The sequence below is a fragment of the Amia ocellicauda genome, chromosome 5 (genome assembly GCF_036373705.1).
Source record: "Amia ocellicauda isolate fAmiCal2 chromosome 5, fAmiCal2.hap1, whole genome shotgun sequence".
NCBI classification, from domain to species: Eukaryota; Metazoa; Chordata; class Actinopteri; order Amiiformes; family Amiidae; genus Amia; species Amia ocellicauda.
The window spans coordinates 50704749-50848927 of record NC_089854.1 but is presented as its reverse complement, the minus strand read 5'-3'; the positions used below and the strand labels follow the sequence as shown (position 1 = coordinate 50848927).

General features: G+C 41.1%; 2 protein-coding genes across 5 annotated transcripts; both read right to left on the bottom strand.

The window, feature by feature from the left end:
• Window positions 1-53315: 53315 nt before the first annotated feature.
• slco1e1 (solute carrier organic anion transporter family, member 1E1) lies at window positions 53316-112076 on the bottom strand. The gene is made up of 16 exons (XM_066705610.1): window positions 111655-112076; window positions 111135-111182; window positions 100426-100589; window positions 99796-99937; window positions 93227-93359; window positions 81659-81780; window positions 81217-81363; window positions 79795-79893; window positions 77576-77848; window positions 76762-76926; window positions 76224-76419; window positions 66212-66377; window positions 65742-65926; window positions 62064-62128; window positions 53887-54004; window positions 53316-53756 (listed from the first exon to the last, which is right to left on the bottom strand). The coding sequence occupies exons 3-16, from the start codon at window positions 100555-100557 to the stop codon at window positions 53540-53542; spliced, it is 2160 nt and encodes a 719-aa protein (XP_066561707.1). The 5' UTR covers window positions 100558-100589; window positions 111135-111182; window positions 111655-112076; the 3' UTR covers window positions 53316-53539.
• A 1015-nt stretch (window positions 112077-113091) lies between these two features.
• On the bottom strand, window positions 113092-142343 carry slco1d1 (solute carrier organic anion transporter family, member 1D1). 4 transcript variants are annotated; one of them, XM_066705606.1, is made up of 15 exons: window positions 142255-142343; window positions 141774-141864; window positions 140393-140534; window positions 137730-137862; window positions 127688-127806; window positions 127065-127211; window positions 124996-125094; window positions 123418-123666; window positions 122974-123138; window positions 122504-122699; window positions 121910-122075; window positions 120875-121044; window positions 119571-119635; window positions 117675-117792; window positions 113092-114162 (listed from the first exon to the last, which is right to left on the bottom strand). In XM_066705606.1, exons 2-15 carry the CDS (start codon window positions 141840-141842, stop codon window positions 113940-113942), a joined length of 2061 nt encoding a protein of 686 aa, XP_066561703.1. In that variant the 5' UTR covers window positions 141843-141864; window positions 142255-142343; the 3' UTR covers window positions 113092-113939. The 4 variants fall into 4 exon arrangements, with proteins under 4 accessions (XP_066561703.1, XP_066561704.1, XP_066561705.1 ...); XM_066705607.1 differs by having other exon boundaries at window positions 113092-114081; XM_066705608.1 differs by lacking the exon at window positions 123418-123666.
• Window positions 142344-144179: the final 1836 nt, after the last annotated feature.

Genomic DNA, 144179 nt, shown 5'->3' with positions numbered 1-144179 from the left:
CAATGCACTGTGGGGTAGAGGGCACTCATTTGATTTGTCCACCCACTGCAGCTAAATAAGTCTCCAGTCATAACGTTCCTTGAGTGCCACTGCACTTCTGTGGGTGAGAGGGTGTGGTTACTCCAGTTCAACAGCACCTAAATCCAAATCATGCACAGGTTTTCTTTTTGTGCAGAGGTTACTGTTGGAAGTAGTTGCTCCACCAGGCAGCATGAGGATCAGTGGTCATCCTTCTTTGAAACCAGGGCAGCAAAGAAGCCTGGCAGCATCCCAGCATTGGATGTGTATAGAAAAGGTGATCCCAAACACTGCCTGACCAACTATTAACTGGCCAGCATACTGTGGCTGGCGGTTAACCTGTTTTAGCAGTCAAAATCAGAAGAAAACTAAATACATTTTAGCCACTCCACTTCCAAGAAAGATCACTTTAAACTTAGTGTTCCCAATTTTGGGGACCCTGTTATCAATTTTTAATTTCCCCTGATATTTTAATGGCAGCCCCTATCTGTGAATGCAGGGTGTCTGCTGAAAGCTGAGGATCTAGGTGTGGCCTACTGCCATATAAGGGCATAGATATTATAAGAGGAAGTCACACTGATGATGCTATTTCAAGGCAAATGTTACCTACAGTCCAGTTAGAGTGGAGTAGCAAAAACTATGAATCATGAAAAACCTTGATATGTGCTGAAAGCTGAGAGTCCACATATCATAAGCATTTCTTATTTGTCTGCCAATGACCTTCAATCATCCAGCAAGAGCCCAGTGAGTTTTTCACCAACCAACCAACATTTTAGTAGGTAAGCTTTGATTTGGTCTTTGTTTGATCTACAGCTACATGGGGAGTTAAAATTAATCGTTAGGTTGTTACGAACAAAAGTAGCCTATTGCTAATGTTTTCTGATGATGTATGACCGAACTAGACCATCAAGTGTTCACTGAGAGATTACATTTTGATGCACAGAAATGACGTTGTTTTATTAAGTGCTGTGGGCATCCTGATTGGCTAATATGAAACCTAGATAGTCATGTAGCCGAGAGCCAAGGTGATAAGCTCTCCAGGGATACACAGATGACCTGGGTGGGACTAAACAAGGATATGAATCTTATTGCTTATGCATACAAAATGGCTTCTCTTGAAGGTAGACAAAAGGCAAAAAACAAGAATATCCAGCATGGAGCTAAAAAGAAGGCAAATAAGCCTACCAATAGTTCAGCCTTTTTCTGTTTTTGCACCTTTTATAGTGAAGCACTCATGTAACTCATGTAACCAAGTGTGTGTTTGATGAGAAATGTTTTTGAATATATAGCTGTTGCCTTTATTTATTTTTTTAAACAATTAATTTGTATGTGGGAGTGTAAGAGAATTCAATATGCTTGGTTTTTCAGTCAATCTAAATAAATAGTTGAACTGAAAACTCATAGGTCAATCTTTTAAGATTCTTTTTAGAGGGAAGATGCAGTCAAGTCACAGATGTGCAATAATCATTTATTTGTGATAAAAATAGAAAACCAATATCATTTAATTATATTACAGAACATAAGTAATATAAAGCTTCTGCTGGATTACAGAAAGGATAGGATATTACCCCTATTTTCCTCACAGGGCAGCTTAGGTCAGTCTGGTCAGGTCGGCAGTGGGTGTGTCTCTCTCTCTTCCTCCTGCTCTTCCTCTTCTTCTTGTCTCCATCTTCTTTCTTCTTCTTTTCTCTTTGTCTATTCCTTCTGTTATAAGGTTTCTCTTTAACCAATCACATTTTGCCAACATCACACCATATTTTGATATGGCAGTAAGAAACCTAACTGTTTAGCCTCTTTGAGGTGTTTGGCCTTGTACTCTAGTTTAACTGCTAGCAGGGCCCCTTGGAATCTCAGGAACTCTGCAAAAAGAGGGAGATGTCGGTTTTCTTGTATCAAAACAGACAGCAAGATATTTCCCATAGAAAAATACAGTCTAACAAATAATATCTTACAGGAACAATACATTGGATATGCTTAAAAGTGAAACAGCAATAGTATTATCTCATTACAAAACTTTTGTATGTCCCCTTACACCAGCACAATGTGTTAGAATAACTTTTAGGCACATCCAAATGTACAAGAACAGTGCAATTACCACATTCAGACACTTTGGGGAAGTTGAAAGAACACTTGGATGTCCTCTGGATATCCCATGACACCAGCGTAACGTTTGAGAGAGGCAGAAATGATAGATATTGTGAAAATATGACATTCAGGTATAACAAATGTATAATAGCAGTGGAATTATTTCTTTGGAAAGGTTGAGGGACACTTGTCCCTTGACCACACCTTACATCACTTCATCTGCCCAGTTCTAGCTGTTATATCTATCAAACAAATATTGTTCACATGTTGTGGAAGCCATCTGATGTGTTTCCAGCTCTATTCATCAGTAAATGACATACAATAGTGTGTCCATGAAAGATGACTTTCAAAATTAAAAAATATATATTATTTTTTGTTCTGAATTTTGAAATTCCCATCTATCTTCTGATTTAATCATAAACTACCAGGTGTCTTCTTTCCAATGATACCAAGTTAATTAATGTCCTTATCATATAACTGCTCATTAAATGCAATTACTTTTGGGTATTTAGGGAGAAATCTAAATTTTTGCCCTTAAGTTTAAGAGGAGCTGCTTCAGTGTAAGGTGCAAAAAGAACTACATAGAACTCAGGATGACTGGTGGGACCGTAAGGCTGATGATGTGCAACACTTCCCAGACACAAACAACTCCAAACATTCTTCAGTGCTCTTAAAGCTGTGTAGGGACCACTTAAGCCAAGCACTACTCCTCTACTCTCATCTGATGGTACTACATTGCTTAAGTCAGTATTAGTGGAGGGAGCATTTCCCCTGTCTTCTAAACAGGACTTCTGTTGTAGATCAAGCAGCTCTAGACAAGATCCTCCAGAGACAAATTGTGGACCAACCTACCTCCCACAATGGATGAGGCGATGAAAGTAATTAGACAAACCAGTAATGGCAAAGCACCAAGTATGGATGGTATTCCACCTGAGCTTTACAAAGTGGCAGGTTCCGGGGCCATCAATGTATTCCACAACATCTGTCTAAGTATCTGGGAGGAGGAAATAATACCTCAAGTGCTCAGAGATGTTGCCATTGTCTCCAACTTTAAAAATAAAGGGGATCGGCAACAACCATCATGGCATTTCCCTCCTAGCGATTGCAAGGAAGATCTTTGAGCGTGTGGTACTAAATCGTCTGATCAGCTGTGTCTCAGAAGAAGGACTGCCAGAAGCCCAGTGTGGCTTTAGACCAGGCCACAGTACACTTTATATGATCTGAGTCAGGTCCAGGAAAAGTGCATTGAATACTGCATACAGACCCATCTGTTGTTCATCGACCTCACAAAGGCATGTTATATGGTCATTAGGGAAGCTCTTTGGGGTGTCCATGGAAAAGTGGTCTAACCCAAGGAAGAAAATCAACATCATTAGACTCTTCTATGATGGTATGACTGGTGTTGTCCTTTCAAGTAGTGGTACCTCAGCTCTGTTTAAAATAAAAAGTGGTGTAAAGCAAGGCTGCATTCTCATCTCCATCCTCTTTAACCTGTTCTTCGAACCTTGCATTCAACAACCTCAAGGAAGACATCTACCTGAAGTACAGGCTGAATGGATCGCTAATTTGACCTATGTCACCTGAGTGTGAAAACCAAGACTGTGAATAGGCTCATTAGGAAGGCACAATTCACTGATGACTGTGCCCTAATGGCTCATTCTGAGGCTGACCTACAAATGATTACTGGCAAATTTGCTGAGGCTGCACACCTCCTTGGTCTTACTATTGCCATCACTAAAACTCAGGTGCTATACCAGCCAGCACCATGATATTGAAGAAAATTGATATAAAAGATTAATCTGATCACTTCAAATACCTAGGAAGTACTGATTTATTTAATGGCTCCCTTGACCAAGAAAATCTGCGAGATTCAGCAAGGATAGTCAATCAATGGGCCATTTACGCTCTCGTGTTCTGAACCACAAGAATGTGAAGTTAATTACCAAGCTCAAAGTATACCACATTCTACCAAGTCTCATGTACAGCTGTGAAACTAGGACACCCCAGTGTCATTCCCCAGTGAATCAGGCACCCCAGTGAGCGCTTCCAGTAACAGATGAGACTTTTCAACAGGAGACAGGCCCGGGAAGTAAATTCACTGACACAATGTCTGTTAGTTTATCTTCAGTTTATTGAAAGTTTCACACAGCCTTTTATACATCTACAAACAATATTTCAAAGGAGGTTCGGGGCCGTCCTGAACCTGGATGATATTTTCTTGGCATATGTCCTGGGGCAGTTCCGAGACATGGGAAGCAATAATTGATAAGGTATTCTTTCTAATTAGTTCAAGCATGGAGACGTTGATATCAAGGACACAGTACACAACACGAGAAACAATATTTCATAAGGTTTTCTTTGTAATTAGTCCAGACATGGAAGCGCTGGTACCAAGGATACAGCACACACTATACTGATAAGAATGTGTTATATAGTTTTGGTTTGTTAACTAAAGAATGTCCACGGCAGTAGAAATGATTATGAGAAATCCTAATAATAACAAAGAAACCCTTATAAGAGCAAGTTTTAACCAGTAACTTACTGGAAGGTTTCTTATATTTTCTACAGTTGCCCTCTTTAATGGGATGTTTTACACATCACATTAACCCAATATGTCAGTTTTGGGTATGTTGTTGCAATAATTGAGCACGAAATGCACCCAATCGTTTTGGGTTAAGGGCATCCAGGGAAGAGGATATCAGACGAGCCATACACTTCTGAAAGCACATGCAAATACAGGGTCCAAAGCACATAATTAAAAGCAAAGTAACGATACACAGGATGGCCACAGTAATATAGGGGGCCATCCAACCAAAAAGAAACCACCACCAACCCCAGGTCTTTTCACCCACTTCTTCCTCGCGCAATTTCTGCGAGACTGCTCTCATATCATTAAGCGCAGCAGTTATATCACCATCCTCGGCGTCATTAGGGGGAATATATGTACAGCAATGGTCTCCTATCAAATGACAGACACCCCCTTCTTTAGCTAATAACATATCGAGAATTAGTCTATTTTGTGTGGTCATAAGACGAGTAGCCGTTAATTCAGCCTTAATAGCCTCTATAGCAAGAATAGTGTCATTAGTAATAGTAGAATAGTGTCTTGACGTCGTTTTCTCTGGCGATGTCATGGGCATATTTCCAGAACAGGTTACTCTTGTGGAAGGAGAAGGCATCTGGTTTCTCAGATACTGGTGCAGCAACGCCATGTACAGCAGCCAGGGTCAGGAGGAAGAGGATCCACATTGCAACCTGTATTCAAAGACAACTTTATACACGCACTTTACTCTGGATGCATGGATCCACTGTGGGAATAAATTGGTTAATACAGCAGTTCTGGTTACAGCAATCACTGTGCAGGATGCACTATAAGCAGCATAACCAAGTTTCCTAGGATTCAAAGTTTTGATTAGTACAATATCATCAGACATACACTCACCTAAAGGATTATTAGGAACACCATACTAATACTGTGTTTGACCCCCTTTCGCCTTCAGAACTGCCTTAATTCTACGTGGCATTGATTCAACAAGGTGCTGAAAGCATTCTTTAGAAATGTTGGCCCATATTGATAGGATAGCATCTTGCAGTTGATGGAGATTTGTGGGATGCACATCCAGGGCACGAAGCTCCCGTTCCACCACATCCCAAAGATGCTCTATTGGGTTGAGATCTGGTGACTGTGGGGGCCAGTTTAGTACAGTGAACTCATTGTCATGTTCAAGAAACCAATTTGAAATGATTCGACCTTTGTGACATGGTGCATTATCCTGCTGGAAGTAGCCATCGGAGGATGGGTACATGGTGGTCATAAAGGGATGGACGTGGTCAGAAACAATGCTCAGGTAGGCCGTGGCATTTAAACGATGCCCAATTGGCACTAAGGGGCCTAAAGTGTGCCAAGAAAACATCCCCCACACCATTACACCACCACCACCAGCCTGCACAGTGGTAACAAGGCATGATGGATCCATGTTCTCATTCTGTTTACGCCAAATTCTGACTCTACCATCTGAATGTCTCAACAGAAATCGAGACTCATCAGACCAGGCAACATTTTTCCAGTCTTCAACTGTCCAATTTTGGTGAGCTTGTGCAAATTGTAGCCTCTTTTTCCTATTTGTAGTGGAGATGAGTGGTACCCGGTGGGGTCTTCTGCTGTTGTAGCCCATCCGCCTCAAGGTTGTACGTGTTGTGGCTTCACAAATGCTTTGCTGCATACCTTGGTTGTAACGAGTGCTTATTTCAGTCAAAGTTGCTCTTCTATCAGCTTGAATCAGTCGGCCCATTCTCCTCTGACCTCTAGCATCAACAAGGCATTTTCGCCCACAGGACTGCCGCATACTGGATGTTTTTCCCTTTTCACACCATTCTTTATAAACCCTAGAAATGGTTGTGCGTGAAAATCCCAGTAACTGAGCAGATTGTGAAATACTCAGACCAGCCCGTCTGGCACCAACAACCATGCCACGCTCAAAATTGCTTAAATCACCTTTCTTTCCCATTCAGACATTCAGTTTGGAGTTAAGGAGATTGTCTTGACCAGGACCACACCCCTAAATGCATTGAAGCAACTGCCATGTGATTGGTTGGTTAGATAATTGCATTAATGAGAAATTGAACAGGTGTTCCTAATAATCCTTTAGGTGAGTGTATATGGGTGTGTTGGTAACCCATCATTCCTAGGGAGAGTGTAATTTATATTCTGGTGGATCTGGGCCAATTTGTCAGCCAACAAAAGCGCATATTCAGCACAGATAAATCAGAGGAAAGTGTAGGTGGTCTCCCCCACTTCCAAATCCACGGTGTGGGAAAGGGAATCCCAAAGACAGCCTCGTAAGGAGATATCCCAGTAGTTTAACTGGGAGTCAGGCGTATTTCAGCCAAAACCATAGGCAACAGTGTGACCCAGTCCCTTGTTTGCTTTTCTGTAATTGCTTTTGTCAATTTCCTTTTAATAGTCTGGTTCATCCTCTCAACCAGCCCAGAGGACTGTGGGTGATAGGGGATGTGGAATTTACAGTCAATGTTGAGATATTTCACCAGAGCCTCAGTTATTTTAGAAGTGAAGGGAGTCCCTTGATCACTATCAATGGCCACAGGGATACCATATCTGGGGATAATTTCTTTAGCCAAAATGTTCTCCACAGTTTTTGCATTTTCTTTAGAGCATGCAAAAGCCTCTGGCCATTTGCTAAAAGGGTTCACCTTCACCAGTAAATATTTGAGGGGACCTCAGTGTTCCATGTGGGTGAAGTCAACTTGCCATTGCATGAAGGGAGTGTCAGGATATTCCAAAGTCTGGTGTGTGTTCTTTGCCCCCTGTGTATTGTGACGGGCGCAGGTTAGACAGCTTTGTAGCAGCTGTCGAATAACCTCTCTGCTATGCTGAATACAATACTGTTGTTGTATCCGTCTCTCTACTGTGCATCTATCTCTGTGTGTTAATCCATGTAAATCATGTACTAAAAAAGGAAGCACGGAAGTTGGGAGGGCCAGCCGGCCCTCTTTATCGTACAGCAGACCTCTGTCATCAGGCACACACCCTGCGGCCTTACAAAAGGCCTTTTCATGTTCCCCAACACACTCTTGCATGTGTTTAAAATCTATGTCTCGCGGCAGCATGGTAGAGAAGAAACAGGAGGAGAGAAAACCCTTGTTGTCGAAAAATGGCGGTATCTGCTGTGCTTGCGCAGCTGCCTTAGCAGCCTCATTAGCCTTCTTGTTTCCCCTAGCCTCCTCTGTGTCTAACAGACTATGCCCCTTTGTTTTGACTATAGCTAGTTTCTTTGGCTTCTCGCAAGCTAAAATCAAATTCTCCACCAGATATGTGACCAAAATCATGTGCTACCCCAAACGCATAGCGGCTGTCTGTATAAATAGTGACAGCTTTTCCTTCAGACAAAAAGCAAGCTCTAGTTAATGCAAAAAGCTCTGCTGCTTGTGCAGAGCTGAAAGGCAGAGCTTAAGCTTCTACCACATCCTGTAGAGTACAGACCGCATAACCACACAGCGTCACACTGTCACTAGGCTTGGAGCAGGAGCCATCAACATATAACACCTCCCCTCCGCTCAGGGGGGTCTCCTGCTAATCGGCTCTAATGCCTGTGGTGTGAGCAATCTCCCACGTACAGTCATGTCCTTCGAAAACATCCCGTGGATTTGGCATGTTGCCATGTAATAATTGATGCAGGTACTGTGCTGGAGTATTTAGGGAATTGGAAGGTTTAATTTGCAAATTCTCGGTAGAGCACAAAATAGTCTCATACCCTGAGCGCTGCTGTGCCGTCATGTGTTGTGTCTGTATATTTGTCAATATATGTGTGACTTGATGAGGTGTGTGTAGTATAAGTGGATGTGATAAGACCAACCTTTCAGCATCCCGCACCATTATTGCGCTAGCAGCCACTGCACGCAAACACCGGGGCAGTCCGCAGGCAACAGCATCCAGGGTTTTGGAGAGGAAAGCACAGGGGCGCATCAGCCCCCCATATTCTTGTGCCAGGACCGCAGCCGCCGTACCTTTACCCTCGGTCACGTAGAGGTGAAAATGGAGTTGATAGTTCGGGAGCCCCAAAGCTGGGGCTGAGATGACAGCATGCTTTAGGTGCTGGAAAGCCTGCTCTCCCTCCTCCGAGGGGACCACAGTAGTTCCGTCAATGCAGTCACGCAGAGCCTTGTTGTATGTGGAACAGTCTGGAATCCAGCGTCTGCAATAGTTTATTAGTCCCAGAAAAGACAACATTTGAGTCACAGTTTTGGGAAAAGCCAGGGTCTCGACAGCTTGAACCCTCGAAGGGGCCAGTGTGCGCTGTCCCTTGGATAACACAAATCGCAAGTAGTTCACAGTCTCTTGTGCAAATTGTATTTTTGCTTTAGCAACCTTGAATCCCTTTTTTCCCAAATGTTTGAGGAGTGCTATAGAAGCTTGTTGACAAAGGGATTCACTTTCAGCAGAGACAAGCAAGTTATCTGCATATTGCAAAACTGTGGATCCGTCTGGGAGGACGAGATCAGAAAGCGTCCGACACACTGTGACAGCAAACACAGCGGGAGAGTCCACAAATCCCTGCGGCAAACGTGTCCATGTGTATTGTTTTCCCCTGTGCGTGAATGCGGACAGCGGCTGTGTTTCATGATGAATGGGAACCAAAAAGAAGGCTGAGCATAAGTCAATAACGGAAAAATGTGTGTGATTATGTGGAATGGAAGTAATTAAAGACGGCACATCGGGACTACAGGGGCGACGGGGAGAACGATATGGTTTATTCGCCTCAAATCTTGTGTAAAACGCCACCCCCCTGTCGCCTTTTTTACAGGATTAACTGGAGTATTATACCGAGAAACAGTAGGAATAATAACACCCTGCTGAAATAAAGAGGACAGAAGTGCATCGATCGCTTCAGCTTTTTCTTGTGACATGGGGTACTGCTTCACATACACAGGTTCCTGGGTTTTCAGAACAGCTTTATATGGTTCTACATTGACTAATCCTACTTCATCTTTATGCTGAGCCCAAACAGTCTCGGGCATCTGCTCCATCCATGATCGAGAGGATGCTAACTGTGGGCAGGCGGAGAGCATGGTCTCTGGTTTGTAAGACAATATGCGGCCCGTCAAAACTAATCACTAGACCCATTTTAATTAACAAATCTCTCCCCAGCAGATTATAGGGGCATTGGGGCAGCACAATAAATGTATGCTGAAAATGTATGTGTGGATCTAATTCACTATTATTAATTCAATAAGCGATGTCTCATAACAAGACATAGAAACCCCTGTTATTCCCACAGAGCGCTGTTGGCTTTCTTTTAACTGCCCTCTATAATCCTGTGAAAGCGAGGAGAGGGTAGCCCCAGTGTCAACTAAAAATGCAGTGGTCACACCATTCAGCTCTAAATTTAATAAGGGCATATCATATTCAGAGGAAGCCTGTACCGACAACTGGAGAAAGATAGAAGGGGCGATATCACCCCGCGGGCATCCCTATTGCGGAGGAATGGTGCTTTGAGCAAAAGGAGGGTTGTAGCCTGACTGCAGGCCCCTTTCCTCTTTGCGCGGTTGTTGGACAGGCAGATACTGTCCGTTCCATCGGTCTCTCTGTTTCTTAAGACATTCTCACATCCAATGTCCTCGTATTCCATAATAATGTCAGTTTCCCGATTTTCTGCCTTCCCCTTGGCCCTGTGCACCTGTCTGCTGGTACATTTGTACAACCACTTTCTTTCCCATACCACTGGGGAAGGCATAATCTGATGACAGAGGCCACCTGAGGACGGCAATTAGTAAGAAACGTGTTCACAAACATAGCCTGCATTTGCGAGGAGTTGAGGGGCAACAGACACTCCTCAGTCCATGTCTTATGAAATCGAGTGAAAAACAGAGAGGTACGCTCATCAGGCCCCTGTTTACATGCCACAGCACCCGTTATATCCTGTTTCTTACCAGCTACTTTCAACAAATACTTTCTTAAATCCTTTTCCATCTCTTTGTCCACACCTGGCTCATTCCATATAAATTTCACTTTCGGTTTAACCCTTCTTTTTCGAACAACTGTTTTCTTTCCCTTTCCTGTACTAGCTCCCAATTCTTTTTCCTTTTCTTCCTCTTCACCCTATTTTCTTGGTATAACAAACTTTCCCTTTCCTGGCTCCTCAGTTACTTCAAATTCCTCTTCATCTCCTATCATACGCGGATTATCATTATTCTGATGCAATAACGGCACGTTCTGTATGAGCTCATCCTCATCATTATGATCCCCTAAGGTCTGGGCCAGAATTAATCAATAATGTCCGCATTTCTGAAACAGGGTAGGAAGTCTCCTGCTCCTGAAATTGGCTCGGCATACTTTAACTGCCACCTCTGTGTGAGGGTCTGCAAATCCAAGATAGACTTTTTAGCCACCTGAGATGGCACCAAAAACTGTCTAGTGCACAATAAGCTCTAATGACATGAGAACATAACATTTACAAACGAAAGAAAGTTTACAAACGAGAGGAGGCCATTCGACCCATCATGTTCATTTGGTGTATATTAATAACTAAGTGATCCAAGGGTCCTATCCAGTCTATTTTTAAATGTTCCCAAATTTTCAGCTTGAACCACAGCGCTGGGGAGTTTCTTCCAGATTGTGACTACTCTCTGTGTGAAGAAGTGTCTCCTGTTTTCTGTCTTGAATGCCTTTAAGCCCAATTTCCATTTGTGTCCCCAGGTCCGTTTGTCCCTGCTGATCTGGAAAAGCTCCTCTGGTTTGATGTGGTCGATGTCTTTCATGATTTTGAAGACTTGAATCAAGTCCTCACGTAGTCTCCTCTGTTCCAAGGTGAAAAGGTTCAGTTCCCTCAGTCTCTCCAAGTAGGACATTCCTTTCAAACCTAGAATAAGTCTGGTTGCTCTCCTCTGAACTGCCTCTAGAGCAGTGTGAAGCCCAAAACTGTACACAGTATTCCAGGTCTATTCAAGGTCTAACTAGTGCATTGTACAGTCTTAACATTACTTCCCTTGTTCTAAATTATACACTTTTGCATTTGCCTGTTTTAATGCTTCCCCACATTGTTTGGATGTGGAGAGTGAGGAGTCCAAATAGACTCCTAGGTCTTTCTCATGTGTTACTTCATCTAGTTATATTCCTCCCATAGTGTAATTATAGTGGAAATTTTTGTTACCTGCATGTAATACCTTGCACTTGTCCACATTGAATTTCATCTGCCAGGTGTCAGCCCACAACAGAGTATTATCTAAGTCCCTTTGAATAATCTGTGCTGCCGAGATTGTATCTGCTGAGCCACCTATTTTAGTATCATCTGCAAATTTGACAAGTTTGTTAACTATCCCAGAATCCAGATCATTAATATATTATAGAGCAAAGCAAAGCAAAGCAAAGGCCCTAGTACTGATCCCTGTGGAACTCCACTAACAACCTCACTCCAGTTAGAAGCAACTCCTCTAATCGAAACCCTCTGTTTCCTATACATCAACCAGTTCATAATCCATCTACTTACATTACCCTGAATGCCTACAGCTTCCAATTTGAGGATCAGTCTTTGGTGTGGAACCTTATCAAAAGCTTTTTGAAAATCTAAGTATATCATATCATATGCTTTTACATGATCTACAGCTGCAGTTGCATGTTCACAAAATTCTAATAAATTAGTAAGACATGATCTGCCTTGTCTAAACCCATGTTGACTATCTCCAAGAATATGTTTTTTATTAAGATGCTCCTCTATTTTCTGTCTAATATTTTTTCCCAACATTTTACAAGTAATGCAGGTGAGATTGATTGGTCTGTAATTTCCTGGATCAGTTTTGTCCCATCTTGTGGATTGGTATGACATTTGCTATCTTTCAGTCAGTTGGCACATCTCCTGTTCTAAGTGTCTTTTGGAATATTTGAGTTAGCAGTCTAAAAACAATTTCCCTAATTTCTTTAAGTACTGTTGGAAATATACCATCTGGCCCAGGTGATTTGTTTGTTTTTAATTCTGCTAGTCCCTTTAGTACCTCCTCCTCATTTATCCTGATCTCTCTCAGGGGTTGACTGGACATTGTTAACCTGTGGCATGTTATCCATTTTTATTTTTGTAAAAACCTCTGCTGGTGTCGTATTGAAAAAAGCTCTTCGCATTAGTTTTAGCTCCAAGAGCTTTGTTTCTATTTCCCTCTTTGCTTTCATGATCCCTTTCTTAACATCTCTTTGCAGTTCAACATATTCTTTGTATTTTGTTTAATCTCTATCCCTTTTTTATGTGCTTTACAATATTTTCTTTCTCTTTATATTTTTTGCATACCTCTATTAAACCATTTTGGCCAGTGTTTTTTGTTACAAATTACAAGTTTTGGTACAAATTTCTCCTCAGCTTCAAGTAGTATATTTTTCAAATGTAACCATCCATTCTCAACTGAATCTGTATCCAGTGTGCCCCAGTCTAACTTGCCTAACAGTCTAAAGTGTTTAAATTGTAGATCATTGTTTTAGACTTTGTCCTTGTTTTTTGAAAGTATGCCTCAAAGCTAACCATATTGTGATCACAGTTTGCCATTGGTTCTCTAACTAGTGTCCCTCGCTCTCTCTGGCTGGTTCATTTACAGATTGAGTTAGAAAGCAGTCATTTACCATCTCAACCATTTCTGTTTCTGCTTCTGTAGTCCCAACTGGGCTTTCCCAGTCTTTTTTTTTTAAATTGAAATCCCTCATTATAACAGCCACATCCTTGCTATATGCAGTCCTGATTACACTGTACAATGCAACATCTTTCTGAATATCTGAATTGGGTGGTCTGTAACACACTCCTACTGCTAATCCTCCAGATCTTCTATTCAAAAGTTTAACCCATTCTCACCTCTTTCAGATGCTGAAGTTTCTGCTCTCCTACTACATCACAAACCCACAACATGCGACCTGGACCCTCTCCCTTCTCGTCTCTTCCAAGCAACCGCTCCTGATCTTCTCCCCTTCATCTCCTCCCTCCTCAACTCCTCACTCCTCTCTGGCTGTTTCCCCTCTGCATTTAAACAAGCTACTGTCATCCCACTGCTCAAGAAACCAACCCTTGATGCCACCTCTCCTCAGAACTACCGCCCTGTCTCCCTACTTCCCTTCCTCTCCAAGACTCTCGAGCGGGCAGTCCACCATCAGCTCTCTGACTTTCTGTCCCAACACTCAATCCTTGATGCTCTGCCATCCAGCTTCCGCACAGCTCACTCCACAGAGACGGCTCTCCTGGCTGTCACTGACTCCATTAGCCATGCTCGGGCGGCCTCCCTCTCCTCAGTCCTCATCCTCCTTGACCTCTCTGCAGCATTTGACACCGCTGATCACTCCATCCTCCTCTCCTCCCTCGCTGACCTTGGGATCTCTGGGACTGCTCTCACCTGGTTCTCCTCCTACCTCAGTGACCGGTCCTACCAAGTGACATGGCGAGACTCCTCATCCACCCCCAACCTCTCCTCACAGGCGTTCCCCAAGGCTCCGTCCTGGGCCCACTCCTGTTCTCTCTCTACACTCGCTCCCTGGGCCCCCTCATCACTTCCCATGGTTTCTCCTACCACTTCTACGCTGATGATGCCCAGATCTTCCTGTCTTTTCCCTCTTCTGATCCTCTCATCTCCTCACGCATCTCTTCCTGCTTGTCTGCCATTTCCGCCTGGATGCACTCACACCACCTCAAGCTCAACCTCTCCAAATCAGATCTCCTCTTTTTCCCCCACTCTTCCTCACCTTCTGCTGACCTCCCCATCTTGATCCCCTTGGAATCCACCACACTCTCTCCTTCTTCTTCCGATAAAAGTCTAGGAGTCACCCTTGATCCTGCACTCTCCTTCTCCCAGCACATCACCACGATGATGCGCACCTGCAGATTCTTCCTGAGCAACATACGCCGGATCCGTCCCTTTCTCACCGACTACTCAACTCAGCTACTCGTCCAGTCACTGGTCCTCTCCCGCCTGGACTACTGCAACTCCCTCCTGGCCGGCCTGCCTGCATCCACTACCCGCCCACTCCAGCTCATCCAGAACTCTGCGGCTCGTCTGGTATTCTCTTTGCCTCGATTCGCACACGCTACTCCACTGCTCCGCTACCTCCACTGGCTCCCAATACTGGCACGCATTCAGTTCAAGACATTGACCCTCACCTACCGCTGTCTCGACCACACTGCACCAAGCTACAGTCACTCGTCTCTCCATACATCACCTCCAGACCACTGTGCTCCTCCAGTGCCAGAAGACTAACTCTACCTCCTCTTCACTCTCCTTCCTCCAGAGCTGCTCCTTCTCATTCCTGGCCCCTAAGTGGTGGAACGACCTGCCCACCGAAGTCAAAACAGCAGAGTCCTTGACCTCATTCGGGCGCTTACTCAAGACGCATCTCTTCCGACAGCACTTGTAATATTAGTCCTCTATCCCTGCTAGATAGCACTTCAGCTTATTATGCTCCTCGCATTCTTGATTGTTTTCCTCCTTGCTCCCTTTCCCATAGCCCTCATCTGTAACCTTACATCTTGACAGCACTTAGCTTTCACTGTCCAGGATGTAGGAAGTCTCTTACTGTACTTGTGTAAACTGTAAATTGGAATTTGTAAAATTTCTTATTTTGAATTGCTATGTTTTAGCTAAGTTGAATTTGTAATGATTGATGCCTTGTACTTCTCTGTATTTTTGCACTTTGTTTGCACTTATGTTGTAAGTCGCCCTGGATAAGGGCGTCTGCCAAGAAATAATAATAATAATAATAATAATAATAATAATAATAATAATAATAATAATAAACCACAAAGATTCTGTTTCATTACTAGGATCTAATTTGATTTCTTCTGCCTCAATGTCATTTCTGACATATAATGCTACCCCACCACCTCTTTGATTTTGCCTGTCTCTCCTAAACTGTGTGTATCCTTTCAACTTGTATTCATCCCCATCACCATGTTTCCGTCACTCCTACAACATCATAGTCACACGCCAGCACTGTGGCTTCTAGGTCTAATATCTTGTTCCTTATACTCCTGGCATTGAGGTACAAACATTTCAGGACTTTCCTACTTGCATTTTCACTTTGTTTTCTTTTCTGGAAAATGTGGAAAATGTCCCATTGCCAGAGCTCCCTGCCCCCCTGGTCCCTAGTTTAAAAGATTCTCAATTACTCTGCACATACGCTTTCCCAATGCATTAGCCCCCCTTCTGTTTAGATGTAGACCGTTCAGTTTGTGCAGACCCCATCTATCCCAGAAGAAAGACCAATGCTCCATAAATCTAAAACCCTCTACCCTACACCAAGATTTCAATCACGTGTTAAACTTTCTAATCTCTGCCCGTCTCCCTGGCCTGGCACGTGGTACTGGAAATATTTCAGAGAAAACTACCGTGGCAGATCTGCTCTTTAGTTTCTTTCCTAACTCTTTAAATTTGTCTTGAAGAACCTCTGTCCTACCTTTTCCTATGTCATTGGTTGCAATGTGGCGTGCACACCATCCCTGTCATAGGCTGATTCTTCCATATCACTAATACAGTGCGGATCAACAAGCTGAGCCTCAAGATCACTTACCTTACTTACTTCAACATGTCGACAACTTTCACAAATGAAATCTTCTTGGATGAGTTCATCCAGGAAAGCAATCATTCTGCAAACCTGACACTGTAGTGGCCACATGCTTCTAAATGTAGTAAGTTGTTGGTGCCCTAAACACTATCTCTTGGTTTTTGTCCCCTAATTCAACTGCTTGACCTTTTTTTTCTGCAGCAGCTTAAATACCTTTGTGTTCAACTTCTGGCCACCAATTGACACCTCACAGACTCCACCTCCAGATTCCTAACACCTTTCCTTCAATCTAGTCTAACCATACAACAGCTGGACTGAATTAACTACAATTAAAGTAAACTAGGAATAAGATTTACTTAAATTAAGGCAACTCTAAAAACAAGATTAGGAATGCTAAGACTTTCTGAAAGTAGAAACGCAACAAAATAGTTCTCTCTCTCTCACCTGTCCTGAGTCTGACTTGGGTAACTCCTAAACACTTAATGGAATTGATGGTCTACTGACTACCTGAAGTAGCATGGAAATCAAAGCAATAAGCCAAGTTCAGAAATTGGCGATTCCCAATTGGGGTGAAAAGGGGTGGAGGTGTGTAATTCTTAATAAAAAAATAAAGAAAGTATTGACACTTACTGTCCCATAAAGAAGTGAGGCAAGGCAATGATCCATGTTCCCAAAGACATCAGCAGGCAGCCACCTCCCATCACTTTTGGCCTGTGAAACTTGGATCCAAAGTGACTGACTACAGAGATGAACAACACATTCAGGGAAATGCTCAATGTTTCAAGTGTATGTACAGACACACATGAACATGTATGACTAAGCTGTAACCATCTGTTGTTTTAAATAGTACTTAAATTGATTATTACATACTTATTACACATCTCTATCCCCTATAAAACCACCCTTGAAAATACATTTTAGTTATCTGCTTCATGTGGAAAACATTTTTTACAAAAATATGAGCACAGTTTCTCAAGTCAGATCAAAGAACCAAAACTCAAGTTCTGCACTTAGTGATCCTCAGTATAGATTATTCTAGTTTTCCAGTCATAAGGCTCTTAATTATTTAATTGAACTGCTTCTTGAAATAACTATCCCCAATTATCCAGTTGTATCCAATTGGAAACTATGATTTATGGAGAATGAAAGCAAGTTTATCAGAGTAGTGGCATGGAGCTGTGATTAATGCTCTGGAATTGCTATAGGAGGGATGTGGGTTCAAAATTGTATTCAGTGACAGTCCTGCTGTACCCTTACACGAGATCAGGCAAATAAATTGCTATTAGTAGTTTAAAATATATCTTATTATTAATATTATTATTGTTATTTAGATTCAAACCCATACCCAACTGGTAACCAGTGCATAGCCCTGCCCTGTGTCTCCACACTGCCACCCCTCAGTGATTTAGTGTTTAACCCATTTCAAAGCTGCCGTCCACCACACCAATGAGGGAGCTGGGGATGTCAAAGCACCTCTCCATCTGAGTGATGCAGCTCTTCATGTAGATTGACATGAAGCCTTTAGAAAAGAAGCAAAAGCCAGGGCGACTAGAAATGTCTGGGAAACATTCAGGACGGAAAGTGAAACAGAAACGCATTCTACTTGGATAAATTATTGAGAAGTTCTATGGTTTGGACAACCCCAACAGACATAGACAGTAGAAGGTATATGGAGTTTCTTTTGGTCTAGACACACTTGCGTGAGGAAACAATGCCCAGATCACAAGGATGAGGTAATTGGAAATACCCTACTGTGTGGAATGAGCCGAGAGATGCTTCAGTGTCATTGTGTGAGTTGGAGGAGGGTTGTAAAGAAAGGGATCCTGGGAAATTTAAGTCCAAAACTTTACATTAAAACTCCATCAAATTCATAAATAAAGATGATCTGTTTGATTTTATTGAATGCATTATGTAATAAATGTATATTACATTTATGTTAAGATTTGTGTAGGAATTACACCCATTTTTATATGTGGTCCCCCCAATTTTAGGTGCTCAAAAGTAATTGGACAAACTAACATAATCATTATTTAAATTGTGTTTCAATACTTGGTTGCAAATCCTTTGCAGTCAATGACTGCCTGAAGTCTGGAACTCATAGACATCACCAGATGCTGGGTTTCTTCCCTGGTGATGCTCTGCCAGGCCTGTACTGCAGCTGTCTTTAGTTCCTGCTTGTTCTTGGTGTCACCGTTCAAAACACGTCCCCAGTTCTCCACTATATGTCACCATCACCCCTCTTTTCCAGTCACCTCTCCCAGCTCCCTTCATTCAATTATTCAATCAACATTCCTGAAACCCAGGTGCACTTCTGCAATCACCCTCCTCTCCCATTCCCCCTGCACCCCTCAATCTGGTTTTCTGTTCCACATGATAACCCCTCACTGTATCTCACACATCGTGAAGTTTTGTCAGTTTACATTACATTTCCAAGCATTCTCTTTGAGCGTTGTTTAGCCTTTGAATCATCGACCCCTTGCTTTACCTCCCGACCACAACTTTGGACTTTCCTCTATACTCTGTTTGCCTGATCGCCTGACCCTTGGTTGTGACCACGACCATGTCTCTGCCTTGCCTTGATTGCCCTGTCCTGCCGGTATCTGACCCACGCCTGTTTGACCATCCCTCTCAGCACTACTACTGTGTTCCCCTGTTCCTGTGCCCCGTGGTATGTAACACTTGCGACATTTTGCCTTCAGTTTTGCCTTAGAAATCAAAACAAACCAATCAGAGAGATAGCAAAAACATTAGGTGTGGACAAATCAACTATTTGGTACATTGTTAAAAAGAAAGAATGCACGGGTGAGTTCAGGAACACCAAAAAGCCTGGAAGACCACGGTGGTGGATGACAGAAGAATTATTGCCCTGGTGAAGAAAAACCCCTTCAAAAGAGTTGGCCAGATCAAGAACACCCTCCAGGAGGTAGGCATATCTGTGTCAAAGTCAACAATCAAGAGAAGACTTCACCAGAGTAAATACAGAGGGTTTACAACAAGATGTAAACAGGAAACAGGAAGACCAGATTAGAATTTGCCCAAAAAATCTAAAGAACCCTGTACAGTTCTGGAACAACATCCTATGGATCTGTGAAGCATGTTATGAGATGGGCATGTATGGCTGCCAATGGAACTGGTTCCCTTGTATATATTGATGATGTGACTGCTGACAAAAGCAGCAGGATGAATTCTGTGATGAGAATACCCTATACAAATGTATAAATAAGTTATATTTTTGTATCCATTGCTCTGCAAAAGTTTGCAGTGTTTCCTGTATATTATAAAGTTGTCCATATCTCATAGATCATTTACTTTACTGTCCAGATAAACCGCTTCAGTTGTCTCATAGAGCAGTCATCAGAAAGCATGCTTGTACAGAGCTGCTTGAGTCATTTATAGCAAAATCTTCTTATTCATTTGCAACTTCATTCCTTCTGTGTTATTACTGTTGGGACATTTCATATTTAACTTTTAAATGTTTCTTGTACGTCAGGGTTGATGATTCTGGTTGTGCACAGCCAAAAAAAATAAAAATAAAAGCATGTAGCAAGATTGCATTAGGTAAATTTTACTGCTTGTGGTAAATTACCTTACGAAGTCAAGACTGCAATGGTTTTATTTATTTTATCCAGCCGTTTTGATTTCTTACTATTTAAACAACATATCATTTTCTAAAAATAAAAAAATAAAAAACATGCAGTATATTTCTAAAAAGAAAATGCTAAAAAAAAGGGAAAACATTGCATTTTGTTACATTATGCCACTTTAGAAAAGTTAAATTATATTCAATGATTAAGAAGAATTTGTTGCCATTTGCCATCACTGTATGGAAGCTCGGAAGGGGATTCTTGGGCTGCTGTGATGCTCCCTCTTCACATTACTTTCATCTCCCCATCTTTGTGTAGGCAGTCAGACAGTTTATTCTCATGGCTCAACATCTCCTTATTCATACTGACAAACTCCATCTCTGTCTGTCCGATTTGGTTTTTTCCCCTTCCTTTCGGAACTGCTTTCTCAACAGCACTATCACACCAATTGTAAAGCAAAGGGACAAGCTGGGTTAGACAAGAAATATACCTGTGGTAAAAAAGAAAATAAGAACATTATTTTTATATGGACAGCAAAATTGTTCCGTCAAGGGGATGAACAACAATGCTTGTGTTGAGTGAAGCAGGTCTGCTACACTGCAAAGGCTTAGACCCATTACCTGTAGACATCAGAGTCATATAGCCTGCAGGCTCCTCTGTCTCCACACCTCTTTGTGCCCCATTTCAGACAGGTGGAATCTATCAGAGCTCCGAAATACACAGCGGCTGGGATACCACCTGCAGGGAGACAGGGGAAAGAGAGGGCAGTATTTTAGGACAAGAAGTATTTCTTAGTATTTTAACATTTGCTTTTTTATAATTTCAATACAAAAACCTGATTTTTAAAAATAATTTAAGTTTGTTCTGAAGTTCTGAAGCCAGGTTGTTGTTTTGTTTTTGTACCAGGTTTAAATACCTTAGAACCAGATAGCAAACAATTAGCAAACCTTTAGATAGTTGGACCTACCGATTTCACAGATGCACAACAACACAAGACAAACGGTGCTTTTATACAAGAAGATAATGTATTGAAAAATGAAAGAAGAGAACTAATGGACTTTTAATAAAATATATTAATCTGTAGCATTGATTGTGTTGATGTGTAAGAACTTGTGTTTCATATATACATGTTTTTTGTTTTTAACAAAAATGATGTAACACTAAATGTACTGTGGCACATGTAAAGTGGAATATAAAGGAAAAGGGACACCCCATACACAAAATTCAGATTAGATTACTGAAATGGTAAGTGAAATGATACCAACAGATGTAGTTCCTGCCTCCAGACACTAGGGTGCAATAGCGCTATCTCTGAGTGAGTACACTCACCTTGGTCTAATCATTAAAAGATGAAACATTGGGGTGACTGCATTGCCAGTATTGTATGTGTCGCTCTAAAGCAGGGGTGTCAAACTCAAGGCCCGCTGGCCCCCCAATGGTTTTATTCTGGCTGCTGTTTTCCGGTGATGTATCATTAAGTAATTAGGCCTGCGACAGCTTGTGAATGAGGAAATTGCGTGTGAAAACTACAATTCCCTTCAGTCATTTCAAATGTCATTTGCGCAAGGTAGGGTTTTAAGTTACTTAAGTTACTTTCCAAGTTCCTGTTCTTTCAGTAATCTGCAATTAACTCAACTCAAAATGTCCAAGAAAAGAAAAATCAACAAGGAAAGTAGAGTGTTTCAGGAAAGGTGGGAGTGGGAATATCTGTTTGTGGATTTGTGTTTAAAACCTGTATGCCTCATTTGTAAGGAGAGTTTAGCCGTGATGAAAGAGACTAAACTACGGCACTCCAAGACTAAACATGACAAAGAGAAGTATGTTTGGAGAGAGAGCAAAGGCAGCACAAAGTGGCTGAATTAAAAAAAAAAATGGAACTACAGCAAACCATGTTCAAAAGGGCAAAAACAGAGAGCGATGCTGCCATTAAAGTGAGTTACATCGTATCAAATTGCCAAAACGTCAAGGTTTTTCTCTGAGGGTGCTTTTTTAAAGAACTGTATGCTTAAAGTCAGAGATGTAGTGGATCCAGTCAAAAAGCATTTGTTTGCAAATGTCAGTCTCTCATGAAATACCATTCCCGAGAGAGTAGAAGATTTAGATGCTAATCTCAAAGACCAGCTAGCCGAAAAAGCAAGTCATTTAATTGCATATGCGCTTTCTGTTGACAAGAGCACTGACATAACGGACACAGCCCAGTTATCTATTTTTATCCGGGGGATAAATTCAAATCTAAATGGTACTAAAGAGCTTTTGGATGCTGCAGCAATGCACGGCACCACCACAGCAAGTGACACATTTCAGAAAGTTGAGAGATGCATGAACCGAATTAAGTTGCTGTGGGAGAAATTAGTGGGTCTGACCACAGACGCAGTTGCCTGCGCTGTGTGGTGAAAAACAGGTCTGCTTGCTAGGATGCAAAAAAAAGCTACAGGAGGAAAATGGTCACTGTCCCATTGCATTGTACATCAGGAAGTGTTGTATGGGAAGGTGCAGAATATGGATCATGTAATGCACATGGTAACAAAAACTGTACATTTGATCAGGGATAGAGGTTTAAATCACCGCCAATTCCAAGCATTCCTTGAGGAGCTTAATGTTGAATGTTATGATTTTCCTTATCACACAGAAGTGCGCTGGCTGAGTTGGTGCTTAGTACCATGGAGAGAAATCTATGGAGAGAAATCAGACTTTTTCTGTAAAACAAAGGGAGACAAATATCAGAGCTCTCAGATGAAAGCTGGCTGTGTGATCTTGCATTTCTATGTGATGTTACTGAGCATCTTAACACCTTAAACGTGAAGCTACAGGGCAGTAAACAGGTCATAACAGAGATGTATGACAGTCTGAAAGCATTTCAGCTTAAATTATTTATGGGAGAAGCAAATGCAACAAGGAAACCTTTTCCATTTCCCGACTTGCCAAGCCATCTCTAACTCTCTCACAAACGTCACTATTCCAAGCACTGGATTCACTGCAAAACTGAACTTGTTGTGTAAAGAATTTGAGCGCCACTTCTCGGATTCAGTTTCCAGCTTTTCTGCAACCCGTTTGGTGTTGATGTGAACAATGCTCCAGAGGACATTCAGATGGAATTGATCGAATTGCAATGCAATGACACACTTAAGGCGAAGTTCAATTCCGTTGGCGCTGCAGAGTTTTACCGGTTTTACCTTATTACCGGTCACATTACCACAGACCCACCTGCATGCTGCACAAATCCCCTCAATGTTTGGATGCACATACCTGTGCGAACAGCTATTCACTGATGAAGCTCAACAAATCCCCCCAAAGATCACGACTTAATGACAGCCATCTACACTCCATACTGAAGATCGCTTCAGCACAAGACATTACACCGGACATTGACAAGCTAGTCTCATGAAAAAGGTGTCAGGTCTCCTCAACAAATGAACCCCCTCAGAGCAGCAATTAGGTCAGATGTGTGTTTTGAATTACCATAAGTGTTTAAGATTAAGCATAATTCTAACTAATTTAAAATTAGAGTGTTGCGAATTTTGTTGAAATTACGGAATTATAAATAGGGACGAGCAAATATTTATGCGGCCCTCGAATGAAACTTGAAATGATCATATGGCCCATGGTAAAATTGAGTTTGACACCCCTGCTCTAAAGTTTTATAAACTTTTCTACTATTATTTACAGAATAAACGAGGCTACATTGGAACAAGAGTGCCCCGATTCATTCTTTTAAGTATGTAGCAGAAACTGACAAACCAGAGAGTCAGAAGTGTTACAGTACCCTAATACATTCAATTAAATAAATATTAATATAATATAAATTAAATAATTCAGCAATCATAAATTACATTTTAGAAGTCATTAGGCATTGTTGCTGCAATAGGCTGAATCATAGATATCCTAATAACAATGTTTTTGGTATAGATAGATATTACTTTGTAATAAGATTGTATTGAACTTTAAATATCAAGTAGTTTAATGCTAATAGATTTTCAATTGAATATCTATTTAATATTAAATTGGGCCACGCAATCTAAAGTGCTACCCATAATTGTTATAATATTTATGAGGCACAATTAAAAATAATGTGAAGCAGCTGCTGATACTACCAAGAATCATCCAATTTATAGTCAGGTGAACACTGCAGTTGAGCCAAGAAACTCAGCATACATAATCAGGCAGGAGGACATATGGATCCGCTATGGCTTTATGCAAGGAAGTCTGGCACTAAACAAAGGAAGGCTATACAGCAAAAATATGCTTTTTTCAGGCTGACAGAGACACACTGTCACAGGTTTTCAATAAATTAGTGATGGTTATTTATTATTTTCATTTCATGATATAAGAACACTTAACTTATTTTTATGTATCAATATACAAGTAACATACTGTGACAACCACAGTCTAATGCACCTCCACATGTCTCCACCAGAGGTTGCCATCACCCTCTCCATACCAGTCACCTTTCCCAGCTTCAATCAGACACTCATTCAAACTGCACTCTGATTACTCACCACACACCTGCTCTCCATCATCTGCTTCTCCCACTGTTTAAACCCCTCCTTGATGAGTTTTGTCAGACACAACAACATGAACCACAAACTGAAAAGCATTCAACAGCTCTCAGGTGTGAAAGTCAGTAACAAAGTCCTTAAAGTTTCCTGGCCGAGACCAGACACGAGTGGGTCATGGAGGATGGTCAACTGGGTATCTTGAACACAGGGACATTTTGCCTAATTAAGACCCATAATTGGTTCAATTAAGCAGTTAATAATCTGGATAAAACAAAAACCTGCAGACCCTGCGGCTCTCCAGGACCAGGGTTAGTCACCCCTGTTCTAGACTGTGAACTTGTATGACAAAGTAGTGTAAGATATTATTTGTTAGAATGTATTTTTCTATCTTGCTGTCTGGTTTGATACAGGAAACTGACATCTCCCTCTTTTTGCCTAGTTCCTTAGATTCCGAGGGGCCCTGCATCTTCCCTCTTAAAAGAATCTTAAAAAAGAGAAACCAATTGACCTATGAGTTTTCAGTTCAACTATTTATTTAGATTGACTGAAAAACCAAGCATATAAAATTCTCTTACAGTAGACTAGAATGAAAATCCCTTAAGTCCTCCCTCCATGTTCCATTACCTCCAACCATTTTAAACATCTGGTCTAAATCTGCACAGTGCACACCCCAATGTGTCACCTAATTACTATTCCATAAACCCTCAGTTCTTCATCAGAACAGCTAAACAATTGGGACAAAGCTCAAATATGATGGAACTGAAGGCAAAGATAGTAGAAAACATGACCTCTACTGCTCACAGGTCACTTAACACTCAGTTGAGTATAACCTCCTCCTCTTATCCTCTTATAAGTAGAGTGCCCTTTCAGCAGAAAGTCAACCATAAGTTCAAATGAGTAATGTATAAAATGATACAAAGTCTCAAAGTGTATAAAACATTGAAAAGTAGACCACATTATCCCTTATAAAGATTTACTGCAAGTGGCAGTCAAATATACACATTACATTCATGTTTGTATTTTGGTATATTAAAGTGCAAAAATATATAACAATAGAAACACAATGCATCCCTTAAATTAAAATATTACCCCCAATACTGTTGCCAAGGAAATAAATGCCAATCCCAAATTTCCAAACTCACAACTCACACATATATGTAGAATAATTCAATGACAACACTTGCTCCTTATCTCTGTAGATAGAAATGACCAATACAATTACACAACTATAATAAATCCCTGAATAATGTGTCCAGTGAGCGGGTAGGCAGAGGACACAAGACAATAACAGCTGTATCTTGTGATTGTTATGGTTTCTAGCAAAAATATTAATACATTCATTAAAATTCAAGCCCTTTGCCTTTCTAGACTCTACACTCGCTTATTTTACACATGCATATAACATTAGACAAACTTGTTTTGAGACCTTATTTGCTCACCTGTAACAGTTCGGTTGTTTCCAAAAGTGATGTGCTGTGGAAAATAAGGTTGCATTCGTGTAGTGCAGATTTCCGCAGTTTGCTTAGATCTGTGCTGCTCTACCAATGAGATCAGTGTAATTCTGCAGATCTGTGTAGAACTGTGGAAATCTGTATTACAAGAATGCTTATTCACTGCATGACAGTGAAAAGAGTCTGTCCTCTTAAAGCATCGTAATTCCGCTTCACTTGTCTCGAAAATTGGGTTGACAAGAGGGGGGCCAGTGGGGTGGCCAAGACACTCCCTGGTCCCGCCCTTGCACTGCCAACTACCTGGATGGCATGGTTATCCACAACGAAGACTGGGAAAGCCATCAATAATAAAACGAGTATGCAATTTTTGGGGCAAGTCAACTATTATCATTGCTTTATCAAGGACTTCGCAACAGTAGCCCAACCCCTGACAGTCATGATTCACAATAAACAGCACTCATGGTGTAGTGGAACCCCGAAGCTGATGATGCATTTAAGAAACAGAGAGGCTGTATGCCAGCAACCTATCCTGCAAGCACCAGTCTTCAACACCCCCATGCGCATACAGAAAGATTCCTCTGAAACTGGCTTGGGAGCTGTCCTGTCACAAGAGTTTAATGGCGAGGAACACCCCATCCTGTACCTGAGCCGAAAAGTACTGCCCCAAGAAACCCACTACTCCACAGTGGAAAAGGAATGCCTGGCAAATGGGCATTGGAATCATTGAAATATTACCTTTTGGGCTGGATATTCACCCTTATCACCAACCACGCCCCCCCTTACCTGGTTGACCTGAAACACGGACACTAACCCCCGGATCACTCAATGGTTACTCAGTCTCCACCCCTTCAATTTCTCTGTTGTGCAGACATGGGCATGGACCAACATGGACCAAGTCTAAAACAATGATCTACAATCTACAAAGTGGCACTTAGACTGTTAGACTAACTAACTAACAGACTAAGAGTTAGACTGGGGCACACTGGATACAGATTCAGTTGAAAATGGATGGTTATATTTTAAAAATATACTACTTGAGGATCAGGAGAAATTTGTACCAAAATGTAACAAATTGAGGACCAAAAAACATTGTCCAAAATGGTTTAATAGAAGTATGCAAAAAAATATCAAGAGAAAGAAAATGTTGTATAGTGCATACAAAAGGGATAGAGATGAAACAAAATACCAAAAATATACTGAACTGCAAGAGATCTTAAGAAAGGTATCAGGAAAGCAATGAGAGAAATAGAAAGAAACAGCTCTTGGAGCTAAAACTAATGCAAAGAGCTTTTCAATACTATAACAGCAAGAGGTCAGTAAAGGAGGAAGTGAAATGGGTTAAGGCTAAGAATGGAAATAACTTAAAAAACAAACAAGATGTGGCAAATGTTCTAAATGAGTATTTCACAGATGTTTTTACAAAAGAAAAAACAGATAACATGCTACAGGTTAACAATCAGTCCAGTAAAATCCTAAGAGAGATCAGGATAAATGAGCAGGAGGTACTAAAGGGACTAGCAGAATTAAAAACAAACAAGTCACCTGGGCCAGATGGGATATTTCCAACAGTACTTAAAGAAATGAGGGAAATTATTTATAGGCCAGTAACTAAAATATTCCAAATGACATTTGGAACAGATTTGCCAACTGACTGGAAAACTAAAAATGTCATACCTAACCACAAGAAAGGGGACAAAACTGAGCCAGGAAATTACAGACCAATCAGTCTCACCTGCATTACTCGTACAATTTTGGAAAAAAATGATTAGACAGAAAATTTCAGGAGCATCTTAATGAAAACCATATTCTTGGAGATAGTCAACATGGATTTAGACGAGGCAGATCATGTCTTACTAATTTATTTGAAAGCATATGATATAATATACTTAGATTTTCAGAAAGCTATTGATAAGGATCCATACCAAAGACTGATCCTAAAATTGGAAGCCGTAGGTATTCAGGGTAATGTAAGTAGATGGATTATGAACTGGTTGATGTATAGGAAACAGAGGGTGTCAAATAGAGGAGTTGCTTCTAACTGGAGTGAGGTTGTTAGTGGAGATCCACAGGGATCAGTACTAGGGCCTTTGCTTTTTCTAATCTATATAAATGATCGGGACTCTGGGATAGTTAGCAAACTTGTCAAATTTGCAGATGATACTAAAATAGGTGGCCCAGCAGATACAATCTCGGCAGCACAGGTTATTCAAAGGGACTTGGATAATATTCAGTTGTGGGCTGACACCTAGCAGATGAAATTCAATGTGGACAAGTGCAAGGTATTACATGCAGGCAATAAAAATGTCCACTGTAATTACACTATGGGAGGAACAGAACTGGAAGAAGTAATGCATGAGAAAGACCTAGGAGTTTATGTGGACTCCTCACTTTCCCCATCCATGTGGGGAAGCAATAAAAAAGGCAAACAAAATGCTAAAGTATATTGTCAAAAGTGTAGAATTTAAAACAAGGGAAGTAATGTACAATGCACTGGTTAGACCTCATCTGGAATACTGTGTACAGTTCTGGGCACCACATTTCAAGAAAGATATTGCTGCTCTAGAGGCAGTTCAGAGGAGAGCAACCAGACTTATTCCAGGTCTGAAGGGAGAGACTCAGAGAGACTGAGGGAACTGGACCTTTTCACCCTGGAACAGAGGAGACTGCATGGGGATTTGATTCAAGTCTTCAAAATCATGAAGGGCATTGACCACATCAAACCAGAGGAGCTTTTCCAGATCAGCAGGGACACATGGACCCAGGGACACAAATGGAAATTGGGCTTCAAGGCATTTGAGACAGAAAAGAGGACACACTTCTTCACATAGAGAGTTGTTACAATCTTGAACAAACTCCCCAGCGAGGTGGTTGAAGCTGAAAACTTGGGAACATTCAAAAATAGACTGGATAGAATCCTTGGACCACTTAGTTATTAATGTAGACCATATGAGCACGATGGGTCGAATGGCCTCCTCTTGTTTTGTAAACCTTCTAATGTTCTTTCTTATGTTCTTATAAAAGCTCACCGCCAGCAACACTAATCGCAAACTACCTGAGGGGAATCACGAGGAGGGTGCACAGGAGACTTAAATCATACATGAGACAAGGGAAGGGAAGAGAGAGAACAGGACTGACCACACAGAATACGTTTACACCCTACTTCAAGACAAAGTCACAACCCGAAACACGATACTGACACGATAACTACCCATGCCACAATACTTTTAATTTTTAAAATGTAAATTTTAAGTTTACAATAGCCATACTTTGAGTAAGCTTAAAGTATACTTTACATTAAATTAGTAATTAGTATACATTAGTAATATAAACTAGGACAATTTAGTCCTAGAAAAATACAACCAAGTTTATTAGTATCTCATGAGATTTGTCTGTCTCTGGGGGTGATTGAAAGACACAAACTAGCATGAGATTTAAGGGGCCATTTTACAACACTTTTACTGAGAATAACTCAACCTGACTCATGTAGGGCCATGCAACTCACCTGTTGTAAAACACAGGTGTTGTCAATTACAGCTATAACGAGGCTAAGGGGAGAACAAAGGAAAGAGAGGAGCAGGAGCTACAACAGAGAAATCTATAGCTTGTAACTGAGCAACTGTAAAACTATACCCTGCAACGGTGGTATAGGTAAAGAGATGTAGGCCAAGAGAAATCTATTTGCAAGAAGAACAAAAACATATATATACAGTACTGTGAAAAAGTTTTGGCAAGTGTGAAAAAATGCTATAAAGTAAGAATGCTTTCAAAAATAGACATGTTAATAGATTCTATTTATCAATTAACTAAATGCAAAGTGAGTGAACAGAAGACAAATCTAAATCAAATCCATGTTTGGTGTGACCACCCTTTGCCTTCAAAACAGCATAAATTCTTCTAGGTACACTTGCACAAAGTCAGGGATTTTGTAGGCATGTAGTCAGGTGTATGATTAAACAATTATACCAAACCGATGCATCAATTCAATATGTAGGTTGAAACACAACCATTAATTGAAACAGAAACAGCTGTGTAGGAAGAATAAAACTGGGTGAGGAGCAGCCAAACTCAGCTAAGAAGATGAGGTTGCTGAAGACAGTTTACTGTTAAATGTCTTACACCATCTCAAGACTGTGCACAGCAACAAGACACGTTAAGTTACAAGGTAGTTATACTGCATCAGCAAGGTCTCTCCGAGGCAGAAATTTCAAGGCAGACAGGGGTTTCCACATGTGCTTTCCACATGTGCTTTCCACAGTGGGACCCTGGTACACCCATCTACTGTCCGGAGAAGTCTGGTCAGAAGTGGCCTTCATGGAAGACTTACATCCAATGTGGAAACAAGGCCAAGCGACTCAACTATGCACAAAAACACAGGAACTGGGGTGCAGAAAAATGGCAGCAGGTGCTCTGGACTGATGAGTCAAAATTTGAAATATCTGGCTGCAGCAGAAGGCAGTTTGTTCGCCGAAGGGCTGGAGAGCAGTACACAAATGAGTGTCTGCAGGAAACAGTGAAGCATGGTGGAGGTTCCTTGCTCGTTTGGGGCTGCATTTCTGCAAATGGAGTTGGGGATTTGTTCAGAATTAATGGTCTCCTCAATGCTGAGAAGTACAGACAGATACTTATCCATTATGCAATACCATCAGGGAGGCATCTGATTGGCCCCAAATGTATTCTGCAGCATGATGACCCCAATCATACAGCGACAGACATTAAGAACTATCTTCAGCGTAAAGAAGAACAAGGAGTCCTGGAAATGATGGTATGGCCCCCACAGAGCCCTGATCTCAACATCATTGAGTCTGTCTGGGATTACATGAAGAGAGAAAAGCAACTGAGGCTGCCTAAATCCACAGAAGAACTGTAGTTATTTCTTCATGATGTTTGGGCCAACCTACCTGCTGAGTTCCTTCAAAAACTGTGTGCAAGTTTACATAGAAGAATTGATGCCGTTAGGAAGGCAAAGGGTGGTCACACCAAACATTGATTTGATGTAGATTTTTCTTCTGTTCACTCAGTTTGCCTTTTGTTAATTGATAAATATAATCTATTAAGATGTCTATTTTTGAAAGCTTTCTTACTTTACAGCACTTTTTCACACCTGTCTAAATCTTTTGCACAGTACTGTATGTATACACTCACCTAAAGGATTATTAGGAACACCTGTTCAATTTCTCATTAATGCAATTATCTAACCAACCAATCACATGGCAGTTGCTTCAATGCATTTAGGGGTGTGGTCCTGGTCAAGACAATCTCCTTAACTCCAAACTGAATGTCTGAATGGGAAAGAAAGGTGATTTAAGCAGTTTTGAGCGTGGCATGGTTGTTGGTGCCAGACGGGCTGGTCTGAGTATTTCACAATCTGCTCAGTTACTGGGATTTTCACGCACAACCATTTCTAGGGTTTACAAAGAATGGTGTGAAAAGGGAAAAACATCCAGTATGCGGCAGTCCTGTGGGCGAAAATGCCTTGTTGATGCTAGAGGTCAGAGGAGAATGGGCCAACTGATTCAAGCTGATAGAAGAGCAACTTTGACTGAAATAACCACTCGTTACAACCGAGGTATGCAGCAAAGCATTTGTGAAGCCACAACACGTACAACCTTGAGGCGGATGGGCTACAACAGCAGAAGACCCCACCGGGTACCACTCATCTCCACTACAAATAGGAAAAAGAGGCTACAATTTGCACAAGCTCACCAAAATTGGACAGTTGAAGACTGGAAAAATGTTGCCTGGTCTGATGAGTCTCGATTTCTGTTGAGACATTCAGATGGTAGAGTCAGAATTTGGCGTAAACAGAATGAGAACATGGATCCATGATGCCTTGTTACCACTGTGCAGGCTGGTGGTGGTGGTGTAATGGTGTGGGGGATGTTTTCTTGGCACACTTTAGGCCCCTTAGTGCCAATTGGGCATCGTTTAAATGCCACGGCCTACCTGAGCATTGTTTCTGACCATGTCCATCCCTTTATGACCACCATGTACCCATCCTCTGATGGCTACTTCCAGCAGGATAATGCACCATGTCACAAAGGTCAAATCATTTCAAATTGGTTTCTTGAACATGACAATGAGTTCACTGTACTAAACTGGCCCCCACAGTCACCAGATCTCAACCCAATAGAGCATCTTTGGGATGTGGTGGAACGGGAGCTTCATGCCCTGGATGTGCATCCCACAAATCTCCATCAACTGCAAGATGCTATCCTATCAATATGGGCCAACATTTCTAAAGAATGCTTTCAGCACCTTGTTGAATCAATGCCACGTAGAATTAAGGCAGTTCTGAAGGTGAAAGGGGGTCAAACACAGTATTAGTATGGTGTTCCTAATAATCCTTTAGGTGAGTGTATATATAGGCTGAGGGTGCAAACACATGCCCTCTATTCACAGTCCTTTCTTTCCTGCTGATGAATGAACTCAGGATGATTGCCACAATATGTTTGTGTCTGTTTCATTGTAGCCTGCTTCTATCATGGGACTTTAACTCCATAACCTTCTGTTCAAATATTTCTCTGTCCAATCTGATTCCCAGAAGTGATGAAATCATGGCTGTCCTAGACATTTTGTACTGTGACAGTGATAAGGGAAACTCCATAATGATTACTTCAGACCTGTATCAGATGATAACATCATTCAATATTGCAATTTCCTGAAAGGTTTACCCTTACACAATACTTTTAAATATGTGTGAGGTCTGGGGAAGGGTTGTGTACTATATAATTTCAGGGTAGTATCAGAGGGTGAAAGCAACCTCACTGAATCTCTATAGATGATGTTATTATAATAACAGAAACATCCAACAGCCATTCTGAAACATATATAACAGTATAGTATATTTGCACTGTAGGGTTAATATCATTGATCAATGCTTTTCTTTAATTTGTATAATCATTGCTTTTATTCTGTGTGTGCAATTAATTAAATTTACATGCAAAGAGCACACTGTCCTTTTGTTCGTTATCTTTGTTACTGTCAGGATTAACTGACAACCTACCGAATTTGGTGGGAAAAATATATTGATACCAGGGACTGAGCAACTCCTGCATCCTAGGATGTTTAAGGTTTCTAGTTTAAGACTTTGTTGAAATTGTATACAAAACTGTATACTTTTATTATTGGCTGTTTTCCTTCTGTATCACTGATCTATTTTGTATCTAATCCAATTGGAAGGGGGATGACTGACATATTTGTAGAGCACCTCTTTGGTGGGTAATAAATAACTGCTTGTAACCAGGAAATCAACAGATGCAGTATCTCCGTGTGAATTCAAAAATAAAGCTGATTGACAGAAAAACTTGTCCCAAGAAATTATTTCCAACATGCACACTGTTTTCCATTATTATGGAAAACGTTGATTTGTCTGGGGAACACTTGGCCATGACATTTTTATTTTCTGTGTGTGTGGCAAACAAGTATGACACTTATGCTCATGAAGTTGTGATGGATAAGTGAGCACAATGTCAGCTGTAGCCATCTCAGAGACAGACACTGCATTGAATTGACAGACAGACCTGAACATGTCCGAGACATACAGTCTGCAGGCCCCTTTCCCACCACACATCCTGTCGCTCCACTTCAGACAGGCAGAGTCAAAGGCTGTGCCGAAATATACAGGAGCTGGGACTCTGAGAGAGATGAGAAACAGATGCAGTATTGCCATCTGATACTATATTGCATCCCTACTACTACTAATAATAATTATAAAATGCAACAGCAAGGAGCAATCATGTTGCATCCCCTAATACAGTGTGCATGATTTATTATAACAATAACAATAATAATAATAAGGCAAGCCTAAGAGTGAAAGCAAATAACACAATCAAAGTAATAAATATTGCTTACCAAGTAGCCTAAGCATCATGAACTGAAAACCAAGAGCCAAGGACTTCAACTCTGGAGAAATGCATCTGTGAGACAGAAATGGAGGATGTAACTTCCTGAGATCTGAAACTATAGTTGATTTAGATGTTTTTATGTTAAGGTACAACCACTTCATGGAGAAGTGAACCCTTCAGGTTCCCTGGACTAGGATAACCCACTGGACTAGACTAACCCAGCGCCATCAGTGCAGGATGGTGGATCCTCTCCAGGAGATGAGCTCTGGAAGAAAAAAAGTCACTGACACAATGCCAGATCGTTTGTCTTCAGTTTATTTCTGCCACAGCACACAGTTTTATACATGTCAGAAGTCCGTTTCGGGGCAGGACATATTACAGATCTAGTTGCTAGGCAGACATGGAATGTGTCCGATATCTTAACCCCTAACACACTCGAGAGTTTCGGTTGACCTATCTGCACATGGGACTCTATCTTATTTCTGGTTTGTCTCAAGAGCAGCATGTATATTGTTTATGTTGTCAGCTCTGAGCTGTTCCTCAAAATATAGGGAGTTTGTGGTTTGACATTTCCAAGATAGAGTCGAGGGGAAGGCCGTGGGTTCAAGCATCTAGACTTACACAGAAACACAGTTATGCACGAGTATGTTATTTCTGCAATAATGACAAGTTTCAGCCCCACTGCCACGGCAACATTCCAGTGAGATATGTCAATGTCAAATCTGCAGCGTCTGGTCTAATCTTATCCTACAATAAGAATACAATACAATGAGTTACATGGTTACAGTAGGTTAAATTATCAGTATGCCTACCTAATGTTGTATAAAAATCCTTGTACTCTGTTCTCCCAACATGCAGAGTATTATACAGTGGGTATATACACTTACCTAAAGGATTATTAGGAACACCATACTAATACTGTGTTTGACCCCCTTTCGCCTTCAGAACTGCCTTAATTCTACGTGGCATTGATTCAACAAGGTGCTGAAAGCATTCTTTAGAAATGTTGGCCCATATTGATAGGATAGCATCTTGCAGTTGATGGAGATTTGTGGGATGCACATCCAGGGCATGAAGCTCCCGTTCCACCACATCCCAAAGATGCTCTATTGGGTTGAGATCTGGTGACTGTGGGGGCCAGTTTAGTACAGTGAACTCATTGTCATGTTCAAGAAACCAATTTGAAATGATTTGATCTTTGTGACATGGTGCATTATCCTGCTGGAAGTAGCCATCAGAGGATGGGTACATGGTGGTCATAAAGGGATGGACATGGTCAGAAACAATGCTCAGGTAGGCCGTGGCATTTAAACGATGCCCAATTGGCACTAAGGGGCCTAAAGTGTGCCAAGAAAACATCCCCCACACCATTACACCACCACCACCAGCCTGCACAGTGGTAACAAGGCATCATGGATGCATGTTCTCATTCTGTTTACGCCAAATTCTGACTCTACCATCTGAATGTCTCAACAGAAATCGAGACTCATCAGACCAGGCAACATTTTTCCAGTCTTCAACTGTCCAATTTTGGTGAGCTTGTGCAAATTGTAGCCTCTTTTTCCTATTTGTAGTGGAGATGAGTGGTACCCGGTGGGGTCTTCTGCTGTTGTAGCCCATCCGCCTCAAGGTTGTACGTGTTGTGGCTTCACAAATGCTTTGCTGCATACCTCGGTTGTAACGAGTGGTTATTTCAGTCAAAGTTGCTCTTCTATCAGCTTGAATCAGTCGGCCCATTCTCCTCTGACCTCTAGCATGAACAAGGCATTTTCGCCCACAGGACTGCCGCATACTGGATGTTTTTCCCTTTTCACACCATTCTTTGTAAACCCTAGAAATGGTTGTGCGTGAAAATCCCAGTAACTGAGCAGATTGTGAAATACTCAGACCAGCCCGTCTGGCACCAACAACCATGCCACGCTCAAAATTGCTTAAATCACCTTTCTTTCCCATTCAGACATTCAGTTTGGAGTTCAGGAGATTGTCTTGACCAGGACCACACCCCTAAATGCATTGAAGCAACTGCCATGTGATTGGTTGGTTAGATAATTGCATTAATGAGAAATTGAACAGGTGTTCCTAATAATCCTTTAGGTGAGTGTATATATTACATACAAAACTGAAACATCATTATTGTATAAATTTCCACCCCTCTAAGTTAAGAGGGTGGAACACATTTGACAGCAAATTACAGTTGCTGTCTGTTGGGATAGGTCATTACCATTATAACATCCCTAGGTTTGGCAATATTTTACCATTCAAAACTGTTCAAGCTCTGCCAAGTTCCTTGGGGAGCGTTGATGGACAGCAACAGGGTTGGACTGGGACCAAAATTTGGAAGTTCAAGTCGACCGGCCCACATTTGTGCCAAAATCAACATACCGAAATAATAATTAAGTCAGCACATGCAGCGCGCTGTCATGATGAAGTATCTTTTAAAAATAAAAGTTTGACATTGTTAGGGCAAAATGTCTAAATTGTAGGCTATACACATAGCAATTTAGGTATAGCAAAGTATAGGCTTACCATGACTTCATGATCTAGATGTCACAAATAATAGTCTATCCTTTTTAAAATAACATAAATAACAGCAGTTCCCTTTCAAATCAAAAGATAGCCATAACCGAATGGGAAGAGCATTCTGACCTGCCAGTCAGTGAAAATATGTACCAAAGCTGCACAAAAGGGGCCCTGCTGGCAGGAGTAAGACCCGTCCCCAGCGTCTGTGAAAAGTATCTTCCTGACTGCAGCTACCTTCCATTTCTTCTTTCACCTTGCTAGTGAAACATGCTTTTGGTTTGGTTTCGCTTTGTGTACATGCTAAAAGTGGAGAAGTGTGCTCACCTGCTCTTCAGAGTTTGGCAAATTTTTGGAGAACCTCTTCAGTGTGTCATTTGTAATTTTTTACTCTTTGGAGTCTAAACTATGGTCTCTTATTCGAGCTTTTGCTTCTCTTCATAGGTAAGTGTGGAGCGGGAGTCTCACTTGGAGCTGGCCTCGGTCCCTCCATTGAGATCTGCTGTACGATTATTACTTCCTGTACCATACTTTCTTCTGTCAGCTGGATCAGCCTCCTGCGGTCGTCGGTCGACTGTCCCGCTTGCTTCTCAATTCACCTCCTGGTCGGAAATCCTCGCCGTCTCGACCTCTGTCAGCAGATTTTAAACCTAAAAAAAGCTCTGCCTGCCACTCATCTGTAGGCTCAGCTCCGCATAGACCCTCCCCACGGGTCTCTCCGTGACGACAGGTCTTCACTAGCAAGGGTGCAGTCCACTTCCCCCTCTCCGCCTCCTCACAGGCACTCGCCGAAAAGGAGGGCATGTTCCCCCAGATGGAGGTTCCCAAGAGCTAGACGATCCCGCTCCAGATCTCAGTCGTCCAGACGCACCACTCTGCGAGCTTCATCATGCCGTAGGGGACAGGAAGGAGACGGGTTTAGAACAATGCTCCGTCAGTTTGTGGAGGTTAGGGAAATGCTAGCCACTCAGCAGTGTATGCTAAACAGGGTGTGGAAGAGGTGCTGTCCCATGTGGCGTCGTGCTCTGATATCTCAGATCCTCCATCCTACACTGGGGAGACCGAGGTGGTGAGTTTGGTGTCTGAACACTTACAGGCCCAAGCATGGAGTTGAAGGCCTTGCTGAGGCAATGGAAATTCCATGGTCCCCTCCTGAAGAGGTGCTGAAAAATTGGCTTGTGATAGAGAAAGCCTCTAGACCCTCGGAGACCCTACCCCTCTTTGAGGACTATGTGGACATTGTCTAGTCCATTTGGAGCCAGCCAGGATCTGCTCCTGTGACTTCCAGGCATGCAGACGCTATGTACGCAATGTCGGGGGTGGGCCTGGGACAACAGATTAATGTCAAACTTGTATTTTGTAAAACAGTGATTCTTATTTTAAAATAGTGAGATTGATCTGATTAGTAACCAGTAAGGGACATTATGGAAGTGAGCTATATATATATATTACATACAAAACTGAAACATCATTATTGTATAAATCTCCAGCCCTCTAAATTAATAGAGGGTGGAACACATTTGACAGCAAATTACAGCTGCTGTCTGTGGGCCTGTGATCTTCTCCACCTATAGGAGACTCAGTGACCAGACTAATGCTTTGTTAGGCAAGGTTCCACATTGTCCTAACAAGCAATGTAGGACCACGGACGCTATGCTCAAAAAAGCATAATCCGCAGAGACTTCAGCAATCCAGGCAGCCAATGCACAGGCCATCCTAGTCCTCTACATTGGACACCTGGGGGGACGTATGAGGGAGTGTCACTCTTCGGGAGACGCAGAGGAGCTAGAGCTTGTGTCCGCATACATGACGGACTTGCTACGTGAAGGGACGAAGGCCGTGGTAGCAGCCAGACGCCATCTTTGGCTTATGCAGGCTAAGCTCCAGGACAAGGAGAAATCGGTGCTTCTTGATGCTCCCATCACATCAGGTCAGATGTTTGGTGAAATGATGGACCTCTCGATTGAACGCTCGGCTAAGGCGAAGGAGCCAGTGTCCAAATATGCGGATCTCCAGCAGGCTAGGAGGCAGCCACAACAGTGCCAGTGGGGCTACCAGCAACCCAACATGCAGTGGCTGAGGCCGGGGAAGCCTCAACCATTGCCGAAACAGACCAGTGGCCCGTAGCCTGAGCAGCGCCGCAGAACCCAGCTGCAAGTGAGGGGACAGAATAGGCTCTGCAGCTGGGGGCCTAAGGGCAAGGGAGACCCCCAACAGCTCCCAGTGAAGCCGCAGGCTCTGATAAGTCGGGGGTCTGATAAGTCCAGTATAGCTTGTTGTTGTAAGCTGTGTGATTTGGGTCATTGTCATCCTGAGAGGTGAACTTCGGTCCCAGTTTCTGCTTTCTAGCAGGGGGTAGCAGATTTTCCTCAAGTACTTTTCTGTATGTTGCTTAATTCATTTTCCCTTCTATCCTGACAAGGGTGTGGGAAGGGTCTTGGTGGTGTCATACACCCTCCACTTCCACTTCCACTTCCACTAATAATAGTCTTGACTGTGCTCCAAGGGATATTCAATGACTTCCATTTTTTTTACACCCATCCCCTGATCAGTGCATTTCAACAGCTTTGTCCTGGAGTTCTTTTGAAAGCTCCTTGGTGCTCATGGTTGAGTATTTGCTTTGAAATGCACTGCTCAGCAGAGGGAACCTACAGGAACTAGTGAATTTGTCATGAAATTATTTTGATAATTACAATGTAACACCAAGATATTTCAGTTTTTATTTTTAATTAATTTTCTACAAATAAAAATACAAATCTCACTTGGAAGTTGTGGGGCAGGATAAATGTAAAAAAATACTAATATTTTAATGCAAACTGCAGTAACAGAGACCAGATTTTAGCCTTAACAACCATATATACTGTACATGTTTATTATGCTTCTCTCTCATATGTAACAACTTCTTTGTGATTCAATGATTTAGTTGACTGAAATGAATTACCTTTTTTAGATGACTCTGATAACATCTGCACTTATTCATACAGCACAGTGATGGAAGCCCCATGCACAGAGGTAAATGACCAGGGGTGCATAACTTTTTTGGTCTGGTTCTCAGGGGAGCTCCAGGAGATGTGGTTTGGTACTCACCATTTAATGGCAGGGTCTCCCTATGCGCTGTCCCCCTCACTGTCCCCCGCACTGTCCTCCATGCTGAAACTCTCACTGTCCTCCTCAGTTTCAAACAAGGTATTGGCATTGGAAACAGCATCTTTCCTGTACTTGCAAGCAAGTAAGAGTGTGAACTGTCCAATGGCTAACATGAGTTAATCTTTACATTCACCAATGGTCAGCTTCTCCTGCTGAAACCTGTGGGATGTGAGCTACAAAATGTTGCCAATGTCAAGCATGTTACCCAGAAAACACTGAAAACGCTTTGTGCAAATTTCCTGTAGATCACTGTCATCATCAGTTGTAGCCAGTTGAATTTTAATGGCAGGTAATAGCCTCAATATTTTCAACAGAGTCTCGTGCCTCCATGCAGACCATCTAATATTGTGAAACTTTCCAAGTTTCAAAAAGGCAATGCCATTTTCATCACACATCTTCTTTAGTGCTTCTGTTTTTTTTGCAGATATAGTTTCAGCAACCTGACAATGGAGCGATTAAATGTCTCACAGTATGAAACCATGTGATCAGCTGATTTTGTGCAGTTCTCGAGGGTGTGTGCGGTGCATAGAATATGTAGTGTATTGTGACAAAGCAGTTCTTGCAGGCGACTGTGCAGGCGACCAGTCTTCAAACAAAATACTTTCAATAACTATCCAAACAAACAAAACAACACGGCTCAAGGGCCAAAACAAACCACAAAACTCCCAAACTTAAGTAAACCTCATGGAAATAACTCTGCAGCTCAACTCAGCTATTCACTCTCTGCTGGCTTTTTCAACTATGCCCTCTTCCCCCAGATTCTTCCCTTTTTATACCTGGTGGTAGATTATCACCAGGTGGACACATTAAGGGGGGAAATGGCTGGCTGAGGGTTCTGGGACATGTAGTCTTTCTGTGGGTTTCGAGTTTGTTTTCTGTAGTCCCCTTGTTTTTAAGCAGCCACCTTTCCACAGGACACATTCCCATTAACACCTCTGCCCTAACATATCTCCCATTGATTATCACACTAACTAATTGCAGTATTGTAAATTAGTGTAGTCTTGTATGACAATGAATTACATGATCTGGTGACAAACTGCAGTACAAACAGAATTATAACAGTATACAGTAAATATGAATTATATCGGATATCCAACAATCCCCCACATACAGTAACGTGTAACTTTTTTACTGTTGAAATTGATATGCCAAACAGAAAAACTGCATCCTTGTACTTTTTTGTAAGAAAATGCTCACAGAATAAAGTGTTATATTTACATGGCTAACCATTTTGACCATCTTGGTCATAAGTAATGCATTAACTGTTCATTCTGATGGCACTGACATGTTGATTGGCATAAGTACTTGCTTTTGAGACATAAACTAAACATTTTGCTAAGCATTTTAAAGGTAATCCACTGTGTGGTGCAGTTTGCACTAATTGGTTCAAGCAATGCACCATTGTGCAAATGTTAATTATGATTTGGGAAATGCACCAAAGTGACTGAGAAACTGTAAGACAGTGCTCCTCTGCTTGAAGGCTCAGCCGCTCTGGTCACTTATTTGTTTAGCTGAATGAATAATACAAATATTGGTTACGGATTTCACTTGGTTGTCTTTTTTTCTATTGGCAGAGTTCTAACAAACAGGTTGATGGCCATGGTGAACATGGATGGCACAGGGCCAAATAAAGCCTTTTCTAGTATGATTAGAGGATGTAATGTCTATATAGGTCAGTGTTACTCATTGCGCACCAAGCTTTTTAGCCACCGCAGATGCACAATGGCAATACATAAAAATAGCCTACTCAACCCCGCTACACTATTCATTCCCAAAGCTTTTGCGTACCTGTATAGCCTATAGCCTATAGCCTATAGCATTAAAATGTGTTTTGGAGATTGTAATGTCTGAATGCAACATAGCACAGGGATCCTCATGCTTTCCATGTCAATAAGCAGGGGTTAAATTGGGCTGGAGTGCACTGGAGCTCAGCTCCGCCTCACGTCCACAACACACCCTGCAGGTGCTGAGCTCCATCCTTCAGTATCACATAATCATACACGGACCAAGTCGCCTCTGTGCACAGTTTGCTGAAGATCAGTTCTGTCAGTAGCCTACTGTAGCAGTTGTTTTATTATTAGAATGGCAGTGGCTAATTGCACTGCACATTGTACTAGGCAGATGTGTATTTTTGTGGGGTTTTTTTGGTGGTGGCTCGCCTGTTGAAATCCTGCTGGTGCAGCTCACTTGGGAAAAAATAGTGAGGATCACTGATCTAGGTGTGCTTGTCTAAGAGAGTTTTAATAATGGTGGATTGCTATGTTAGTACGAGTGATGGTTGCTGAAAATGTTATCATTTATGCTGTACTTTATGTCTTAAAACGAGTGATACAAGTTGCTCCATCTTCATTCAGGTGCTGTACAGCAGTCAAAACCAGCATTGTCAGAGGCTGATATAAAAAAACACATGAAGAACCATCTCCGGTCTGCTCCCGACAGATATGGGGGTATGGGACGACAAAAGGGCCGGACAGTAATTAATCTGTGTCCAGATTCAGAATAGGTAGCATTCATCCATCTATCTTAATCCATCCATAGGCCTATATCATCTATATATAATCTTTTTTCCATCATAGTCCATAGTATTTTTAAACTTTCTTTCACATGCACTGTAGTCCCTTCAGGGGATACAAAATCCAGTTTATGTTTGTATTTTTGAATTTGTAGCTTGATGAATAACATTTTTCTAACATTTTATTACTTTTGTGTCGTTATTTTGGTGGTCAAGAATAGGACAGTGTGTGGATGTCAAATGGACGTCAAGTTTTGACATCAGTTTGATTTGCATATTTGACCTGTGTTTTGACGTCAATGTTTGATGTTGATTTGATGTCTTTTCAACATCAATTGCCCACTGGGTACACTTTCGGTTTGTCTCTAGTATTTTTTTTTTACTATAGCTGAAAGAATCCCTGACTCGTTTGTGTACTAAAACAAACCAAGCAAATAAAAATAAACTGTAGCAGCTCCTATTACACATTCGTAGTTACCTTCTAAACCTTATTTAGATGTTTATTTGATGTTTCATTTGGTTGTCACAATGATTAATGGTGTGTGCGTTATATATACTTACACATGGAAAAGCAAAGTATATCACTAAGGGGCAAATAGCAGCAATTAGTTCTACTATTGCGCCTGACCGAGTATGTCCGTTTTTTCGGGGATTACTCACACAGGAAACTTCTGATGTTCACCCTTTCAATACTACAGCAAAGCCCAAGCGATTCTGCACAGATCAGTATATAATATGTCACCATAAGTTACGATTTCACTGAGAGAGAAGAGGACGAAGTCGTGCCCCTGTGTTGCAGCGCTAACATGATATAAACAGGAAGTAATGCACTCGTTGTGATCTCAGTTTGAAATGACTTTCAATTGACAGCAATAACCCACCACTATAGATTCAGCAACGTCATTGCTCTTGTACCACTATTCATATTGCTGTATTTATTTTAATAACTTATGTAACACCCCTTCCACACCTAACAATGTAGAAATGTATGACCCTAATCAAATCGATACACTGTGTAGGGGCCCCGAGTTATTTTGTAGATTTCAAGCTTTTATGATTTCCCTGTCTGGTAGACTGTTAACTCACCTAACTTACGCTATATAATACCTCCACCTTAAATAACAGTAGTAAACAAATGATAAATGCCCAGGTTTAAATAACTTGGTAACCGTTCACTTTTCCCCCAAAACATTCATACAGTTACATTAATTAAATGGGTTTACTGTTAACACCTCAAAATAATAAAGGCTTTAAGATTCAGAAGGAATTGGAAAATAAACAGTGGCAAAATAATAATAATGGAAAGTGAAATTAGTTATTGTTATCTTTTGTAACAAACAATAGACAATGTGATATCGATGAACAACAATATTCAGTTTTACATAGTGGGCCCCACAACAACTTAGCTGCTACACGTGTAGGAAAATAATAAAATTAAAATAACAAGTTGCACGCCTGTATCATTTCTTGTGTTCGTTGTGGCAGAAACAAATGCCTCTTCGCTTATTCAAGCAATTTCCAATGTAAGCGTTGTGTTTTATAAACGATTGGCGAGTATGCAGCACAGTAATCACGCAAAGCGAGTCCACCCTCTCAATCTCTCACGTAGCGGTGCTATGAGCCTCAGGACACACAGGCATGGCGTCTGCAGGGCCTCTCCTCCCGGCGCCAGAGGAACTCAGAGCTTCATCTTGGTCGCTCTGAGCCTGAGTGCTGTACATACAAACGATGCTGAAGATTGATTCTTAGAACTTTATTTCAATAAAATGTAGACGGGTTACACTTGTATATTCATGTTTTGTGAATCACATTAAATTGTATGTTTTAGTTTCACTTTAATTTTCTCTCATATTTCTTCACGGCGTCTCTATAGCTGAAACAATCCCTAACTATAACAAATCTGTTTACACTATTTGTATTTTCTTGCAGAAGTGTCTGTGTGTTTAAACGAATACTTTCCACTCTAATACTGTTGCAAGTGACTGATAGTTCTTAGTTTTTACGATGTACAGGCCAAAGATGGTGCCTGAATCTTGTTTTCTCAGTGAAAAATACAACATATGCTGCCACAAGTGGCGACAGTGCGTCATTACAGTCAGAACATTTGACAAAATTGACTTCGTCTCAAACATTTGTTCATTGCTCCCATATTTCTTCATGTAGGAACTTTTCTTATAGAATATTTGCAGAGAACAGTCCACAGATGCTGTATACCAAAGCACACATCAGCCAGTCAAATGGTCTATGAGGAGTTGAGGCTGAAGTGTTTTCAGCATAATCGAACATTGTGGGCACACCATGTGACTTGTGACAATTTTTTGATATATCCAAATCAAGTATTAGCATAAGCGCACTATGTAGAAAAAGTTTAATAACTCAACCCTTTACCATTCCTGAGAAAACGATGTTTGAAAATGGTCCATTTTTTTGGACTACAGTCAAGATGGCTGCCAAACCATGTGACTTTAGGCCACCATATTGCAGTCAAGTGACCATACCATAGACCCCTACACTCATACCTAGTTTGGTGAGTTTTCACCAAGTGGTTCAAAAGTTATAGGCATTTGAAAATATTCTGGCGGAAGAAAAGAAAAATAATAATAAATATAGCTGCAAGCAGCAATGCAGGGGGCCAAGTACACATATATACAGTACCATTCATTCTAACACATTATAATGTACTTCAAAACTGCTTTTTATGACACCTTATGCAATTTAAACATTCCACAAATTTGATTGGCTCATGGCAACCATCTCGTTTCATCAATCATATTGCCTTTAACAAATCTGATGAGGGATCTAGCCAAGGGCATGTGTACAAAATTCCACATCAATCGTACCTGTGGTTTCAGAGAAAAATACGTTTGAAAATTGTCCAAAATGTGTCACTTAAACCAAACTGGCCACCAGGCCATCTGACATATGGATTCCATATTGCATATGGCATCGCTCTACACAGCTGTGTATCACTGTATCAAGTGTATTGTTTGTATAAGCTTTTGAAAGTAATGGCAGAGAAATTATAATAATAATACTATTGAGGCTTCCAGGTGATTCCATTCAAGAAATTTATGGTTTCAGACTCCTAATCATATAAATCACATGAAGGCACATGTTGACAAAATCTGTTTTCATGGTCAAGTTCCCCCTCTTGTGGTCAAATATATTAAAGTACAAGCCAGTATTAATCTAAAAAAATCAACTACCCTGATTTTATTTCAATGTATCCTTTTTAATTAAATTAGTTATAATTCAAATTGCTCTGGTATCATAATAAATGAGTAAACACTTTAATCTACAAGTCTCGTTTGAACTGCTGCAGCTTTTCAATTCACATTTAACTTCCAAACCTCATTTAGTTGCTTACCATGTTTCATTTTGTTGTCACATTGATTACCGATGTGCACATTACATATAATTACAGCTTTTTAAAGCAATGTTTTTCATTAAGGGGCAAATATCTACAATTATTAATATTAAATGCCTCAATTAGTAGGTCAGATTTTTCGAGTGTACACTCTTAGAAAAAATGGTTCTTTGGGGTTCTATATGGCACCGAAGGGTGCTTTGCCCATATTTATAGAACCATTGGCTGTGAGAGGTGCTATATAGAACCCGTGTGCAGAATGTCCGCACCGTGCCCTGCTCTCATTGGTCCAGATGGGTTTCGCTGTGGATGGACAAGAGCTGTCAACAGAATTTGTGCAAGGCTGCCAGTGAGGGAAGATTTTCTAATTTCTGAGGTATGAACAGCGTTATATTTATTTATTTATAATTTATATTTACCTGGTTAAATTAAGTAATGTAATTAGCTAGAATATCGACGTTGTAATAGTACATATGTGAATATCTGATGATTTAAAGTGATCATATACGGCCTGACTTTAAGTTAATACTAAGTTACAAGATGTTGGTGAGATTTATTTTACAGGCGTAATTATTTAACCAATCATTATTCAGAAAATTTATACAATCTATTTCCTAGCATATAAAAAGTAAGTGATGTTACCAGAATGAGAGTTTTCTTGGAAAATGGCTTATTATTAACCATTTTGTAATGCCCAGGTCCAGCACTATCCAGTTATAGTTTTGTGATGACTATATTTAAGAAAAGTTTGTATTTACTCTCGAAATTTGTTTCCTTCTTGATATATTTTGTGATTTGTTCTACCCGTCTCCATCGTAATGTTTCGTATAATGTAGCACATAGTCCTACCAGAAAAACTAAACAAACAAACAAAAACCAAATTAGATTTAAAATGACATTTTAACCCCTTGTGTATTTTTTATATCTCCAATTCAGATTACCATGGTTGAAAAATGGACCACGGAAGAAACGTGCAAATGGCTTCAAGATATTGATCTAATAGATGGGAATGAAGCTTTTCGTGGTATTTAATGGTATTTTTGCAGTGTTATCAAGTTCCAAATATCAAAGTATCTCTTACACCTGCAACTTTCACACCAACACCAACCCGATTTTTTAGCTGTTTGTAACATAGGCAAATGTGGGAAAAGCTACAGAAGTGTTTCTAGTTTAAGGATCCATATTTACAGAAAACATAATTCTGTAATATCTAAAGCAAGCAATCACCATCACACTGAAGAAACAGAACAAAGTGAAGATGACGATTGTTTAGAATCTGATGAGGTTTTTGAAGGAGGGAGTGAAGAAGAAAATAGGTGTTCCATTATAAATTTAGATGGTCTTTTGTCTGGTTTGAAGCAACATGTAGCACTATTCATTTTAAAACTACAAGAGAAACATACCAAAAGTGACTCAAGATACTGTTGTATCAGATTTGAAATTCATTTTGCAATTTATTCAGAAAAACTATTCTGATATAATCAAATTTCATCTTGATCAGTCAGAATTCAAACTAGAAGACAATGAGGAATTAAATCAATTATTATCTGATGAAAGAATGTTTGACTCCACTTTTGAGTACGTCCAATCTGAATATAAATTTCTGCAATATGCAGAAAGTCACTCACGTCTTGTTAAACCAGTGCCTTACATTTTGGGAATTAACCCTAAAGGAAATTAGGACACATTCCAGTATGTACCAGTACAAGAGACCTTAAAGATTGTTTAGCAAAAAGAGGACATTTTTGAATGTGTGATTAGAAATCTAGAAAACTCTTCTGTGGATTTTCTAAATGACTAAACCGATACAGAGTATTTCATGGAACCTCCCTTTTCTGGAGATAAACGAGTATACATCTATACACAGATGAATTTGCGATAGTAAACCCCCTTGGATCGAATAAATCAATTCATAAAATCTGTGCTTTTTATTTTAACATTGGGAATCTAGACCCAAAACACAGATCCCAGCTAAGACATATCCATATACAGTGAGGGAAAAAAGTATTTGATCCCCTGCTGATTTTGTACATTTGCCCACTGACAAAGAAATGATCACTCTATAATTTTAATGGTAGGTGTATTTTAACAGTGAGAGACAGAATAACAACAACAAAATCCAGAAAAACGCATTTCAAAAAAGTTATAAATTGATTAGCATGTTAATGAGGGAAATAAGTATTTGATCCCCTATCAAGATTTCTGGCTCCCAGGTGTCTTTTATACAGGTAACGAGCTGAGATTAGGAGCACTCTCTTAAAGTGAGTGCTACTAATCTCAGCTCGTTACCTGTATAAAAGACACCTGTCCACAGAAGCAATCAATCAATCAGATTCCAAACTCTCCACCATGGCCAAGACCAAAGAGCTGTCCATGGATGTCAGGGACAAGATTGTAGACCTACACAAGGCTGGAATGGGCTACAAGACCATCGCCAAGCAGCTTGGTGAGAAGGTGACAACAGTTGGTGCGATTATTTGCAAATGGAAGAAACACAAAATAACTGTCAGTCTCCCTCGGTCTGGGGTTCCATGCAAGATCTCACCTCGGGGAGTTTCAATGATCATGAGAACGGTGAGGAATCAGCCCAGAACTACACGGGAGGATCTTGTTAATGATCTCAAGGCAGCTGGGACCATAGTCACCAAGAAAACAATTGGTAACACACTACGCCGTGAAGGACTGAAATCCTGCAGCATCCGCAAGGTCCCCCTGCTCAAGAAAGCACATGTACAGGTCCAATGAACATCTGAATGATTCAGAGGAGAACTGGGTGAAAGTGTTGTGGTCAGATGAGACCAAAATCGAGCTCTTTGGCATCAACTCAACTCGGCTTGTTTGGAGGAGGAGGAATGACCCCAAGAACACCATCCCCACCGTCAAACATGGAGGTGGAAACATTATGCTTCGGGGGTGTTTTTCTGCTAAGGGGACAGGACAACTGCACCGCATCAAAGGGATGATGGACGGGGCCATGTACCATCAAATCTTGGGTGAGAATCTCCTTCCCTCAGCCAGGGCATTGAAAATGGGTCGTGGATGGGTATTCCAGCATGACAATGACCCAAAACACACAGCCAAGGCAACAAAGGAGTGGCTCAAGAAGAAGCACATTAAGGTCCTGGAGTGGCCTAGCCAGTCTCCAGACCTTAATCCCATAGAAAATCTGTGGAGGTAGCTGAAGGTTCGAGTTGCCAAACATCAGCCTCGAAACCTTAATGACTTGGAGAGGATCTGCAAAGAGGAGTGGGACAAAATCCCTCCTGAGATGTGTGCAAACCTGGTGACCAGCTACCAGAAACGTCTGACCTCTGTGATTGCCAAAAAGGGTTTTGCTACCAAGTACTAAGTCGAAGGGGTCAAATACTTATTTCCCTCATTAACATGCAAATCAATTTATAACTTTTTTGAAATGCGTTTTTCTGGATTTGTTTGTTGTTATTCTGTCTCTCACTGTTAAAATACACCTACCATTAAAATTATATACTGATCATTTCTTTGTCAGTGGGCAAACGTACAAAATCAGTAGGGGATCAAATACTTTTTTCCCTCACTGTATGCATTCTTGTCAGACATCAGCTTGTTAAAGAGAGATATTCTTGCTCTGAATTTTTAAAACCTCTTATCGAAGACTTAAGAAGACTGTATACTGATGGTGTGACATTAACTCTAAATGGAAGCAACTTTCATATCCAAGCTGTATTGGCAACAATTTCAGCTGACAATTTGTCTGCACATAGCCTTGCAGGATTTAGCTGCTGTTTCAGCAGTGGGCGAATATGTTGCTTTTGCATGACTCCATATAGTGAAATTAAAGAAAAGGTCTCTGAAAGTGATGTCATAATTAGGTCAACCGATGTACATAAATACCATCTAGAAGCTCTAAAGAAAAATACTGAAATTACAAAGAGTACATATGGAGTTGTCAGTGAGTGCCCATTTTATACATTGGAATATTTTGATGCCACCAAGGCTTTCCCACCTGATATTATGCATGATTTTTTGGAGGGAATAGTACCTCTTGTTATCAGCAAAGTGTTAAAGTCACTGCATGAGCAAGGTGTTGTTTCTCTTGCCGATATAAATTCAGAACTGGAACTGTTTCAATTCAGACAAAATGACAGACATAACCGACCAATTTCTGCAAATATTTTGAAGCAAGATAGTCGGTTGCAGGGGTCCGCAACAGAGAAGTGGTGCGGTTTTTGTTTTTTACCTTTCCTCATTGCCCACTACATTCCTCAAGGAGACAAGCACTGGGAAGTATATTTGTTATGCAGAGACATTGGAGATGTAATTCTTTCCCCCAGCATCAAAAAAAGTGTTCTACCCTACCTTAGTCTTCTAATAGCAGAATTTCTCTCTTTATTCAAAGCACTTTTCCCTCAGACCTTGTTCCAGTGAGGTCACTGACCTCTGAAGTACAAAGGGGGATTGGACAGAAGTGTGGGATAGAAGACATACAGCTGGAGGAGACTGTCTGTCTTGTAAATGTACTGGAAATTGATAGTGTTAAGTACAAAATCAATGACCACCTCATTCTCAATGTTGTTGAAGAGGACATTCCTATTTTTTGTAAAATTATCAAAATAATCAATTTTAGAGGTGCATGGATCTTGGTTTCAAAGCTGTACACACCACATCTGTACAATCAGCACTTACATGCATTTGCTTTACAAGATGAAAGAGAGTTAGTTGTCATTAAGCCAGGTGAAGAAAGGGACTTCCATGCTTTGGATGTGTACTGCAATGATGAGGATTCTTTCATTTGCCTTCATCATGCGATGTTCAGTTCAAGGTAGTCATATTGAAATGTATTCAAAAGGTTAATTAATTTTGAGTGTCAAAATAATTTGGTTAATGTGTTTAATTAAAATTAAATATGCATCCCTAATAAATATGTACATATTTATTGAGTGTATTTATTTGTATTTTTACCTTTTTACCAGACCAGCAAATTGATGGGGAAACTCTTTTTGGCCTCACTGAACTAATGGTGGAAAAACTTTTTCCAGTGATGAGGCATCAAGTTAAGTTCCTGAGTGAATTGGAAAAATTGAAAAGTAATGCATCTGAATCACAGTAAATTTCTCCACCCGAGTCAAATAGTCTGGTTTCTCATTGCTTTCGGTGTGCCATGGAACTTTTCTGTTAAAATCTTATATTTTCCTGTCTTCTTGTTTTTCACTTCAGAGGCACTATTTATCTAGTAGACAGACAACACTCTGAAAGTACAGCCTGGCCAAGCTTGTACACTCTTCCAGTATTCCCACCAGAAGTAATTGATGCTTTACGGAGAAGGATCAATCATTTAAAAGGAAAGAGATGTCTCACTTGCGTGCATCATTAATTCAAGTGCTTTTTGATGACATTACAAAGCACACATGGTAAGATACACCAATATATGAGTAACCTACATTTAAAATATTCTCTATTGGAACAGGCATGGTGATATTAAAATGCAGGTTTACCAGTATTCATTGCAATATATTAATATATGAATGTATATGACATCAGAACAATACATCACCATTGATCATTCTATTTTAGTAATGATTATATTAATATTCTTTATTTCAGGTATCCAAGTCACATCACAAAATGTATTCAGATGTCCTGGGCAGTGTCATTACCAAATTTCCATTTCTAGGCGATGGAAGCCACAGTGGTTATGTAAGTGTTACATTTTAAAATGTCCTTAAATCCAAATGCTGTGTTTCACTTAATTGTTACTTTTTATTCTATGATCCTTTTATTTGTTATTTAAGGAAATTTTACTAGCATGCCTCAGAAATTTATTTTAAAAGGAGAGAAAGCCATTACTACACCTCAACATCATTAATGACATGAAGGCAAAATATGGCGTCAAAAGAAAAAGAAGTCTTAAAACAGTCTCAGATTCTGAATATCAAGGACATCACAACAGCAGGTCTTATTATTGATGAGAGCATTTTTTATTTTAAATGGCAATTTTAAATTGTTGTAAAACTTCAACCTATGTTGTAACCACAATTTACATCAAATGTGTGCAATTCTAGTCCACGTGCTCTTATGTAACTAATTAGTTGTTTTGGTTGGAATAGTTTAAGGTTGTCTTTGCATTTATAGGAATTTTGTTTACATCGGCATATGTAATTTCCTGCAGAGTGTGCTAGAGTTAGAGGACTTTGGAGAGAATGTCCATAGCTTCAATGAGCACATTAAAGTAATGCACCTAGAGATGGAGAAATGTAGGCCAAATCTGGAATCTGTCAAAGACAGAATGCACCGCACTGTACATGGAAGGACAGAATTGATGCAGAGGCCTACTGCAGAAGTCATAGAATTGTTTCCATTTCTTCAAATTCCTCAACTGGTAAGTTACTCTCTATCCGTACTTTTTAATTCATTTTAATGAGCAGAGTACAGTGTTGATTTATAGGATCGTTATACATCATGTTATATAACTAACATTACCCTTGCGTTTCCTCTTAAGCTGCTGTATGAGGTGAAGGAAAGATTTGGAAAAGATCTGATTTAAAAATTGCCCTCCATTCCATTGCTCCCAAAATCATAACAAATGCAAAGTGTGGGGCATTTGAAAAACTCCTGATTGGATATATTCATGAAAATGTAGAGGAGTTCAAAAGGAGAGGTATGATAATTGTAAAATGTAATGAATGTACAACACAGGAAAATGTATTTAAATTTAAATTGTTTTGCATAAATTATTTTGTATCATGTCTGTATTCAAGTTACTTCCATTTGTTTCACTACTCTTGTTCTTACAGAGCTTACTCAACTCACTCCCTGGATGGCCTGAGATGTTCAACTAGTTTTCAACTATACAGACACAGCCACAAAATAGCTTTATAGCACTATTCTGTGGTGTTTCTTAAAGATAAACATTTTTCCCTTTGTTTGATTGCAGGTTTTAACATCCATCCCCTACACTTACAGTAAAGATAGTAACGGTGAAATGGTGTTTGTTGTTAAATCGGTAATCTGATTCATTTTTGTCTTTTTAGAATTAGAAGCCAATGCAGCAGTGTTGTTCATTCCTTCATTATTTAGAGAGAATAGAAAACTAATATTCTGTGTAAACGAGGTGAGAAACTTGAGTTTTTTAAGTTAATAAATACATTTCTGTTTCTATCATATTCAAAAGTAATTGTCTGTGGATTAATTACATGCATTTCCTCAATTGATAAAGTAAACTTAACTTAAGTATCTTGATTTTATTTTGTGTGAGCATTTACTGTGTAGCATGCAATGCCTGTTGTGCAAATTGAGGATTTTGTTTTCACACAGTGTACACAGAAAACAAACAAGGACATGCAGAAGGGGGGGGGGACAGGTGTGGCGCACTTTGGACATGAGCCTCCCCCACCCCTTGCCGGAGCCCCACTGTGATGATTATACTAGCCCAACCCCCGCTCCACAATTCAGCAACCTTCAGATCAACAATTCCCCCCTCCCATATAATATATCATTGCCCTCAAAATATAATCCTGGTAGACTATCCATGCATAACATTGCAATACGTAATTTGTTGATGTATTTCAGGAACCAGAAGCAGCAACGCCAACAATTATATTTGAGTCACAAAGTAACAACCCCCTCCAAGCTAAGACGGTTAGCATCAAAATGGAAGGAGTAACCATCATAAGGCCCTCAGCAGACATGGATGCCTCCATAGCCATGGGCTGTTTGTTGGCAGTGTATTATTTGTTTGGGGTGCAATACCCAAGAGGGGCTCAACACAATCTACATTTTATGGACACATTTTTGTTCAAATTAAATAAGGACAAAAAGAAAATGTCAATACCGGTATTAAGGATGTGTAATATGTTGTCTTAAGAAAATCCATGTTCCATACACTTTAAAGACATGTTGAGTGTTATATGAACAAATGTATTTTATAAGCTTTTTGTTTTATGTTGTAATATACATTTCAGCATAGTTTTATTATTTTAATGTGTGTGTATAGATATACTAAATTATTGTTTGCTAGTAGTTAACTTTTTAACAATATGAACTAACTATTTATTTAACAGTCAGTTAATAAAACTCAACTCTTTACTATTCCTGATAAAACGATTTTTGAAAACAGTCAATTTTTTTTGACTACATTCAAGATGGCTGCCAAACCATGTGACTTTAGGCCACCATATTGCATTTGAGTGACCATACCATAGACCCCTACACTCATACCAAGTTTGGTGAGTTTTACCATAATTACCATAAGAAGTCATGGCTGCAATGCTTTTATTTATTTTATCCAGCTGTTATTATTTATTATTATTTAAACATCATAATGTTTTCAAAATAAAAAAAAACAAGCAGTATATTGCTTAACAAACAGCTAAAAAGGAGGGGGGACATTTTCTTACATTATAGTAAGTGATATCCAATTCAATGATTATGAAGAGTTTGTGGCCATTTGGTGTAAATGTATGGAGGCTCTAATGCTTGGGCTGCTGTGATGCTCCCTCTTCACATTATTCTTTCATCTCCCCATCTTTGCATAGGCAGTCAGACAGTTTATTCTCATGGCTCAACATCTCCTTATTCATACTGACAAACTCCATCTCTGTCTGTCCGTTTAGGATTTTTTCCCCTTCCTTTCGTAACTGCTTTCTCAACAGCACTATCACACCGATCGTGAAGAAAAAGGACGAGCCAGTAAGACTTGTAATCAGACCAAAAAATATATACCTGTGATAAAAAATAAAATAAGAAGATTAGTTGTATATGGAAGGCAAAATGGTTCTATCAAGGGGATGAACAACAATGCTTGTGTTGAGTGAAGCAGATCTGCTACACTGCAAAGGCTTAGACCCATTACCTGTAGACATCAGAGTCATATAGCCTGCAGGCTCCTCTGCTTCCACACCTCTTTGTGCCCCATTTCAGACAGGTGGAATCTATCAGAGCTCCGAAATACACAGCGGCTGGGATACCACCTGCAGGGAGACAGGGGAAAGAGAGGGCAGTATTTTAGGACAAGAAGGAAAACAAAAATAATGTAAATAAGTTTTCCGTTTTTATAATTTTATACCATTATTTTTTATTTTATTTTAATGAGTTTGTTCCAAAGTGCTGAAGCCAGGTTTTGTTTTGCCAGGTTTAAATACCTTACAACCAGATGTCTAAAGATCTTGACAATTAACAACAGGAAACCTTTAGATAATTGGACCTACTGATTTCACTGATACACAACAACACAAGACAAACAGTGTTTTTATACAACAAGATAATGTATTGAAAAATGAAGAGAGAACCACAGGATTTTTTATTAAATACATTAATCTGTAGCATTGATTGTGTTGGCCTGTAAGTACTTGGGCTAGATATTGTAGGGTTTGCACACTGCGCAGAGGGGTTTGCGCGGCTCACGTGGCTTTCACGCACAAATGAACATTACTTGCCATATTCAAAACCCCATTTGCGCATCGCAATTATGCGTGATTCCTGCTATATTCGTAGCTGTGCGCTGCGCAAAAACAGGGTTTGTGATGTGCAAAATAATGCATTGAAAAGGGTGGTGTTAACTCCTTGCACAGCACTATTTCAGGGGACAGCGACTGGACAGCGACATTCCAACACACAGTCAACAATGGGGCTGTCTGTTTTTATTTATGGTTGTATGTGTGCTGCACCAGAACAAGTTCCTAATGAAAATACATACATACATGCATACATAAATACATACATAGGAAATGTAGTTAGTAGCATGCAGAGTGTTCGTGGTCGTTACTAGTACTTTTGTTGTTTACGTATATTGATTTTCCCTATGCCCCTTTCCCCTGAGCTATTGGCCCTGTTTCAGAAAGCAGGTTTAACAAACTCTGAGTTGGAACCTGAACTCTGGGTTGACTAACTCTGAGCTGTCAAACTCAGTTTTCGGTTTCAGAACAGATGATAACAATGAGTTCAATCAACTCTGAGTTGAGTTATCCCTGAGTAAAGCGCATGCACGAGGAGCTCAATGGAACCCAGAGAACACGATTCACCATGGCAACAGGAGAAAAAAGGGCTCGAACCTCCTACTTCTCCCCATTGGAGATAGACATATTAATGACTGCGTATGCAGAATATGAGTATATATTTAAGAAAAAAAGCAATACAGTAGCAGCAGCAAAAGAACGTGAGCTGGTGTGGCAGAAAATTGCTGACCGAGTCAATGCGTGAGTATTAATTGTAAAAAGAAACGTTTTATCTCGAGTGCTCCACTTATTCAACATTTATATATATATATATATATATATATATATATATATATATATATATATATATATAAAAGTTAAAAAATATCTGGCGCTACAATACTTTTAATCTTAAATGCAGGGTGCCTTATCCCAGGGATTTTATATGGAACAATTTTCCGGTCAAGGAAGGATGCACAGCAGTTCCCGTCTAAAAACAGTCTCAAAAATGATTTATTAGAGAAAAAGTGAACATCATAATGCTTACGCGTTTCGACTTATCTTCCGCATCGACTTACACTCACCTAAAGGATTATTAGGAACACCTGTTCAATTTCTCATTAATGCAATTATCTAACCAACCAATCACATGGCAGTTGCTTCAATGCATTTAGGGGTGTGGTCCTGGTCAAGACAATCTCCTGAACTCCAAACTGAATGTCTGAATGGGAAAGAAAGGTGATTTAAGCAATTTTGAGCGTGGCATGGTTGTTGGTGCCAGACGGGCCGGTCTGAGTATTTCACAATCTGCTCAGTTACTGGGATTTTCACGCACAACCATTTCTAGGGTTTACAAAGAATGGTGTGAAAAGGGAAAAACATCCAGTATGCGGCAGTCCTGTGGGCGAAAATGCCTTGTTGATGCTAGAGGTCAGAGGAGAATGGGCCGACTGATTCAAGCTGATAGAAGAGCAAGACTGGAAAAATGTTGCCTGGTCTGATGAGTCTCGATTTCTGTTGAGACATTCAGATGGTAGAGTCAGAATTTGGCGTAAACAGAATGAGAACATGGATCCATGATGCCTTGTTACCACTGTGCAGGCTGGTGGTGGTGGTGTAATGGTGTGGGGGATGTTTTCTTGGCACACTTTAGGCCCCTTAGTGCCAATTGGGCATCCTCAAATTGGAAGCTGTGGGCATTCAGGGTAATGTAAGTGGATTATAAACTGGTTGATGTATAGGAAACAGAAAGTGTCAATAAGAGGAGTTGCTTCTAACTGGAGTGAGGTTGTTAGTGGAGTTCCACAGGGATCAGTACTAGGGCCTTTGCTTTTTCTATACTATATTAATGATCTGGATTCTGGGATAGTTAGCAAACTTGTCAAATTTGCAGATGATACTAAAATAGTTGGCTCAGCACATACAATCTTGGCAGCACAGGTTATTCAAAGGGATAATATTCAGTTGTGGGCCGACACCTGGCAGATGAAATTCAATGTGGATAAGTGCAAGGTATTACATGCAGGTAACAAATATGTCCACTATAATTACATTATGGGAGGAATAGAACTAGATGAACCTAGAAAGACCTAGGAGTCTATATGGACACCTCACTCTCCCCATCCAAACAATGTGGGGAAGCAATAAAAAAGGCAAACAGAATGTTATTATTATTATTATTATTATTATTATTATTATTATTAATATTATTATTATTATTATTATTATTATTACTTGGCAGACTCCCTTATCCAGGGCGACTTACAACATACGTGCAATACAAAGTGCAAGAATACAGTTAAGTACAAGGTATCAAACATTACAAATTCAATTAAACTATAACATAGCAATTCAAAATACATTTTACAAATTCTAATTTAGTAAAATTCTAGTACAGTAAGTGAGGTCCTACATCCGTGTCCGCCTGCTGGAGAGAACGAGTCAACAACACAAGATCCTTGAATCACTTAGTTATTAATGGACACCAAACGAGCACGTTGGGGTGAATGGCCTCCTCTCGTTTGTAAACTTTCTTATGTTCTTGTTATGTTCTAGAGTGACCAGCCTCACAGAGACACAATTCGCCCCCTCATACATTCTCCACATGAGCTAATTTAACCATGAGTGCATAGCACATACACACACACGTTCTTATTTCATATTATTTCCAAATTTATTTGTGACTAATTCCAATAGTGAAGTCTTATACAACCAATTAAGACCAATTATTGGTTGTGAAACAAACGTTGTGAGTTCAAATCTTGAAGTGCGCTGTATTTTATGTATTCGCAACGCTGTGTAAAAGACGAGAACAAACAATTATAAGGCGATTAATAAGTCTTTTACACAGCTTCTCTTAATTAGAATTGCGTTTCAATAACATGGTTCAGGGAACGTTAACTCCTAGCAAATGTATGACAATGCAAGGAAAATGAACTAATTGATATCCTGTTAGAGTGAATCATTCTCCAAATCCAGCCAAACTAAATGTAAGAAATCAAAAACAATAACTTAATAATAATAATAGGACATCCAAATACACACTGAATTTAATGGCAATGCTTAAGTAAAATAAATAAACAAATCACCCCCTTTGTGCACTGAATTTTCAAAAGATAAAAACAAGCTTACTTATAGAACTTAAAAAGGATATGGCGGCTAAACACCTGTTTTGGACAAACAGCAACAGTAATGTGCATAATAAGATTGTTTGATTCTGTGAAGAAATCCATACATACAGACAATTATGTATATTGGGTAATATTTATTACAACTACATCCACAATATTGTGTTTGTACTGCAATACTATGCATATGAGCCTCGTTGTTTGGCATAGAGATGTGCACTACTATATTACCGAGGAGGTAATGTGTCTCTTCACTGTCATGCGGCTGAATAAGCGTTCTTGTTGCGCAGATTCCCTCAGTTCTGCACAGATCTGCAGAATTCTATTGATCTCATTGGTGAAGCAGCACAGATCCAAACAAACTGCGGAAATCTGCACTACACGAATGCGACCTTATTTTCCGCAGCACGTCACTTTTGGAAACAACCGAACTGTTACAGGTGAGCAAATAAGGTCTCAAAACAAGTTTGTCTAATGTTATATGCATGTGTAAGATTAGTGAGTGTAGAGTCTAGAAGGGCAAAGGCCTGGAATTTGGATACATTTGTGAATATTTATGCTAGAAACCATAACAATCACAAGATACAGCTGTTGTAAAATGATTGTCTTGTGTCCAGACTAGAGTGCACTGCACAGTGCGGACTGATGTGATTTAGAATGATGTGTGTGTGTGTGTGTGTGTGTGTGTGTGTGTGTGTACAAATAACAGGACGTGAAACACGGCACTCGCCTCTGTCCAGCACACTGCCTTCATTCATGCACCTGCAGAGTCCTGTTCTTTTAATGCCATGGCTTATTAACATATGGAAATGACTTGGTAATTGGAAACATGAGATACATAGCACAATCGAATTTGAATTGTGTGAAAGCCTTAATTAGACTGAATAAACCAGTTTTTCACGATGTTTGCTGCGCAAATCTGTGTTCAAACAGTGGGGATAACACTAGACTGTGGAGTGGCGCAGGCCGGTTTGCACGACACAGGAAAACAATGCTATATTCCAGTCCCGCGCAAAGATTTGCGCCGTGTTTGAATGTCTCTCCTTTTTTGGCCAAGTCACATATTTTTTACGCAGCACACATTTTGCATGTAAATTATCAATAATACACACACACATGGTAGGTGGAGCCAAGGAGCTGCTGCCAAAGCCGATGTATGTTGCTCAGTTTAAGCAAGAGGGAGCGGGGTTTTGGAGGCGAGTTACTGGCTCAGGAAGGAATTGGGTGGTATCTCTGATAGTGTGCTTCTCATTGGTTGTGCTTGGACCAGGAGTTAAGCGTGATAACAGTAAATTGAACTTGTCAAAATATGTAATTTTGATTTATCAATAAAATAGTTATTGACAACAATTCTCATTACTTATGTTTGTCATATGGATAAAAAGTAGGTTTCTCAAAAAGAAGAAGTAATGGTTACATATTTATGTTTCCCAGTTCTCAAAAATAGGTAAAGGTTACTTATGTGTTGTTTTGTTTCCCAGTTCTGAAAAATAAGTACAGGTTACTTATGTGGTGTTTTGTTTCCCAGTTCTCAAAAGGAAGTAATGATTAGATGAGGGTTAAGTTGGCTTCTTAGTCAACTTATATAAATAAATGTGTGCACTTGGAATTGGAAACTGCGTGAATAAAAAGCTGCGAATAAGAGGCCAACTTCAGCCTCCTAATGATTAGCCTACTTATTTTTTACAAACCAGGGAACAGAAATAAGTAATAATTACTTTTTTGTAGCAACCTTTTACTTTTTATAGTATTGCCATTTGCTATTGCATTGATATATGAAAAAAAAGTAATGAGAACTGTTGCCTATTACTTATTATCGTGGTACAGAGTTTAAAACTAAAGTTCGGGAGGACAACCCAATCACGCTTCACTCCTGGTCCAACGATACACGCTATCAGATCATTTTCATTGTATTTATATTATTATTAATGCAATGCAAAACAATACAGAGTAACAGATACAAAAAGCACCAGGGGTCTATGACAATACAGAAAGTACATTATAGAAAAACCTTGAAAAACATACAAGCACACAATCAGTTATACCACAAGTTCCTTCCCCGGTGCCGGTATAGCTCTATAGTGCCACAGCACCCCTCCATCTTGCTAAATTCACAATAATGAGAAGTACTGTCATATGCTACTGTATTGATATGTAAGTAGAAGTGTTGTCCTATGAGTGCTAAAGTTTGGAAACAGTGAGATAAGAAATAAGTAAAATTTGGGTCATTCTTCCAATAGTGTGCCTTTTGTGTCCCTGTGCCATATTTGGATAAAATAACTGATTATTTTCCAAAGTAATTAATTTATCATAAAGGTTTAAATAATTCCTATTCATAACTTGTAAAAACAAACTAAATAGCATTTAAAATAAAAAAATCTGAAACAAATTAAAGGAAAAATCAGCATTCATTTTATTCATTCATCCTATTAATCTGTTTACTAAGTCCTTTAAAAATATAATCACAAAATTGTAACGTATTTTTAAAATCTCACAATTTTTACAAAATACAACTTAGTGCATTGTTTTTCAACTATAAATCTGTAGAATAAATATATATTTATTAATATAAATTGAACTATTTAGTACTGTCCCTGAATCCACTGTCTACCCTGTTACCGGAGATAAACCCCTCTGCAAAATTATGATTTTGTCCACAAGTGACATAATATTAAGGAGGAAGACATCTGAAGCAACTTCAGGTAGGTGTCTAAACAGTTTTTCATATATTTTTTAAAGCTAATTTCTCTGGGTTCATAAGGTACTTTATAAATGTCAACTATGTTATACAAAGTTAAGAAGAAAACAAATATATATCCAAAAATGTATAATTTGTTTAATAAGCTCCAAAAAAGCCTTCACCAGAAGCACACCATGTGAGGCCATGTGCTTTATTACATGGGAAATAAAGGCCAAACTTTATGTAAGTCAACCCTGTTACTGGTGTTACAGAGTTGATGCAAAATATAGTTTAAACAGGAATGTATGGCTTTTAATTTACAGGTTTTCAGCTTTTAAGCTTGGCAAAAGTGGTTTTCAGTTGTTTATTTCCCAAAATACAACCTGATTAAAAAAAAGATTTAAAAAAAAAATCACAAAGTCCAAAAGGCACCCTATATGGAAGAATGACCCATTTAATAAAATAACAGGGAAACAGAAATAAGCAACCATTACTTATTGTAAAAGTTTTGTTCGACCTTAACCTTGGGGCTGTGTAAAAACCCGGAACGCTGGAACAGTGGAAAGATTTACAAAGATGTCCAAAACAGAAAAATACTTATTCTGGGCTATCAGAAACTTGTGTTTTAATTGAAAATATTGTATTACATAGTATAAATAATTAACTTTAATACTACTACTAATAATAGTGTATACACATTTAATGTTGTATTTTGGGATATTAATGTGTAAAAATATATAACAAAAGTAACACAATGCATCCCTTAAACTAAAATATTACCCCCAAAATTGTTACCAAGGAATGAAACACCCAAGTTTCCAACAAACAACTGTTATAAAAAAATCCATGAATAAAGAGCCATTTGGCTACTTTTGAGCATAATAATTGCAGTAGGTAGATCACACAACCAGTGGCGTCTCTGGCATGGAAAGCCTGGTGGGGCACAATAAACTCTGTAAGGGGCAGCATCCAACTCGTCAATGAAACTACACGCAAACCTACTTGCTCAATGAATCCAAACACAAAAATGCACCTCATCAATGAAATCACAAATGCACACATTAACGTAGAGCAGGAGTAGAGGAAGTGGAGACATGAGTGACGTCACATCATCAATAACGGCATTTGATCTCACATAACTGATATATTACCTTGTTATACAGCATCGCATTACAAATTCAAAGTTATCAAGCAATATACGATCATTGTGGTCTTCAACTGTAACTAATAACACCTCCAAAGCAACATTTCAGAGCAGGGAAACCCATTGCTTTCCGGGCCTTAACCTACAACCAAAATAACAAACCTTGTAATAATCTAATATCTAATAATTAAATTCACCCTATACTATTGCCTCACCTATTTCACATCACCTTCTTAGGCAAAACCAAAACAATACCTACCTATGCCAAAATAATTTGTGTTTGTAAAATGTACACTTTGTTTACTATAGCCATACTTTTAATAAGCTTAAAGTATACTTTACATTACATTAGGAATTAGTATACCTTAGTAATACAAAGTAGGCCAATTTAGTCCTAGAAAAATACAACAAAGTTTATTAGTAGTGCTTTCAAAAAATCAGAACATGTGTACTTTATATATTTAAACTGTACTAAATATGTAAACTTTTTGTATACATATTTTTTGACAGTGAGTATTTATGCCAAAGACAGTGCTGTTACAATCTGCATACATCTTGAGTTATTTGGGTAATTGTATTAAGTTGCATCTGTGATTAACTGAAAATGTTATGAAAAATAATTAAATAAATTAAAATTGGACTTACCCAGAGTTCTCATCATCATTGTCTGTATTCCAAGACCCAGAGACTTCAGCTCAGGTTTGATACACCTGATGGAAAACATTACCATTACTAGAAAATGTTACTAGAAAAACACAGAATTACCACTACAACATGTAATTTGTGCACTTTTCTCATCAAATCTCCATACTGTACAGAGATCAATGCACAAGATTTAGATTACAGACTGAGAGAGGGGAGTGGAGATTTGGTATAGTGTACTGTATTATAGCATAGTGCAGTGTAGAGTAATCTGGTGATGTGACGTACAGTGTAATGGAGTGCACATTATTATACTTCAGGGCACCGTAACACATACTATTAGTATTAGTACAAGTATTCAAGTCATTCGATCAAGTATTATGAGGTATGCTTGAGGTGGCAGTTAAAATCTTGATAACTTGATATTAATTTCACATAACACATATGAACCATATGATTTTCAGCTCTTGGAGTGACTTGTAATGACTCAAGTCAGTGACTTGAGAAAAGAAAAGACTGCAAGAAAAGACTCGACTCGTCTCCATCTAAATCAGTCATGGTCTTTATAATAAAAATAAATAAAAATCAACAACAAAATGCCCCTTCTCTACATGCAGTCATCTTGTCGCATTAACAGAACAGGCTTCTGCAGTGATTGTCAAGATTGTTGCTAAGGAAATGCCTTTCTAGCCTATAGCACAGTTCTATGATCATAGCATTAGCAAGCCAGAATCAAGCTATGGTGGTGTATTGTGCAGAATCTTCACAGATACTGTGAATTCATTGGCTAAATGGTCTGAAATCAGCGGTACCAGAAAATGACCTAGGATGTTAGATGGGAAGAAGATGTTGGTGTAAAGTAGTATTAAACTGTACATTCAACAATACGGATTGTTGCACAATAAAAAATAATAATAACATTGAACAGTGTATATATACAGATGGGTGAAGAATTAAAGGAAAAACCTGAATAATTGAGTTGAGGAACATAATGAACGCAATCACCTCCAAACAGGTGTACTGCATGATACAAGTAAGCAATTAACATCCTGTCATGCTCTGTGGCATAAAAATGCTGAACAGACTCAGTTGACCTCGATTTTGGATCAAGATGGCAAGAGGAAAGGATCTAAGTGAGTTTGAAAGAGGGGTCATTATTGGGGCACGAATGGCAGGAGCTTCAGTCTCAAAGACTACTCAACTGGCTAGTGTTTCAATAGGAACAGAGACTAAAGTTACATCTGCATTTAGATCTATGGGAAAGACAGGGGTTAAATTAATAGGATTGGAAATTTTGGTTGAATGTGCACATTCGATGACCATGATGGTCGTGCATTCGTGCGATATGTAAGGAAAAATAGAAGAGCAACTATTTCCCAGGTGACTGAGAATGTCAATGCAGGACGTGATCAGACTGTCAGCAAGAACAGTCTGTCGAGAACTACAGAGAGAGGAATATTATAGTAGGGTTGCAGTGCATAAACCCCTCATTACAAAGACAAATGCACATTTCAGAGTTCAGTGGTGCTAAAACCATTGGCAGTAGTCTACAGAGATGTGGGAAAAAGTGATATGGTCAGATGAGTCATCCTTCACCAGATTCTCGACAAGTGGGTGAGTGCATGTGTGGTGTCACCAAGAAAATGGTAGAGGCCTGACTGCTTGACCCCTACACTGAGGGGGTCCGGAGGCTCTGTTATGGGGGCATTTTCCTGGCATGGTTTGGGTGCACTGCAAATCATTACAAAGTTATTCTGAGTGATCAGCTTTATCCTATGGTAACATTTCTATCCTGATGGGAGTGGTCTCTTCCAGGATGACAATGCCCCCATCCACAGGGCACAAGGGGTTACTGAATGGTTTGATGAGTATGAAAATTATGTGAATCATATGCTATGGCCATTGCAGTCACCAGATCTCAACCCAATTAAACACCTATGGGAGATTTTGGACCGATGTGTTAGACAGCGCTTTCCATCACCATCATCAAAACACAAACTGAGTGAATGTCTTTTGGAAGAATGGTGTTCCATCCCTCTAGTAGAGTTCTCGTAGAATCTATGCCAAGGTGCATTGAAGTTGTTCTGGTGGCTCATGGTGGCCCAACACCTTAATGAGACACTTTATGTTGGTTTTTCCTTTAATTTGTCTGTGTGTATATATATATATATATATATATATATATATATATATGTATATATATGTATGTATGTATGTATATAGGGCTATCAGTCTATTCAAATATTTGATCGGTTAATCAATGAGCATTAGTTGATTAATCGGTAGACAAGTGGTTGTGCTACACAATAATATTAGGCATTGATATTACAGTATGACAACGCTGAATGGGAATGGAAAAAAAAATGTAAATGTATATTTAATAAAAACACTAAATAATTATAATCCGCAAACTAAATTATAATCGCTACAGCAAATGGATGTTTTGCTCACAAATTATACTGTAAACTACTCACACTGCCCTTGTAAGAAAAGCAATGTTTGCAAATGAAACAGAAAACCTTTCCTTTGTCTTCAATGTTTCCTTCTGAATCCAGTTTGAATCCAAAGCTAGACTGTAGTTTCCCTTTATTATTATTATTATTATTATTATTATTATTATTATTATTATTATTATTATTATTTCTTAGCAGATGCCCTTGTCCAGGGTGACTTACAAAATATAAGCGCAATGCAAAGTGAAATGATACAGTGCAATTCAAGGCATAATACATTTTACAAATTCACAATTTACACTAGTGTATACTAGATATACAGTAAACAATATATAAGGTATTACATCCTGGAATGAAAAAACTGGTAAGTGCAGACAAGATGTTAAGTCAAAGTTAAGAGCTTGTAAGCCTCCAGTTTGTGTGCGGATACTGTACTGTAGCTCTCATGATGTAATATCTTGCGTGATTCGTCTTTATATTTTAACACTAGAAGCACTGATCTGGTCAGTTTGACCGATTTTAATTTTAATTACTCTGTGTTCCTGAATACACTGTGCATACCCATTTTGGAATTTTCCTAAATATATGTCTTAAATATGACTACAGCATTTTAGCTGCTGAAAATAAATAAGTTATAAACACGTTTAAGTAGAATAGATTATAAATACATTATAAATAAATCCTGCCTGGTCACGATCTCTACCATGCTTGTCTACAGTGTTTCATGTGCTTGAAAAACACATGCATTGTATAGCATTTCAAGTGTCTTCTTACAACTATAGTGATATTGAGTGGACATTGAGAGTGATAACCTCCCAAATAAACAAGTTTCATTTATTTGTTTTGACTGTGCAGTGTACACGTTTAGAAAAACAAGCGCTTTGATGTTATTTATAGCAATAATTTTAATGTTTTATGATCATATTTCCATTTAAATACTCATTTTGTGCTAATTTTATATGATCATTATATGATCATTATTATACCACAGCGTTTAAAGAGCTATCGGTTAAAATTAGTGGTTCTGTCTCTTAGTAGTTCGAAATGTCGGTGCTTCTAGCGTTAACCATATAATCACCAGTCACTATAATAAAAAAACAAAAAACAAAAAAACTGCTTGATTAATTAGAGAAAATAATAGTGATCGAGGCAGCCCTAGTATGTATGTATGTATGTATGTATGTATGTATGTATATATATATATATATATAGCCCAGGGATGAGATACCGTATGACGATCATATATCCTGGTGTCATCCCCAGTGAGTTTATGAAGGTACCGAGGACAGACACCACCATGTAGATCATGAAATTTCTGCTGCAGTCCTCTTTTCGGGGACACTGCCCCAGGATTACCGACAGGTTGCCAGAGAGGGGAGGGGAAGACGCCACACAGCTACAATTGTGGAACACCTCCAAAATACCAGATAAGTACATCAGCCTCACTGTACACTGTGTCTCGCAATACAGGGGAAGAGGATGATTAATTAAGGAGAAAGAGGAGCAGAAGAAGAACCAGAGGAATCTACATGTCTGTACATTTCTTCCACTGATACTACCACTTCTGCTAGTTAATCATTATTTCTGTCTGTTAAAATTAAACTTTATGGACTGTAATGGACAATACGATATTTGAATATATATAGGCAGTTTACAGGTCTTCTAAATTTTTAAATTGTTCTTTTATGAAGTCCTTACTGTATTCTTTCCAAATCCAGAGGAGGTTTCACAGCCAGCAAGACAGGGAGTCATATATGTGATCCCATTGTCAGCACAGACAGGATCCCATTGCTTCAGAGAGCAGGAGCAGCCCCTGTTACAGTCTGTCATCAGCATCCTGTCATCGAATGAGATTTGTCTGTCTCTGGGGATAATTGAAAGACATAAACCAGCATGAGATTTGAGGGGCCATTTAACAACACTCCAGTGTAGGGCCAACATTCCCCCTCCCCACCCCACCCGTTGACATACTATACGCACCCCCCACAGTCTTCAATCCATCCCCCCACCGGGGGGTCAAGCCCTCTTAATGTCCTCTCAACATCACTGCTCCATGTAATTAACTATTTTGTATCATTCCTGGACTTACAGTTGGACGTATGTGCTAATGCGTATGTGAAGACCCCTGTAGATGTGTACAGTGGCTCTCAAAAGTATTCACCCCCTTTGGACTTTTCCACATTTAATTGTGTTTTTGCCAACACAGAAAATATCCATAATGTCAAAGTGAAAAATATAATCTGCAAACAGAAGTATTTACAAGTTACCACAGACAGAGACAGCAGAGTACAGGTGAGAGGCAGCCATCTTGTTGTTTGACTAGTTTCACACCGGTCTTAGCATTGCTCATTTTGTTTTAAGTTTGCTTTAATTGAAGTTAGCATTGTCTGTAGTTTGCCTAAATTGAAGTCAATTCAGTTCAGCTGAGTTGGTGAAAGTAAACAGGTTGTAGAAAGGAGATTTAATCAAGGACTAGCAGTAATTCTGTTGCAGGAGGAGTCAGGTGGGGTCAGTTAGGTGTGAATTGGGGCAGGTAGACAAAAGCTACTTAAAGCAGCTGTTGAGAAAGAGGGATATAGAAGAATTGGTCAATCAGCCCATGAGAGACATGGTGTGCATGCCAAAACCTAGGAGAGTTGAGACCATAGAGCAGGAAAGTGGACAGAACTGCTGGGTTACAGTAGGTCGTAACTGCAGAAGGGCGCGCACAACCGCTAGAGACATCCCAAGAGCTAGAATTGCCAGGTTCCAGCTGTTGGACACTGAGTTGGACAGTGACATCTCAGAGGGTTGATGGGAGGGCAGTTGAGCACCAGAGCACCATGGTGCCCACTCCCCCCCAGAACAGGGAGGTAGTGATAGTAGGAGATTCAATCCTTAGAGGCATAGATCACACAGTGTGTTCTAGTGATAAGGAGACCCACATGGTTTCTTGCCTGCCTGGTGCTCAGGTTGCAGATCTCCCTAAACTAGTCCACATTGGAACCAATGACATAGGAAAAGGTAGGACAGAGGTTCTGCAAGACAAATTTAAAGAGCAGAACCTCCACAGTAGTTTTCTCTGAAATACTTCTGGTACCACGTGCCAGGCCAAGGAGACAGGCTGAGATTAGAAAGTTTAACACGTGGTTGAAATCTTGGTGTAGGGAAGAGGGTTTTAGGTTTATGGAGCATTGGTCTTTCTTCTGGGATAGATGGGACCTGTACGAACCAGACGGTCTACATTTAAACAGAAGGGGGGCTAATGCATTGGGAGAGCGTATGTGCAGAGTAATTGAGAATCTTTTAAACTAGGCACCAGCAGGGCAGAGAGCTCTGACAATGGGAGATGTTCCACTAAGGAAAGAAAACAAAGGGAAACTGCTAGTAGGAAAGTCTTGAAATGTTTGTACCTCAATGCCAGGAGTATAAGGAACAAGATGTTAGACCTAGAAGCCACAGTGCTGGCATGTGACTATGATGTTGTAGGAGTGACAGAAACATGGATTGCAGAAAATGATGGGGATGAATACAAGTTGAAAAGATAAACACAGTTTAAGAGAGACAGGCAAAATCGAAGAGGGGGTGGGGTAGCATTATATGTGAAAAATGACATTGAGGCAGAAGAACTCAAATTAGATTCCAGTAACGGAACAGAATCTTTGTGGGTCAAACTTTTGAATAAAAGATCCAGAGGATTAGTGGTAGCAGTGTGTTACAAACCACCCAACTCAGATATTCAGCAAGATGTTGCATTGTACAATGTAATCAGGACTGCATGTAGCAAGGATGTGGCTGTTATAATGGGGGACTTCATTTTCCCAAACATAGACTGGGAAAGCCCAGTTGGGACTACAGTAGCAAAAATAGACATGGTTGAGATGGTAAATAACTGCTTTTAACTCAATTTGTCAGTAAACCAACCAGAGAGAGTGCATGCATTGACTTGATATTTTCAAATGTCCAAGATAGAGTCAGAGGGACACTAGCTAGAGAAGAATGGCAAACTGTGATCACAATATGGTTAGGCATTCTTTCAAAAAACAAGGACCAAGTCTAAAACAATGGTCTACAATTTTAGAAAAGCAAACCTTGAAGGTATGAGGCAGCACTTAGAAGAGGTAGACTGGAGCACACTGGATACAGAGTCAGTTGGTTATATTTTAAGAATACAGTGCATTCGGAAAATATTCACAGCGCTTCACTTTTTCCACATTTTGTTATGTTACAGCCTTATTCCAAAATGGATTAAATTCATTATTTTCCTCAAAATTCTACAAACAATACCCCATAATGACAACATGAAAGATGTATGTTTGAAATCTTTGCAAATTTATTAAAAATAAAAAACAAAAAAAGCACATGTACATAAGTATTCACAGCCTTTGCTCAATACTTTGTTGAAGCACCTTTGGCACCAATTACAGCCTCAAGTCTTTTTGAGTATGATGCTACAAGCTTGGCACACCTATTTTTGGGCAGTTTCTCCCATTCTTCTTTGCAGGACCTCTCAAGCTCCATCAGGTTGGATGGGGAGCGTCGGTGCACAGCCATTTTCAGATCTCTCCAGAGATGTTCAATCGGGTTCAAGTCTGGGTTTTGGCTGGGCCACTCAAGGACATTGACAGAACTCTAGGAAGAGTCCTGGTGGTTCCAAACGTCTTCCATTTATGGATGATGGAGGCCACTGTGCTCATTGGGACCTTCAATGTTGCAGAAATGTTTCTGTACCCTTCCCCAGATCTGTGCCTCGATACAATCCTGTCTCGGAAGTGTACAGACAATTCCTTGGACTTCATGGCTTGGTTTGTGCTCTAACATGCACTGTTAACTGTGAGACGTTATATAGACAGGTGTGTGCCTTTCCAAATCATGTCCAATCAACTGAATTTACCACAGGTGGATTCCAATCAAGTTGTAGAAACATCTCAAGGATGATCAGTGGAGACAGGATGTACCTGAGCTCAATTTTGAGTGTCATGGCAAAGGCTGTGAATACTTATGTACATGTGCTTTTTTTGTTTTTTATTTTTAATAAATTTGCAAAGATTTCAAACAAACTTCTTTCACATTGTCATTATGGGGTATTGTTTGTAGAATTTTGAGGAAAATAATGAATTTAATCAATTTTGGAATAAGGCTGTAAGATAACAAAATGTGGAAAAAGTGAAGCACTGTGAATACTTTCCGGATGCACTGTATACTACTTGAGGCTCAGGAGAAATTAGTACCAAAACTTAGCAAATTGAGGATCAACAAACATTGGTCAAAATGATTTAATAGAAGTAAGCAAAAATATATCAAGAGAAAGAAAAAGTTGTATAGCAAATACAAAAGGGATGGAGATTAAACAAAATACATAGAATATGTTGAGCTGCAAAGAGACCTTAAGAAAGGGATCAGGAAAGCAAAGCTTTTTTCAATATTACGACAGCAAAAGGTCAATAAAGGAGGAAGTGAAACAGATGAAGGGCAAAAGTGGAAGAGTCTTGGAAAACGAACAAGATGTGGCAAATGTTCTAAATGAGTATTTCACAGAGGTTTTTACAAAAGAATAAACAGGTAACATGCCACAGGTTAACAATCAATCCAGTCAAATCCTAAGAGAGATCGGGATAAATGAGAAGGTGGTACTAAAGGGATTAGCAGAATTAAAAACAAATAAATCACCTGGGCCAGATGGTATATTTCCAACAGTAATTCAAGAAATGAGGGAAATTATTTTTAGGCCGCTAACTCAAATATTCCAAATGACACTTAGAACAGGGGATGTGCCAACTGACTGGAAGACAGCAAATGTCATACCAATCCACAAGACAGGGGACAAAACTGAGCCAAGAAATTACAGACCAATCAGTCTCACCTGCATTACTTGTAAAATGTTGGAAAAATTGATTAGACAGAAAATAGAGTAGCACCTTAATGAAAACCATATTCTTGGAGATAGTCAACATGGGTTTAGACAAGGCAGATCATGTCTTACTAATTTATTATAATTTTTTGAACATGCAACTGCAGCTGTAGATCACGTGAAAGCATATGATATGATATACTTAGATTTTCAAAAAGCTTTTGATAAGGTTCCACACCAAAGACTGATCCTCAAATTGGAAGCTGTAGGCATTCAGGGTAATGTAAGTAGATGGATTATGAACTGGTTGATGTATAGGAAACAGAGGGTGTCGATTAGAGGAGTTGCATCTAACAGTGAGGTTGTTAGTGGAGTTCCACAGGGATCATTACTAGGGCCTTTGCTTTTTCTAATCTATATTGGACTCTGGGATAGTTAGCAAACTTGTCAAATTTGCAGATGATACAAAAATAGGTGACTCAGCAGATACAATCTCGGCAGCACAGGCTATCCAAAGGGACTCAGATAATATTCAGTTGTGGGCCGACACCTGGCAGATGAAGTTCAATGTGGACAAGTGCAAGGTAATACATGCAGGTAACAAAATTGTCCACTATAAATACACTATGGGAGGTACAGATCTAGATGAAGTATAGCATGAGAAAGATCTAAGAGTCTATGTGGACTCCTCACTTTCTCCATCCAAACAATGTGGGGAAGCAATAAAAAAGGCAAACAGAATGCTAGGGTATATTGTCAAAAGTGTAGAATTTAAAACAAGGGCAGTAATGTTCAGACTGTACAATGCGCTAGTTAGACCTCATCTGGATACTGTGGACAGTTCTGGGCTCCACACTTCAAGAAGGATATCGCTGCTCTAGAGGCAGTTCAGAGGAGAGCAACCAGACTCATTCCAGGTCTGAAGGGAATGTCCTACTGAGAGACTGACGGAACTGAACCTTTTCACCCTGGAACAGAGGAGACTACGTGGGGACTTGATCCAAGTCTTCAAAATCATGAAAGGCATCGACCACATCAAACCAGATCAGCTTTTCCCGATCAGCAGGGACACACGCACCCGGGGACACAAATGGAAATTGGGCTACAAGACATTCAAAACGGAAAACAGGAGACAATTCTTTACACAGAGAGTAGTCACAATCTGGAACAAACTCCCCTGCAATGTGGTTGAAGCTGAAAGTTTGGGAACATTTAAAAATAGACTGGATAGGATCCTTGGATCACTCAGTTATTAATGGACACCAAACGAGCACGATAGGTCGAATGGCACTCGTTTGTAAACTTTCTTATGTTCTTATGTAAATTGTTCTAAATTAATTACAAACACAAATGTTCAAAGGTTCATGACGTGACAATCACATAGATTATTTTCTTTGTTAGCTAAAACTGACAATGTTTGAATACTAAACCACAATTCAGATGTGCCTCATAGCTTATCTAAATGAAAATATTTGTTATCTTTCAAGTCGGAACCACTGCCCTTCCCACTTCCTGTTTGTATCAAAGGTGACGTCTACACAGGAACTTCCTCTTTTTCTCTTCACTTGGACTTGAGAATGTGAGGGTCTGGTGTTGTTTGCAAAACGAAACAAAGACTTGCGATTTTGGTTGGCTGGCTGCAATTATTGTGCTGTTCACCGCTGTCCTGCGCTACATTTACTGTTATTTACTGTTGTCTTGTGTGTTAGTTAATCTTGATAGTATTAACTTTCAGTTATCTTTCAAGTTGGAAGCACTGCACACTTCCTGTTCTATAAAACGTGACGTCTGCGCAGGTTCGTCTTCTTTTGTCATTTCACTGGACCCGAGAACATGAGCTATCTGTGACTGTGTTTGCAATAGACATTCAAAATGCGTATTTTGGTTGGCTGGCTTCACTTCATGGTGTTGTTCACCACCATTTTTTGCTACACATCATCTCTGTTTCGGTTCACAAGAAGAGCCTTTTAAAAATAATAGCTGTGTCTATATAGTGCAATATACACCGATCAGCCATAACATTATGACCACCTGCCTAATATTGTGTAGGTTCCCCTTTTGCCGCCAAAACAGCCCTGACCCGTCGAGGCATGGACTCCACTAGATCTCTGAAGGTGTGCTGTGGTATCTGGCAACAAGACGTTAGCAACAGATCCTTTAAATCCTGTAAGTTGCGAGGTGGGGCCTCCATGGATTGGACTTGTTTGTCCAGCACATCCCACAGATGCTCGATTGGATTGAGATCTGGGGAATTTGGAGGCCAAGTCAACACCTTGAACTCGTGATTCATCAGACCAGGCCACCTTCTTCCATTGCTCCGTGGTCCAGTTCTGATGCTCACGTGCCCATTGTAGGCGATTTCGGCAGTGGACAGAGGTCAGCATGGGCACCCTGACTGGTCTGCGGCTACGCAGCCCCATATGCAACAAACTGCGGTGCACTGTGTGTTCTGACACCTTTCTATCTGAACCAGCATTCACTTTTTCAGCAATTTGAGCTACAGTAGCTTGTCTGTTGGATCAGACCACACGGACCAGCCTTCGCTCCCCACGTGCATCAATGAGCCTTGGCCGCCCATGACCCTGTCGCCGGTTCACCGCTTTTCCTTCCTTGGACCACTTTTGATAGGTACTGACCACTGTAGACTGGGAACACCCCACAAGAGCTGTAGTTTTGGAGATGCTCTGACGCAGTCGTCTAGCCATCACAATGTGGCCCTTGTCAAAGTCGCTTAGATCCTTATGCTTGCCCATTTGCTGCCTAATATATCCCACCCACTGACAGGTGCCATGATAACGAGATTATCAGTGTTATTCACTTCACCTGTTAGTGGTCATAATGTTATGGCTGATCAGTGTATATTCCGACTGCTTGTTGTGTTGTTGTTTTTTGTCCACAGGGCTTTTTCTTCCACAGCAGGAGCACTAGCAGCGGCAGTAAAATCCGAGGCTCGGCTGCCCGGCCTGAGCCTTGGTGTGTCATAGGAGATCTCTCCCGGGGCTATAGATCTTGCTCTCTCAGCTTGCTGGGATTGAGCTCTGCTACACCTCCTCATCCGTGTGTGCAGGCCTCGGTTTTAGGCCCAAGCACGCGGACTCAGAGCTTGAGGCGGAGCTCATGGAGGAGGAGCTGGTCTCACCCACCCCTCCTCCTCTATTGAGCGAGGACATCCCTCCTGCTCCTGCGGGAGTTCTGGGCAGTGATTCAGAGGGCCGTGGAATGTCTTCAGCTCACCTGGCCCTCTGATCCTGCCCCACTGCGCTCCAGGTTTGAGGGAGGTCAGCATTTGCTGCTTCCTGAGCTCCTCGATGAACTGAGGACCTGGAACCATCCGGCAAGAGCCCCTGTCGTAGGCAGGAGAGAGGAGGCTTATGCCAGGGGGGACTGGGGGCAAGGGCGACTGGGTGATCCCTGGCAGCCATTGAGGACGCGCCTCAAGGCCATCTTCGCATGTCATGCCATGTGATGGCGATCCCCCATGGTCTAATTTTCTGACTGCGCAGTTTCTGAAGGGAGCTCGATGGCTACGGCCTCCTCGCACTCCTTCACTGCACGCATGGCGCCTTGATGTAGTGCTGGACGCACTTTCCCAAGCCCCATTTGAGCCACTGAACTCAGCTGAGTCTTCAGGCTGGCAATCACCTCTGCAAAACACATGTGCGAGTTACACGTCCTGTCTGTACACCCACCGTGTGTCCGTTTTGCAGGAGATGGCTCCAGTGTCACGCTATGGACGCTCCTGAAAGAGCTGTCTCCATTTCATGTCAACAGGCCGATTGAGTTGATGGCTTTTCATTCTCCTCCCTTCTCCTCGGAGCAAGAGAGTCGGCTTCACCTGCTCTGCCGTGTGCGGGCCCTCAGGTGCTATTTGGAACTCACTAATGACAGGCGCTCAGACGAACTGTTTGTGTCTTATGGAGCATGGACACAGGGTCAGGCACTTTCAAAGCAACGCCTCTCACATTGGACTGTGAACACTGTTACTATGGCCTACGAGTCCACCAGGACCCTGGTGCCTGAACATCTGGGGGCCCACTTGACTGGAGGTGTTGCTACACCATGGGCCCTTTTTCAAGGTGCCCCCTTGGCAGACATTTGTGCGGCTGCAGCTTGGGCTTCACTGCTTACGTTTGTCCGGTTCTACGGGTTGGATGTGGCGAGACTGGTCCCTTCCCTGGTGGGAATTCGGTATTGGCTGCAGTCGAGCCCCAGTAGCCCATGGGCTCTGGCTCCTGACTTCCTCTCCCAGTCTGCCCCTGTTAAGTGCATCCTGATGGAGCTATTTGAATGCAAGGTGTTGACTTGTCTTTCCCTTCCACCGGACTATGCCTTCCAGTCGAGCACCAACACAAGCTGCTCCTGGACTTGCTGACAGCCTGTCAATGTGTTCTCAGGGTCTGTCATACCTCCAGGTACGTTGCCTTACGAGGCTGCCCTGTATATAGTTTGTTCATTATTGCATTGTGTTGTGGTGGTGCATGCGTCTGGCTTGTACCCTGCTTTGTATATATAACGTGTGGCTCCGTTCTAGCTTGTGTAGACTGGAGCTTACTGACGCTGTTCCCAGCTGATGGCGCTCGAGTTGTTCACTGCCTCGCTGTGTATATAGTTCCTTGGTCAGCAGGTCTGTGGCCTGCTTTGGCTGTGTGCCATAGAGCAAGAGACCACTGTTGCTGTCCTCAGCAATAAGCACTTGAGCGGGCTCTTGTGTTCTGCTGTGATATATATATATATATATATATATATATATATATATGTCGCCTTATTTATATAAAACACTGTGAAAATAAATATGTTTTGAATATAGGTATAATCTCGTTAAAAAACTAAAATCTCACAATGTAGAAATATATCCAAGTCTCAGATGATTGTCAATAGTAACACTAAGAGTATCGCGAGAGTAATGCTCGCTCTCTGATCTTTCCCTTGTAGGTAGATTTGACCTCTATTATCAGTGTACTTGTAATAATGATTTAGTTTGAAGAATCCATTTAAAACCTGTCTAACGGACATCATACTGACTACAAAAATAGGTGAGACAAGCTAGCTTCTGGGAGAGAGAAAGATAACCAATTTATATCTTGTGAGAAATCTACTCATCCATAAGCAAGAAAGTTTTAAAATGTCTAAGCTTACCTTTTTCAAAAGCTGTGTTGCAACATGCAAATGTTTAGATTTATCCTTGTTAACTTGGTTTAATTTGAAACAAAAAAGCTATCAGCTTGTACTGTTATTAATCAATAAATGTATCTATCATGAGAGGCGAGAAAACAAGTAAAAATATATATATATGTGGACGTTACCGGTTAAAGACCTAACTTAAAGGTGAAGAAGGGCTATCACTTGAAAGATCTGTAATAAATATGATATAAACTCTTTTGTGTAGCTTAATCCTATGTATATAAATAGTAGTAGTAATTTGTTAATGATTCATAACATGTTTTGTTAATGTATTAAGTATTTGAAATGTATTTAAACCTAGTAATCAGGTAGACTGATGCTATGTGATGATGAGATCATCTCCCCCGGCTCCCCCAGTAGGACTAGGCAAGGAGCATGGCCGAACATTCATGGCCTAGTTCCGGGTCGGATCAGATATGCCAGTGGAAGAGGGGTATAATTAGTAGTAAATGGGCTCAGGTGTGTACAAGGGCTGCAAAGTTAGTTGTTAGGCAACACCCTACTCCAGCTGCAGGGGCGCTCAGCAGGTGGCTGAAACTCAAACAAGTGAATGAATCAATAAAAAGAATGCACAATACACAAAAATCATACTAACAGCAATACATGAATGAAAGTGAAAGCAATACAAAATCAAACACTAAATAAAATAAATAAATAAATAAAATAAGTTGAGCTTCTGTCATCTCCCATGACACTTACCCTGTGTAGGACACTGTCAGTCCAGCTACATTAGAGTTTTCACAAGTGACTCCTAACTGAGCCAGGAGGAAGATGTACGCTAGTAAGGAAGTGGCCAATGATAGCTGTGCTCCGGCAACCACATTTAGCTTATACCTCTTCATGATTAATCCTCCTAGAAATATACCGGTAGCCACACTTGGTAAATTGACAATGCCTGCAGGAAAGCAGAGTGGAGAGAATTAGCCTTTTGCATAAAAATAGTGTTAGTACATTTTAAAAATATGTTGCCTTGAATAAAGCTAAATAATTTAAGAAGACAAATACAAAAAAATAACAAGGTAGGTGTATTATCACTTTAAGAGGGTGTTTGGTAAGAAAAACTACCCATGTGGAGTTCTGGGCATCTTTACACTGCCATTTCAGACAGACAAATAATTGAATATCATTTTTTGAGCTTACACGGGTCAGGAACCTTAAAGGCACAAGCTGTAGAAAATGTAATAGATCATAATTTGTGGAAAATTAACTACAAGTTCAATCACATGACAGCACTCACCTATGAGGAAGTTGGCTCTCGATGCAGACTGACCAAACTGTTGCTCCATGTATTTTGATTTAAAAGTAACCAAGCCGATGAAGGAGTTGAACCTCAGAATGCTCCCACACAGCAGTACGAAGTAGGCTGGAGTTCCCAGCAGCTTTTTCAGCGATGGAAATAAACCTTTTATTGAATGACAGGTTTTCAAATCAGCCACTTTTGGATGTACTGGTGAAAGCACAAACCTTTAGCATTGTAATTCATCACATCATTCTATCTTACAAGTAAATTCTTTCAGATTTTCCATTATTATTATTATTGTTAAGAAAATATGTATTGAAATTGTGTACATTAGCATTGATTTACAAGCATTAGGAGCAGCACATTTGAGCTGGAAGTGTTGACATTTGACCTGTTCTAAGCCTGTCAGTCAAAACTGGATGATTTATTGAGTAAATGGTTGCTCATGAAGAGCTGGCCAATGCTGAAGGAGCAGTCATTTTTCATTTCCGACTGAACTGGAGAGTAAAGCGAGTGCTTATGGATCCAAGGACAGGAGGAAGGAAAATATTTAAATTATGGAATAACCTAATATTCTTGATTTCTGAACTGTAAATAGGTTGTTTGGAAGATTGGTTCCTATTATATTTACTACAAACATAGTATGTTTACTTTGAGTCTGAGCCTATTAGAGATAATAAGAGGAGATGGAGAAGGAGAATTGAGAATGAGAAGCTGTGATAGAGCAATTCAATGAGATGGTTTAGTGTTAATCAATTATGAAAAAAATGAAGAAGAAAGAACACTGCTAAAGAATGGAAAGCTCCCTTGCCTTTGGCAATAGTTGCTATATGCATTGACTGGGGCCCTGTATGTGGGGGCTGTGTCTGGGGCCCTGAGTCAGTTGGAAGTGGTTGAAGACACTCTGCTTTCTCTGGGCTCTTGTCCTGCTGCCCCTCTGCCTCTTCCTCCCCCTGTTTTCTCAGAGACTTTGGCAAGAACCAGAAAGGAATGCCAGCAAATAGCATTATGGCCGACGACACAAAGAAGCCCAGCCACCAGGCACCCACCCAGCGTGCATCCTTAGGAGTGATTGTCACACTTTCTGGGAAAAAAACAAAAACAGGACCAGGGCAGTCTTAGTACCTGTCCAAGAGCAGAGCACTGGGGTTCATTAACACTCTGGCACTAACCTTCCTTAACTCTCTTTAAAAATGCTGCACACTGCACATTACATCATGAGGGAGTTTCTGAATTCACTTAGACATATTTAAGTTTTTTCTTCTAAAAAAACATACCCAATAAACTTTACTTTGTGTTGAAAATAAAGTTGACACATTTATTCATGGAATTTCACGCAATGACCAAATGACTAAACTTGATAGATCTACTTGTAAATGTTAAATAGATCTGCTTCTAGAGTTATGTTAATATTTTTCTTAAGTGGACACATTTCTTTACACAAATACCTGAACTCTGACCATAGTTTAACCTGGCACGTGGGAGCTGTCTGCCTCAAACAAGCCTTGGCATCGGTCTAACTTAATATGTTGTGAACATGTTCTGCTGTAAATGTGCAAAATATATATATACATAACCTGGAATGTTGATGCATTTAAATGGGAATTCTTTCCTTTGATTTACTACACATATTCAACAGTCTGAACAGACCAGAGAATTACTATTATGAAAATGAAAAAAAAAAAATATCTTGGTTAGAGAAGCATTACAGCTATGAATATTTTGAGGTAAGTCTGTATGAGGTTTGCACAGATGGATTGTCTAATATTTGCCCATTCTTCTTGGCAAAATTGTTCAAGCTTTGTCAAGTTGGATGAGGATTGTTGGTAAACAGCAGTCTTCAAATCTTGCCACAGATTCTTAATTGGATTCAAGTTCTGGTTTTGACTGGGACACTCTAGGAGATTCATGTTTCATATTTTTAAGACACTCCAATGTTGCTTTGGCTATCTGCTTGGAGTCATTGTCCTGCTGAAAGGTGAATCTCCGTCCAAGTCGTAGGTCTTTTGCAGATTGAAGCAGGTTTTCCTTAAGGATTTACCAGTATTTTGCTCCATCCACTTTGCCCTGTACCCTGAAAAGCTTCCCAGTCCCTGGCGATGCAGAACTTCCTCATAACATGATGCTGCCACCACCGTGGTTCATAGTATGGATGGTGTTACCTGGGTATTGTTCTGTATTAGGTTTACGCCAGATATAACACTTTGCAAATAGTTTTGAATTGCATTGAATATTTTGCCTAATCTAATAGCAAATTCCAAGTGGGATTTTAGATGAGCTTTTTTGAGAAATGGCTTCCTTCTTGACACTCTTCCTTTCAGACCAGATGTGTGGCGTATTAGTGTTATTGTTGACACATGGACAGTTTCTCCCAACTCAGCCATGGAGCGGTGTAGGTCTTTCACAGTTGTCATTGGCCTCTTTACCTGGCTGCTCAGTTATGGAGGACATCCTACTTTAAGCAGACTTTGGATGGTGCTGTACATGCCTTCAAATTCATTGTATGCCCCTCTCCATGTTATATTTTGACATCTACCATTAGTTGGTAAGTTTACAATTTTAAAGTTTTAAAAGTTGCATTTATGACAGGAAAATGTAAGAGGTCAGGATTAGATTTTATAGAAAACTTATGCTGCCATGAAAGAAAGGGCTATACTTGTATTCGGCTAACTAAGACACATGCAGTTGCAGATTGGTAACAGCTTCCAACTATAGAGTTGGGTTTAACTGGGACTCTAGCTATTGTTGTCACAAATAATGGGCTATTTATCTTGTTGGTGTATTTAAAGTACTCAGTATAGAGTATTTTCCTTTGCACTGCAGTGTCCTGTTAGATTTGAGAATGATAGATTTGGAATGTAACACATTACAAATAATTTATTATGGCTGTATCAACTTTTGAATTTCATGTGTAATATACATTTTACAAAATTGTGTGGTTTGTAGAGACCTCCCCCAAATTCAGCAATAGTTTGAAAATTAAGCACAAAAATTTTTACCTTTTCACATTTAAATACAAAATAATCTTACCTAGATCCACATATCCGATGTCAACATATAATCTGGCACACAGGGAGCCAAGCAAGAATCCAAACATGGGGCCAAATAGTGTAATTGTGTGTAGACAAGCTGTAAAATAAAATAAGGACAATATTATTTAAAAATAACAAACCTGCTATCTTAAAATAGATGATGAGATTGGTGAATGTACAGTTGTCTGTGTTTCAGTCTACATGTTATGTATGTATGCATGCATGTATGTATTTACTTATTTGCATTAGACATTAGATTTAATTCTATATTATGGTGGCCCTGAAGTGCAAGAAACACAACCAACCAAAAAACATGCATACACAAAATGAAGATGCTGCACACACTCCAAAAAGAAAGGCTGCATACACAAAGAGAACAATGTTGCAACGGAAACCTTTTTTAATGAAATTATACATATATATAACCAATAGATGTGCAAATTACCTAAAAATAAAGTAATATCAATATTAAATACAAATCTCAAATCACATTGTTTTTAGAAGTATATTTCAAATTTAACTGTGGAAACCATTAACATTCCCCATGGAAATGTATAATAATAATAATAATAATAATAATAATAATAATAATAATAATCATAATCATAATAATAATCATAATGTATGTAAACTACTGACATTTATCACCAAATCTCTCATCTCATAGGTTTTTAGCTATAGCTAATCCACCTGCTCGAATACAAAGCCACACCTCAAAGGCAGTGAGCTCATTAATTTGCATGAGTAGCAGTCAGTTTTGGTCAATATAAACTAGTTGTGAGGCCAGACAAATATGTTAATCATATTGATTGTGATGTGTATGTGTCAAGAAGCGATGTTACATTGTGAACTCGCTTTTAATACTGTTTATTTGGTTGAAGTATTTCACATTTTACATAAATAAAAACAATTCAATTTTTAATGCTTATGATTAAAATCATTTAAAATATCAATTCTTAAAATCACTTAAAATTTTTAAAATCTTTGTGATTTTTAACAAAACTAAAACAATTCACTTTAAAATAAACGTGCTCAAATCAAATAAACAAAACGTGATAAAAGCAAAAACTGCACACCAACAAAGGAGTCAAATACATTGAAAATAACTGAAAATGCATTAAACAAAATAAAGAAACAATTAAAAAGGAAAAAATAAAAAACAAACAAAAAAAGTCTAATGCATTTTAAATTAAACCCAAAAACGGTCAATGTATTTGACAACAAAATATAACAAAACTCTACCAAAAACCCTAAACAATTGTGATTTAAAAACAACTAAATCTTTAAAAACAATGAACTCGCTTTTAAGCAAGAAGGATCCCTCATAATCATTGAACTAGAACATGCAGAATTCAGTTTCCATTTAGATTTAAATTAAATTAGAGGCATGTGCATGTGTTTCTGTGGCACAGAAACATACCAATGTAGAAAGCAGAATTCTCTGCTTTTGCAAAATCATCAATGTAGGATATCCCCAGTGGTGTGACTGGTGTCTCACCGATTCCACGTAGCACGTTTCCAAAGAGCACATACACCCACATGGAGGATTCTGTGTCTGCTCTACACCCTGCATTGACAAACAGCAATTGGGAGCTAAGAAATACATTTACATATATGCGTACATTTGCAAAAATTAAATGTAATGAAACATCCAGCTGAGAAAATGATAAACATTTAATCTGAGAAAAGGCTATTCATCCTTTGTTAACATATATTGATATCAGAACACCATAAAATAATTTTTTTAAAATTAATCAGAAGTATTCAAATTTGAAAGTTTTTATTATGTAAATGTAAAATACTTAACCCAATAGTATATTTTATGTGAAAGAACAGAATCTGCATCAGGGTATTGCCAATACCTGCACTGACATCTGATGGCATTTCCTCTGACATCTCTAGAGTAAGTGATTGGTTTTGGTATGGAAGACAAGGGGAGATGCTGCTGTTTTCACCATCTTGGATCACAGTCTCGTATTTGTAGCTGTAATGAAATGTTTATAATTATAATACAATTATATATATATATATATATATATATACACAGTGAGGGAAAAAAGTATTTGATCCCCTGCTGATTTTGTACGTTTGCCCACTGACAAAGAAATGATCATTCTATAATTTTAATGGTAGGTGTATTTTAACAGTGAGAGACAGAATAACAACAAACAAATCAAGAAAAACGCATTTCAAAAAAGTTATAAATTGATTTGCATGTTAATGAGGGAAAAAAGTATTTGATCCCCTATCAATCAGCAAGATTTCTGGCTCCCAGGTGTATTTTATACAGGTAACGAGCTGAGATTAGGAGCACTCTCTTAAAGGGAGAGCTCCTAATCTCAGCTCGTTACCTGTATGAAAGACACCTGTCCACAGAAGCAATCAATCACTCAGATTCCAAACTCTCCACCATGGCCAAGACCAAAGAGCTGTCCAAGGATGTCAGGGACAAGATTGTAGACCTACACAAGGATGGAATGGGCTACAAGACCATCGCCAAGCAGCTTGGTGAGAAGGTGACAACAGTTGGTGCGATTATTCGCAAATGGAAGAAACACAAAATAACTGTCAGTCTCCCTCGGTCTGGGGCTCCATGCAAGATCTCACCTCGTGGAGTTTCAATGATTATGAGAACGGTGAGGAATCAGCCAAGAACTACACAGGAGGATCTTGTTAATGATCTCAAGGCAGCTGGGACCATAGTCACCAAGAAAACAATTGGTAACACACTACGCCGTGAAGGACTGAAATCCTGCAGTGCCCGTAAGGCCCCCCTGCTCAAGAAAGCACATGTACAGGCCCGTCTGAAGTTTGCCAATGAACATCTGAATGATTCAGAGGAGAACTGGGTAAAAGTGTTGTGGTCAGATAAGACCAAAATCGAGCTCTTTGGCATCAACTCAACTCGCCGTGTTTGGAGGAGGAGGAATGACCCCAAGAACACCATCCCCACCGTCATACATGGAGGTGGAAACATTATGCTTTGGGGGTGTTTTTCTGCTAAGGGGACAGGACAACTGTACCGCATCAAAGGGACAATGGACGGGGCCATGTACCGTCAGATCTTGGGTTAGAACCTCCTTCCCTCAGCCAGGGCATTGAAAATGGGTTGTGGATGGGTATTCCAGCATGACAATAACCCAAAACACACAGCCAAGGCAACAAAGGAGTGGCTCAAGAAGAAGCACATTAAGGTCCTGGAGTGGCCTAGCCAGTCTCCAGACCTTAATCCCATAGAAAATCTGTGGAGGGAGCTGAAGGTTCGAGTTGCCAAACGTCAGCCTCGAAACCTTAATGACTTGGAGAGGATCTACAAAGAGGAGTGGGACAAAATCCCTCCTGAGATGTGTGCAAACCTGGTGGCCAACTACAAGAAACGTCTGACCTCTGTGATTGCCAACAAGGGTTTTGCTACCAAGTACTAAGTCGAAGGGGTCAAATACTTATTTCACTCATTGACATGCAAATCAATTTATAACTTTTTTGAAATGCGTTTTTCTGGATTTGTTTGTTGTTATTCTGTCTCTCACTGTTAAAATACACCTACCATTAAAATTATAGACTGATCATTTCTTTGTCAGTGGGCAAACGTACAAAATCAGCAGGGGATCAAATACTTTTTTCCCTCACTGTATATATATATATATATAAACAATGCCTTTAGAAAGTAAATAAAAAACTAAATCTAGAAATTTGCAGAAAACTATTTCAAAATAAAAACTCAAATTGCTTGGTTGCATAAGTGTCCATCTCACTTGGAATAGCAATCCTAAATAAGTGAGTTAAGTGGCCTCCACCTGTGTTACAGTGTAGTGATTTAAAGTTCCTATAGGCTCCCTCTACTGGGTAGTGCATTTCAAAGCAAAGTCTCAACCATGAGCAACAAGGAGCTTTCAAAAGAATTCCAGGAAAAAGTTGTTAAATGGTACAGATTAGGGTATAACAAATATCAAAGGTCTTGAGTATTCCTTGGAGCACAATCAAGACACTGATTAAGCGGCCATTAATTGTCCTATTAGCAGTCCTGCGTGGGAGGGAGGGCCATCCTGACCAGCCTTGTGTCATTCAATGCAACACAGGTGTTTCTGTCCTAATTAGTTTCAGGTGTCGTATTTAACCACCTCCAACACCTCTTCTCTAGAGGCTGCTCCCCTTCAACACTCTCCGTGACACCCATGGACTTATCGGACCACCACTTAATTTCCTTCTCCCTTTCCCTCCCCTCCCTCCCCACTCCACCCACTCCCTCTGTCACCTTCCGCCGTAATCTCCACTCTGTCTCCCCCTCCACCCTAGCCTCCACTGCCCTCACCCTCTTACCTTCCATTGACTGTTTTTCCCATCTATCTGTCAACTGTGCTACCTCCTCTTTCTTCTCCTCCCTCACCTCCTCCCTTGACTATCTCTGTCCTCTCACGTCTCATCCTGCCCGTCCCTCCCCTCCTCAGCCTTGGCTCTCTGCTGCACTATCCGAACTAGTCTGCAAGCTGCCAAACAGAAGTGGAAAAGGACCAAACTTCCAGCTGCCCTCGAACTCTACCGCTATCTACTGTCCACATTCTCCTCCTCACTCACCTCAGCCAAGAAGTCTTACTTCCAATCACTCTTCGAATCCACTGTCAACAACCCCTGCAAACTCTACTCCACCTTCTCCTCCCTCCTTGCCCACCCGCCTCCTCCTCCCTCATCTCTCACTGCTGATGATTTCGCCTCCTTCTTCTCCTCCAAGATTGCAGACATCCGCAGGCTCTTCAATACTCCATCCTGCTCTTCTATCACACCCAAATCTCCCACGGATCAAGCTTCCATTTCTTCATTCTCACCTCTCTCAGATGCTGAAGTTTCTGCTCTCCTCCTACGTCACAAACCTACAACGTGTGCCCTGGACCCTCTCCCTTCTCGCCTCTTCCAAGCAACTGCTCCTGATCTTCTCCCCTTTATCTCCTCACTCCTCAACTCCTCACTCCTCTCTGGCTGTTTCCCCTCTGCATTTAAACAAGCTGCTGTCATCCCACTCCTCAAGAAACCAACCCTTGATGCCATCTCTCCTCAGAACTACTGCCCTGTCTCCCTACTCCCCGTCCTCTCAAAGACTCTTGAGCGGCCAGTCCACCGACAGCTCTCTGACTTTCTGTCCCAACACTCACTCCTTGATCCTCTGCAATCTGGCTTCCGCACAGCTCACTCCACTGAGACTGCTCTCCTGGCTGTAACTGACTCCCTCAGTTGTGCTCGGGCGGCCTCCCTCTCCTCAATTCTCATCCTCCTTGACCTCTCCACAGCATTTGACACCGTTGATCACTCCATCCTCCTCTCCTGCCTCACTGACCTTGGAATCTCTGGCACTGCTCTCACCTGGTTCTCCTCCTACCTCAGCGACCGGTCCTACCAAGTGACATGGTGAGGTTCATCATCCACCCCCCAACCTCTCCTCACAGGCGTTCCCCAAGACTCCGTCCTGGGCCCACTCCTGTTTTCTCTCTACACTCGCTCCCTGGGCCCCCTCATCGCATCTCATGGTTTCTCCTACCACTTCTACACTGATGATGCCCAGATCTTCCTGTCTTTTCCTGCTTCCGACCCTCTCATCCCCTCTCGCATCTCTTCCTGCTTGTCTGCTATTTCCGCCTGGATGCACTCACACCACCTCAAGCTCAACCTCTCCAAATTGGATCTCTTGTTTTTCCCCCACTCTTCGTCACCTTCTGCTGATCTCTCCATCTTGATCCCCTTGGAATCCACCACACTCTCTCCTTCTTCTTCCGCTAAAAATCTAGGAGTCACCCTCGATCCTACACCCAGCACATCACCACGCTGACACGCACCTGTAGATTCTTCCTGAGCAACATAAGCCGGATCCGTCCCTTCCTCACCGACTACTCGACTCAGCTGCTCGTCCAGTCACTGGTCCTCTCCCGCCTGGACTACTACAACTCCCTCCTGGCCGGCCAGCCTGCATCTACTACCTGCCCACTCCAGCTCATCCAGAACTCCACTGCTCCGCTTCCTCCACTGGCTCCCAATACCGGCACGCATTCAGTTCAAGACTTTGACCCTCACCTACCGCTGTCTCGACCACACTGCACCAAGCTACCTTCAGACCCTCGTCTCTCCATACATCCCCTCCAGACCACTGCGCTCCTCCAGCGCCAGAAGACTAACTCTACCTCCTCTCCACTCCCCTTCCTCCAGAGCCGCTCCTTCTCATCCCTGGCCCCTAAATGGTGGAACGACCTGCCCACCGAAGTCAAAACAGCAGAGTCCTTGACCTCATTCCGGCACTTACTCAAGATGCATCTTTTCTGTCAGTACTTGTAATATTAGTCCTTTTATCCTCACTAGATAGCACAGTTTTATTATGCTTCTTGTGTCTCCGATGTGTTTTCCTCCTTGCTCCCTTTCCCGCAACCCTTGACTGTGACCCTATATCTTGACAGCACTTAGCTTTTACCATCCAGGATGTAGGACCTCACTTACTGTACTTGCCTGTGTAAATTGTAAATTGGAATTTATAAAATGTATTTTATATTTTGAATTGCTATGTTTTAGTTAAATTGAATTTGTAATGATTGATGCCTTTTACTTAACTGTATTTTTGCACTTTGTTTTTGTTGTAAGTCGCCCTGGATAAGGGCATCTGCCAAGAAATAATAATAATAATAATAATAATAATAATAATAATAATAATAATAATAATAATAATAATTAAGAAGTGGAAGGTGTTTGACATGACCAAGACCCTGCCTAGATCAGACTGTCCCTTCAACCTGGATGACCAAGCAATAAGACTGGTCATAGAAGCTACCAAGGAGCCAATGCTTACTTTGGTGAGAGGCAGCCACCTTGTTGTGTTCCTAGTTTTAGACAGTCTTAGCATTCCTCATTTGTTTTAACTTTTCCTTTCTCAATGAATAACATGAATTATGTTAAGTGTTTGGTGGGGCCTGCTTGGTATGAATTGGTGGCAGCTAGACAAAGGTTACTTAAAGCTCAAATAGGCCGCTAACTCAAATATTCCAAATGACACTTAGAACAGGGGATGTGCCAACTGACTGAAAGACAGTAAATGTCATGCCAATCCACAAGAAAGGGGACAACACTGAGCCAGGAAATTACAGACCAATCAGTCTCACCTGCATCACTTGTAAAATGTTGGAAAAAATGATTAGACAGAAAATAGAGGAGCATCTTAATGAAAATCATATTCTTGGAGATAGTCAACATGGGTTTAGACGAGGCAGATCATGTCTTACTAATTTATTAGAATTTTTTGAACATGCAACTGCAGCTGTAGATCAGGTGAAAGCATATGATATGATATACTTAGATTTTCAAAAAGCTTTTGATAAGGTTCCACACCAAAGACTGATCTTCAAATTGGAAGCTGTAGGCGTTCAGGGTAATGTAAGTAGATGGATTATGAATTGGCTGATGTCTAGGAAACAGAGGGTGTCGATTACAGAAGTTGCATCTAACAGTGAGGTTGTTAGTGGAGTTCCACAGGGATCATTACTAGAGCCTTTGCTTTTTCGAATCTATATTGGACTCTGGGATAGTTAGCAAACTTGTCAAATTTGCAGATGATACAAAAATAGGTGACTCGGCAGATACAATCTTGTCAGTTCAGGCTATTCAGAGGGACTTAGATGATATTCAGTTGTGGGCCGACATCTGGCAGATGAAGTTCAATGTGGACAAGTGCAAGGTAATACATGCAGGTAACAAAAATGTCCACTATAATTACACATGGGAAAAACATGGGTGCTGTGGGCCAAGGAAAAAAAAAGTATGCGCTGCTTCAAACACATTTCCTGCACACTGGAAATGAGTACACACATGAAACTCTGCACATATGTTTAAGTCTAGACCAGTTCTAAGCTATACAAGTTTTTAGATTGATGTACACAAACGAGACTCATTTATTATGATACCAGTGTCACAACTACCTAGCACTTACACTACATCCCCGCTAGATGTCGTCATTACCTTGTCACAGTCAGTCACTTCTCTCAGCTTCAATCATTCCATTTACATTCCGGAAACCCTCATGTACTTGTTCTCTCACACGCTGCTCCCATTTGCCCTGCACCTCCCAACCTAGTTCACTGTTCCGTTTATAATCCCATTACTTCCCTCAATCTGGGTGAAGTTTTGTTAGTTCACACTACAATTCTGAGCATTTCTCCTTGAGCCCTGTCTAGCCTTAGTATTTTCGAACCCTTGCCCGAATTCCCGACCACGAGTCCGTTTCTCCCTTGTTACTCTGTTTGCCTGATCCCATGACCCTCGCCTGTGACCTCGACCACAACTCTGCCTTGCCTTTCTTGCCCTGATCTGCCAGCACCCGACCTACGCCTGTTCAACCACCCTTCCGCGCTCCGCAATTGGGTCCACTGTTCCCGTACCCGAGGTACCCGTGACAACCAGAGCTATTTATATTATAACTAATTTAATACAAAAATATATCTTGAAATCAAATCAGGGTAGTTGATTTTTGAGATTAATACTGGCTTGTACTTTAACATATTTGACCACGAGAGGGGGAACTTGATCATGAAAACTCTGCCAATTTTGTCAAAATTTGCCTTCATCTGATTTATATTATTAGGAGTCTGAAACCATACATTTCTTGATTGGAATCACCTGGAAGCCTCAATAGTTGCCTGCAACGAATAGATTTTATTAGTATTATTATTATAATTTTTCTGCCGTTATTTTCAAAAGCTTATACAAACAATACACTTCATACAGTGATACACAGCTGTGTAGAGCGATGCCATATGCAATATGGAATCCATATGTCACCTTGGCTGGTGGCCAGATTGATTTAAATGACACATTTTGGACAATTTTCAAATGTCTTCTTCTCTGAAACTGCAGGTACGTTGGATGTGGAATTTTGTACACATGCCACATCCCCTGCATTGCTGCTTGCAGCTATATTTATTATTATTATTATTATTATTATTATTATTATTAATAATAATAATAATAATAATAATAATAATAATAATAATAATAATAATATTATATTTATTTATTGCTTAGCAGATACCCTTGTCCAGGGCAACTTACAAAATATAAGTGCAATACAAATTGCAATAATACAAAGCAATTCAAGGCATAATACATTTTACAAATTCACAATTTACACACATGTATACGAGATATACAGTAAACAATATATAAGGCATCCTAGAATGGAAAAGCTGATAAGTGCAGACAAGATGTTAAGTCAAAGTTAAGAGGTAAGGGAAAGGGAGCATAGGGGATATCAAAATAAACAATACAAGTGCAAGTAATGCAAAGGCACGAGTACGACAAAACATTGTATAAGTGCAATTTTACAGGAGAATAAATGAGTAGAGTCTAAAAAGATGGGTCTGTAGTAATCACCGGAAGGAGTTTACTGTGTTTTGAATTCACAGGAAGCCATATACAGGAAGGAGTTCATGCACCTTCTGCACGATCACAGGAGCAGTTGCCACTTACTCTACTAGTAACTAGGAGCCAGGCCACAACAAGCTCTACAATGTTGTTCCAAACTAACTATATATACCGGGAACTATATACACTATATACACCAGGAGCCAGCTCATGCACCTCCTGCGTAACAAAGCAGCAGTTGACACCTGCTGATTAGCACAGCTAACACAGGGCAACAGCAGCTCTTACTGTTTTAGAAACAAGTTATGTACACAGCGGGACACGAGAGCCAGCTCATGTGCTCTCCACTGAGGACAGCAGCAGCGGTCCCCTGCTCCATGGCACGCAAGACAGAATGTGCCACAGACCTGCTGACCAAGGAACTATATACATAGCGAGGCAGCGAGCACAGTTCAAGTGTCATTGGCTGGGAACAGCGGCAGTAGCACTCCAGTCTACCAGCCAAGCTAGGATGAAGCCACAGTCTTGCTGTCTACACATAGTATATACATAGCTGGGTAAGGCAAGATGCATGCACCGCCGCAACACAAAGCAATGATAAACAAACTATATACAGGGCAGCCTTTTAAGGCTATGTACCTGGAGGCCGAGTGACAGAACCTGGGAACACATGAACAAGGCAGTCAGCAAGTCCAGGAGCAGCTCCCGTGGGTACTTGACTGGAAGGCATAGTCCGGTAGGAAGGGAAAACATGGTTCAAATAACTCCATCCAGGATGTGCTAACAGGGGCAGACTGGGAATAGAAACCAGGAGCCAGAGCCCACAGGGTACTGGGGCTTGACTGAAGCAAACACCAGGTTCCCATTGGAAGGGACTAGGCCCATAACGTTCAACCTGTAGAACTGGACAAACGTGAGTGGCAAAGCCTAGGCTGCAGTCGAATATATGTCTGCCAAGGGGGCACCTTGAAAAAGGTCCCATGATGTAGCAATGCCTCATCATCTTGCGATCCTGCTCAGAGACCAGGCCCAGAGCTTGAGCAGGCCCAGGATGGGGTACTAGAGAAACCCCTGCATCCATGAGTGCCCAGTTGCCCTTGCATTGTGATGCATCACGTTGACCTGTAGGTCGGCCACCGCAGCTATCTCCACGATAGGGGGTGGTTGCCTGTGATGCCGTGGCTGTGTCCGGGGCCTCAGCCAACTGAGCCAGGTAAAGGGCCAGCAGGCTTTTGGTGTTACGAAGGCGAGCCACTTGGGCTCCAGCCTCGTAGACCCTATGGAGCAGGGTCTCAGTAACACGTGACTCCACAGACACCAGCGAGGCAATGGTGGAGTTCACTTGGGGGAAGTCCACCCAGGCCGCTTCATCTGTCTGCTGCCCTTGTCCGGAGTCCAACGGCATGTGGGCTGGTAATAGAGACTCGTGAAGTGGGGGGCTTTGGGCTGCTGTTTGTGCTGCCTTGTCTGCTGAGGGGGCCCATGGGCGTCGCTCTGTCGGTCTCCCTTGTCGCACTGCTGCAGCCACAATTGTAGCAGCAGGCACAGCAGGTCAGGGCGAGTACCAGGGGGCACACAGTAACTGGGACGCTGCCGCGGCAAGTGTAGTGCCTAGCGTAACTGTCCGTTGTAATGGGGGCCCCACTCGGCTTGGTTAAACATGGGGACAACTTCACAACAAAACCACACCAAAACCTCGCTGCTGGACAGGACACTGTGTATCCAGACAACGGAGTATGGGATACAAGCACCGCGTAGGCCCGTAGGTTTAACCACACCATGTGTGCCATGTTTTTCCTGGGACACCGGGTGATGCTGGGTAATAGGCCACCAGTCGAAGTGGGGCCTAGAACCGAGACTGCACACACAGAGGGTGGAGCGCAGCAGAGGTTGATCCCAGGAAGCTGAGAGACTAACCGTCTCCTACAGCCACAACCAGAATATACAGCACTGTGGAGTAGTGGTTAGGTGGGTTCAAATCCTGGGTGGGGCAGTGCTGTTGTACCCCTGAGCAAGGTACTTCACTTAGATTGCTCCAATAAAAAACCCAGCTGTATAAATGGGTACAAATGTAAGTCACCCTGGATAAGAGCGTCAGCTAAATGACAAAAATAATAATAATAATAATAATAATAATAATAATAATAATAATAATAATAATAATAATAATATTATACTACTAAAAGCTAGGGAGGACCAAAAACATGGTTTAATAGAATTGTGCAAATAGTGCATAGTGTATAGTGCATACAATAGAGACAAAACAAAATACAAATAATATATAGAACTGTAAAGAGTTCTTAAGAAAGGGATCAGGAAAGCTCCAACTCTTGGAGCTAAAACTTAGAAAACGAACAAGATGTGCAAATATTCTAAATGAGTATTTTACAGAGGTGTTTACAAAAGAAAAATCAGATAACATGCCAAAGGTTAGTTAACTAAACCCTAAGAGAGATAAATTAATAGGAGGTACTAAAGGGATTATCAGAATTAAAAACAAACAAATCATCTGGGCCAGATGGTATATATCTAACAGTACTTAACATTAAATATTGTATAATAGACTGCTAACTAAAATATTCCAAATGACACGTAGAATAGGGGATGTGCCAACTGACTGCAAATGTCATACCAATCCACAAGAAAGGGGAAAACACTGAACCAGGGAATTACAGACCAATCTGTGTCACCTGCATTACTTGTAACATTTTGGAAAAAGTGATTATACAGAAAATAGAGGAGCGTCTTAATGAAAACCATATTCTTGGAGATAGTCAACATGGGTTTAGACAAGGCAGATTATGTTTTACTAATTTATTGGAGTTTTTTTAACATGCAACTGCAGCTGTAGATCACGTGAAAGCATATGATATAATATTCTTAGATTTTAAGAAAGCTATGGTTCCACACTAAAGACTGATTCAAAAATTGGAAGTTGTAGGTATTCAGGGTAATGTAAGTAGATGGATTGGTTGATGTATAAGAAACAGAGGGTGTTGATAAGAGGAGTTGCTTCTAACTGGAGTGAGGTTGTTAGTGGAGTTCAGCAGATTAGACTAAAATATGTGGCTCAGCAGATACAATCTCGGCAGCAAAGATTATTCAAAGGGACTTAGATAATATTCAGTTGTGGGCTGACACCTGGGGAATCAATAAAAAAGGCAAACAGAATGCTAGGGTATATTGTCAGAAGTGTAGAATTTAAAACAAGGGAAGTAATGTTAAGACTGTACAATGCACTAGTTAAACCTCATCTGGAATAGTGTACAGTTCTGGGCAGTTATGGCCTCTTGTTTGTATGTTCTTATGTTCTTTGCCAGAGCTACAGGCCAATGGCCAAGACTGGTCAATGTGTGTATGTGTCAACAATATCCCAAGCACTTCACAAATTGTTATATGTACACCTTGAAAGCCCACCTTGAATTCCAGTTTGCAAAAAATACAAACAAAAAAATCTGGGGATTCTGTAGCCAACATTTTATGATCTGACAAAACTAAAACCTCTTGGTCTAAATGCAAAGCATTATGGCTTTGACTGGGCCATTCTAGGACATTCATTTCCCACTCCACTGTTGCTTTGGCTGAGTTCTTGGGGTCATATACTGCTGAAAGGTAAATCTCCATCCCAGTGAAATGCCTTTCAAAACTTTTCATACCCCTTCCCTGATCTGTGGCTTTCTACAACCTTATCCCGGAGTTGTACTGAAAGCTCCTTATGTCATGTCTTCATGTTAGTATCTTTGCATTGATTGCACTGCACAACTGTGGCACTGAAACTGAAATCATGTGAACCACTGTTATTGAACACATTCAACGTATTGTGTAAATTCTAAAGACAATTGGTTGCATCTGAGAGTAGTGTCATGGTAAAGGGGTTTAAGTAGTGAAGATTTTTCAGGTTTTTATTTTTAATTAACTTTTTTGAAATGTTTTAAATGCAGTGTGGCTTTTAAAATAAATGAGTGGTTAAATCAAAAACCTTGACCAGTGGGGGTCCCCTAGAATTGGAGCTGAGAAACAGTGGATAGGATGTAGGCTCTTACGGTCCCATGAAGAAATGTGGCAGTCCAGTTAGCACTGAGCCTATCGCCATCAGCACGCACCCAGCCCCAATCAGCTGGGGTCTGTGCAGTTTGGCACCAAAATGACTCACAACAACCAGAAACATCAAATTTCCTACAGGAATGAAAATACCATTAATGTAAAATCCTTTATTCTGATGTGCAGCACCCTCAGCCTCATGTTAACCTGATATTCAATGAGTAATAAATAATATTCCTCCAAATCATGAGTCAGAAGCACTGCCCAAGGGGGAGGGGTTTCTGCACACTTCTGTAGGAACCTATTAAAGCTGCCCCTGCTCGTCACTCAGAACAGGTCCCTTCCCAATTCCTGTTCTATAAAACGTGATATCAGTGCAGGTTTGTCCTCTTTTGCCATTTCGCTGGACAAGAGAATGTGAGCTCTCTGTGTCTTGTCTGTGCATTAGACCCTTTATTGTTATTTAACAATTATGAATCGGTTGGTTGGCTTCACGGCTGTGTTGTTCACCACTATTTTACTTGTGTGTATGTCTCTATTTGTTGTTGTATTAGTTATTATTGATAGGTAATCCAATTCTGTTCCGTCCGTGCACCGGGGCTCTGACTGCGCTTTCAGTTTCAGTTTCAATTACAAATAGAACACTTTAAACATAATAGTAGTGTTTAGTGCAATATAGTGCCTTACAGTGAGGGAAAAAAGTATTTGATCCCCTGCTGATTTTGTATGTTTGCCCACGGACAAAGAAATTATCAGTCTATAATTTTAATGGTAGGTGTATTTTAACAGTGAGAGACAGAATAACAACAAAAAAATCCAGAAAAACGCATTTCAAAAAAGTTATAAATTGATTTGCATGTTAATGAGGGAAATAAGAATTTGATCCCCTAACAATCAGCAAGATTTCTGGCTCCCAGGTGTCTTTTATACAGGTAACAAGCTGAGATTAGGAGCACTCTCTTAAAGGGAGCGCTCCTAATCTCAGCTCGTTACCTGTATAAAAGACACCTGTCCACAGAAGCAATCAATCAATCAGATTCCAAACTCTCCACCATGGCCAAGACCAAAGAGCTGTCCAAGGATGTCAGGGACAAGATTGTAGACCTACAAAAGGATGGAATGGGCTACAAGACCATCGCCAAGCAGCTTGGTGAGAAGGTGACAGTTGGTGCGATTATTCGCAAATGGAAGAAACACAAAATAACTGTCAGTCTCCCTCGGTCTGGGGCTCCATGCAAGATCTCACCTCGGGGAGTTTCAATGATCATGAGAACAGTGAGGAATCAGCCCAGAACTACACGGGAGGATCTTGTTAATGATCTCAAGGCAGCTGGGACCATAGTCACCAAGAAAACAATTGGTAACACACTACGCCGTAAAGGACTGAAATCCTGCAGTGCCCGCAAGGTCCCCCTGCTCAAGAAAGCACATGTACAGGCCCGTCTGAAGTTTGCCAATGAACATCTGAATGATTCAGAGGAGAACTGGGTGAAAGTGTTGTGGTCAGATGAGACCAAAATCGAGCTCTTTGGCATCAACTCAACTCGCCGTGTTTGGAGGAGGAGGAATGACCCCAAGAACACCATCCCCACCGTCAAACATGGAGGTGGAAACATTATGCTTTGGGGTGTTTTTCTGCTAAGGGGACAGGACAACTGCACCGCATCAAAGGGACGATGGACGGGGCCATGTACCGTCAAATCTTGGGTGAGAACCTCCTTCCCTCAGCCAGGGCATTGAAAATGGGTCGTGGATGGGTATTCCAGCATGACAATGACCCAAAAACACACAGCCAAGGCAACAAAGGAGTGGCTCAAGAAGAAGCACATTAAGGTCCTGGAGTGTCCTAGCCAGTCTCCAGACCATAATCCCATAGAAAATCTGTGGAGGGAGCTGAAGGTTCGAGTTGCCAAACGTCAGCCTCGAAACCTTAATGACTTGGAGAGGATCTGCAAAGAGGAGTGGGACAAAATCCCTCCTGAGATGTGTGCAAACCTGGTGGCCAACTACAAGAAACGTCTGACCTCTGTGATTGCCAACAAGGGTTTTGCCACCAAGTACTAAGTCAAAGGGGTCAAATACTTATTTCCTTCATTAACATGCAAATAAATTTATAACTTTTTTGAAATGCGTTTTTCTGGATTTTTTTGTTGTTATTCTGTCTCTCACTGTTAAAATACACCTACCATTAAAATTATAGACTGATCATTTCTTTGTCAGTGGGCAAACGTACAAAATCAGCAGGGGATCAAATACTTTTTTCCCTCACTGTATACAGTACATTCCAACTGCTTGCTGTGTTGGTTTTTTGTCCACAGGGCTTTTTCCTTCACAGCAGAAGCGCTAGCAGCGGCAGTAAAATCCGAGGCCCGGCTGCCTGGCCTGAGCATTAGTGTATCATAAGAGATCTCACCCACATGAGGGTCTCCTCCACCGGCTTGCACCCTCACTACAGATCTCTCAGTCCGTTGAGAATGAGTTCTGCTAAGCCTCCTCGTCTGTGTGTGCAGGCCTCGTTTTTTTTATCCCGCTACAGCTAGTGGTCTACTACCCTCGGCTCCCTTGGACCCTGGACCACGTGTCACCCAGTGTCACACACGATGTGGTTAAGCCTACAGGACTACGTGGAACTTGTATCCAGGACCTGGTGCTTGGCATACACAGTGTTCTGTCCGGCAACAACAAGGTTGCGTCTGGTTTGTGTCACAGTAAACATTGCCGGGTGGAGACACACTTACAGTGGTGAACCCGTTACGCACTCCACTTGTCGTGGCGGTGTTTCAGTTGTTGTGTGCCCCCTGGTGCAAACACTGACTGGCACCCCCCCGCTGCACGCTTCCCTGGTCACGTGCGTGTGCACTCGGCGATGAGCTCCTCTCGCCCCCACCATTACACCACTTGCGACCGACGCACCTTGCCCGCCTGGAGTGGGGAGGTCCTATGCCCCGTCATCTGGGCACCGACAGTGGGTGCGATTTGGCCGTGCCCGACAATCTCCCACTCCAGCGAGTGACTGTGGTGGTTCAGTGTCGCTGGATCTCTCCCTGAGCCCCTCTGTCTCCTCCTCCAGGGTTGTAGTGCTGGAGACAGCCGCGCCTCCCGCTGCTGCACCGGCTGCTGCTACCGCACCTGCCATACGTGCCCATGGACAGGGAGCGCGATGAGGTCATCCATGCCCTGAACAGCAGGTTGGACCAAATTTTTGCTCTACTGGCCACGAAAGCAGCACAGGCAGCACAACAGGTGCCACCCCCCCCCCCAACACAAGGACACTCCAACACTGGTTCACACCACGCCGCTGGAGTCTGAGGGGAGTCTATCTGCTGATGAGAGCAGTAGACAGACCACCTTGGGAGGCGGAGCTCATGGAGGAGGAGCTGGTCTCACCCACCCCTCCTCCTCTGTTGAGTGAGGACATCCCTCCTGCTCCTACGGGACAGGATTGGGACTTCTGGGCGGTGATTCAGAGGGCTGTGGAATGTCTCCAGCTACCCTGGCCCTCTGATCCTGCCCCGCTGCGCTCCAGGTTCGTGAGAGGTTAGCCCTTGCAGGGGCCCACATGGGCCCTCTCACTGCTTCCTGACCTCTTGGAAGAACTGAGGGCCACCTGGGACCATCTGTCAACAGCCCTCGCCCTAGCCAGGAGAGGGGAGGCTTATGCCAGGACCCAGTGCGCGGCAGAAGCGGGCTTGGTGAATTTCCCAAGTGTTAATGCCACCATAGCCACGCTTGTCTCCCTACCTTCACTGTCTGTGGAGCCACGTGACCTGGCCTGCCCCAACATGCAGTGTTGCATCACGGAGACACTGCTCCGAAGGGTGTATGAAGCAGGAGCCCAAGCGGCCCGCCTCATAAACACAGAGAGCCTTCTGGCCCTGTATTTGGCCCAGTTGGAAGGGTCCTTGGAGCACGATGGCGCATCACCAACCCCGCCCCCTATCTCGGAGATAGCGGCGGCGGCCGACCAACTGGTGACGGTGATACGTCATGGGGCAAGGGATCCCTGGAAGCCATTGTGGTGGCATGCCGCCAACTCTGGCTGTCACAGGCACGATGGGTTCCTGAGGCGGAGAGGACCCACCTCATGGGCGCCCCCATTTCGACGGGCTTCAATTTTGGCATCTCTGTGGAGGGGATGCTCTCACGGGAAGCCCCCCGATTGCAGCTCCAAGTCCCAGGCAATAGCCCCGCCCTCCTGTCGATCTCCGCCAATGTCTCACTGTCAGGCAGGTGCCCCACCAGGCTCGCCGCCCTGGCCCCAGCAGCCCACAGCAGCTCCTGGTAGGAGGAGGCCTGGCCCGACCCCACCTCCTCCACCACACGAGCCCCGTCCCTGAGGCGTTCCAGCAGCCTCTGGCCCAACCTTACACCCCCCATCAACTCTCTAATTGGCAACTCCAAATTATATCAGTTGGCCACTCCCTACAGTTTCAAACACATCCACCCCCATTCTGAGGAGTTGTGTGGAGACGAGTGAGGGACCCATTGCAGTGTGCGGTGCTTTGCGTTGAAATCACCACACTCCTGGAGAAGCGAGCAATCTGCGAAGTGCCCCCTCCGGGGCAGCATAAGGGATTCTGTTCCCCATACTTCCCATACAAGAAGGTCTCCGGTCATGCAGACTGTACTGTCTAGCAGGCCGTCTGCTTCTGTGGGTGCAGCCATGGTTCCGCTACATCAGAGCAGTTCACCTCCCAGGCCTGTCCAACACAGCGGCGGACCTCCTCTCTCGGGGAGGCCCCCAGGTTTCGGAATGGCACCTTCACCCACTTGTGGTACAGCAATTGTGGAGCCGGTTCAACAGGGCGGAAGTGGATCTCTTTGCCTCGGCAGAATTCACACACTGCCCACTATGGTTCTCCATCCGAGACCCAATTAATTTCCCTATTGGGGTCATATTACAATTGCTACAAGAGTTGTTGGACCAGGGCAAGTCCCCGTTCACGGTCAAATAGTACCTCTCCGCATGTCATGTCCGGATTGATGGCAAGCCCCCTGGGTCTCATTTCTTGGCTTTGCAGTTCGTAAAGGGATCTTGACAGCTGCAGCCCCCTCTCACTCCTTCACTGCCCGCATCGTGCCTTGATGTAGGGCTGGACTCACTTTTCCAAGCCCCATTTCAGCCACTGAACTCAGCTGAGCTGAAGCTAGTGTCACTTACTGGCAATCACATCTGCAAAACGCGTGAGTGAGTTACACGCCCTGTCCATACACCCATCATGTGTCCGTTTTGCAGGAGATGGCTTCAGGGTCACGCTACGGCTTGACCCTGCATTCCTCCTGAAAGTGCTATCGCAATAAGTACATTTGGTGCTCATACCAATTATTTGTGTCTTATGGAGTGTGGACACAGTGCCGGTGCTTTCAAAGCAGCGCCTCTCACATTGGATTGTGGACAGTATTACCATGGCCTACCAGTCCACTGGGACCCCGGTGACTGAACACCTGGTGGCCCACTCAACTCAAGGGGTTGCCACATTGTGGGCCCTTTCTCAAGGCGCCCCCTTGGCAGATATTTGTGTGGTTGCAGCTTGGGCTTCACCGCTTACATTTGGCTGGTTCTACAGGTTGGATGTGATGGGACCTTCCACCACTCCTATTGGATCAGGGGTCCAATGCCATGATAATGCGCGGAGGATGCACAAGTTGCTTAATTGCCTGTGAAAGATATTGTGCAAGTGGATTACGGCCTTGCTCCTAGTTGCACTAGTAGAGCAGCTGGCCTTGCTATTGTACGTGGAGGGCGTAAGAGTTGACCTCTGTAGCCCCACTTTGTATATGTTGATTCTAGACAGTTCCCGGTAAGAACGTGACTGCGGTCCTCGTTCCTGGGCGGCTCAGGTGTGAGATTACTGAGATTACTGTCTGGAGTTGTGTTGCCGAGGCCCCCTAGCGGTCACCTTGGGGCAGGTTCCCTTATTAGCTCACTGCCTCCTCCCTTGCAATGGTTTTGTTATACAGTATCCCCTCCCCCTTGGATAGTGCTTCTGACTTGAAAGATAATGATAGGTTGTGAATGCAACCCCAGTTATATGAAAAAGCAAGCACTTCCCAAGGGTTGCAAGGTCGCGCAGGAGTCCTAGCTCCTGGCAAAAGAGGACAAGCCTGCGCTGACGTTATGTTTTATAGAACAGAAAGTGGGAAGGGACCTGTTCTTAGTGACGTGCACAGGGACTAATGGCAGCTTTGATAGAGTGACATTTTCGATCGGTTCCTACGGAAGTGGGCAGAAACCCCTCCCCCTTGGGCAGTGCTTCCTTTTTCAGATAACTGGGGTTGCATTCGCAACCTATCGTTTAATCGAACTCATGGGCCTAAATATACATATATGTATCTGAGTTTAATGTACTGTGCATGCCACAATGACAAGAGCTGGAAATTAAAACAACCTCATGGGTTTTCATGAAGGTTCAAACTTATTGGCAAAGTTTATTTGCTTGTCTGAATTATGCTTGTGCTAGACTTACTGTCACTGTTCTTTTTATTCAAGTCAGAGTTAATTCTCATTATAAAGCAAAGGGAACAGACCTATTAAAATGTAATAATAAGCATAATAACAACAGCACTTTACCCATTTCAAAACTTCCATCAATGAAACCAATGAAGTAGCTGGGGAGGTCAAACCTCCTCTCTATCTGGGTGATTGAGCTCTTCATGTATGTTCCTGACAGTGCCTTTGAGAAATAGGCAAAGGACAGCGCCACAATAAACATCTGCAGAAAGAAGGAGATTCACAATTAGAAGTATCTATTTTGAACAAACAGGATGTTTCACTGTAAAATATGTGTGTTTGCAAGAGATGTCTGATCAGAATTGCATGCTCCATCTATGAATTTGATTCTTGTTTCTACTTGATACATGACTCAGCTATGCTTTTCCTGTGCCAGATAAAATGTATACTGTAAAATGTCATAGTTGGATTAATTGTATTTCGATTAAAAGCAATACAGATGACCTCTTAAACAGTAGTTCCCAAACTTCTTCACTTTGCAGCTGGTTATTTGTGGTTTTAAAGTATTTTGTATCACCACAGTATGAACAATACAAGCAACATGCATTTTTTGCACTTAAAACATACACACATGCACTCACACAGAGGAAGAACATTTTAAATTAGAAAAGTATAGGACGTTAAGCAAAACTTAGTATAGCAACCTTATAGTAAATCCTTGATAGTAGTATTGTCCTTACATGACCATACCTTCAGTTTTGAACAGCAGGTTGTTTTGGTTTTCTTCCTGTCCTTCATGTAGAAAGACTCTGTGTTTGTGAAAAGTTCACCATTATCTCCAGTTCCACCCATTTTTCTCCAGAAATCAGTGTTTGTCTGCATGGTCTTCCTCCACTCTTTTCTCCTCAGAATTCCTGCACAGTTCAAAATCACATCTCATAGCTACAGAAAGCTTTAAACTTATTATTATTCCACTGCAAACTTTTTCTAAACACTCCCAGAAATCTATTTAAAAATATGTGTATCTATATTATTATTATTATCACTGCTACTGATACTGTTACTATTATCAATCTGTTACTATATTGGTAAATCAACACTCTTGAGAAATGGTTAGAATATACTACTTGAGGCTCAGGAGAAATTTGTACCAAAACTTACCAAATTGAGGACCAAAAAACATTGTCCAAAATAGTTTAATAGAGGTATGCAAAAAAATATCAAGAGGAAGAAAATGTTGTATAGCGCATACAAAAGGGACGGAGACAAAACAAAATACATAGAATATGTTGAGCTGCAAAGAGATCTTAAGAAAGGGATCAGGAAAGCAAAGAGGGAAATAGAAAGAAACATAGCTCTTGGAGCTAAAACTAATGCAAAGAGCTTTTTTCAATATTACAACAGCAAGAGGACGATAAGGGAGGAAGTGAAACAGATAAAGGGCAAAAATTTAAGTATCTTGGAAAACGAGTAGCAAATGTTTTAAATGAGTATTTCACAGAGGTTTTTAGCAGACTAGGGACTAGCAGAATTAAAAACAAACAAATCACCTGGGCCAGATGGTATATTTCTAATAGTACTTAAAGAAATTAGGGAAATTATTTACAGGCCGCTAACTCAAATATTCCAAATGACACTTAGAACAGGGGATGTGCCAACTGAGTGGAAGACAGCAAATGTCATACCAATCCACAAGAAAGGGGACAAAACTGAGCCAGGAAATTACAGACCAATCAGTCTCACCTGCATCACCTGTAAAATGTTGGAAAAAATGATTAGACAGAAAATAGAGGAGCATCTTAATGAAAACTATATTCTTGGAGATAGTCAACATGGCAGATCATGATGAGGCAGATCATGTCTTACTAATTTATTAGAATTTTTGAACAAGGGACTTAGATAACATTCAGTTGTGGGCCGACACCTGGCAGATGAAATTCAATGTGGACAAGTGCAAGGTAATACACACAGGTAACAAAAATGTCCACTATAAATACACTATGGGAGGAATAGAACTACATGAAGTATCGCATGAGAAAGACCTAGTTGTCTATGTGGACTCCTCACTTTCACCATCCAAACAGTGTGGGGAAGCAATAAAAAAGGCAAACAGAATGTTAGGGTATATTGTCAAAAGTATAGAATTTAATAAAAAGGAAGTAATGTTAAGACTGTACAATGCGCTAGTTAGACATCAAACCAGAGGAGCTTTTCCAGATCAGCAGGGACACACGCACCCGGGGACAAAAATGGAAATTGGGCTTCAAGGCATTCAAAATGGAAAACAGGAGACACTTCTTCACAAAGAGAGTAGTCACAATCTGGAACAAACTCCCCAGCGATGTAGTAGATTTTGGAACATTTAAAAATAGACTGGATATGATCCTTGAATCACTTAGTTATTAATGGACACCAAACGAGCACGATGGGTCGAATGGCCTCCTCTCGTTTGTAAACTTTCTTATGTTTCTTATGTTTCTTATGTTAGTTTTGTCAAGGTCATGGTTATGTCCTACTATGCAAGAACATACATTTGAGAAACACAAACTAGGACAGGATTAAATGAAAAATGTTTGTGCTGCAAGTCGCTTGCAGAAGCATTAGCGCATGTCTGCAAATGGAAATCGCGCTGCTAAACTATCGCGGTATTAAATCTAACCTGATTTGCGCCACAAAACAACCTTCTCGCAGCTCCTTTCTGGTAAACGCGAGAGAATAAAACCCAGCTTTCACACAGCCGCTACTACAGCACTACACACTGTACTCAGCCGCGCTTTCATGTTTAGTTAGATGCTACTCTCTTCTAATTTTTAATGTAAATCCCATGATGTACAGTTTTGTAGTTATTAGCTATTAGCGGCTGGTTAAAGTTGTAGTTAATCCTGCCCAACAATACAGTGGCAGTAGTTACATTTTTGCAGTATTAAATCAAGAAAATATCAGCGAGAAAACATCCTGAAAATGCTCTCGCAGCTCCTCTAGTTTTTGACAACTTTGGAGTTGTCTAAAGCCTCGCGGTTAAGGCAAAGTGGAAAGAAAGCCCGTCCGGCACAGGTGCAGCTCCGGGTTTATTCACAGCCTCCGCGGCTCTGTGTGTTCAGTGGAAATAACTGCTTATTGGTACAGTAACTACAATACAGGTGTACAGTGCGGGTAACAAATTACATGTTGTGCCCAACATCCACACAAACGAAATGTTGCCTATTGTTTGTGCACAGAGAGAAAATATGCTGTTATTGAATGTCATTTTATATTTTGTTCATCAATGTGTTGTTTCGATTATGTTTTTTATGTATTTTTTCATTATTTGTTTAATTCACTAGTTTGTTTATTCTGCTGATGCTTTGTTTGTTGTTCTGAAAACTATTTGATGTCTTAAAAAATGTTTTCTTCTTACGTCTTTCGTGGCAGTAGAGCCTACTATCGAGTAAACATTAAACCTCACTCCTACTCACTACAACGTTATTTATATGCAGCCTAGTAGATCATATATAAGAGGTGTGTTTCCATGCATGATACATTTGGCATTAGTTTAAAGTTTAAAGTAACAGAAAGGTGGGATGTGTTCCTTTCAATTTTAAAATGAGAAAATGGACTCACCTGCGAGAAACAGCTTATTCCAGACAGGTATATCCAACACAAGGGCAAAGGTAATGCCGGGCAGTATCCGTGTATATTAGGTTAGCATACATACACCGATCAGCCTTAACATTATGACCACTGACAGGTGAAGTGAATAACACTGATAATCTCATTATCATGGCACCTGTCAGTGGGTGGGATATATTAGGCAGCAAGTGAACATTTTGTCCTCAAAGTTGATGTGTTAGAAGCAGGAAAAATGGGCAAGCGCAAGGATCTGAGCGACTTTGACAAGGGCCACTGGGTCAGAGCATCTCTGAAGACTCTGTATAGGAAAGTTGAAGAAAGTGTTTTATATTAACGATATCATATTTTATATTGATATTAGAAATAATTACATTTTGTGCAGACTTGGCAAATTGGATTTATTAGTGGGAGGCCAAATAAAACGATACACCCTTTCTTAAATTCTGTCGCCGTTTCTGTTTCCTGTTTCCTGTTTCTCCTCTCAAAGTTAAAGATGTTACCTCGTTGTTAAGAAAACCACAAGATCATACCGTTTGTATGCTGTAACAGGACCAGACATCTGCCTCTATGATGACCTCCTCCCTTGGGAATTGCAGCCTACAAACTTTCCAGAGCTTGCATCTTTTGAAGCCTTTGATTGGATGAACGGCCACAAGATTCTACATCATTTTTCCTATAAAGCTTCACTCATTAAGTTCTCACTGAAGGAATTCCCTGACATGGTGCTTCCAAGCCGGCTTGATTAAAGTTCTATTTGCTTTATCTCAACAATCTCCAAAACTGCAGCTCTTGTGGGGTGTTCCCGGTCTGCAGTGGTCAGTACCTATCAAAAGTGGTCCAAGGAAGGAAAAGTGGTTAACCGGTGACAGGGTCATGGGCGGCCAAGTTTCATTGATGCACATGGGGAGCGAAGACTGGCCCGTGTGGTCCGATCCAACAGACGAGCTACTGTAGCTCAAATTGCTGAAAAAGTTAATGCTGGTTCTGATAGAAAGGTATCAGAACACACAGTGCATTGCAGTTTGTTGCGTATGGGGCTGCGTAGCCGCAAACCAGTCAGGGTGCCCATGCTGACCCCTGTCCACTGCCGAAAGCACCTACAATGGGCACGTGGCCTGGTCTGATAAATCACGAGTTCAAGGTGTTGACTTTACCTCCAAATTCCCCAGATCTCAATCCAATCGAGCATCTGTGGGATGTGCTGGACAAACAAGTCCGATCCATAGAGGCCCCACCTCGCAACTTACAGGACTTAAAGAATCTGCTGCTAACGTCTTGGTGCCAGGTACCACAGCACACCTTCAGAGGTCTAGTGGAGTCCATGCCTCGACGGGTCAGGGCTGTTTTGGCGGCAAAAGGGGGACCTACACAATATTAGGCAGATGGTCATAATGTTATGGCTGATCGGTGTATTGTTCTTAAAATATATCAGCCAGCAATTCATGAGTTGAGCATTCACTGTCACTCACATCCAGATATAGCCTAGAAATCTGTGTAAGTCTCCTTTCTTACAGTGTATCTGTACCCTAGAAGGACGTCCAGTAACGCACTCATCGCAGATTGAATGTGTATCTAATGTGTATCTAATGTAAGCATTTTGTAATCGAAGATCGGACATATCAGGTTTTCAATAATTGATGTATCTCTGAAGGCAACTTTTAAGAGACGAACACTGCATCGAGTGACACTGCAATTATTCATATTTACTCTAATAGGTAAAGCATGGAGACATCTGGATGATATTTATGGAATATTGTTACAGGCATATATGGTTGCGTAACTTTCAAGCCAACACATCCAGTGTATGAGCTGCACATTAAATAATCTGTCAAAATTTCACAACAAGCGGATACATTAAGGATCAGAAACAAAGTGTTAGAAAAATAATAACCATATGAACAGATTATCTTCTAGGGGGTGGTCAACGTTTTGCCTTTATCCCAGGCACATTATACAATGCGGAAGTGATAACTATACGTTTCATTGACACCCCAGTGAAGAATGTGAGGTCACTGTGAGCTCACAGGGAACTCACAGAGAGCTCACAGTGAGCTAAATCTATAACCACTCAGAGAGCTCCCTGTGAGCTCCCTGTGACCTAACTATGCTCACACTGTGGGTTCATTGTGACATGGATATTCAGTAATTACATTCAAGACACACACACACTAATATGTCCAGAAATGTATTTATTAGTGATCTGTACAACTTTTCAATTTGATGAAGCACTTCTACAGAATTCTACTGTAGTCTTCATTTTGTTCAGTTTTCGATGTTTTTCTTCAACCTCCAACTCATCATGAAAATGCTTCTCACATTCTGGAATAGAAAATCAAGTCATGCTGTAAATACAATACAATTTGTGAAATATCAATGGAAAATCATGTGTTCACCTGATATGTTATACAAATACTACTCTTGCAAAAAGGAGTACAAAATAATAATACAATTATGTGACTGAAGTTTGGTAACAGTTTAAGTCTTTAAATAAAGTTCACTTGACCACTTGGCACAATCCAGTTGATTTTAAAGCCCAAAATCTTTCCTAAAATGACATGCTGTAATCAGTTAGCTATACATACAGTGCATCTGGAAAGTATTCACAGCGCTTCACTTTTTCCACATTTTGTTATGTTACAGCCTTATTAAATTAATTATTTTCCTCAAAATTCTACAAACAATACCTCATAATGACAATGTGAAAGAAGTTTGTTTGAAATCTTTGCAGATTTATTAAAAATAAAAAACAAAAAAAGCACATGTACATAAGTATTCACAGCCTTTGCCATGAAACTCAAAATTGAGCTCAGGTGCATCCTGTCTCCACTGATCATCCTTGAGATGTTTCTACAACTTGATTGGAGTCCACCTGTGGTAAATTCAGTTGATTGGACATGATTTGGAAAGGCACACACCTGTCTATATAAGGTCCCACAGTTAACAGTGCCTGTCAGAGCACAAACCAAGCCATGAAGTCCAAGGAATTGTCTGTAGACCTCCGAGACAGGATTGTATCGAGGCACAGATCTGGGGAAGTGTACAGAACAATTTCTGCAGCATTGAAGGTCCCAATGAGCACAGTCGCCTCCATCATCCGTAAATGGAAGAAGTTTTGAACCACCAGGACTCTTCCTAGAGCTGTCCACCCGACCAAACTGAGCGATCGGGGGAGAAGGGCCTTAGTCAGGGAGGTGACCAAGAACCCGATAGTCACAGCCCACCTGGAGTTTGCCAAAAGGCACCTGAAGGACTCTCAGACCATGAGAAACAAAATCCTCTGGTCTGATGTAACAAAGATTGAACTCATGTCTGGAGGAAACCAGGCACCGCTCATCACCTGGCCAATACCAGGTTTTTCAGCGGCAGGAACTGGAAGACTAGTCAGGATCTAGGGAAAGATGAATGCAGCAATGTACAGACATCCTTGATGAAAACCTGCTCCAGAGCACTCTGGACTTCAGTCTGGGGTCGAAGGTTCATCTTCCAACAGGACAATGACCCTAAGCACACAGCCAAGATGACAAAGGAGTGGCTACAGGACAACTCTGTGAATGTCCTTGAGTGGGCCAGCCAGAGCCCAGACTTGAACCCAATTGAGCATCTCTGGAGAGATCTGAAAATGGCTGTGCACCAACGCTCCCCATTCAACCTGATGGAGCTTGAGAGGTCCTGCAAAGAAGAATGGGAGAAACTGCCCAAAAATAGGTGTGCCAAGCTTGTAGCATCATACTCAAAAAGACTTGAGGCTGGTATTGGTGCCAAAGGTGCTTCAACAAAGTATTGAGCAAAGGCTGTGAATACTTATGTACTTTTTTGTTTTTTATTAATACATTTGCAAAGATATCAAACAAACTTTTTTCACGTTGTCATTATGGGGTATTGTTTGTAGAATTTTGAGGAAAATACTTAATTTAATCCATTGTGGAATAAGGCTGTAACGTAACAAAATGTGGAAAAAGTGAAGTGCTGTGAATATTTTCTGGTTGCACTGTATTGCAAGATGGGTAATTATAATTGTAATAATGTGATTACACTTACTGAAAATCCCTCAAACTGCTCTACTTTGTCGACCAACTGGTTGTGTTCATCCGCCTCAGGAATTGTTTTTATTTGGACTGATCCCTCATAGTGATTCCTTGATTCTGCTCCAGATTTTTTTTTTTTTTTTTTTGTAATACATTAGTCAACCTCCTTGAAGTTGGCACCCCATGTGTTCAGAATATGAATAAAACATATGCATTCGTTTGTGCTGCATTTGTGCTGGTTTGCGCCGCAAAATTCATCGTTTGTGCCGGTATGGTATGGTATGGTACGGTATGGTTTCCGAGATATTAAAGATTATATTGCTGACCACTGTTTTATTAGGGTACATGGCTCAACTTTTTATTAAATAAGGGAGACCGATTTTAATGCAATGCGATTGAAATAACTTATAATGCGTGAATAGCATCGACCATCTAGTAAGGAGTTGCCTTTTCAATTGTAGAGGGTTCGGAGTTATACCCGAACTTATACTTCGATGTACCCAGAATGGAGTGGTGAACAGGTAATAATTTGTGAACTGTCATGGTTTCCAGTGTTTGTTTGCGGTTCTGTGGTAGGGGTTTAGGGTTAAACCTATACACAATGATGTAGTCCTAGGAAAACGAGACATGGAGACGTGTATGAACTGATGACGTGTTTAATTATTATTAAAGCAAAACATGGCTTGATGGGTGTTGTCTCAGTCCAAAAATGACTCTCCTGCTTTGCTGTAGGCAGCCGAATAAAGACCATGTCGTGCAATTGCACTGCAACGTACGAGCACGAATCGGCACAATCGTAGCATAAAGGACAGAGACTACTGTTAAGTGATTAAAATAGATATGTGTAATATCTCAAGAATCATGTTGGTACAAACAATTATTTTTGCTGCACAAACCAGCACGAACGTAGCACAAAAGAATGACACCACTTCGGATCGATTGGAGTTTGGTGGGGTGCTAGGTGATGTCACGCTGAGAATTAAAAAATGAATATCTAAAAAACTATAACTGCACTGATGAAAACAAATACGGCACAAACCAGCACAAATGCAGCACAAACGAATGCATATGTTTTTATTCATATTCTGAACACATGGGGTGCCAACTTCATGGAGGACCTGTGTCAGTGTGAAAGAATTATAATTGTGTTGATTGCTGAAACACGTGGTTTTCTACAGCTATGCCATTATCATCATTATTTTATTAGCAGATTTGCCCCTGAGCTCTCGTCTGTCCTGGCCGGCTCAGCAAGTTTCTAGCTTTCCTTGGAATTCAGTCTTGATTCCGTCAAACCCGGGATCCGGATCAATGCCGTGATCAGTCACTGATCATGATGCTAATAAAATAATGAGGTGCAGTCTGCGGTAGCGCACAGAGCGCGTTTGCCATTCCAAAGCGCTTCACTATGCATAAGATGTCATGTTTTAGATTATTGCTATTTGTATAACTAGTTATTTATATTTTATAAATGTATAAGTCTGCTTAGATATGTGAATACCGATTTATACAGCAGTTTACACCAGTTTTATTGTGATTGTTTTGAAAAAATAAGAAAAACACGTCTTTATTTTATTTTCTCCTCAGTCTTTTCATTGGAGCCGCGCATTATTCGGGCGCTGCGGTTGTGTGTAGTATGAAATGTCGGCGATTCTAGAGTTTAGTAAAGAAAACTCACAGCTGTGACTAGTAAATATTACATATTTATGTTGCAGTTGCTATTGTCTATGATCTCTGGTTTATTAATGATCGCAATTTTCTGGAACACACAAAAGAAGAAAACGAAAATGCCTTACCATATTGCTCTTTCCTGATTCTGTCTTCTGAGAAATGGCGGAGTGCACGAGGTCTTCACAGCGCCAGACTCCGTGTTTAATTGAGATTAAACTCCCGCTTTTCTTCCATCTGTGAGAAGGGGTGCTCTAATACAATCCAGGTGCATCGTGTTAAAAAATGTTTTTTTTGTTGTTGCTTTTTTTAAGATAAGACTCTGGAATAAGAAATTATGCAGGTTTTCCATTATGTAGAGATAGAAAAAAATACACTGAAACTTCATGCAACTCCCATAATGTACCGTTTCGGGTAACACGAATGTTCCCACCTGAATTAGGCAGAGTTGACTATCTAATGTAGATAGAGGATATTTAGCGCCCCCTGTTGGAAAGGTCACAGTGACCAGCTCAGTGTGATGTCTGCTTTGGTGAGCAGTGTGACCTACATGTGAGCTCACGTATTCACTGGGTATTTGGGGTCTCTTCACACACACAAACAGCCTGACATATAACAAGGTGTATTATAAAGAGTATTTATGTATGGAAATGCAATTTAGGCAATGGTACAAGTGTAAAAATATATGAATGATCATGGCACGGTGCCATGGCAATTTTTAAAAAACAAAGCGGACGGAGCTCCCGGCTCAGCGCTGCGGTGCTGCGTTACACCCGCCAGACCAACCGGGTACATATGTAGGAGCAGGCAGCGTAACACTGTACTTATTTATTCGGAGCTTTATGTCACTTGTAATGTGTTCAAGTTATGTTCAGTGAGCTAAAACTACTCAAAACATGTTTGCGCTCCACTCTGACAGAGGAAAGTGTTTATGGGCGGCACACCTGTACATAAGGACTCACACTGATGTTATTGATGAATTCGACATCACAACAGACTTGCATTCACACTCAAACTCCTACATAGGGGCGAAACAGATGATTTCCAATGAACAGTTGCGGCTTATTTTTAGTTGCTAGTTTCTTCCAATGATAAGTGTAACCACTGTGAGTTTTGTAGCCGGTGCTTCACAGTTTGCTTTTAATTTGCACCACTACACTACACCACTACTGGGGATTATTTTCCTCATTGTAAATTGCCCTAAGTGCTCTCAATAAGAGTTCACTCCACCAGTACCCCCAACCATAGGCGCCGAGTTTTCAAATTCCTGGGGTGGGGGGGCTGAGTTAAGCTGAACCTGCACGACCACTGTCAGATAAAATAAATAGTAAGGGGGGGGGGGGTTGTTTTATTTTCTTCCTTTAATGATTAAGTAACTCATCACAATTCCAAGGTGGGCTGAGCCCTTGAGCCCCGCGTAGTCGGCGGCTATGCCTATAACTAAAGGAAGTAGTCAATAACTTTAGAGTCAATAATGATGCAGAAAATACGTTGTGGAGCAGGAGATATTTAAAAATACTACTGCTACTGAGTAACACAAGATACTGAACGACCTGACATGCTTCAACAGCAGCCCCTACTCAGATCCATGTCTCATTCTTTTTGTATTATTAAAATGAATAAATTAACTTGACACACAAATTTAACAATGCATTTTCAATTTGCATTTGATCTATTTTCCTAAATCAGAGCAACACTGTATTGTGAAATAACACTTACTATATTACACCATTGGGGTGCGTTTTCAAACCGTTTCAATCATTAAAAGTACATGTCTTTCCAAGTTGGTTTTAGGTTTCCACAAGTTTAGATACATCATCTGTCAAGGAGCACTGAACCCCCGCATAAGTATCAACATTTTTAGATAGATATACCTCTCTTAATTTCTGTTTAAACTATTTATACAATTTGTATCAGGGTTATTTCAATATTTAAGTTAAATATGTTGCACTCTGATACAACAAACTGGCTTCCCATTCTGCGTTGTGCCCTGTAACTGTCTCTGACGGGTTATGCATTTTAATTCTCTACTGAATGAAGCAAGTATTGATTCTGAATTAAATAAATAATGTTCCAATCTCTCCTTAGCTTAAAAATCACAATTAATATATTATGTGTTATTATTTATGAATATATCCAAAGCTTTATAAATCAGCCTACCTTTTGTGTGAAACTGACCAGCAAAGTTTGAAGGCTGGTGTTCAGAAACTGTGGATAATGCAAAATGTATTTGTAATTATTAACTTTTTCTTGATTACATGATCGTACAAGAAACCTAAATAAATAATACTTATTTTCCCATTGACAATTTCAGTGGAATCATGGGAAATTACATTCAAATGTTATTCCAAGAACAGTAGTTTGCAATTACATTTGTTGCAGTTGAAATTTGAAATTGGCATTGGAGGACATACAATAAGTAACGATAAAAGAACCACATAACAGTCAAATTAGACAAATTTGATCCTTAAAGTTTTTACCAAATTATTATTACAGATTTGCCTAAAAAATAATGCAAAACTATACCAACTATACTATAGTATATACTTTACCAACAACAGTCACAGTTGTATGGTAAAAGGAATTTAGAATTCAAGATGAAATATAAAAAAAAACAAATCTTCACCCAAATCTAAGTTTTTAACACACACATTTACATATCAAGTGTTTCAAAATGTACCTGTGAAGGAGCTGCAAGGAGTTTTATCAGGAGATGAGCAGTGATGAAATGACTTTCTCCATCTATTCGTCAGGGCAGTAAACTTTGACACATTCCAGACAACTTCTGTGACAGCAAAGACCCTTTTTGGACAAAGGAGCACAATCCAATCCTAAGGCACATTCCCTTTCTAAAGCACATTTCTATTATAAGCATGCATATATGGAGAAGATTAGCAGGAAACTGGAGCAATAAAATGAGGTATGGTCACTACTGCAAACCTGGCTTAGAAATGCACTTCACTTTCTTAGGGAGATCGGTTTTGTTGTCTTTTCGTTGTATTTTAGTTTTGTTGTTGTTGTTGTTCTGCAAATACTTGCATTTCTCAAGATTCTTCAGCTTTTGATCTCAGTTCATCCTGTAGCCATGCTTGCTACTCCTGGGTCTTGGGAATGCATCCTACTGCCAGTCCACACTAGTGTTATTTAACCCTTCAGTTGTTACAAAGGAGAAGCTTTGATCATTGACATTGAATAATCCAGAACAGCATGTAAAATAATACATTACGTTGAACCGATTTATTCAAACTCAGCTGTTACTTTTTATATGGATTAGCACTGCCACTAAAACTTACAGAAAAGCAAAATATGCATTGTACTATTCTTGAATTATATTTATCAATGTGGGGGGAGGGGGGCTGCCCTTAACGTTGTAGACAAGTATGCTTCTATTTTTGTATTATTTTGGAGTTACCGATGGAAAAGTGAGAAAGTGCATTATCAACAAAGCACTGGGAAAAAATGTATTAAGAAAAATAAAGAGGAAACCAACCAGATTCTTGTGTTTTAGAAACATTACTTTATTAGTGATATTTAGGCCAACATATCTATAACTGTATTGGCATAGCTTCAGAACCAGAAAAGAATGTGTTTTAATTAGCATGTTAAACACTAGGTGGTACAAGCAGGTGGTGACAAAAGCAGCTTTACTTGGTAAAGAGATTTAAGGATTAAGATTAAGCACGCTGCATTCTTTGTTCTGAACTAAAAGTGAAAAGGAAATTTTACATAACTTTTACTGTACCTGTATTTTTATTAATTTAAATGCAGATTATAGCCTGCTTCTTCTGAAGGTAAAATTTGAACGTGCGGTTTTGTTTTGAAAAAGTTTAGCATTACCAAAATCAGCTCCAAAAACTATTTCTACACAGATGATAAACATATTAAAACATGAAAGCCATTCTTCTCATAATAATATTAATAATACAGTATTTAATTATTATTCACTTTGAGATTTGTGGCTGGTAATAAAACTCAGAGCAATATATTTTTAAACAAAATCTTTCTTGTAGTGGTCAGAAAGATTTAATAGCCAACTTCAATGGACACATAAATAAAGCAATCTCTGGTGCAGAGGATCATCAGAAACTACAGTTTGAGGTCATAATCTGAATAAAAACACATTTCAAGGAATTTAATGCCAGTTCCACCAACATCTCAAGAATAAATACACTCCACTTTGTTAATTTTAACATTTAATTTACTGTATAGCTTACCAGCATTTTTCAAATAAATGCATGGTACCCTCCTCTGACAACTCCTGATATTAAAACAGGTTGAAGTGTTGAAACAAATTAAACAAAAGCCTTAACAGTTGAATACAGTTGAAGAAAAAAAGAACATGAATTAACATTTCACTAGTAACTAGATCTAAGAATCACAACCCACAACTGAGTTTAACTGTAAAATACATCACAAAATAAAAACATTTTGTAAAATAAAAATACTATTAAACATATAACATGCACCATAGTGACAATGGTAAATACATGTTTTTAAAATAATAAATATTCAGAGCTATAATTGATTTAATATTGTAGATTTACACATTTGCCACTGGTTTTGTTTCACAAGCAGAATGAAAACAGTACAGTAAAATTTCCATAAGCACTAGAGTAGCATCATATAAATAAAAATACAACCTTTTGGGAGCAAGAAAAAATAACTACTCCACTAGAGGGAGCATATATCAGTGGTTTTATTTCAAGTCTGGGAGTGTGACTGGAGTTTGTGAAACAATTCGCCCTGCTGTGCAAAAAAGCACCTGACTGCCAGACAGAAAATGACTGCTGAGGAATCCAAAGGGTACTGGAACAAATGTTGTAGTGAGACTTGTTTTCTTCTTGTGACGAATACATAAACAGGAGACAACAGAAAGGCTTCCCTGTGCAGAGATTCAGACACAGTAATTCACACTGATTCAGTGTGTTGCTTCAAATCGGGGGCTGTAGGTCTTTCAGTTTTTCCCTATATGCTCAACTCCCTTTCCACCACCTCCTCGTTCTTCAGAAAAGCTACAGAGGATTTTTTTCCATTTGTCTGGTCCTCCTGTCCATGTGTGTAGCTGTTCCCCTCAGCCTGTTTCTGCAGAGCCTGTTTTTGATCCTTTCTGGAAAGTATAATGTACAGAATACACCATGGGATGTATGATACTGCATATAATCCAGTACTTAGTCCAAGATATGTAATTCTGTTGGAAGACAAGGCAAAAATGTTACTATACTTGGGATATAGCATGTATCCATCCTATCCTTTCAAATGTTTTTCAAGACACAATAATATCAGTAAAGGAGGTCAGATTCTCTGTCTTTTAGAGGAATTTGCCAATTGAAAACAAAGACAAACTAATGCTCCACATTATTCTAGATATTCAGAGATTACTTGCGAGTACAGTTGATCAATAACACATTTTTGTTATTTAGAATTGATCTACTAACGAGGAGGTCCTTGATCCTCCTCTTTTTGAAAGAGATCTCTATAGTGCAATCTGAGGGCATTTCCTGAGAAACCGGTCTCAGTTAGTGAGCAAGAACTTGCCCTTCTGTATTTTGCACTATACAACCAGAGACATTAAATATCCACATTATATTTTGTCCAATAACTTGAAGTACAATCAAATAAGTAAAATGAATGGATCACAGCGGGAGACAGAGTACGGAGAAACAAGCACAGTACAATGCTGGGGACAGGCTCAATGCAGAGTGCTGTTGTGCACTGCAGTCATGGGTAAGGGTAGACTGAATAGTTCAACATTAAACTATTTAATAATAATGGCACCTATCGACAAATGAATTCAACATTCAAAAGTAAAAAATAAAGTATATTTATATTGATTTTATTTTAACGCCTGTACTTTTGATTGTCTCTTCATGTAATGGTAATGAAGATTGACTGTAGTGTGAGATTTGTTATTTCTTGTCTGTGATTACAACATCGCTCGGGTAATGATGGCTTCCTCATAGAAATCTTCTGCATGAAAATATTTTGACAAAGTAAATGAAAACACTGTTAAGTGTAAAATATGTGCAGTGCAATTAAACTACCACAAATCTACAACTGGTATGTTAACCCACCTAAAAGCTAAACGATGGGCTCAAAACTCCAACTGATTGAGTCCATTTCACTGGCGCGCTCACCTGGAGTCCTTGTCTTTGGTTGTGATGCTGTGATCTTTGCTTTTGCCGCCAGTTTCTTTGCTTTCGTTTTTTTTTTTTTTTCATTTATGTAGAGCCATTATTAATGTTTTATATAAACTGTATTATGTTTTATATTGATAATAATATGCAGACTGAGCAAAGTGGATTGATCAAGCTAGCAACAGGCAGTTGTTTAGGGCATATCCTCTGGACATTCTCCTTTCCACTTTGACTTCTGTTTTTGTATGATAAGAGCCCACGAATGTATCGGCCATGGGTTTGTCTGTTTGTGGATTTCCTGTTTCTCCTCTGAAAGCTAAAGATGTTACTTCATTGTTAAGAAAACCACAAGATCGTACAGTTCGCATGCTGTAACAGGACCAGACATCTACCTCCATGATGGCCTCCTCCCTCGGGAAGGGCAGCCTACAAACTTTGCAGAGCTTGCACCTTTTGAAGCTTTTGATTGGATGAATGACCACAACATTTTATGTTTGTAAACATTAAGTTCTCACTGAAGGAATTCCGTGACATGGTGCTTCAAAGCCGGCTTGATTAAAGTTCTATTTGCTTTATCTCAACGACTTTTCCAGTTATTTCCGAGACGGGTTCTACAGTTTACAAGTTTTGGCACTGTTTTCCCATGAGGGCGGGATTTGCAACACATCTTTGACTTCACCACTGATTGTGTGAGTGGGTGCAACTACATGGCTTCAGAATTTAATTTAATTATTTAAAAACAATGCATGTTTTTTTATAAAAGTTGTGGACAATCACTTTCTACATATTTTGTGTGTATGTGTGCTTGTGTGTATGTATGTTGTGTGTGTATGTATGTGTGTGTGTGTGTGTTTCTTACCTAAACATAAACTGGAACATCACATGCTCTTAATGAATATGATGCCCCTCCATTTGCCTCTTGTTAATGATGTGAGCTCCATCAGTCTGGCACTGTGTTATACGAGGAGCTGAATTAAAGTGCTCATACAGGTTACATTAATATGAACATGATATTAAACATTTTACTGTGCACGTAGCAGGTGAATCCTGTGTTTTGTTTCAGCGCTGTATGTATGGGCTCAAATGGCGGTGGGATTTTCCAGCTTTTGACTGCAGGTCTATGAACACACACAGGATGTATAAAGAGTTGCTAGAATCGGCGCTGCTGTTGAAACTGAGACAATTAATTCCCATCCCACACAGAGATCACCCGAGACCAGCCCACCCTGCTCACTGAAGAATCATCACTCAAACCTACTGGACCAATGGAGACCCATGATCCACACCTCCCTGTAAATCCTGCCCTCACGGCAAAACAGTGCCAAAACTTGTAAATGAAAAAAAAAAAATAGAAAGCAAAGAAACTGGTGGCGAAAGCAAAGATCACAGCATCGCAGCCAAAGACAGGGACTCCAGGTGAGCGCGTCAGTGAAATGGACTCAATCAGTTCGAGTTTTGCTCTCAATTTAACATTATTTGCTCTCAAGTTGTTGTTTTTTGCTTTAGATTTTATTTTATTTACAATTCTATACATTTTGCTTTCGATTGTTATCTCAACATCAATTTTTTCTCAACTTTTTTCTTTTGTTTACAATATTTTTTCTTTTGAATTCAATACTAATTTGAGCCCATACTAAACACCCGTATGTGACACTAGCAATTACAGAAATGGAAAGTGGACCGCATGTTTTCAATTTAATTTAACATAGTCTACATGTTGAGTGTCATTTGAAAACATAGAAAAAGTACATAATCTAAGTGTACTGTATAAATTACCTAGCTAAATAGTCTAATACATTTTGTATTTCGCTGTTATTACCGGAAAACATTGCCACAAAGACGCTAATGTATAGGCATTTGCGTCGCAGCTCACATTGCTAAATTATTATTGAATGAAAATTATATGAATAATTGAGTAATTGCAAAATATGTCAACTGCCTTAATTTATGGGAGACACCCATATTTTATAAAAAAAATTAAAATTGTTACAACCTTTATAGTTAATTTGAAATATGTAATTAACATGAAAGGTTGTGACCTTATCGGGAAAAATAACACTTGTCTAACACGAGATGTGATGCCAGGTATGCTTATATTTTTGTTGATGTCATTTCCTAATAGGAAAGTATTTTTTACATAGGCTAATGTTTATTAAAGTTTATTTAACAGAGTTATTTAAATTAATGTTCAGAAATGAGTGCAATTGCAATAATTGTCACGTTGCATTATTTCACATTTAATGTCTCAATTTCAATGGGGGGGAAACTACTCAAATAGTCAACATCAACAGCTGTGGAAATATCAAAATATACAAATATTTGTCATCACTAGTCAGGGCAAAAACACTAAACGTATTATCACTTTGTTTGCAGTCTCGAGCACCATCTTTGAACTTCGCTGTAAGATTGCAGAAAGCATGGCAAGCACATTTTCTCAAAATACATATTGCTTCAATAAACTAATATCTCACAGTCACAAGCCATATATTTTTTAATGAATTGCATTCTGCTTAAAGCAGAGAGATTATTTAATTTATGAACAGGAATTTTCATCAGCTTAAGTTACCTGAATGCATCTGAATCATACAGTCTGCAGGCACCATGGCTCCCACAAGCTTTTGAGGACCATTTCAAGCATGTCCTGTCAATCAGTGCTCCAAAATAGATGGGGGCGGGGATTCCACCTGTAAGGACATCACCAGTTAAAACTGCCAGCCTGAAAAGCAGTTTTCATGTAACAATCAATCATGAGACATGCTGCTGAAGCCCCAACATCATTTAACAATAGACTGGATGTGAACACATGAGGTTGATGTGTCTTCTCATTTGTTATCTTACAATCCCAAAACTATTCTGTCAACTAAAATAATTCACGAATGCAATACATTGCACTTTGTATTGCACTTATACAATGATCAGCCATAACATTATGACCACTGACAGGTGAAGTGAATAACACTGATAATCTTGTTATCATGGCACCTGTCAGTGGGTGGGATATATTAGGCAGCAAGTGAACATTTTGTCCTCAAAGTTAATGTGATAGAAGCAGGAAAAGTGGGCAAGCGTAAGGATCTGAGCGACTTTGACAAGGGCCAAATTGTGATGGCTAGACGACTGGGTCAGAGCATCTCCAAAACTGCAGCTCTTGTGGGGTGTTCCCGGTCTGCAGTCCTCAGTACCTATCAAAAGTGGTCCAAGGAAGGAAAAGCGGTGAACCGGCGACAGCATCATGGGCGGCCAAGTTTCATTGATGCACATGGGGAGCGAAGGCTGGCCCGTGTTGTCCGATCCAACAGACGAGCTACTGTAGCTCAAATTGCTGAAAAAGTTAATGCTGGTTCCGATAGAAAGGTGTCAGAACACACCGTGCATCGCGCCTACAATGGACATGTGAGCATCAGAACTGGACCAAGGAGCAATGGAAGAAGGTGGGCTGGTCTGATGAATCACGAGTTCAAGATGTTGACTTGGCCTCCAAATTCCCCAGATCTCAATCCAATCGAGCATCTGTGGGATGTGTTGGACAAAAAAGTCCGTTCCATGGAGGCCCCACCTCGCAACTTACAGGACTTAAAGGATCTGCTGCTAACGTCTTGGTGCCAGATACCACAGCGCACCTTCAGAGGTTTAGTGGAGTCCATGCCTCGACGGGTCAGGGCTGTTTTGGCGGCAAAAGGGGTCATAATATTATGGCTGATTATCCAGTGATGTGGTTGAAGCTGAAAATTTGGGAACATTTAAAAATAGACTGGATAGTATCCTTGGATCTTAGTTATTAATGGACACTATGGGTCGAATGGCCTCCTCTCCTTTGTAAACTTTCTTATGTTCTTCTTATGTTCTAGGGTCGCCCTGGACAAGGGTGTCTGCTAAGAAATAAATAAATAAATAAATAAATAAATAAATAATAATAATACCTATGCAAGAATTGCCTATCTCTGAGCATTGTCCATCCTCAGCGTTTAACTGTGGTTCTGTATTGCTAGTTTTTCTGCACATACACCTGCTTTGTGTTGTTTTTTCACACTGCATTTGTCGCAGCCAGTTTTAACCACACTTTAGACTTTTGATATCAGTTCCTGGAGTACATTTTTAAAATACCACTTCATCAATGAATTGCTTTTTGCTTGGTTTGATTGTATCTGAATCTGAAGTGTGTTCACTTTATGCCATCTACTAACTGTAAAACATATTACACTAAAAGTGCCTGCTATTTTGCTCATGTGAAAACACACCTTCTACTTCTGATTTAGAGTCAAGCCTTGACAGAATCAGTAAATGAAAGACAACCAAGAGTACAAGGTCACACTATGTTGATAATTGAAAAAACACTACAGAAGACAATGCCAATCAGCTGGTAGTCTAGCAATTATCTAATCTGTTCCTGTAGATTAAAGCCTTATATATGAAATTTAACAGAGCACGTTATAACAGAACAAAGGAATTAAACCCTTCTTACCCAGAGTCCTTACAAACAAAGTCTGGATTCCCAGAGCCAGAGACTTTAGTTCTGTCTTAATAGACCTAAACATAAAATGGAAGGTGGGATTAACAAATATACACAACAAAAACTACATACAAAGTACAGTGGATTGTGTAACTATTCACCCCCAAGGAAATTCTGTAATGGATTGTTATTAATTGGGATTTTCTGTCACTGAACTGCACAAAGTATTACATAATGTCAATGAAAAGTCCATATGTCAACTATTACCCAGGTGCTCCACAAACCTGGGCTAAATGGAAAAGTGGCACAGAGAAAGACATTGCTTCAAATCAGTCATCATATCCTGTTTAGATTTTGCCATAAGGCATGTGGAAAACACAGCAAAGATGTGTTGCATAAAGCCAACACTGCTCATCTCCCTGAGAACGCCATCCCCAAGGTAAAGCATGGTGGTGGCAGTATCATGTTATGTGGATGCTTTTCATTGGCAAGGACTGGAAACTTGTCAGGATTTAGTGCAAGATGGATGGAGCAAAATATAGGAAAATCCTGGAGTAAAATCTGCTTCAGTCTACAAGAGACCTTGGACTGGGGACGGAGATTAACCTTTCAAGACAATGAGTCTAAACACATAGCCAAGTCTACCCTGGAGTGGTTTCAAAAGAAGAAGTGTTAAGTGTTTAGCATCTAGTGTCCTAGAATGGCCAAGTCAAATCCCAACACCTCAATTCAATTGAGAATCTGTGGCAAGACTTGAAAGTTGCTGTAACCAATGGTGACCATCCAACTTGAGAGAGTTTGTGCAATTTTGCCAGAAGAGTAGCCAGAAATTATAGGAACCAAATGTGAAAAGCTGGTAGAGACTTACCCCAAATGACTCACAGCTGTAATTGCGGACAAAGATGGTTCTACCAAGCAATGACTTGGGGGGTGAATACTTATGCAACTAACACATTTAATTTGTTTATGTTTAATTAACTTTTGTTTCACAATAAAATAAAATAGTGCTCCTTCAATGTGCTGTGCATGTGGTGTTTCCAAAAGGAAACATTCCCAATTAAATCAATTTTTATTCCAGACTGTAACATAACAAAATGTGAAAAAATCCTTGGTGGGTGAAGACTTATGCAATCTACTGTATAAAAAACAAATGTACTGGGTGCACTTGGCCTGAATGAAATAAAGCTTTTCTATAATATTCTATAATGCTATTCTAAAATGACAAAATGTGTGGGATGCCTTTTTTAATTTAATAAATGCAGTTTGCTTAACAAAACAGTATTCATCACTGTTAACACAAAGCAGGTTAATGTTACCTGAGCAGGATGATGTACATAGGAGTGGCTCCACAGGCAGACAAATAGGCTGCAACAACTGAGATGAACATGTAATACTTGAACATGGTGTCGCAGTCCTCCGGTCGTGGACACTGTCCCAGGATAGCCGAACTGTTCCCGGCCTCCAGGCAGCTGCAGTTGTAAAACACCTGAAAAGGGGAAACAAAACACACAATGCTCTGAAGGAAACCCAGCTGTACCCCTGACCTGATGTTCATGACCTGAAGATGATCTGAAACCAGAATTTAAAGATGAAGGCCATCTTAAATCCTTTGGACAACAGACGTTTCTTCAAGTAAAGGGGACATTTTGAAAATGTTGGGAAGCATGAAGCCCACTAAACACTTGCTACCAGTACTGCAGGTGCACATATACTCCATTTTAGTTTTAATCCTCAATGAAATTATGCTTGGATTAAATTCTCATTTAAGTCAGACATAAGAAACGTGTGGCTCATATATGAAAATATACACATTGTTTTCTTCTTGTGCACTTAGGGAACCAAACAAACTTCAACAGAGCATATAAAACACATTTAATGCATTAAGCATTACGGAAAAAAATGAATGCTGATAACTTTAAAAATGGTCTCAAGAACTGCTACAATTCACACAAAGTAAATAAAAACACAAGATGGCCATTTCATTTCAGTCCGCATCTTCATTGTATTTTACGTTCCCTATCAAGAAGAGCAACATATCCACATTTTCAAGCAGCAACCAGTTTCAGAGTTGAAAATATTAGCTGCAGAAAACAGGCGTGCTCTGACGGAACCAAAGTAACTGCAATGCAGAGGAACCGCTACAGTTTTTACAGATGAAGAAACCTGCTTTTGTTTTCTTTCCAAAAATCAGTTGGGTTTCTTTTGAGGTCTCCCACTGGTTCTTAGTTTAGTTTAGTTTAGTTTTTAGTTTGGCATACCGACCACCAAGGAGGTAAAAAATCTTGTACTACCCAATATTATAGTACGGTAGAATAACAATCCAGTAAGTTAAGTACTGACAATGTACTTACCATTTGTTTCCCAGTTCCAGTGGAGGTTCTGCAGCCAGCAAGGCAGGAAGAGACGAATGTTACACCACTGTGGGCACAGACAGGGTCCCAGTGCTTCAGAGAGCAGGAGCACCCAGTATTGCATTTAGACAACAGACTCTGCTGCTGGTATGACACTTGTTTCACTCTGAAAAAATACATATATTTTTAAAAGACAGTAAATATTTAGACTGATTTTAAAATCAGAGTATATATACTTCTAATAATACCTCTTTAAAAAAGCTGTAGATTTCCGTTTCTTGTAAACTACACTTAACTACACTAAAAAATGTACTTCACATAATACACAATCTGCAAACTATCAGCCTCATTGAAGTATCCCAGCTTCAATGTGTGAGTTTGAAAACATCATTCCTCCAAATAACCTATCGCTGATTTAATTTTTATATATCGCTATATTATTAAACTGAAAAGACAACCAATGATTAAAAAGATGTAATAAGACAGCAGGTTGCTACAAAGATCCAGCAACAGAACACAAGAAAATGCTACCGACACCATATTTCTCATCTAGAGTCTGGCTTGCATGTCTATGTAATAAAGTAGGGTCCATACCCTTCATATGAAATGGTCAATCCAGCCACTTGTGTGTTCTCACAGTTCAGTGCATAGTAGACAAGCATTAGCAGGAAAGAGGTGAATGAGGCTCCAATTGCTAACCTAGCAATCCCAATAACACTCAGTTTGCATTTCTTCAGGATTAAACCTCCAGTGAAAATTCCAGCTGCAACAGCAGGCAAATTCAGGACACCTAAAAAAAAGCACATTAAATGGCAAGATAAACATAAATCTTAAATAACCATTACTGACCATTCAAATGTATCACAACATTTTCAAATAACAGCAGCACTAAAACTAAATTGCATGCTTTTATTTGTAATTCAGACAAAGCCTAAATATATAATTACAGAATAGAACAGAACTGCACCTTGGTGAGCTAGTTAGACAGACTAAAGGGAACATGTCCAATATCCAAATATTATCATGATACTAAGATAATAGAAATAAAAACAAGGATGACATACCTATGAGGAAGGTGGCCTTGGAGGCAGACTGGCCATATATTTGTTCCATGAACTTTGGCATAAATGTGATAATTCCCATAAACGCATTGACTTGTATAACGGAAACACACATTATCAGGGAAAACACAGAATTGTGGAAGAGTTTTTTCAATGAAGGAAGAAAATCTGTGGGGGGAAGATGAATATTTTTTTGAGCATTATATAGCAGTCAAACTATTTGGTATTATTTGTGGAATTTTCAGCCACCAAAAAAGAATTCTGAGTTTCAAAGGCTTTGATTTATGTAGACATACAAATTATATAATAACTGCTATCATGCAGATTTATGAATAACATTAACATGTCAATTCATTGGGATCCTTATTACAACCAAATATTACAATACAATGTACAAGAGTCACTTTACAATATGAGCGAATTTGGAAGTAGCATTCCAAAACCTGCCTTTTGCTAAGTCAAATATTTTGCCAGTCTGTGGATTTTTGGCACTCTGATAACTTTTTTCCTCCCCTATGAACTTGACCAGTTCCTGGGAATGCTCATCTTTGCCCTTGGCCTTCCCTTGCTTGGGAATAGACCTGGGCAAGAACCAGAAAGGGATGCCAGCCACGAGCATCACCACCCCAGATACCAGGAACCCCAGCCACCAAGCGCCCACCCATCGTGCATCCTTGGAGTTGATTGTCAAGGTATCTGTGGATGAGGATTAGGATAAATACCTATATATTTCTGCTGCTTTTTAATAGACACATTCCAGTTTTGGCAAATCAGAAAAATACAAACACACACACACACACACACACACACACACACAAACCAAGAGTTCTGGCACCCATTAAAAAATATATAAAATAATTAATTTACTCCAGTAGAAATATTTTTTTTTTGTAATTTTTAATAATATACATTTACAGTGTTTATTGAGTCATCACAGAGAGAGAGAGAGAGAGAGAGAGAGAGAGAGAGAGAGAGAGAGAGGAAGAGAAAGAATAGAATTGTGGAATAAATTCAGGATTGACATGTACTTTGGGAGAATGAAATATAACCCTGTAAATGTACTACGTCAACTGCCCTACAGAAGCAGTCAAGATTGCTTAATTAGAAACTAAACCTTTAGTTTAGGTGTATCCATTAAATATTGTTACTGATCACATTAATTGTTTGAAATTTCAGAGCAGAAACAAACCAAAGGATAACAACAAAAATAAAATGACAGAACAGTGCAGAATGTTCCCTACCACACATGAAGTTAAAATTAAAACCATATAAGTGGGCTTCAGACCTCTGAGGACAAACACATACCGGCCAATAAAGATCTCAGACAATGAAAGAAGTCGAGGACATTCACCAGCAGGAAATAATCCCGAGCTATAACACTCCCCACCCCCTCCCCAGAAAAATAGGCAAGATCAAGTAAAGAATGCATGAACGAGTTAAAACCTTTTTCCTAGAAAGGTGTGAATGCCAATGGGTAAAATAAAACTGAAGAAAGATGATCCTAATACATTATTTTCTCTAGAGATGTTCACTGTATACTGTTACTTTCTACTTTAGAAGCCTCCACTCATATTCAGCAAGTGGGTTTGGCTATAGCTCCATTGACTTGTATATAGAAAAGCTAGAATAATTACAATTCTCTTTATATGGACATATAGGCAAGACTTAGTTGAGGGGAGCTTCCTCAAGCTAGCTTTAACAAATTATATAAGTAGAGATTCAGTCCTATGTAGAAAGCTGTTGAAGTTAATATAAATGAAGGCAAGTAGAACTGCACTGTATGAAGAAAATTTAGAACTGCAAATACAGCAGTTGATAGAAGCAGCAGTAATATATGAGTGGAATAACTGTTGATTTCTAGATATATACTTTGAAGGGTTACTGAAACAGTTGTTATATGTTTAATTAATTAATCAATACAAAATACAGGTCACTGAAGAAGCTTACAAAATTAACCAAGCTGACCTATAGGAGAGAAAGTTAGTACCTTTACCTCTGTGGTGACTCAAAGAAAAAGCAACATACCTAAATTAACAGAGTCGAAATCCACATACAGCTTGGCACATAGGGACCCCAAGAGAAACCCAAATATTGGGCCCATTATACCAATTGTCTGGATGCAAGCTGCAATGAAATTAAAACAATATAATGCATTGGTGAATTTACCTTCACACCTCAGATATCCTTTGAGTTAGAAGCACTGCCCAAGGGGGAGGGGTTTCAGGGTGCATCGCTAGAACGTATCGAAGACATTTGTCTATCAAAGCTGCCATTGGTCCTTGTGCCTGTCACTCAAACAGGACCCTTCCACTTCCTGTTTGTATAAAAGGTGACGTCTCCACAAAGACCTCCTTTTTTTGCCCTTCGCCTTGGTTCATCAAGACGCGTAAGAGAACCTTCTGTGTTTGTCCAAACCAGAAATCTGCATTTTTCGGTTGGCTGGCAGTACATACTGTACTTTCCTTCCACCGATTCGCTACAGTTGTGTGTTGTTGTGCTATTTTAATTTTATTTAAATTAGCCACGCAGTTTTGTTCCGTCCGCGCTGTGGAATTCCGTCAGTGCCTCGGTTCATCTCGGCTTTCACAAGACTAGTATTTGTTTAATATTATTATTATTATTATTATTATTATTATTATTATTATTATTATTCAGGCTAGTTTGCTGTGTTGGCTTTTGTCCACAGGACAAAAGGGGCCCACCAGAGTTGGAGCTACTAAAGGGGTGCCCTACCAGCTAGAGGCAGTCTGAAAGAGAGCTTCTACAGCATCGGAGCAGAGATCAGAGCTGGGTTTGCCAGCCTCAATCCTGACATTTGGGCAGGGGTTACTGCCCATGGAAGCCTGGATCCTGGTGGGGTTGCGCCATGGGGGACATTGACTGGGCCCGGAAGCGGGGGGTAAGTACACCCACCTTTAGCAGACGCTTTGCTTTGCTGGACTCTGCTCCCATGTTTGCTGTATGCTTCTCCGGGCCCCCCCCTGCAGCCCCCAGATGGAGAGTCACCAGATCGAGACTTTGATGCGCCTTTCCTCAGGGGCGAGGGACTGAAGAGGGGGCAGTGTAGTGATTTGGGCGGGGGGGGTGCATGTTCATGTGTGTGTGTGTGTGTGTGTGTGTGTGTGTGTGTGTGTGTGTGTGTGTGTATGTGTGTGTGTGTGTGTGTTTGGGGGTCTATCTGTGTGTTGGGTGGTGGGGCGGTTTATGGCGTGAGTGCGTGCTTGGATGTGCACGTGTGTGGTGTGTGTTGGATAGTGTAGCGGGGTAGTTCTGGGGTTAAGGGTTGGCATAGCGCGGGAACATGGGAGGCGCCATTGGAGAAGCCAGACATGGGGCCAGAGGGCATAAATAGGGGTGTTTGGTTGCCGCGCAGAGGAGAGTGTTGGGAGTAGTGTTGGAGTTAAGTGTGGAGAGTGTCAGAGTGCTGAGCGTGAGAAGGTAGTGTGTAAAAGAGTGTCGCTCCAGCCTGAAGAAGACTGTGTTCACGTAAAGTTCCTGTTCGTGGTCCTCTCCATTATTCCTGCCATTGGTGGTGAACTCCCACAACGATATGGCGAACAAAAAGCCGTATCGTTACAATACGTTCCAGCGATGCGCGCTGAAAACCCCTCCCCCTTGGGCAGTGCATCTTTTCTCAGATAACCATATGCAACCTATCGTGATCTGCTTATATGAAGGGTGCTGGGATATGGGATATTGTTGAAAAAGTCTCAACAAATATACAGTAATGCATAAACAGAAATCAGATCCCAAACATAGGGGTTTTAAAGAGACAGTGTAGCTCCTATAGCACATTCAGTAAACAGCCAAATGATTATCATATTCTCTTGATTATTTTACTCTACAGCTAAGTCTTCAAAAAATGTATATAACATTTTCACCTAGAAAAATCCTCTTATGTCTGACTATTATATCAAAGTTATTTTCCATTTAAAAACTCAATAATTTCAATTGGACTAGACCAACAGTCTAGTATATAAATAAGAAGTATATGTATATAAATGTATATAAATAAGAAGTAATATCCATAATTAATGTTAAAGTACTTAACAAAGAAGCTCTGATCAGTTAACACAGATGTACACTGAACTTACACAGGTAAAAAGCTGTGTTTTCTTCTCTGGCAAAGTCATCAATGTAGGATACACCCAAGGGTATCACAGGGGTTTCTCCAATTCCACGCAGCATGTTTCCCAGGAAGACATACACCCACATGGAGGATCCAGTTTCTTGAACACAGTCTATGGGGGAAAAAAGTTTGTAGCCCAGCCAAATCGAATCAAGTTGTTGCAACATACTAATGAAGTGAATGCAGAACTTTCTGTCAAATCCAATTTTTAAACTATAGCAGGGGATGTTGTCTAAACATTGTGAAATAACTTATTGCCAAAGTACAACCAAGTTACAACCTCACACAATGTTGACAAAATGAAATGTATTAGCTTTGCACTAATTTCTGTGCACTTGAATATAAATCCAAGATCAAATGCTGGATTCCATAAGGTATTTAAAACCAGTCATAATTTCCCCCCACACTCCCCACTTCTGTTAAAAGAATTTTAATTGTAGCATTTCCTATTAAGGTATTTCATAAACCAAGTTTTGTTAAGGTTTTTAACTGGTAGAAGCAAGCCCTTGAGATGCTGCATTTCATTTGTGATGTTAAATCCCAATAAGTTCAACATTTCAGATTAATGTTACAATGCAGAGTCTGTACCTGGTCTAGGGCCAGCTGGTGCACTGGTACTGCTCAGGTCCTCAGAATGTTTGGCGAGACAGGGAGAAATACTTGCAGTTATGTTGGACGAATGTGCTATGGAGGTTTCATACTGATACCTTTGTAAAGAAACAATGGTTATAATTTTTTACCTGCCTTACCTGCGAAAAACATATATATATATATATATATTGTGATTGGAACAGATGGAGCACCTATGAACTGAATGAAGACTAAAGATAGGCTGCGAAAGCAACACCGGTTATCTGAAAAAGGAAGCACTACCCAAGGGGGAGGGCTTTCTGCGCACTTCCATAGGAACCCGATCAAAATCATCACTCTATCAAAGCTGCCATTGACCCCTGGGCTTGTCACTCAGAACAGGTCCCTTCCCACTTCCTGTTCTTTAAAACATGATGTCAGCGCAGGTTCATCCTCTTTTGCCGGGAACTAGGGACTCCCGTGCAACCTTGCAACCATTGGGCAGTGCTTCCTTTTTCTGATAACTGGAGTTGCATTTGCAACCTATCGTTATAAGTCGGGAGCATTGCCCAAGGGAGAGGGGTTACTGTATAACAAAACCGTCAAAATATAGTTCAATAAAGGCATCAATCATTACAAATTCAATTTACATAAACCATAGCAATTCAAAATATAATACATTTTACAACTTCCAATTTACAATTTACACAGGCAAGTACAGTAAGTGAGGTCCTACATCCTGGACGGTAAAAGCTGTCAAGATGTAGGGTCACAGTCAAGGGCTACGAGAACGATCTCATGTGTCACCCATGGAACACAGGAGCAGTTGACGCCTGCTGGTTAGACCGGCTAACGCAGGGCAATATTAGCTCTACTGTGTTGACAAATTAACTATATACACAGCGGACACGAGAGCCTGCTCACGTGCTTACTGCTGAAGGCAGTAACAGCAGACTCTTGCTCTATGGCACAGAGCCAGAGCGGGCCACAGACCTGCTGACCAAGGAATTATGTACACAGCAAGGCAGCGAAATTCGAGCGCCATCAGCTGGGAACAGTGGCAGTGAGATCCATTCTACATAGGTCAGAACAGAGCCACAGTCCTGCTGTTTGACACATATTACATATTATATATACAGAGTGGGGTAGAGGCCAGACGCATGCACCACCGCAACACAATGCATAATGAACGAACTATATACAGGGCGGCCTTGTAAGGCAACGTACTTGTAGGCCGCATGACAGACACTGGGAACACATCAACAGGGCTGTCAGCAAGTCCAGGATCAGCTCGTGTGGGTGCTCGACTGGAAGGTATAGTCCAGTGGAAGGGAAGACATGGTTCAAATAGCTCCATCAGGATGCACTTAACAAGGGCAGACTGGGAGAGGAAATCAGGAGCCAGAGCCCAAGGGCTACTGGGGCTCGACTGCAGCCAACACCAGGTTCCCAATGGAAGGGACCGGTCCCATCGTGTCCAACCTGTAGAACCGGGCAAATGTAAGCAGCGAGGCCCAAGCTGCAGCCGCACAAATGACTGCAAAGGGGGCGCCTTGAAAAAGGGCCCAAGATGTGGCAACGTCTCGAGTCGAGTGGGCCACCAGGTGTTCAGGCACTGGGGTCCCGGTGGACTCGTAGGCCATAGTAATAGTGTCCACAATCCAAAGCGAGAGGAGCTGCTTTGAAAGTGCCTGGCCCTGTGTCTGCGCTCCATAAGACACAAAAAGTTGGTCTGAGTGCCGAAAGTCCTTAGTGCATTCCAAATAGCACCTGAGGTCCCGCACAAGGCCAACTCTCTTGCTCTGAAGTGAAGGGAGGAGGATGAAAAGCCATCAACTCAATAGGCCTGTTGCCATGGAATGGAGACAGCACTTTCGGGTCCAACAGCTCCTGTAGAAATTGCAATATGACTCTGATGAGGCAATTAATTGTGTCTTGACCACTGTCTTGGCACCAGATTCTAAATGTCCGCCAGCGGTAGGAATACTGCAACCTCATAGAGGGAGCTCTCACTGACTGAATAGTGGCTACTACCGCATCTGACAGACCCCAGACAATCAGTCGCTCCCGCTCACGGGCCAGGCCCAGAGCTGGAGGAGGCACGGATTGGGGTGCCTAAGCATGCCCTGCACCTGGGACAACAAGTCTGCTCTCACTGGGAGCTGCCAAGGCTCTCTGTGGAATAGGGTGATCAGGTCTGCAAACCAGAATCTGTGAGGCCACTGTGGGGCTATCAGCAGAACTGTCACTCGTTCTCTCCTGACCTTCTCCAGGACCACCAGGAGAAGGGAGAATGGTGGGAACATGTTAAGGAGACAGCGTGACCATATGTGGGCTAGCGCGTCGATCCCTAGGGTTCCTGAGCGGTCTCAGACGTAGAACCATAGTGGGCAGTGTGTGGACTCTGCCGAAGGCAAAGAGATCCATGTCCGCCCTGCCGAACCGGCTCCACAGTTGTTGTATCACAAATGGGTGGAGGCGCCACACCGAGACCGGAGGGCCTCCCCGAGAGAGGAGGTCCACCGCCGTGTTGGACAGGCCTGGGAGGTGAACTGCTCTGATGGAGCGGAACAATGGCTGCACCCACAGAAGCAGACGGTGTGCTAGACAATATAGTCTGTGCGACCGGAGACCTCCTTGCCTGTTGATATAGGCAACCACCGCTCTGTTGTCCGTCCGAACCAGCATATGTCTGTCCTGTAGGACTGGCAGAAAATGAGACAGTCCAAGGAATAATGCTTGTAAATCCAGGCGTTGATATGGAGGGCCCGTGTGGGCTCCATCCACCTGCTGCAGACTCCATGTCCATTGCAGACTGCTCCCCAACCTTGCTTGGAAGCGTCTGTCGTCATGACTGCTCGTGGTAGACTGGCCCCAGGGGCACACCGAGGGTCAAATTGTGAATGCTCTGCCACCAACGGAATGCCTTCCAGCACGCCGGAGTGACTGTGACTCGACTTGCATAATTGCGGCGAGGATGCATCTGTACAGACTCGAACCATCGCTGCAGCGTCCTCACTCGGAGGAGGCCGAGGGGGAGGGTCTATGATGCTACCGCTAGGAGGCCCAGCAGCCTCTGGCAACAGGACACCCTGATGCGAGCTCTCAGTCAGAAGAGGGAGAGTCATGCGTGTAGAGAGACAACTCTTTCTGGCGCCAGCACATAATTGAAGACGTGGAACACAATGTCTATGCACTTGGGAAAAGTGTGTGGGGCTAGCGACAGGCCGAAGGGGGGAACAGCAAACTCGAACGCTTGGGCCTCTTAGGCGAAGCAGAGGAACTTCCTGTGTACCTGCGCAATAGGGATGTGAAAGTAAGCAACTCTCAGATCCACTGAAATGAACCAGTCGCCAGCCCTGATGTACTGGGACATGGTGCGCAGGTTGACACCTTGAGGTGGCGGTTCAGGCGTCTCCAATCCAAGATGTGGCGGATACCGCCACTTTCCGTGGGAACTAGGAAGGTCAGTTCCCCCTGCTGGCGCCTGAGTCCAAGATCTTTTAAAGATTTTATGGATGATTGTTTTTAAAAAAGATTTTAAAAATGAATCTTAATTGTTTTTAAAGATTTAGTTGCTTTTAAACCATATTGTTTAGGGTTTTTTGGTTTAGTTTTGTTATATTCTTTTGTCAAATACATTGACCGTTTTGGATTTAATTTTAAATGCATTGGACCTTTTTTGTTTGTTTTTTATTTTTACCTTTTTAATTGTTTCTTTATTTTGTCCAATGCATTTTCAGTTATTTTCAATGTATTTGACTTTTATGTTGGTGAGCAGTTTTTGCTTTTATCACGTTTGTTTTGTTGTTTTGGGCACGTTTATTTTGAAGTTAATTGTTGTTTGTTAAAAATCACAAAGATTTTAAAAATTTTAAGTGATTTTAAGGATTGATATTTTAATGATTTTAATCATAAGTATAAAAAAATTGAATTGTTTTTTTATTTTATGTAAAATGTAAAATACTATACCAAATAAACAGTATTTTACTAGGAAGTGTGGGAATTAGAATCCCCCGTGCTGTCCCAGTGGGGGCACTTCACAAATTGCTCGCTTCTCCAGGAGAGCGGCGATTTTGACGCGATGTCCCACACACTGCAATGGGTCCCTCACTCACAGCCACACCACGCCTCAGAAGGGAAACAGACCTGAAACTACGGGGAGTAGACAACTATTATACTGTTTTATTGTTTAAAGTATTTTACATGTCAATAATAAAAACAATCAATACAAATTTTAATACTTGTGATTAAACATTTTTAAAAATCAATTCTTAAAATCACTTAAAATTTGTAAAATCTTAGTAATTTAACGAAAACAAAATACTTAACTTCAAATAAACAAGTGCACAAAACGACAAAACAAACATGATTAAAGCAAAACTGCTACCAACAAAAAGGTCAAATACATTGATAATAACTGAAAATGCACTGGACAAAATAAAGAAACAATTAAAAAGGTAAAAATAAAAAACAAATAAAAACGGTCCAATGCATTTAAAATTAAATCCAAAATGGACAATGTATTTGACAAATAAATAAAACAAAACTAAACCAAAAACAAAAGCCCAAACAACTAGTGTTTTTAAAAACAACTAAATCTTTAAAAACAATTAAAATTCATTTTTAAAAGTCATTTTAAAAGCAATCATTCATAAAATACTTAAAGATCTTGGACTCGGGCTCCAGCAGGGGGAACTGACCGTCCCCGGAGGTGGGTCCCATCATGGGATCCTGAGCTCCCCCAGATCTTGTATATGCCAGTTCTTATAGGCTTCCTCCTTGCCCCTCTGATGGACCTCCAGATTGACATACTCACGAATGAGTACCATGCCCCTCCGTGCGGTGACAATCGGGTCCAGCTCCTGCTTATTAAAAAGACAGATGTTCCGTCCCTCCCACAGGGCCTGTTTCACTGCGCAGACGACACGCCACCAGCACCTCAGGGAGGGAGATGTTATTCCCCTGGCAGGGCCATAAAGAATCCGCTGGGCTGTCTCCTGGGTAGATCTCATCTGGCTACAAATGGTCTTATAATCCCAGGAGGCCAGCACGACTTTATGGAGGCCTACTTCGAGCGCAAAGGCTCGGAGCGCCCTGTAGAACGGCGGGGGATCCCACGAGTGCAGCCTGGTATTATCCATGGCGCAGAGGCCGAATGGTCTCAGGCAGTAGCCTGGATGTTCTTGACCACATAGGCCAGCCCCTGCGCCTTTATCAGCCGCACAACGTCCGGGACCCCCCTGCCTCCATCCAGGGTACCCTTCACCATCTGCACTCTTTTCAGCCTCTCCATTTTGCTCCCCCAGACAAACCGAAATATAATTCGGGTCACTAGTTTTGCGATGACCTTGTCTGGGGGGGAAGATCTTTCCTACGTAGAGGAGTATCGGGAAGAGGATGGCCTTTACGATCAGCACCTTACCAGCCATCGTCAAGGTCCTTGTGCTCCAGCCGTGGATCTTCTTTTGGACCTTAGATATGGCCTCCTCCCAGCTCCGGGTGCCCGTGTTGGTCCCGTCGATCGTGATCCCCAGAACATTGATAAACGGCTTCACAGGGAACACGGTCGGCGGGCCCCGGCCGACAGGCCATGCCCTGGAGAGGTAGACCTCGCTCTTGGCCTTGTTGACAGTGGCCCCCGTCGCCCTGCAGAAGCCATCCAGCAGTTCCTCGACCCTGGCCACGGATGGAGCGTCCGTGCAAACCACGGCCACGTTGTCCATGTAGGTCAGGGCCTTCAGTTGCTCTCCGCCGGAACCCGGGAGATGGAAACCTGTCACCCGGACATCCCGGCGGATCGCCTGCATGAACGGCTCCAAACAGAGGACGTACAGCAGGGCCGACAGGGGACAACCCTGCCGGACCCCCGACCTGACCGGAAATGGTTCGGTCAGGTGGCGGTTCACAAGGACCCTGCTGCTTAGACCGCTGTAAATGATCTTAACCCATTTCCTCAGGCCAAGAGCGAGACCCATCCTCTCCATGACGAGCTGCAGGTATTTGTGGCCCACTCTGTCGAAGGCTTTCTCCTGGTCCAAGCTGATTAGGACCAGGGGAAGCCCTCTCTTGTTCGAGTAGGCCACAACATCCCTGAGCAGCATGGCGTTGTCGGCCGCCGATCTCCCCCGGGCACCACAGACCTGGTCGGGACCCACGACTTGAGGGAGTGGCCGCTGCAGCCGGAGCATCAGTGCTTTGGCCAGTATCTTGTAGTCGGTGCACAGGAGGCTGACCGGCCGCCAGTTCCTCAGATCTTTTTGGTCTCACTTCTTGTGAAGAAGGGAGAGGATACTCTTCTTCATAGAAGGGGCCAATCTACCCTCTCTGTACATCGACCCCAAGACCTGGGCCAGATCTTCTTTAAGCACCTCCCAAAAGATCTTATAGAACTCAGCAGGGATCCCATCGGGACCCGGTGTCCTTCCAGAGTTAAGACTCTTTATCACCTGGGAGAGTTCAGTGGTGGTGACCTCTGGATCCTCCTCCTCCTCCTCTTCCCCCTCATTGCGGGACTCCAACAGGGACAGAAAGTGATGGATCAGATTTTGATCCACCACCTTCTGATCATACAACTCCCTGTAGAAATCCCGCACCACTGTCTCAACAGCCTCTCTGCCCTCCACTTCTTGCCCCAAGGAGTCGATCATGGAGGACATTGCAGGCCGCCTCTCCTTCGTTTTCTTGAAGAAGAAGCGGCTGCATTTCTCATCGTCCTCCATGATGCGGACCCTGGAAAGGACCTCGATCTTCTCTTGCTCCTCCCGATAGAGGGCGGAGAGACTCAGTTTGACCCGAGCCACCTCCTCGGCTGGGTCGAAGCCTCTGAGCTGTAAAAGACTCAGGCGCTGGAGGCGGGCGTTTAGATGGGAATATCTCGCCCGCCTCTCACGAGCTTTCCGTTTCCCTAGCTGAATGAAGTAGCCCTTGGTCCTTTTCTTCACCATCTCCCACCACTCTATGGGAGAATCAAAAAGGTCCTTCAGGGTCCTCCACTCCTCGAGGCGTCTGCTAAAGGTCTTAATAACACGAGGGTCATCAAGCAGGGAGGTGTTGAGCTTCCAGATCCCAGGCCCCGACTCCCGTGTGCTCGGGATGGGCACCTCTGTCATCAGGAGCCTGTGGTCTGAAAAGAAGACCGCCTCCGAAGACATGGCGGTCCTCTCCAGTGGCTTACTGAGGAGGACGAGATCTATCCTGGAGAAGGAGGAGCCAGAAGAACTCACCCAGGTGAACAAGGGGACCAGGTCCCGACCTGCGTCGCAGAGTTCAAAGTCCTCCACGAACGCAGCGAGGTCCCTGCTGGATCTATCATTGCGGGGCTTACTCCGGTCTACATCCCTCAGAGCACAGTTGAAATCACCTGAAATGATAACTGGTAAGGTGCCGATCAGGAGCGGGCGTAACTGAGGGAGAAAGAGGACTCTCTCTCTCTGGCTGGTGGGGGCACAGACATTGACCAGCCTCAATACAGCCCCCTTGTATTTAAAATCGAGGCTGGCCAGTCTGCCCGCCTCTATAACCTTAAATGCCTTTACCTCTATGAAGGGGTTTTTCAGGAGTACGGCAATCCCGTCCGCTCGGGACACATTGGACCCCAACCAGAAGGATTCGCCTAGGGTCCAAGTGTCCCGGAGATCTTTATATTCCTTTTGGAACGGGATGCCGCACTCCTGCAAACAGATGACATCCGCCTTCATACCAGCCAGAGAGTTTAGAACATCGGTCCTCTTTTTCGCCTCAGCAATGCTCCTCACATTTATTGATATAATAGTTAATGCCATAATGGCTGTGAGGGCAATTACCCGCTCCGTAACAATCATGTAAAGAAACCCTCCTCTTCCGCACTTCTCTCTTCTCCCTCACCTAGCTTAGCGCTCGCACCCATCATTTCAACCATTTGCCTCACCGCTTGATCCTCTAGGAAGACTATGTGGGGGGCTCGGCTCCTGCCACCCGGTAAGGCTGGCGAAACTCCACTGGGCCCAGGGCCCGCGGTGCTGGAGGTTCTCCTTGGTTCCCTTGTAGCCGAGGCCCGACAAGCAGATGGCAGGGCAGAGGCCTTGTGTGCGACTGAGGAGAGGACTGGATAGACCCCGCTAGTCGTTCTTTTAACTAAAGGTGGGGGAGGGGGTGGTCTCTCCCTTCCCGGCTGTCTGTTGCCACAGGCCTCCTCCCTCAGCGCCAGTGACTCTGCCATTGCGGCCCTGAGGTCTTCTTGGCAGAAGACACTGGCACTGACTCTCCTCTCCTGAGGACCTGCGGCTCTCCCACTACTGCCGGGAGGGCATACCTGTCCCCTCCCCTGAGAGAGTCTCGGTCGTGGGGCTGGAGGGATGTTACTATTTTGGGGCTTGTCCTCCACCAGGCTGCCCACTGGGGGGAGTGGAGAAGGCCCACAACTCTCCGCTCCGGACTCGGACAACTATTATAGTTTGGAGTTGCTGGGAGGTGTACGGGTGGGCCAGAGACCGCTGGAATGTCACAGGGTCGAGGCGGAGGAGGGGAAGGGGGCATGTCATGCCGGACCACCGGGGGTCAGGACGTAAGGCCAAGGTCAAGAGACATCGAGCTCCTGAAGACTGCCTGCGAGGCTGGGCTGAGAGTGTAACTGGGTAGACCCTGGCTCGCTGCAGGGACTGTTCCCTCTCCTGGGGAGTGCGCAACAGCATCTCCTCCATGGAGGTGTCAAAAGTAAAGCCCAGCGATATATGGGCGCGGCTATGAGGTGGGTCCTGTTCCTGCTGCCACAATAGCTGCCAAGGAGCATCCAGTTGCCTTTGCACAATGACATATCACATTGATCAGCGGGTCGGCCGCCACCGCTATGTGTCTGATAGGAGGTGGGGCCTGTGATGCAGTGAATGGGTCTGGCGGAGCAGCGAGCGCGGGGGGTGCAGCTGTCTCCGAAGCTGCGTGTGTGGAGGAGGAGACAGAGGGGCTTGAGGAGAGGCGGAGATCCAGTGCCACCGATGCCCAGACAGATGGGGCACAGGACCTCCCCAATCCAGGCAGACAAAGTTAATCGGCTGCAAGCAGCACAGTGGCGAGGGCGAGATCATCGCCAAGTGCACACCCGCGTGAACAGGGAAACGTGCAGCGAGGGTGCCGGTCAGTGTTTGCACCAGGGGCACACAACAACTGAAACGCCACCGTGACAAGTGTGGATTTTACTGCCGCTGCTAGTGCTCCTGCTGTTGAGGAAAAAGTTCTGTGGACAAAAAACCAACACAGCAAGCAGTCGGAGTATATATAGCACTATATAAACACGACTATTATTTTTTAAAGGCTCTTCTTGTAAAAGAAACTGAAACCAAAAGCACAGCCGGACCTCCGGTGCATGGACGGAACAGAATCAGGATTAGCTATCAATAATAACTAAACATACACAAGACAGAGACGATGTGTAGCGAAAATGGTGGTGAACAACACTATGAACTGAAGCCAGCCAGCCAAAATACGCAGTTTGAATGTTTATTACGAACACAGGTACAGAGAGCTTATGTTCTCGAGTCCAGCGAAATGGCAAAAGAGGACGAACCTGTGCTAATGTCACGTTTTATAGAACAGGAAGTGGGAAGGGACCTGTTCTGAGTGACGAGCGCAGGGGCCAATGGCAGCTTTGATAGAGTGACGTTTCGATTGGGTTCCTACAGAAGTGCGCAGAAACCCCTCCCTCTTGGGCAGTGCTTCTTACTTGAAAGATAACTTACACTTACACTGGTATAACACAAGAGCTACAACGTATTGTAATATTTTGTCTCATTTGCTGCTTTTTGACCTTTAATAGGCTTCATTGTACAGCCTATTGCTTATTGTATTCTCCATGGTTTGTGTTGTAGAAACTACACTGCACTGTGAAACACTTATACTAAGTTATTTTAACCAGCAAGCTTTTGGTCTACATTACATTTGTGTGATTAAATTAAAGTCCCCATGAGATAAAGGTTATCAACAAATAAAAAAATAAAACACCAGTAAGTAATTAATAGTAATAATAAGCATTGTCATCATCACCATCATAACATTTTTAAAATACACTGGGTCCCGTATTACTTACTGTCCCATGAACAAATGAGGCAGGGCAGTGAGGAAGGAGCTCAAAGACATCAGCAGGCAGCCAATGCCTATCAACCTGGGCCTGTGAAGCTTTGCCCCAAAGTGGCTGACAAAGGCAATGACCAAGAGATTACCTGCAAGAGCAGCGAGAGAGAGAGAGAGAGAGAGAGAGAGAGAGAGAGAGAGGGCTGTTAACTTTGATGTCCTTGGCTCAGGATTACTAAGTAAATATTTAAGAAAGCCACTTAATTTAATCAAACATGTTTTTGAGGCTGTGGAATATTTGTTTGCATAAAACAACGTTAGTATTGAATAACTTATGTATCAAAGTCTCAAGGTAATCTTAATTAAATCTCAAGATAATTTGTGCAAGTCAGAAACTCAAAGAAATGTTAAGATTGTTTTTACAGAACAGACCACTAGTTTCAGCCAGGCTATTTAAGATGAGTGAAGCATTTTAACTACCATCTCTTCCAGTCTTGTAATACACCTGATATATAGTGATGAAGCACCTCCTATTGGTAAACTTTTCAGACAGAAACAATGGGGACACCACAGACACCACAGGCTTTAGGAACCTTTGGGTGGAATGCAATAATCTGTGTCATTAAGCCAGTCCAAAGTTCATATACAAAAATCAATCATAAAGGTTTCCCAAAAAAACAAACAGAAATCAGCTTTGCTTCCTTTGCTTTGCGGTACACAAATGAGTGACTGCAGGCAACACTGAAGCATGGTGGAGGTTCCTTGCAATTTTGGGGCTGCATTTCTGCAAATGGAGGGGATTTGTTCAGAATTATTCGTCTCTTAAATGCTGAGAAGTACAGGCAGATACTTCTCCATCATGTAATACCATCAGGGAGGCATCTGATTGTCCCCAAGTGTATTCTGCAGCATGACAACGACCCCCCCCCCATACAGACAGTCATTAAGAACTATCTTCAGCGTAAAGAAGAACAAGGAGTCCTGGAAGTGATGGTATGGCCCCCACAGAGCCCTGATCTCAACATCATCGAATCTGTCTGGGATTACATGAAGAGAGAGAAGCAACTGAGGTTGCCTAAATCCACAGAACTGTGGTTAGTTCTCCAAGATGTTTGGGCCAACCTACCTGCTGAGTTCCATCAAAAACTGTGTGCAAGTGTACCTAGAAGAATTGATGAAGAATTTGAAGGCAAAGGGTGGTCACACCAAATATTGATTTGATGTAGATTTTTCTTCTGTTCACTCACTTTGCATTTAGTTAATTGATAAATATAATCTATTAACATCTATTTTTGAAAGCATTCTTACTTTACAGCATTTTTTCACACCTGCCTAAAACTTGTGCACAGTACTGTGTGTATATACACTCACCTAAAGGATTATTAGGAACACCATACTAATACTGTGTTTGACCCCCTTTCGCCTTCAGAACTGCCTTAATTCTACGTGGCATTGATTCAACAAGGTGCTGAAAGCATTCTTTATAAATGTTGGCCCATATTGATAGGATAGCATCTTGCATTTGATGGAGATTTGTGGGATGCACATCCAGGGCACGAAGCTCCCGTTCCACCACATCCCAAAGATGCTCTATTGGGTTGAGATCTGGTGACTGTGGGGGCCAGTTTAGTACAGTGAACTCATTGTCATGTTCAAGAAACCAATTTGAAATGATTCCACCTTTGTGACATGGTGCATTATCCTGCTGGAAGTAGCCATCAGAGGATGGGTACATGGTGGTCGTAAAGGGATGGACATGGTCAGAAACAATGCTCAGGTAGGCCGTGGCATTTAAACGATGCCCAATTGGCACTAAGGGGCCTAAAGTGTGCCAAGAAAACATCCCCCACACCATTACACCACCACCACCAGCCTGCACAGTGGTAACAAGGCATCATGGATCTATGTTCTCATTCTGTGCACGCCAAATTCTGACTCTACCATCTGAATGTCTCAACAGAAATCGAGACTCATCAGACCAGGCAACATTTTTCCAGTCTTCAACTGTCCAATTTTGGTGAGCTTGTGCAAATTGTAGCCTCTTTTTCCTATTTGTAGTGGAGATGAGTGGTACCCGGTGGGGTCTTCTGCTGTTGTAGCCCATCCGCCTCAAGGTTGTACGTGTTGTGGCTTCACAAATGCTTTGCTGCATACCTCGGTTGTAACGAGTGGTTATTTCAGTCAAAGTTGCTCTTCTATCAGCTTGAATCAGTCGGCCCATTCTCCTCTGACCTCTAGCATCAACAAGGCATTTTCGCCTACAGGACTGCCGCATACTGGATGTTTTTTCCTTTTCACACCATTCTTTGTAAACCCTAGAAATGGTTGTGCGTGAAAAACCCAGTAACTGAGCAGATTGTGAAATACTCAGACTGGCCCGTCTGGCACCAACAACCATGCCACGCTCAAAATTGCTTAAATCACCTTTCTTTCCCATTCAGACATTCAGTTTGGAGTTCAGGAGATTGTCTTGACCAGGACCATACCCCTAAATGCATTGAAGCAACTGCCATGTGATTGGTTGATTAGATAATTGCATTAATGAGAAATTGAACAGGTGTTCCTAATAATCCTTTAGGTGAGTGTATGTATATATATATATATATATATATATAAACATGAATACATGCATGCCTACATACATACACACATATAAAGCTAAATAAAACTCCTTCTTACCCATTTCAAAGCTCCCATCAATGACTCCTATCAAAGAGCTGGGGATGTCAAAGCACCTCTCTATTTGGGTGATTGAACTCTTCATGTAACTTCCCTGCAGTGCTTTGGCAAAGTAGACAACAGACAGGGATACTAGGAAAAGCTGCCAAAAAAGATGAAAAATAATGTAACACAATCCTGTGTCCATATGTAACCCTGCCATAGATCAGTTAAAGGGAATATAAACATACAGACAAGTTGAGTCCATTACACTTCACAAATCATAAAACCTGGGACAGACAGATAAAAAAATAAATAAACATGGAAGCCACTAAGTTTCAAACAGTACTGAAATATTTTTGTTAAACTACGTTTCTTGTACAACATAAGATGTACAGAGTTTGTGCAGATAGATTAAGATTACTTAATTTTCCTTTGAATTTGTACTGTAACAATGATTGTTTGCAATACGTCAATGGACTTAACCTCACAAATCATAATGCTGGGATATCAATCTTTCAATCTTTTTTCAGCATAACTCAGAGAAGTAGGTCCCGATCTTGGCTTTGCAATCTTCTTGCTAAGGTCTCGGGTACCTGAATACACTTCTTCCGTTCCACTATCAACTATGTGCTTTCTTCATTAACAGAGCAAATATGAGTCTTTCAGACTGTCAAGTTTTCCATCCAGGTTCATGTTACAATTGGATTGATTATGCAAAATTGTGGAATTTTGTCACACAAAATACAAAATAATTTTATAACGTTAGAGTGTGTTCATTTAAAAACTTTACTTATAGAGAGTTTATTTAACCAAATGACCTGTCCATAATTCCCTCATGTTCAGGTAATATTACATGTACTTCATTGTTTATGCCTTATTACCTTCCAATCACTTTTTTTTAAATAGCTTAAGCAGTAATGTATGCAAGTGTGCATAAGCATAGCTTAAGCATACATTACTGCTTAAGATATATATATATATATATATATATATACACAGCATTTACATAATAATAACCACAGGTGAATGAACCACAGGGACTGAACATTGGTGTGTTTACTCAGACCTGAACTATCAGTTGAAGGGCAGAGGGTATCCCAGTATGTATGTGCAAGCCTATAACCTTCATAGATAACAGTTATTAACCAGAGTAATTATATTTAACAGACATACAGAAAACAAAGCCTAAAACTAAGTGTAATAAGCTTTAGCAAGAAATAAATACAAATATACATATTTGAAACAGAACAGAACAGAAGCTAACTTGATTTAATTAAAAAACAAAACAAACAAACAAAACAAAACAATAACACTACGATTGCATGCAGGTCTGCTTATAGGTGATTTTAATTTCCCTCCACCAATCGCAGACATCGCTGAAAAATACAACTTCACCTACCTTAAGTTTGGAGCAGCACTGCCCTTTTACTGCCTTTTCTTCCGACATCTTGTTGTTTTCGACCCCCATGAGGATAACTTGCAATCAGTCCCTTAAATAAATGGGGGTACAGCGTCGGTATCACTCATCTATTACACCGTGCATGTCAGTAAGCTACGTACTGAGCAAATGTATTATTTGAGTTATTTAATATTGTATTATTAATGTATTCTATTCGGACTATATTGTTATTAAACAAAGTACAATGTAAAGTTAAATTATAACATGCTTTTCAGATGTACAAATAACATGTAATTTGCCAAACCAGCATTAGCTACAAGGTATAGTGTTTTGTATGTCTTATAATTCTTGGGTAATTACCACTAACTAATACATAAATACATAGGAGATACTGTATATGAAAACAGTATTTTATATTTTCCCCCTTCATTTTTACAAATGAAAGAATACAGAGAGAGCGACAAAAGTAATGAAACTGTACCTGTGGTCCGTACACTGGTCTCCCTAGTTGATGCAGGTATTTCGTTTTTGTAAGAGCGACGTTAGTCATTGTCTAGATTATCTTAAAAAGAAAACGATAAGACCCTAATCGGTAACTTAATAGTACATCTCCCGTCAAAATGTAATGGATATATCAGCCATACTCCCCCCACACCCACACAAACTTGACAATCAAAAAGTTCATTGTAATGGTTTAGTTTGAATACCCTGGTTTATAACAAGCTTTTGGGAAAACTAATTTGATTAAGTAAATTACAACCACAGCCATTATATGAAAAGCACATATAATAACAACAAAAAAATCCAGAAAAACGCCTTTCAAAAAAGTTATAAATTGATTTGCATGTTAATGAGGGAAATACGTATTTGACCCCTTCGACTTAGTACTTGGTGGCAAAACCCTTGTTGGCAATCACAGAGGTCACTACGTTTCTTGTAGTAACATGCAAATCAATTTATAACTTTTTTGAAAATCGTTTTTCTGGATTTTTTTGTTGTTATTCTGTCTCTCACTGTTAAAATACACCTACCATTAAAATTATAGACTGATCATTTCTTTGTCAGTGGGCAAACGTACAAAATCAGCAGGGGATCAAATACTTTATTCCCTCACTGTATATATATAGTCTAAAGTTGAATATATCCACCTCTTCAGTCACCACTACAGCACTTCCCCCTCCACTTTAGCTGGACTGTGTGACAGAGGACTGAAAAAATACTAGATTACATTTTTTAGCCAATATCTGGCACATTAACGTCATCAATTAAGAACAAGCACACAAATAGTAAAGTATGTTTGCAACGATCCCTAAATAAATCAGGTAATAGTAATAATTAGAACAACTGTAACTGTCAACAGGAAAACGATACACAATAATGGGAGATTTTCAATATATATATAGCCAATACATTGGCTAAAAAATGTAATCTAGTATTTTTTCAGTTGAACAGATGAGTATATTATTCCCTTTGTGCATTATATGGCAATAACCTAATTAAATGTTTGATTGTTTGTATATTGTGACAGGCAGACAAGGACAGACAAGGGTTTACACAGAGGTGAATGGGTACACAGGACAGCAAGTCCACATCCTAAGGCACATAGAAAACTATGTACAGTGGCCTCTGGCCAGTCCTCTGTCACACAGTCCAGCTAAAGTGGAGGGGGAAGTGCTGTAGTGGTGACTGAAGAGGTGGATATATTCAACTTTAGACAAAAAAGCAGTAGCTTTTTTTATTCTAAGCCACATAAGTATTCCAGTAATGGTCAAGGAGTTGCTATGTATCGCTCTGCATTAAGTACTTGGATTCTAGAGAATACATAAAATCCATATGTTACAAAATGTATGTAATTACTGTAATACAGTGCATACAGTAACTGTAACCTCAACCCATATTACAATTTACGATCAATATCAATGTTCTAAACCAGGGATGACAAACCTTTTTTGGCTGGAGTGCCCAAGTCTGGTTTGTTTAATATATACAGCTCTGGAAAAAAATAAGAGATCACTGCAAAATTGTCAGTTTCTCTGGTTTTACTATTTATAGGTATGCGTTTAGGTACAATTAACATTTTTGTTTTATTCTATAAACTACTGCCAACATTTCTCCCAAATTCCCAAAAAAATATGAATGGAATGGAATGGCTGCCATACATGTAGAGGTGCCGATTTAAGAAAAAAATGCAGTGGTCTCCAGAGCTGTATGTCACTAAGTGCCAAGGCTGCCAATGATGAATTAGGGATGTAAAGATTGATACAGGGGCTAAACGACAACTTGTTAAAACAATGTGTATATACATTTTTGTTGTAGTTAGGTTGTTAAGCAAATCTGCCAATAAAAATAAAATAAAATAAAATTATAGTGCTACAGCGTCCCGTCCTGGGTGTGCATTCCGTCCTG

Coding starts and splice junctions, on each gene's coding strand:
- slco1d1 (XM_066705606.1), bottom strand. CDS start 141,842: ATGGGGGTCGAAAACAACAAGATGTCGGAAGAAAAGGCAGTAAAAGGG. Junction 123,667..124,995: donor TTTCGACTCTGTTAATTTAG/GTATGTTGCTTT, acceptor CCTCATCCACAG/ATACCTTGACAATCAACTCC. Junction 121,045..121,909: donor CTGGAACTGGGAAACAAATG/GTAAGTACATTG, acceptor TCCCCTTTTCAG/GTGTTTTACAACTGCAGCTG.
- slco1e1 (XM_066705610.1), bottom strand. CDS start 100,557: ATGCAGACAAACACTGATTTCTGGAGAAAAATGGGTGGAACTGGAGAT. Junction 81,781..93,226: donor CCACATTTCTTCATGGGACC/GTAAGAGCCTAC, acceptor ATTTCATTACAG/CTACAAATACGAGACTGTGA. Junction 54,005..62,063: donor AATGATGATGAGAACTCTGG/GTAAGTCCAATT, acceptor GTCTCCCTGCAG/GTGGTATCCCAGCCGCTGTG.